At 42.1% G+C, this 144,179-nt stretch overlaps 1 protein-coding gene across 1 annotated transcript; it reads left to right on the forward strand.

Moving 5' to 3' along the window:
- Nucleotides 1–7,096: 7,096 nt before the first annotated feature.
- On the forward strand, nt 7,097–89,481 carry PXDC1 (PX domain containing 1). Its single transcript, XM_063450546.1, has 5 exons — nt 7,097–8,169; nt 35,120–35,211; nt 35,738–35,855; nt 82,270–82,381; nt 88,480–89,481. The coding sequence occupies exons 1-5, from the start codon at nt 7,914–7,916 to the stop codon at nt 88,595–88,597; spliced, it is 696 nt and encodes a 231-aa protein (XP_063306616.1). The 5' UTR covers nt 7,097–7,913; the 3' UTR covers nt 88,598–89,481.
- The last annotated feature ends 54,698 nt before the right edge of the window (nt 89,482–144,179 follow it).

The raw sequence follows: 144,179 nt of genomic DNA on the forward strand, positions 1-144,179 counted from the left end.
CTCCCTCCCAGACCCTCCCACCTCCTAGACAGCATACAATTTAGATTAATTCTGAAGCTGCATTCATTTTTTGTGTGTTTATTATACATTATCCTCCATAGCCAGTAACCTGTGTTTATTATACATTATCCCCCATAGCCAGTAACCTGTGTTTATTATACATTATCCCCCCATAGCCAGTAACCTGTGTTTATTATATATTATCCTCCCATAGCCAGTAACCTGTGCTTATTATACATTATCTCCCCATAGCCAGTAACCTGTGTTTATTATACATTATCCCCCACAACCAGTAACCTGTGTTTATTATACATTATCCCCCACAACCAGTAACCTGTGTTTATTATACATTATCCCCCCATAGCCAGTAACCTGTGTTTATTATACATTATCCCCCCCATAGCCAGTAACCTGTGCTTATTATACATTATCTACCCCATAGCCAGTAACCTGTGTTTATTATACATTATCCCCCCACAACCAGTAACCTGTGTTTATCATACATTATCCTCCCATAGCCAGTAACCTTTGTTTATTATACATTATCCCCCCCATAGCCAGTAACCTGTGTTTATTATACATTATCCCCCCATAGCGAGTAACCTGTGTTTATTATACATTATCCCCCCCATAGCCAGTAACCTGTGTTTATTATACATTATCCCCCCCATAGCCAGTAACCTGTGTTTATTATACATTATCCCCCATAGTCATTTATCGTTGGACCTAGGCAGCATGATGTCTTAGGCCGGTCCAAAGAGTGAGTGAGTGAATGAATAATATAATATATATGTTCAGAAACATATTAGTAATATATGTAAATCGGGTTCATGCAAAGAGGGTGAAAAGGTATTAAAGAAAAACACACTTATTGCATCAAATTTACAAAGCCAAACTTTTAAAAGCTTTCCTCATTTCTTTCTCGGGATGAGGAATATATTGGTTGCAGACTGAGGATTTCCATCTGCCCAATCTTTTAATAATATGCACTGGAGTGTCAGTGTTGAAGGAGACCGAAGCTGCCCCTATTCTAAATGAAAGACCCAAGACCTGGATACAACCCAATCTTAGGAGCAGTGTTCTGATGTAGAAGATGAATTTAGCCGTAGTCAGAGGGATTCAGTGAGAGTAGTGGTGAAATGTGTGTGGCATGACTGAGTGTGGGTAAGTAAGAGTCAATTATTTTAACTGGGCACTAGTTCTAGGTGGGATAAAGTGGTATAGTGGATGGATGAGTAGTTTGGTTCGTTTTAGAGGTTTGTAGAGAAAGTATATAGTGATCATGATTTTTAGCGATATCCAATATTTTTAAGGTGGTCCCAGTGCCACCACTCATATCTGGTGTCACAATAGCTTGCATTTAAAAAAACAAAAAATTTTTTTGACTGTAATATGATAGCAGTCAGTTTCCTTCACACGTGTGCATTTCAGGGCCTGCCAGGGCACAGTGTCACACCAGTGCAACTCATATCTGGTGTAACAGTAGTGTACATTTAAAATAATACAGGGGGCTTGTTGTCACCTTTCGGGGACCCTTGGTGTTGTACGTGGCTGGGTGGAGGAAGAGACCTTCAATGGCATCAGTGAGGACAAGGAACGGGACATGGCTAGCTTGGTATCCAACCTTGTACAAATGGGGAGTTTGCGGTTGTGCAAATGGACTGTTTGCGGTTGTTTGCGGTGCGTTAAACGGGGAGTTTGGTCTGTCACTGTGAAGCGGGCGTAACCCTTACACTACCTGATCGATACAACATCATACCTGATGTTTTAAAGCACGTTATTCCAAACAATTTAGGAATGTTAGGTGATTTATGCCCTTCATGGATTAAAACCAGACTCTGATCAACTATGTAATTTTCCATGGGAGTTTTGCCATGGATCCCCCTCCGGCATGCCACAGTCCAGATGTTAATCCCCTTGAAACAACTTTTCCATCACTATTGTGGCCAGAAAGAGTCCCTGTGGGTTTTAAAATTCGCCTGCCTATTGAAGTCTATGGCGGTTCACCGGGTTCGCCCGTTCGCGAACATTTGCGGAAGTTCACGTTCGCCGTTCGCGAACGGAAAATTTCATGTTCGCGACATCACTATCTAGGATTCTTCTTCACCTCATTGAGCAGTCTGCGCTGTGCTCTTGCAGTCATCTTTACAGGACGGCTACTCCTAGGGAGAGTAGCAGCAGTGCTGAACTTTCTCCATTTAAAGACAATTTGTCTTACCGTGGACTGATGAACAGCAAGGCTTTTGGAGATACTTTTATAACCCTTTCCAGCTTTATGCAAGTCAACAACTCTTAATCGTAGGTCTTCTGAGAGCTCTTTTGTGCGAGGCATCATTAACATCAGGCAATGCTTCTTGTGAAAAGCAAACCCAGAACTGGTGTGTGTTTTTTTTATAGGGCAGGGCAGCTGTAACCAACACCTCCAATCTCATCTCATTGCTTGGACTCCAGTTGGCTGACATCTCACTCCAATTAGCTCTTGGAGATGTCATTAGTCTAGGGGTTCACATACTTTTTCTACCTGCACTGTGAATGTTTACATGGTGTGTTCAATAAAAACATGGCAACATTTCATTCTTTGTGTGTTATTAGTTTAAGCAGACTGTGATTGTCTATTGTTGTGACTTAGATGATGATCGGATCACATTTTATGACCGATTTGTGCAGAAATACATATCATTCCAAAGGGTTCACATACTTTTTCTTGCAACTGTATCATTAATATTCTTTCTGTTCATTAAATTATTAATATTTTATAAGTTAAAATTTGTTTGCCATAATGTTCGGCCTGAACGCATCCACTGAGCCCCATCTCACCTGGAATTAGCCACTGTAGTATTATTCTCCAATAATTCATCTTTATTTCATTTTACTTAATTCAACCTAATCAGTATTTGGAAATGCCATTAAATCTCTAGCTATCAGTGACAAACTCTTCTCTGAACTCACATTATAAACTTTAGATGTGAAGATATATATATATATATATATATATATATATATATATATATATATATATATATATATATATATATATATATATATATATATATTAGAATGACAAGTGAATAGTGAATACTTAGCCCTGTTGAGTAGAAATAAGTAGAAAGTACATTTGGTGAATGTGACATGGACCCTCACAAATATCTTGAATCTAAAGGAACCCTCCAGAACTAGGGGCTTCAGTCCTGCCATCCCAAATATGCTCTCTGGTTTCCTGTATCTCGGGTGTCTGTCACTACAATATAAAATTGGCCTGGGGAACAACGTCTGTTCCTGCGGCATAGGCACTAAAATTCAGATATTTGATGGAGTGTCCCACCCTAACTACTTCATTTTACCTGTATCCAGGGACAGCAGGGGAATGTCCACAGTCAGTGTAGAGCAAGCTGATCAGTGTACCAGCTCTTTAGGAGTGCTCTGTACTTCGAGCTGGCCAAAGCAGTTGTCAGTAAGCTTGGAGTGCACATGCACTTTTTAGGGCACACTGGTCCCTCTTTTACCAGGCCACCCCTGATGACCCACCTCACCATGCCAGGCCCATTCCTCCCATTGCTGGGAGGTATGTATGTTGATGTTTTAGAAATAATAGTAATGATAATCTGTAACAAATTGAGGTCAACTCTATACTGGAATGTCCTTTTAAACTGTACAGTAAAGACAAAGTGCAATTTTTCACATTAGATATAAAATAATTCCTTTGGGTATTTCTGAACCTTTTTGTTATAAACTTGCCTCAAGCTGTCTGTGTTCCAGTAATAATATCATAATAGGCTGACAAATGTACTCACTTACTTCACTGGTTTTCCAGCACTGCCTTGCTCTGTCTTTACAGTGTTACAAAATAAAAACGAAATCCTTTAAAAACATTGCATTCTCCTTTACTGCTTTTATATATATTCCTCCCTACAATCCGCACATTCTCTCATTAAACCATGGCCTAAGACTCTCCCTCCCCCATGTCAACTGAATAATAAGAAATTCATTGTTCTGTGCAAAAACTATTGACTCTGTTTGCCTGAACTAACTTCTATCTGCTTCATTTTACTGTGTTTATTTTACTCTTGTCAAGTACTGTTGCTTTTTCACACGACCTCAATAAAATGTCAATAATATTACAAATGAAGTTGTAATTCCAAGTTGTATTCCTAACACTATAGTACCCTCTGTCCCCCTCCCCTGCAGCCTCCCCCCCCTCCCCCCCCATCAGCGCTGAAATGGTTAGAAAACATATTACCATTTACGGTTACCGGATTACAGTGCCGATGTCAGGGAACACTATTGCCATGAAGGGGTGTACATGGTCTGCAGCGATCTCTAGGTAGGCGTTTTGTGTCAAAGTAACATCCATATAAATTCCAGGAATCTAGGTTTCCAAGCAGAACATTGCCCAGAGCATAACCTGCTTGCCTTCTTTCTATAGTGTATCCTGCTGCCATCTCTTCCCCCCCAAAAACAACGCACACTCACCTGGCCAACCACCTGATCAAAAAGAAAATGCGGTTCATCAGACAAGGCAAACTTCTTCCATTGCTTCATGGCACTGTAAGCGGTGGACAGGGGTTATCATGGGAAATCTGACTGGTACGCGGCTATGCAACCCCATACACAGCAAACTGTAATACAATGTGTGTTCTGACATGTTTACATCATTAATTTTTTCAGCAATTTGAGCTACAATAGCTTTTGTGTGTGATTGGACCAGACAGGCTAGCTTTTGCCCCACACTTGCATCAGTGAGCCTTGGGCACCCATAACTCTGTTGCCAGTTCACCTGTTGTCGTTCCTTGCACCTCTTTTGGTAGGCACTAACCACTGCACACCATATCTGATGCGGTGATCTAGCCTCCAGTTTCTCCATACATGTTATGCGTACTCCAGGGGGTGAGAGTAATCTTTATGATCTTCCAGCACTGCTCCCTTGCGCCTGTAATAATGTTGCCAGCCGTGGTTATGATGTCACTTCATCCCCGGCAGCAACGAACAGCACACGAACAGCATACACACACTGCACCACCACACACTGCCCAAACTGCAACCCCATACACACACTGTCCCCACTGCACTCACATACACACACTGCACCTCCATACACAGACTGCCACCACTGTACCCATATACACACAATGCCCCCACTGTACCCCCATACACACACTGCCCCCACTATGCCCCCACTGTACCCCCATACACAGACTGCCACCACTGTACCCATATACACACACAATGCCCCCACTGTACCCCCATACACACACTTCTGTCCCATACACACACTGCCCCCACTATGCCCCCACTGTATCCCCATACACACACTGCACCCCCAAACACATACTGCCCCCACTGTACCCCCATACACACACTACTCCCCCACACACACACTGCACCACCATACACACAGTGTTCCACCACACAAACACTGCACAACCATACCCCCACTACCCCTACTGCACTCTCATACATACACTGCCCCACACACGCACTGCCCCCACTACACCCTCATACACACACTGGCCCCATACACACAGTGTTCCCACTGCACCCCATGTATACACTGCACTCCCGTGCACACACTACACCCCTCACACAAACACACACTGCCCTTCTTACACAGAATGTTCCCACTGCACCCCCATACACACACTGTCTCACATACACACACTGTCCCACATACGCACACACACACACACTGCCCCCCTCCCACACCCCTTGCCTCCCACACACACACACACACTACTAGAGGCTCTATCTCCTACTACAGCCCCTATCCTGACAGACCCCAGGTAAATTGACAAACTGTTCTTAAACGGTTTGACTATTTACTCTGGGAGGGCGCCACGGCACTCCTGGCACCATAACCACTATAGAGAGCTGTAGTGTTTATTGCACCTGGATTGTTTCTTTAAATAATCTATGAGTGCCCCTCCCATGATAAGGCTCTTGATCCGCCCCTGTACTACCCATGACCTAGGCTCATAAATGGCAACCAGTCAATACAGCACGTCACTAACTAATGCTCAGCCTGTTTACTCTATTATTCAGCGAGTTCCTCTCCCTGATCGCCCCTCCGTGTTTCCATGGTCACACGACATCACCAAAACTCTCATAGTTCCCCATACAAAATTACCCAGAAAGGACCACCCACTAATAACGTCTCAGGGCTATATGAGGTAATTTGCCTGCACACCAAGCGGTGATACCCCTATGTTATCCTAGGTACTAGTACTAGTATTATGGCTTATGTTATTCTATTGTTTTTTTTCCTACAAAAAAGAGGCAATATTACTCAGTAGTCACCATTCTTCACTGTACTTGCAACCGTCTTTATTATACTGCTATTATACGCTGTATATGCCAGAAACCAATGTGATGTAACCCCACCTTACCCTTTTCTGCAATGTGAATTAATTACCTCAATAAAAGAAAGAATTATAAACAAAAAATAAGTTTGCCACGGATCCCTGCAGCCTATTCTGGGCCTACATTGGGAAACTAAGTGGAGCCTTGTGCAAACTATATGCTTTGGCTTGCCCCTGGACAGAGAGAAGGAGAATTGCCTGTAGGTGGGTCTCATGCAGTGCCTTTCACTCAAGGGTTGTCATAGACTGATAGATAAAGCAGGGACCAAATTTTAACATATTCATTTAAAAACCTACGTTTGCTAGCTATTTTTTTTGTTCTATCTTTTTATGTTGATTCTGAGCATTTTTAAAGTTATATCACGTATGGCATATATCATACTTATCTAGCTATTTCGTAAATGTATGTAATTCAATTTTTTTTTTATAACATTTGTTACCATGAATAACTTTTAGATTGCTATTTTAGCCTTACTTCAAAGCCTTGTGCTAGCTATAAAAAAATGAGAGCCATTACTCTCCATAATACTATGAAAGGGAAATGGAAATTAAACCGTTAAAATTACATTAAAATGCCTGCAGGGACAGACACCAGAACAACTGCATTAAGCTGTAGTTGGTCTGGTGCCTGTAGTATCCCTTTAAGTTTCGTTCATCAGGGTAGAAGTGTGAGCATCCTCTGCTGGGGCCTGGCATGTGACAGCTTGGTGAGCTAGGCTGAGTTCAGAGTGATTAGCAGCTGCATTCCTCTCATTGTGAGGCAGCCTCCCTCAGAGGACACACAGCAGCCTGCCTCCGTCTTCCTGCCAGGGCTCTGCAGTGAGCAGCATGTGGGAGAGAGGGAGGTACAGCACAGCTTTCTCAGTAACACAAGTCATCCACAGGCAAACAGGGGGTGGGAAGCAAGAAGTTAAGCGGACACGTAGCTGAGCCTGCCACAGCCCCCATCCTGACAGCGGCTGCACCCAGTACATGTTGTCCATGGTGAATAGTGGATTTCATGAGATCTGCGCAGAAAACTTTCCCCACAAGTTTTTCTCGCTCTCGGTATTATCTGCCAATGTTCCAAGGATCGAACGTCTGGATGCTGGGTTAAAGGGGGGCGAGAAGTGCTTTGAAAGATGCTTCTATTGGCCCAGTACGGAATAACGGAGAGCTGGGGGATGTGAAAGAGATTGTGGCCTCATTGCATGGGTCCCCAATGTCTGCAGATGTAAGTTGTCAGACAATAAGTAATAGAGGGAGACTGTATTGAACCTTATCTTCTCGGATGACACAATTGGCACTGCCATTAATAAGGAGGATCCCTGGTCGCTGTGCCCAGATCTAGTTACTGGACAATCAGATTAGCTCGGAAAACTGTGTCAGGGCTTCGAGATCACTGTCATCTGCTTTTGCTTCAAATTGGTCCCATCTGCTCCCATCAGGGCGTTACATCTGGAAAGAAGTCAGTTCCACTTGGTCCGGGGAGAGGTGCCACGCATTGCAAGGAGCTGAGGAGGCTGAACCCTCTGCGGTTTCTTTGGGGATGAGGGTGGCAGGGTCTGGCGAGGGCTGAGGATGGCATCGGCAGTGTTTGAGGGCACCTCTCTGGTGAACATGTTTGTAAAAGACTGTTGGGTGAACGGCATCCGGAGACTCATCATCAACCGGAGAGGGGACGAGGAGGAGTTTTTTGAGATCCGGACGGAGTGGTCAGACAGGAATATATTGTATTTACATAGGAGTTACTCGGACCTGGGGAGACTGTTCAAGAGGCTGCTGGAGTCCTTCCCAGAGGACCATGGAGAGCTGTCACAATCCTCTCTGCTGAAAGGTTTGTCCAGGGTCTCACTATTTAGGGACCACCAATCTTATTGATAAAAAAAAGGCCATACATCCCCCCCTCAACCGTTGATTACTGAGGCTGATGTTAACTGTCAGCCAGTTAACAATTTGAGTGCCCACAGAGCATTTACACGTAATAATATATTTATGCGTTGCAAGCATTTTGTGAGGAAAAAAAAGTTACATTAAACACCAAAATATGCCATTTGTTAAATTCTAACCTGAATCCTAGTTAACTATTTCCACTGACTTTACTTGGATGTGTCTGATGGGAGTTGCAGCTTACTGCATTAGGACCGCCCATTGATGCATGCCCAGGTATCTTGCGCTTTCATGATAGATTTGACCGTAGTTTAACTGATGTTATTACTATAATGTAAAAAATTGTGTGTCCTAGATTCAGACTATGATTATGTCATTAAAACTATTATATCACGTGATTGTAAAGGAAAACCCGTCTGTTTTTTTTTTTTTTTTTTTTTTTTTGTAAATACGATTTTTATTCGTGATAACAAGGTTGAGCAATAACCATGGGACTCGCAGGTCCCCATCAGAGTAATACTTATCATATAACATGTACAACCTGTGCGGAAACAAAGTTATGCAACATTGAGTGTTTGTCCGAGCTTGCATGACCTTTGCTTAGTCTGATTCATGAAGGGTCTGGTTTTTTTTTTGTTTTGTTTTTTTAACCCAAACAGCCACTTTAGATTTGTAGCCTTTGTTAAAAACTCAGATTCAGAGTAAATTTGCTCCAAATCACATTTATTATCCCTAGTGCTATATGTGAAAAAAACCCAAATTGCAAAATTAAAGCAAACATGGCTGATTTGGAGAAATCCTCAAATTCATCAGTTAGTTATTTTTGCAACGTATGGAAGATGTTATTATAAAATATACGACAAAATAGCTACCTTGTAGAAATCGTGTCTATTTTGGTTTAAATGTTGCAGCATGTTTCATATTCCCAGTTAAATAAACCACATTTTTTATCTTCCGTTTTCTTCCTGCATTTTGCGCATCAGCTAATTTCAGCATTAGCTTGTTTTCCCACGTCTTCCCCTTCCTCTTTAAAGAAATGGAGGCTTATCTTATGAAGTTCCTCTAAAATTCTGCTTTCTAAGCATTACTGCATTGTGTAAATCTTCCATACGGACTTAGTAGCTTGTCAGCAGCCATAACATGGCCCATGAATTGAATTCTGCTAATGTCAAACAACCCTTATGACGACCATAGAAATGTAAACATTACTATAACTTGCCTACTTTTGTAAATGTTTAAAACAGCGGATGGGGATTTACAAAGGAGTGATAACTTTGAAAGTGTTCACTCTTAGTAACACGAACGTCATTTTGAATAAAAGCCAGTTGCTGTCAGACTCCATTTGCCTGAGAATGTCTAGCAAATGCAGTACACTCATTATTATTATTATTGCCATTTATATAGCGCCATCAGATTCCGTAGCGCTTTAAAATATTATGAGAGGGGGATTTAAATATAAATAGGACAATTACAAAAAACTTACAGGAACAATAGATTGAAGAGGACTCTGCTTAATCGAGCTTACATTCTATAGGAGGTGGGGTATAAGACACATTAGGACAGGAGTTTGCAGTCAAATAAGGTGGGCTGTCCTTTAGGAGAGAGCAAGAGACAGGTATGTGAGGTAGAGGTTAGTCTTGGAGGCCATAAGCTTTCCTAAAGAGATGGGTTTTAAGGCACTTCTTAAAAGATGCAAGACATATTATGTCTTGGCCTTTTGGCTCATATCAAGTGTAGTACCATGGAGTGCAGCAAGGGGAATCACTGGCCCTGTGGCTGGTGGGCTGGTTAAATGTTTGAAGCCTAAGGTGCCAGGTAGCCCTCCCAAACTAGCGCTTCCATTGCATTTTCGCCATAGAATGGGGAACCTGCACAGTTGAAGATGCATGCACTGTACAGCGCTAATACTCTTTATGGGCACCTTCACTTACACTCCTTGTCTTTGACAAGTAGAGCATTTATTCTTTTTACTTCCTGTCTAGTTCTGGAGCCATTAATGTTATTATATTTTATTTATTTATTTTTCCACCATGCACTTGCACATGTTTTGTTTACTATTGTGTGTTGTTTATATGCTTTAGAGATCTTTTTCTTAAAATTATTTCAATCTATCGCTCCCAAAGGCTGATGATTCTATACTGGGATGGAAAACTTTTGGTGGGTGAGATAGGTCTTTGGCATTTTGGCCACTAACTTTTCATGAGGTCTCTTATTGCCATTTCTTTTTCAGAAATTGAGCTGCGTTGAGGCATTGCTTATGCAGTGGCAGAAGGCATCAGTTCTTTATTAAAACCTCTTAGTTTTGCAAGGAATCAGGCTTTCAAAAACTAAACTTGGTTGTTCATAGCAGCTCATCATGCCCCAATATGGCACAGGCCATAGTGCGAATTTAGCAGGATGCCTGAATATGGCTAGCTATTGTTTTGCTTACTTCAGAGCTTAATAAAAAAGAAAACAATCTCACACTGATCTGCAGTTTAGTCTATGATATATACTTAAAAGTGAACCTTGAGAAAACAATGCCATTGAGAGGTTCTGGAGATATCACAATAAACTAATAAACTACGAGACCAAAGGAACCCAAGGTTCTTTTTCCTTAACCCCTTAAGGACACATGACGGAAATATTCCGTCATGTGTCCTTTTATTCCAGAAGTTGAGTTCTTAAGGGGTTAATACATACTTCAATGTTATGTTTCTCTTGTGTTGCATGCCTTTTTAGGGCTACAGTTAGTGTGTTCTGTTAGTGTTTTAAAGGTATTGTGTTAGGGTAATTTAGGAGTTAAAGGTTAGCGTAAGTGTTAAGGTAGTTAGTGTAGGGGTTAAGAATTAGTGTCAGGGTAGCATAGGGACTAAGAGTGAGTGTCAGGGTAGCATAGGGACTAAGTGTTAGTGTTGGGATAGGGTAGGAGTTAAGGGGAGATGTTCGCTGTTTAGGGCAGCGAAGGGGCATACATTCGCCAGTGCTGACTAAAGATTTAAGTTGCCACCACTAATTTAACTTTTGTAACTAATCCTTGGCAAACCAAAAATATGTATGTCCGTCTCTCCCTTGAAGCAGGCCTCAATCTAGTTGGAGCTGAACCATGAATTATTCCTCTTTCAGTGCAGTATATATTATGAGAACCTGATCTTAAAATATAGAATTGCCAAATTATTAATTGATCATTCTGAAATACTTAACATGCATCCTTATGTAGTGTACGTCTTAAGGGTTAGTGTAAGGGTTAAGAATTAGTGTCGGGGTAGCATAGGGACTAAGGGTGAGTGTCAGGGTAGTACAGGGACTAAAAATATAGAATTGCCAAATTATTAATTGGTCTTCCTGTCATTATGAAATATTTAACATGCATCCTTATTGTATAGCCGTGCTGCTAGTTGTAGAGTCTGATGACGAACATTCATGGAGTGACTGTAATGAAAAGTGGTATATGATATAGGTATATTGTGTTTTGTTTGACATAATGCAAACATCTACAGCAATTCCGTAGAGGGATATTTAGTCTGGATCTGGAAAAGAATGTGGTATTATATTATAATCAGGGTATTTTTCTATATTTTGTTAATCTACAATTTGATGGCTAGTGAAAAAATATAAAAGTACTGTAAATCATTTCAGATTTCAGATAGTGAGAGCAATTCCAATTATATTAGTCACTGAACTTGTTTTGAAGGCCTAGTGAATGTGGCAAGGTCAGCTGGTGAATTAGGGCAGAGGTAAAGTGAGTTCATCTTTGGTGGCTCGAATTTAATGAAAAAGAAACAATTGGATACAAATTGAAGAGGCTGTGGAGCAAAGTAGCCTTGCTTTTGATTAGAGAAATTGTAGTGAAATGACAAAAGAATTGCACGTTCGCATCCAAAATAGTCTAAATGAAACAAATTCTCCTGATTTCCTTCCAAAGAGGTGTAATCTATGCATTTCTGTAATATCTTGGTCAACTGTCCACCATCCCCAATTTAGTGAATACTTTGGAAGAGTCCACATACTTTGTATCAGTTTCGCAAACAGAATTGAGTATTTACTCTATCTTTTGGATAAGATTACAAACACTTTTGCATATGTCAACCATATACTGTGCAGCGTTAAGGGTACACTCCACGCTCCATAGTAATTTATATAAATAATTATGGCGCAAGGAGGTCCCCTGTCCCAGTCGCCATCCACACATTTGCTGATAACGTTCGTGATCTGCAAATATTCTTGCAACTATAAGTCCGCAACCTAGGTGACAGACATAGGAAGCTATACCTTTATGCATGTCCAAATATGTGTACACTGTGCTAAAATACCCGTAAAAAATAATCACCTGATAAATAACTTACATAAACTTGCAAAATTGTAAATGGAGTGTCAGCAAGATGGTAGCAGTCATGATGCATCTGTTATCAACTTAGGCAGCAATTATGTTTCTCCTATGTGATGAAACTCCTGCTGGGCAGGATACATTCATGTAATGAAAACTACAAGAATAATTGATAGAGGCTTCCAGTGTTTTGACGGTTTAACAAAAAAAACCAGAGGGACAGGATCGTATCTGTAGTCGTTATGATGCTTAAATTGCTCCTTCAGTAATGAAATACTAATAAACCTGACATTCCTAACCTCCTTCTCTAGATACATTCCAGGTGTGCCACAGGTGTTCCATGTTATCTAAGAGGAGATCACAATTAGTACTCAGGTGATGGCTATCCAGCCTTTAGAAATCATAGGAAAATGAATTCACAAACATCTGCTTTGCCAAGATGAACGAAATCTGGCTGAACAACTTCGGAAATGTGGTTCACAAACATCTGCATGGATTAATCATCACAATTGTATCCCAGTTACAGTTCAAAATATATATTAAATCTTCAACGGGATATTTCAGACACCTTATTTAACAGAGGATCGTTTATAAAGTTATTTTTAACCATCTCTTCTTTTATTTTGGGATCTATTGCTGATTGGTCATCCTAAACTCTATAACTTTTACAATTCTTGTTAATCGTTATGTTGCTTGGCGTCTATGAGTGGTTTCCCAGGTTTTCTGTTAAATATTTTTGAAGTGGTTTGATAAAAAAAACAGAAATCTTTCCGGCACCCTTAAACAACAGTGACAGTCTGAAAGATCTGGATAACTAGTCCTTAGCACTCTAAGTCTGCATAATTCCTTCATTACTGTGCAGCCTGTTTATGGTGCTTACAGTGCCCCTTTTAATTGTGCTGGACTCTGATGCAAAATTTAATGTAAAACAGTTAGTTTGGAAAAATAGTTGAGTCGGGGAATTCTATCTGCAAATGTTTCTGGCATAAATTGTAATATTTAGTCATCAGTGGAAGCAATACTATAGTCACCAAAACAACTTTAGCTTAATGAAGTTGTTTTGGTGTACAGTTAATGCTCCTGCAATCTCAATGATCAATGTTTTTGTTGTTGTTGCAATTTAGAAGTTAAATCACTTTTTTTATACAGCCCTAGCTACACCTTCTTGCATGTGACTTGCATAGCCTTCATAAACACTTCCTGTAAAGTGAAATTTAATGTTTATCACTGTCGTGATTATGGTGCTTGGGGTATTCCTTTAACTGCGGTTCACCAATTAGTTACACTTTGTTTTTAGTGCAAGCTACAAATATATTGTATATATATATTGTAAATATATTGTAAACTTACTACTTTTTGTTCTTATGTATCATGATTATACATTTCTGAGAGTGACATATATTTACATCATTAAATGATTCAAGCTGCTTTCAAACAACATGTTGGTATTAAATATTTTTAACTTGCTAGACATATTTAAATATAACCATAATACCAGACATGGTGAACCACACAGCGTATATAGTCCCCTGAGGTTGATGAAGTCATTACTGCATGACACTTTAGTCATCATGAATACAGTTATCATCTAATTCTCCTAGCTGTAATTTTTTTGTTTACTGCTCTCTGTAATTTGGACAATGTAGAACTGTTCTGCTAACAGGCAGTGGCACCATCGTTAGACAATTAGAGGATTCTTTATATTTTTAGCCTGTCATGATTGAATGACCGTTGTATACTGCCCAGTGCATTGTTGGGAAAATAGAATTTGAATTGCTTCCATATACTATGTACTGGTGAAAAACCACAATGTATTTCTTGAGAACTTTATTTAATTTCCAGTGACAATTGTTACTTTTTGACCAAAGTTTTACACAATTTTGTTTTAAATCTTTTTTTTTTTTTACAAAAGGTAGTTCACAATGGCATAGTTTGCATAATATTACCATTGTACAGCGCCACGGAGCTTGTTGGCCTTTATAAATAATAATAATAATAATATTCATTGACTGGTTCCAAGATTACTGGTAGGTTTATTCACAGTTGTTTGAATGGAGCTATGGATTGCGCAAGTGCGTAACAGAACAACCATGGCTCCTTCATAGAAAGCTGTGGGCCATGTGTTTGGGAAGGTGGACACTTGTATAGCAGATTTCAGTGGGTGCTCGGCCTAAGCACTCGATGCAGAAAAATTAAATGGAACATGAATCCTTGGCTCCTCAGTACCGGGATAACTAAATAAAAGACTCCTGAAAACTAAAGGGACCGTACAATAGCCTTAAAGGGACACTCCAGGCACCCAGACCACTTCTGCTCATTGGAGTGGTCTGGGTGCCAACTCCCACTACTCTTAACCCTGCAAGTGTAATTATTGCAGTTTTTTATAAACTGCAATAATTACCTTGCAGGGTTAACTCCACCTCTACTAGACAGCCACTAGAGGGCACTTCCTGGTTTCTAGCACAGGAAACCTGTGCTAGAGCATCGCTGGACATCCTCACGCTGTGTGAGGACCTCCAGCCCTGCTCATTTCCCCATAGGAAAGCATTGGAATGTATTTTCAATGCTTTCCTATGGGGAGCGCTAATGCGCATGCGCGGCACGTGTGGCGGGATCAGTCTCGCCCACCGGCCGACGCAATCACTGGGAGGAGCGACGGCGGAGAAAGAAACAGCAACATGGGACATCGTCGCTGCCTCAGGTAAGTTACTGAAGGAGTTTTTACCCCTTCAGCAATTGGGGGGTGGGAAGGAGTGGGGATCTGCAGTCCCAGGAAAACGGATTGTTTCCTGGCACTGGAGTTTCCCTTTAAGAATCCATACTCCTGGAATAGGTTATGGTGTATTGAGGTTTTCTATCACTGTGTCATTGCACTCAAATGTTTGCTGCAAATATATGCAAAACTGCTGCAACTATAAGCCAATCCCATGTCTCAGAGACGTCACAGAAGAAAACAAACTTCCCCATGCCTGTCCAAGTACTTACACGGGGATTGCCCTGAATACAAGTCATTACCTCTTGGCAATCCTTGTGCCCACTGCTATATAATGATAAAATTGTGAATGAAACTATCAGTAAGCTGATAGCAGATGTGGTGTATTTGCTGTCAGCTTGGGCAGTAGTTACATTCACATTTCCTGATGAATGAAACTTGTGCTGTAGTATATATCATTGCTGAGAAGTGGTTTATATGATATGCTTAGCTCACAAACCTAAGAGTACCTGACAGGTTTCAGCTACATCCAGGTTTGAGAGCTCACTACAGCAAGCTGAAAACCCTGCAGCATATGCAGCATACAGCAATACGAGGCACTTACAATGAAATAGCAGAGCAAAACTCATAGAGACCATTTGATTGGCGCAAGGTGGTATTTTGTCATGCATGTGCACTAGCCTCCCAATGCTTTCCTATGGGAATGCATTGGATTGGCTGAGATCATCGATCTGGAGTATCTCAGCCAAGGAGGCGGGACAGCAGTGTGGAGACTGTAAGCAAAATAGTTTTTCTCCCTACAGGTGCGGAGCCAGGGAAATAAATTGCCAACAGGGCACTCGAGCATTAGGCACATAAATGTGTATTTCCTATAGTGTTTACTTTAAGAAAAAACATTAAGAGAAGAGGAGACTGAAATGTGTTTTCATTAAATGTTTTTAATCATTAAACCTTGGCTAGGTTACATATTTTATGTGTGTGTGTGTGTATATGTATATATATATATACATACATACTTAAAAGTGAACCTTGTATTGTGCGAAAACAGTGCCATTGAGAGGTTCTGGAGATATCACAATAAACTAATAAACTACAAGACCAAAGGAACCCAAGGTTCTTTTTCCTTAATACATACTTCAATGTTATTTTTCTTTTGTGTTGCATGCCTTTTTAGGCTACAGTTAGTGTGTTCTGTAAGTGTTTTAAAGGTATTGAGGGTAATTTAGGAGTTAAAGGTTAGTGTAAGTGTTAAGGTAGTGTACATATCAAGGGTTAGCGTAGGGGTTAAGAATTAGTGTCAGGGTAGCATAGGGACTAAGTGTTAGTGTTGGGATAGGGTAGGAGTTAAGGGGAGATGTTCGCTGTTTAGGGCAGCAAAGGGGCATACATTAGCCAGTGCTGACTGAAGATTTTAGTTGTCACCACTAATTTAACTTTGGTAACTAATCATTGGCAAACCAAAAATATGTATGTCCAGCTCTCCCTTGAGCAGGCCTCAATCTAGTTGGAGCTGAACCATGAAGTATTCCTCTTTCAGTGCAGTATATATTATGAGAGCCTGATCTTAAAATATAGAATTGCCAAATAATTAATTGGTCTTCCTGTCATTATGAAATATTTAACATGCATCCTTATTGTATAGCCGTGCTGCTAGTTGTAGAGTCTGATGAAGAACATTCATGGAGTGACTGTAATGAAAAGTGGTATACATATTGTGTTTTGTTTGACATAATGCAAACATCTACAGCAATTCCGTAGACGGATATTTAGTTTGGATCTGGAAAAGAATATGTTTATTATCTCTGGAAATAGAGAGGTTGATGACCTCTAGCATAGAACAGGGCAAAACAGGATGGCCACTCAAACTCTCCATGTCAAAGTAACCAGACTGAAGCACCTTGGCCTCTGGTATTTGGAGATTAAGGACAAAGAGCAACGTTTTAAAGATAACTGTGTAAAAGTTCATGCAGATGTTGATTTACAGTATATAGGGAACAAAAAAAAAAAAGACTTGTCAAGGGATTTTCAGACATATTAAAATATATTGAGTTGCAAACATACTATTTATTTTCATGTACTTCAGAATGGAGTACACTAATGTTGATTTAATTTGTAGTTTGTCATATGTATTATTGGATGTACGTCAATTGGATTAATACAAATTACCACTAAAATTAATACAGCAAAAGCTGTTCGTTTACTATACCATAATTTACAGAAATAAATATTCTACGGTTACAGGTCTGCTTATTTCACCCAACTAGCCTGCCTTTTCCCAGATAAAGTGTCAGTGGTTCTTATTGCGCCTTATGTCACTGAATGTTTTATAATTGTGGATTTAAATAAATGTGGATTCATTTATTTATAAAATATTTTACTAGAAAAGATACATTGAGATTTCTCTCGTTTTCAAATATGTCCTGGGTCCACAAAACATTGCATTGATACAATAGGGTACAATAAAATACAAAAACAATATTAATACACAATATATACAAAATTTAACATAGAACAGGTAGGAAATATATAATCAACCATGACAGGTGCATTTTGTTTTGAGATCAGGCCCGTCGCTAGCGGGCAGGCAAACCAAGCAACTGCTTGGGGCCCCGAGCTGGCCCGGGGCCCCAAGCAGAGCCAGTACTTCCTATAAGGCTGCAGCCACCTGAGCCCTCTATAGAGAGCCTCAGGCGGCTGCAGCACTCCTCATCATCACCTCCCCTTCTCTGGCTGTAGCGTGGCCTAGCTGCGCTTTCTCCTGTCAGTCCGGCCGGGTACCGCGCGGTAACAGGAGATTCAGTTTCCTGTTCCCGGCCGGACTGACAGGAAGTGAGCACTCAGTGTGCACTTCCTGTCAGTCCGGCTGGGAACAGGAAACTGAATCTCCTGTTACCGCGCGGTACCCGGCCGGACTGACAGGAGGAAGAGGAGTTCCGCAACGCTACAGCCAGAGAAGGGGAGGTTAGAAGAACATAGGGAGGGAGGGAGGGAGGGAGGGGGGGAGTAAGAAGAACGTAGGGAGGGAGGGAGGGAGGGGGGGAGTAAAAAGAACATAGGGAGGGGGGAGGGGAGTATGAAGGACACAGGGAAGAGGGGGGAGGAGGGAGTAAGAAGGACACAGGGAGGGGGAGGGGGGAGTAAGAAGGACACAGGGAAGGGGGAGGGGAGTAAGAAGGGCACAGGGAGGGGGAGGGGGAAGTAAGAAGGACACAGGGAGGAGGGGAGGGAGTAAGAAGGACACAGGGAGGGGGAGTAAGAAGGATACAGGGAGGGGGAGGGGGAGTATGAAGGACACAGGGAGGAGAAGGAGGGAGTAAGAAGGACACAGGGAGGGGGAGGGGGAGTAAGAAGGATACATGGAGGGGGAGTATGAAGGACACAGGGAGGGTAGGAGGGGAGTAAGAAGAACATAAGGGGGAGGAGTAAGAAGAACACAGGGAGAGGGGGTGAGGAGATGAGGAAAACACAGGGAAGGGGGAGGTGATCAGAAGCAGAGATGAGGAGAACACAAGGAGGGGGGTGAGGTGAAGCGGAGATGAGGAGAACACAGGGAGGGCGGGGTTAGGAGAATATGGGGGGCGTGAGAAGAGACTGGTAGGGGAGGGTGGGGGGAGATGAAAGACCACTAAGGGGCAGTGCAGAGCTCTAAGCAGTATTTGCACTGTAAACATTTTTTATCGATATAAAGTGTGGGTGAACTTAAACTGTATGGCTATGCTGTGGTTCCTGTAGGCCTTGCGTGCATGTGGTGGGTGGGGGGGGGGGGGTTGGAGTTTAGGGGGGCCTCCATGTCCGTTTTGCTTGGGGCCCCCAAATTCCTACAAAAAGCCCTGTTTGAGATATGTAAAGAGGGATCTCTTAAAGAACTTTAGGCTTGGGGAAGATTTGAAAGTGTTCCAAATATCATTGTGACAGTTTTGTCAGTGTTTAGGAAGAGTTTGTTTTTTGCGATCCTCTTTTCTATCTCTGTGAACTGGTCTTGGAGCTCAGCCTCAAGCTGCGGAAGATTATATTTGCTTGCATAGATTACTGTGCCATCTGCGTTCATGTGTACATTTGAGGATTTGCAGACATTAGGCAGATCATTTATAAATAATGTGAATAGTAGGGGGCCAAGAATGGAACCTTGGGGAACACCACACGTGACTCTGAGAGGGAGGGAGTCGCTGTCAGAAATGAACACATATTGTGATTGATCCGATACACATGATTGAAACCAGGTTAGCAGACGATCACCAATACCTGAGTTTTTTAGTTTGTGCAGTAGAATGTCGTGGTCTACTGTGTCAAAGGCCTTTGCAAAATCAAGGAAAATAGCTCCAGTTAGGTATCCTTGTTCCATGCCAGTTTGGATGTCATTGCAAACTTTTAAGAGGGCGGTTCCTGTGGAGTGGTTCGGGCGAAAACCTGATTGATCAAGGGGTCAGATAGTTAGAGTGTTGGTAATACATACATAGTTGCGAATGGACACATTTTTCTAAGATTTTTGAAAATACTGGGAGCAATGTCTTCCAAAGTTTGGGTATGTATCCAGATATTTGTAGTTTCAGGATGTGTGTAATTTATTAGCTTGGCAATCAGGGTGGTGGGGCATCTGACAAAATAATTGTTAAAGGCATTTGCTACTTCTAAGGGAAGTTGCAGGATTTAGTTGTCCACTTTGACACTGGAGAGTTGGGAGTGGATTGGGGGAGTTTGTAAGATATTTATGACTTGCCAAACGTTTCTAGGGTTTGAGATGTTATTGTTCAGATTTTCACAGAAATATTGGGCCTTGGCCAATTATATATGGAGTTCGCAAATTTAGCAGAAAGCTGTTTTTTAATAGTGATTTTTAGAAATATATGAGTAAATACAACCAAGTCATAGGAGTCATAGACAAATAAGTATGGTGGTTCCTCACGTTGGCCACCTTTTCCTATCTGTTAAATAACGTATATCATAGCAAATGACTCTCACATTAAAATTTGTAATGAAAGTACCTAAATGTGTATTCTGTGGTGTCTTGTCAACATATAATACACTCTTGACAATGCCTGCTAAACTGTCCTCACTATTATCAGTCAGAGTGTTTAAAGAACAGACTGTGCCAGGCCTTGTAATTCTGGCAGACCCTGTATGTTGGTATGGGGTCCATAGCAAAACATAACTATTGTTATTATTATTTGGCACGTATATAGCACCAACATATTCCACAATGCTGTACAATAGACTTAATACAGACAAATAATGTATATGTACTCAGATAAAAGGAACATATAGCCTCATAATATTTTTAAAAAATATATTTATGTGTTTTTTTTATGTGTACACTGCTGCAGATATATCCATTTTCATGAAAAAAGTCAATATTAATATAGTAATGCTTGTTAAAGGGCCAGGTACCCCTGCGATGTGTATCAGCTTGTCAAAGTGATGTCTGCTTTGTGTAAAGAGAAATGCACAAGTAAAGCACAGCTTCATATGCTTATCTGCAATTTTAAACTTCCCATAGATTTTTATGAAATTTGCTATACTGTAAGCAGTGCTATTCCATTTACAATAAAAAATGTGGGAACTCTGCAAATATAGTAATAGAACAGAGTTCCCATGTTTTCTCACTGCACTAAAACCCTTCATATAACCATCAGTAAAGGCCTTGTTAACTTCATCAAGGTGAGTTCTTAATAAAAACATTTCCTGAGTGCTAGGTCAAGGGTTTCATTCAACACTTGCAGCCTACAGGGTTGGTCAGAGTGCTGCGTGGTGGAATGTAGTTGGGCATCCAGAGAAGGATGAAGAGTTGACACAGTTCCGGAAATATGGTTAGGACAGAAAATGTTATGTCCTATGTGGGCCTTTGTTAGACCCCTAGTGATGAATCTGATACAGGATTTGTCTGGGTAGAAGGACAGTTATTATGGAATATAGACACTACTATTGTAGGGTATGAAAGGATACATCCTGAAAGATGGCACAAGTCTGGTTATTCTAAGGAACAATATATTGGAACCTTGCTGCCTCTAATTTCTTCAAATCCTTGCAAGCAGTGCACATTTGCAATATAAAATCCTCAGGTTGTCCAGTGATGGAGCTACCACCTTCCAAATTCCATATACCAGGACTGGTTGGGAAAGTCTCAATGCAGGACTCAAGGATAGATATCCATTCAGATAGCGTGTTTTCTAGACTTACTTTTCAAATGTTTGTTGGACTATAACCTTCTCAACTTGCAACTGAAACTTGCGCAGTTGGTGTCCTGCTGTTGGGTAATATTCAACATAGCCTTGTTGGCTGTTTTTCAATGTAATGACTCTCTGTCCAGTCTCTGCCCAGAGGGTCCCACAGTCTCTGCCCAGAGGGTCCCAAGTACTTCAGAAAGAGTTCTCCTAAAGGAACATTGTAATCTTTACACTAATCTTATAGTGTCCCTGTCACTAATCTCCAGGTGCATTTAAATTTTAAAAAAAGAACTACTTGCCTTTTTCCATCGCTGAGACACCATCTGTGCGGTTCACCCCTCTGCCTCCTGCAACCTCCCACCAATATCCTATCCAATACTCCTCATAGTGGAGCATTGGGGACCAACCCAATGTGTATGTACGGCGAGTGCCACTCGACCATTTAAAAGTCATCATAGGACAGCATTGAATCAACACTTTCCTAAGGAAACAACAGCGTCACATGACTGAGAGGTGGACTTAAAGGGGTTCTATAGTGCCAGGAAAACCCCTTCAGTGACTTATCTAAATCCAGCGCCGATGGCCATCGGGCCTGGGTAAGGCTCAGCCCATGCTCCTCCCCCAAATGACAGCAGCGGGCGGGGGAGACTTAATGCGTATGCGCAGCAATGGCCACGCTTGCATTAGGATTTCCCCATAGAAATATCTGACACTGGAGGTTCTCATGCAGAGCGTAAGGATGTCCAGCATCAGATAATGGATCAAAGGTCCATTTCAAACCAGGAAGCCCTCTAGTAACTGTGTGGTAGTCAGTCACTAGAGGTGGAGTTAACTCTGGATAGTAATTATTGCAGTTTCTCAATACCTGCAATAATTACTATTGCAGGGTTAAAAGGACAGGGACGCTGCACCTAGAACACTTTGAGCTAAAGTGGTCTGGGTGACTATAGTGTTTCTTTACTTCTTGGAAGAGGGTTCCAGTATCTCCTTTTTGGAACATCTGTTCTCGGTGATCACCCAAATGTCCTTCTATCTAGATTGTACCACGCCCTCAGATCTCGGAGACACTCAATGACAGACCACACTAAGGAGTCAGTTCAGAAAATGTCCAAAGTTTATTAAACAGAACAGAGCTTATAAGGCAAACGCAATAAATGGCAGCCTAGGGGGAGTTTAATTGATTACCAATCGAATATTGACAACTATTAACCAACAGCATAAAAAGCTTGTGCATCTAGGAGCCATTACTAGGTGGGATCTTAAATAAAAGGGGTGTCAGGATAAGGCCGTGTGCAGAACTAAGTTATGTGACGTCCTTGCAATGTACAAGGTTGTTAGTTTATGATTCATATTAACAGAAATTAACCTTGCACTCCTTATATCTAAGGGGTCAAATTCTCACCCACCTGTGCTTCTCAATATACTGTCAAATGTGCCCTCTTTCTGGTTCCTCCACCAAGGATTTACTTGATGAATAGCGGTTTGGCAATGCTGCTCTCACCAACTTGGGTGAAGATACCTAAAAATGTTGGACATAGAACAGTTCAATATTTAATGTTAGTGACGTGTTTGAAATGATCAAAATGATTATATATATCCCTGTGTATATGTCTGTAGCTCAGGAATTGTGAATGTCACAACTTTATATATAGTATGTATTCTATAAAACAACTTGTACATTTGTTTTGCCAAAATTACACTTTTGTTTTAAATGGTTCGTCTAGGGATATGCATAATTTATTAAAATAATCTCATAATAGTTTTAATGCTACTGGTGATTTGCATATTTATTATAATTCTATTGCACAACCTCAGACACTCAAAGTTCATAGAAATTCATGTTTTATCTTGTAGTATGTGAGTACATGCATAAGGAAATAATTTTTTATTATATATATGCCATTCTGTTCTTCACGTGGCAGAAGGGTTTATTCACCAAATAGTAAAGAGAGAGAAAGGTTGCGCCAAAAATAAAATAAATAAAAAATAAATAAAAAATTAAAATAAAATAAAAATTAAAATAGAAATAGAAATAAGATAAAATACAGAATAATAGGTAAGTTCCAATGAGTGTCAGGAGATAAGATAGGTATAGTCACTAATTCCGCTGTGGGGGTAGGTTCTCTTGTTGTAGTAGTTCCCACCGTCTCGTGATATGGAAAACACAAGGGGAAAGGGCCAATCGTGCGGAGTGTATACACTTAATGTGACAGTATTAAAAATATATATGTTGCACTCACATTTGGGTGAGCTATAGCCAGCTCAGGGTTTGTAGGCATATAGCGGTATAATCCCCGCTTACAGGATATATTGGTGCTTGTCCTCCAAGGGGTTTGTCCAACTCTCAGGAGAAGAAGGAGATAAAAACAGCAGATAGTGCTCTCTGATGATATTTTAAGGTGGTGAATAAAATAAGATAAATTATACTCACAAGTAAAGTGCAGGTCACACTGCACTTTAGAAATAGCGTTAGTGGTATAATACAAATATCTAACCAAAAGTCATTTATTTTATATGTTTTTGGTTAGATATTTGTACCACTATCATTTTTTGCACACTATTATTACTATTTATTTTATTTTTTCCTGGCATTTTAAACTACATATCCTGAAGTGGTGATTATACCACTAACGCTAATCTTCCGATATGTGCCATTTAGTGTTACATTCCAATCAATTAATCAAATACGTACTCTTAGATGAAAACAATAGGAGACAAGGACACTGGTACCATTGTGTTATTGTATTTGAGTGGTCTTTAAATGATCTATAGACTAAAATATGCAAAGAATGTCATCAATCAGCTCTTTGGCTACAGTCATTTCCTCATGAAGACCTTTGAAAATGAAGGTCTTCCTTTCTGTGTCATCACACGCATCTTGATAATACTGAATGCTGATAATACTACTCGTAGAGAATTATCGGGACACTGCTTTTCTGTAAGAAGCATCTGATTGGGCATTTGCTGTGCATGCTCCTTAGGGCTTTAGTGCCTCTAAGAAACATTTGATTTGACCAAAGCCTGAGGGCTTTAGTGTTTTATGTAAGAAACATTGGACTAGGGATCAACAAAATGATGATATCACAATAGACATAGTGGCTGCTGCTATAAAAGGTAGTTTATTTAGGTTTTTAGGTTTACAAATAGAGAGCTCTGAATTTTAAAAGGAAGGCTAAAATTCTAATACATATATGATTTTACAGTATTCTTTTCATTATGCTTATATGCAAATCACATGCAAATGTAAATATATATAAATTACAAACACTTCCTTTAGTGAACATCAAATATAATTCCGAAGCACCCATTTTAAATTACCATAGTAATTTGGCTGGGAGGGATCATGCAGAACATGTGGCTGTCCATCTTTCCTGCCAGGTAACCTTGCAAGGTCCCAACACACAGCAGGGGCAATTTGCATGCATCTCTATATAAACACAGAGCACTGCTGACGTTTGCCAGGAACTCAAAAGGGTAGAGCTAATTGGAGACACAAGAGAATTAGGAGATGGTGAAGACAAACATATGGTTTAAGGAGATAGAGAGAGATACAAGGCATGAGAGGAAATGGGAAGCGATAGACAAAATGGTCAGACCAGGATAGTCAAAAGTGTATGAGGTTAAATAAAGCAGGCAATGTCATCCCCCACCCTCCGAAAAAATAAATATTTTGTAAAGACAGAATCATTATCAAATACTGATTTTGACTGTTTTGGAATTTCACTGAAATCCCAACCCAGCCAAGAGATACTGAGACAAAGAAGTGACTACTTTGTCTTAATATATTTAATATGCCTGACACTTCTAGATGCTGGGCAGGGTATACCACTGTCTATAAGTGTAATTTCCCCCAGCCGTCACCAGTGTCAGCTGCAGGGAATTGGCTTTATCTATGGAGGATCCCGTGGACAAAACTTACCTTCTCCTGCCTGGGCTAACAAGGCATTTGCCTTGGGTTGCACAAAACGCAGCTCCCAAACATTATGGCAGATGCCCTCATTTCATGTAGGTAAAGTCTCCTTTCCACTCAAATTTCAAAGAATGGCCTAATGATTGTAATGTAGCTGTCTTTTTTTCTTTTTCTTTTTATCTCTGATAGAAGTTAGGGATTCATGCAAAGTGCGCGGACGTCCAACATTGTTTCACAGATTCAAGCTCTGTTAGGGAGCAGGAAGGGCCTCTAGTTCTCTAAAACCGCAATGTTTTACATTGCAGGGTTAAGGGAACAGAGGCACTGCATCCAGACCACTTCAATGGGATGAAATACTCTGGTGCATATATTGTCCCTTTAAGTGCCTCTAGTGGTTGTCTGTAATAGGACAGTTGTAGAAAGGCTGCTCTAGGGTAAAAAGTGGAGGGCTTGTGAATGCTCCAGACAAAAGGTCTGCAGCGTCTGCAAGCTGTTTATAGATATTTCCCTAATGATAAAAGGCATAATTACAAATATTTTTTTGTCTATAGCAGTGGAGTGTTCCTTTAAGAGCTTCACAGGTGAGATCTAGGACTATCATAATGAAATATATGTGCCAGACAGTGATTGAGGGTACAATGGTATGAAGTGTTATCCAAGTGCCTTGTTACTGTGACCAATTTAGGGAGAATGGCCTGTTGAGAACAAATTTGTCATGGTCATGTCCTCCTATTTTACCAAGATTTCACTTGTTTTATTAATTTTATGGGTGTGAGTTTAGTAGAAGAGTTTGGGAATTGTAGTAATTGTTTGATGTTTCTATACATTCATACACTTTGGGTTATTGTTATGAGGACAGCCTAGGGATTCCCCCCCCCCCCCCCCCCCCCCATACTTTACACAGCTCCTACTTGCCACCTCCAGACACAACACATACAGATACATTTAAACATTAGGTGTATTTGTTGAATAAAAATGGCAATTTATTGGATTTCCCTAAACTCCAAATTGTATGGAATTGAAAATCTGAATGGCATTGACTATAGCTGAATTGGAATTGTTTTTCCAGATAAGTTATTTTTACCTTTTGGCATTTAGATTTTGTGCATAAAGTGTTATCATTAAATCTGCAAAACTCAGTATAGTTTGTACTGACTGTGCTTATGTCATTTTGACCTGTTTGGCAGGAAATAGAGTATACATTATAAAGTATTGTCCTTCATGCTCTGGAAATTAAATATAGCCTGCTCAAAGGCTATTTAGTGTAGCTTCCTTTATAAATGAATCAGATCTGTATGAGATTTAAAAAAAAAAAAAAACCATATATGTGAAAATCTTTCTCTTCTTTTTTCCCTTTCAGTAAATTTGAAACGGTTTGTCTTTCGTTTTTCTGGCTTTGAGGGTGGTCACTTGTGTCAACTTCTTGTAACTTGAACTTACTAATTTTTGTTGTTCTTTTTCCACGGCCTGAAAGAGATCCTGCATCCCTTGGCAGGGAAAGTGCTGTGTGATGCCAGCTGTGGACAGAAAGACTTTGTGTGTGCCCAGCAGTTTGTCTGAAGATACCCTTTCTTTTAAAACCATGTAACCACCGGCCTTCTTATACTTATATAATAATATTAAACATTTTAATAGACTACATAGTTCACCATTTTCTGAAACATTACTATTTTAAAATGACAGTTTAAATGGAATCAACTCTTGATTAGCATTATCAACTTCCTGTAACTCTTTGCCACCATGTATTTCTGTCCCTCGCTCTATACCCACAAACCAAATACCCTCTCCAAACCCTACATGTTCCTCTTGTCCTTCCACAGCCACATATTTTTTCCTAGCCTTTGAGCTATATTTTCTAACCAACCCAATTCACATATATATGATGGGTGAGACTAGTGATGAAAAATTTCCAGGAAATGTATACTACTACTGTACACCAGCAATCAAACTAAACTGAAGCTTTTTTGCCCGCAGCGCCCCTAGAGACAGAAATGCATACTGCTCTTATTTGAGAATTGCATTCTCAGTATAAGTGTAAACATTGCAATGATATGAGACTGTACATAAAGTCTCAGAAATCTTTCATGAAGGTCTTCATCAGAGGCGTAACTGGAAACCATGGGGCCCCGGTGCAAAAATTGCTCTGTGCCCCCTCCTATATGTCTCACTCCCCCCCAAAGCCCCTCCATGTGTCACACTCACACCCCTCAATGTGTCTCATTCATACAAACACACACTGACATACATGCAGATACAAAACATATAACACATACAGATACATACACGGGCACACATGCTGATACACAGACACACATACACACACGCAAATGCAGACACAAAAACTAACAGACAGATACACAGGCACATATATATATATATATATATATATATATATAGACACAAATGCAAATACACAGACAGACAGAATTACACACTTTGACATACACAGAATGACACTCCTATAGATACAAACACTGACACAAATACATATATACAGGGCACACACTGACATACAGATACGCAGACATACAGACACACACATACAGAGACAAACACACATACATACAGAGACTCACACATACATACAGAGACACACACACACACACACCCACAAACAATCAATTACACATGCACAATGGTTTAGTCACCCTCCTGTTTTCTACCTTTTAGGTGCAGGAGGGTGACTTCCCTGGGGTCCAGAGACTCAGGCTGATGGGAGTCAGAGTCCCCACTCTGACTCCCTCCTCTCCTATTCTTCCTCCCACACGGGCTCTGTGTAAGCTGGGAGGAGTGACCAGGGCAGTCACTTCCTCCCAGCATTCTGACCTCATCACATGGTGCCTGGTTGAGCTGTTAAAGAGCCGCAGCGCTGACCTTGGAATTACTTAGCATCAGGTGGCCCTAACAGCATTGGGCCACCCGATGGGCCCCTGAACAAGCGGCCTCTATAGGGTTAAAATCACCATCTAGCCCCCTTGGGCCCCTCATGCCTCCATAAATATGGCAAAATCTTACTGTATTCAAGCCTGAAGCTGTAAATCTGCATGCTGTTTGACTCAGAAAAACAAGCAGGGGGGCGGGGCCTAACCATCATGGCGGAGAGACGTGTTTCGCATGGGCTCCCGCACAAATCTGGCAATCTGAACATATTACAGCCGGTTTCAGCGAGACAAGCAAGGGATCTGAGCACCCACTGGCCCCCCATACCGGGAGGAGTGCAGTGGGGTGTTTCGCGACCCGACCGAGACCCGCTGGTATCGTGGCAGAGACCACGGCCTGGCATGCATCGGATGGGGGAGACGACCGCTCCCACGACCCCAAGCTGCCTAGACGCTGTCCACAACACAAGCAAGCCCCGTTCCCCCCCCCCTCGGACCGGTGGGGGTGATCCCGATCCACTTAAGAGACGCAACGCAAAGCAGGCAGAAGAGCGAAATGACATTGCAAGAGCAGAGAGCGCGCAGGGCACTCCACACAAGATGGCGGATAACACTTGTGGCAATGGAATCAACAACAAAGCACCCGACATAGTGACAAACCTGCAAAACCACTTTGAAGCATTCTGGATGAAGCTGGAGTACATACAAGGGCAACAAAAGCATACCTCAGAGAGTAATTCACAGATGCCCTCCCGATCCGCTCCTCGACCTCCAGCAACCAATCCACGTGCTAACCCCTCTGCACAGAGGCAGCTAAACCCCAGCAAAAGCCGCACCATGCGACCTCGACGAGCTCCTGCATCCACGCGACGCAGACACCGGAGGAGGCTTACGTCAACCCCAGTGGCAAGCAACCGGGGACCCTACAAACGACAACGTCCTGAGAGACAGGAGCATGGTTCCGGACCGAAGTGGAAAAACCCCAGACTTCATCTGCGGTACACAGCACTACACCCCAGCGAACACCTTACCTGCACCTGGCACATCGCCATGTCTGAGCTGCAGGCTCTCTGGACACTGACTACACCATGGGTCTATGACCTACCCCAAACTGGCAAGGGTTAACCAAGCTTCAGGTCCCCCCTTCTCAGCAAATAACCATCATCAGGGTTATTGTTATTTTCATTTTTTTTTTTTTTTTATTACTGGGCCTCGACACGGCTATCACGGGACTCTAGAAAACCCAACCCTTCAGTTAAGGTCATCTCTGTACTGTGTTGCTAGGGATAGTTATGTTTCATCCTCATGCAGAAGTTCCAGTTAACGTGTGTTAAGTAAGATTCCTGGTTATACTTCTGCTTCTTCTAATCCTACATCTTAAACATTACCCACCAGGCTCTATATTTAGTTTTCACAAGGGGAGCAGCACCCCAGACAGGCACAATGCACTGGGGTTGCCAACCTCTTTTGATTTAATTTGAGTCAAATTGTAGTGTCACTCCTAATCTGTGTCTTCTGCATAAGAGAAATCTATAAAAGATATCTTCCTTATGGTCGCCTATCGTCTGATTAACACTTGGGCAGCTATGTATGACAGGCACCCTACTCTACATAATTCTAAACGTGTATAGCCTGTGTATAGTGCCAACCAACTTGTATATCAACTTGTTTCTTGCACCATTGTCTCCCAACGTATAACTACGTACACACTGAACTAGCCTTTATGTCATAATACATAAAAATGTGCATTGTGTTCTCAAAAACATTGACTGTGCCCACTTGTTTTCCTCTTGTTTTAGTCTGAAACTACAATTGTTAAATTGAGCTGGTTAATATTATAAAAATGTGCAAAAGCTCACGCCACTTCCTAATGTATGTTACTCTTGCAGTACGCTGATAGTGGCGCATGTTTATACCTTGTACCTACCTGCACAACAAAAAAAAAGAATTAAAAAAAAAAAAAAAAAAGCAGTCTGCTGACATCATCAGAAGTGGTAGCCTGATCCAATCACAATGCTTCCCCATAGGATTGGCTGAGACTGACAAAGAGGCAGATCAGGGGCAGAGCCAGCATGATTCAAACACAGCCCTGGCCAATCAGCATCTCCTCATAGAGATGAATTGAATCAATGCATCTCTATGAGGAAAGTTCAGTATCTGCATGCAGAAGGAGGAGATACTGAATGTTTGGATGCATTTTAGGCAGCCATGACCCAGGAAGCCATCTGAGGAGTGGCCAGTGAAGTTATCACTAGGCTGTAATGTAAACAGTGCATTTTCTCTGAAAAGACCGTGTTTACAGCAAAAAGCCTGAAGGGAATGATTCTACTCACCGAACAAATTCAATAAGCTGTAGTTGTTCTGGTGACTATAGTGTCCCTTTAATGTATAAATGCCATAGTTAATCTAAAATACATATACATCATTTGATCTAGTATATTTCTACAACAAAAAAATACAAATGGGTTGATGTTCTATATTTAGTTACAATTAAGCTGTCGGTTTGCTGTGTACATTTCAGCAGGCCTATGCATGTTTTAATGCATTCTTGTTTTCTGCTATAGCTAAATGAATGATAATTGAACCTTTTTTATGACTTACTTCACAGGTAATGAATAATTTAAGCACAGTAATTTACTCTAGTGCCACAGGGAATGTAAAGAAGCTATGCATTTTTTTTCCAATAGATATTGCAGGGTAAATTTCTTAATTTTTTTCCATTAAATAAAAAGTGCAATTTTTGAGCAATGTTTATTTTTTTATGTAGCTGAAAAAAAATATTTCCTGGATATTGAACTAAAAAATTAATAAAATGTATGTTCTATTAATACTTAAAGTGGCTCTTAAGAAATGCTCACATTGACTGTGTTGGAATTTTATTGAAATTCCAATGTAGTCAAAGTATATCATAAGACAAAGTAGAGACTATATTGTCTTATGCATTTTCGTGCGCTTGAGAAATCTTGACAAAAAGTCGAGCTACACTGCCAAGCTTTGTTAATCCATTCATAAACTGCAATATTTACCTTGCAGGGTTAACTCCTCCTCTAGTGGCTGTCTACTAGACAGCCACTGGAGCGCACTTCCGTGTTTATAGCACATAAAAAGTTGGCGGATGACGTTGGCGGGGGAGGAGCGTGGGTGGACCCTGATACAGGTAAGTCACTGAAGGGGTTTTATCCCCTTCAGCAACTTGGGATGGGGGGTAGGAGGGAGAGGGGACCTGCAGTGCCAGGAAAATGGGTCCTGGCACGGGAGAGTCCCTTTAAATTTCAGCTTGATAACTTCCTGCGAAGTCACCCAGTTGGCGCTGATAAATTATCTGTGAATATTCTGTACACCATTTAAAGGAACACTATAGTGTCAGGAAGACAAACATGTATTTCTGACACTCTAAGGGGGAAAAAAAACAGTTTAGGTGCCTGATTCCTCCCACTCCCCTTTGCTTTGAAAAGGTGTTTAAACGCCCCTTTTTTCCAGTGCCGCTCTGGTCTTGGCACGGCTGACCCCACCCCACCTTTGTTGCTCAAATCAACAAATTTTACGATTTCCTATAGGAAAGCTTTGGGAGGCTGTTGCACATGCGCAGCCAAATGTCACATTGCGCCAATCAGCATTTTCTTATTAAGATGCATTGAATCATTGCATCTGTGTGGAGTGTTCAGTCTGAGTGACTGCCACTAGAGGTGTTAGTAGGCAATAATGTAAATATTCCCTTTTCTTTGAATGTTTTCTCTGTGTCTATAGACACCTTAACTAATACATTTAGCTGTGGTTTTTCTGGTGACCCTTTAAATGAAAATGAGCTTCATCAGACACAATGAGTTGATGAATAAATTAATTGTTTTCTATGGCTAAATTGTTGTTCCTTGATGAATACATGATGAATCCATAATGAATCTCCCAAGGCTCGGTTATAATATGTACCTGCAACATAAAAATTGAACTACTATCAAACTAGTTATTTACCTGTCAATCCTACTCTAAATGTTGGCCCACCCTGTATAAATACTGGCAGACAAATGCACCTAGTATATAATCTCCTTGGTAGTTTAAAAATAATACAAGCTGCTATGGAACACAACGGGTACATGATACAGGGACAAAGTGGTTTTATTTCTGAGCGTTTCATTATACTTACCTGTCATTATCTATTGAAAGTGGTTTTCCGTATCTGGTATCAGGCTCAGTTTAACAGATGTTAGTAAGACATTCTATCAATAGATGGTAAACACAAAAGACGTGTTTATAATTTCTTACCAAGGTTTGTCATGGAGTTTTATTCACTGTGAGTTCTGCTGAAAACAGACAGTAAAAAATAGGCTAGTTTGAAAAATAATATCATCTTCAGCTGTAGAGGTGATTTTTTCTAACTTGACTATTTTGTCCTAAAATTTGTTTGTTGCTTCTCATTGTCTCAGTGTCCAATGAATAAACCCCAAGGGTCTACCTCCCATCTTTTTTTTTAACGTGGAACACCCAGAAAGTGCTCATTATAAGCACAGTGCATCATTAGATGTATTTGCACTGTGCTAAATAAACGTGGGCATTCATCCTCTGTGAGAGAGCTTCAGGGAACTTGCATACAGCCACGGAAAATATTACCCCTGGCCTGGGCATCTATTATTTACAGCTCATGTGAGATCTGAATTAAAATGGTAGCACCTGCCACTAGCCTACATCTGTCAAACTAAAGAGACACTATAGTCACTTGAACAACTACAGTTTAATGTAGTTGTTCTGGTGAGTATAGCATGTCCCTGCAGGCTTTTTCATGTAAACTCTGCCTTTTCACTCAAATGACTAGAGGTGCTTCCTGAATCAATACATCTCTGTGAGGAGATGCTGAGTAGCCAGGGCAGCGTTTGTGTCTGAACCCTGTCCTGCCTTCTTGGCTGAGATCATCAGAAATGACTGGGAGAGCTGAAGTGGATTACTTACCTGCGGTACAGTGGGGCTGCTGCGCGGGCAGGCAGGGGGCAAACAGGCAGAGCAGGTAGCAAGGGAGCTCTAATCCTCTTGCTCAGCTCCCTCGCGTGCCGCTTAGTGATGCCGGGACCCGGAGTGATGTCATATTCCAGCTGCCGGCTTCATTAAGCGGCAGGAAGAGCTCAGGTCAGCATGCTTCCTCACTGCCTGCTGCGATAAAAGCCACCGCCCACCTCAGGGGGCCCAAAAGTGCCCAGCTCTTGAGCCCCCAGGACATAAGGCAAACATGGCATCTGCCTGGGTATTTGGGGTGGCTTTTTTTTGCCACCCCCTGCAAAGTGCTGCCCAAGGCAAATGCCTTGTTTGCCTCGTGTAAGACACATCGCTGTGTGCAGCATTTCACAATTAGACATTGCACATACAGAGTTTAACCCATTTGCTACCAGGCTGGCTAATGTCAATCCTGTGCATATTTATTTGTACATAATGTTATTCATTAACTGAGAGTGCTTAGCTTATGTCCATAAACATGTTATCTTTTATCTTTGCTATAGCTACTGCTTTAGGTGGATGGGACTTAAAAATCCCAGACCAGTCCCTGTGGTCTATATCAAACCATGTTCAAGTTGTTTGTCAGAAAAATGGCACTTGTAGTCTACTTTTGCGGTTAAAAAAAGTTTCACTTCCTCGGTGTAGGTATTAAACATTTGTATGAAGTGAACAAGGAAAAAAATAAATAAAAACAATTCACAGGTCTTTTATGTCACCAGCAATTAAACCACCTCATTGTTAATCATTAAGGTATTACAATCTCAGTTACATGTTACGTTGGAGTACATTTTAAAAGGCTGCAGAATGTGCCCCATAGCATATAAAATGAGTTACACTCAGATATCAGAAAATAAATTAGTGCTAATTACTAGAACTGCTAGCAGGCCCCAAAAAATAAAAATGTGGCGAGAGGGGTCCTCCAGGTATCTATTAATGAGACCTTCTACCAGTTATGAGACCTAGAACTACCAGATACAAATAAACATCAGGATTCAGGTATCCTACAAGGTACCAGAAAACAGAAGAGAGACAATGTCTCCTTAAACCTTTCAGAATCATTAAGATGTCGGGATTGACATGATAATAAGAAATATTAATTTTCTTTGTCCTAAAGAGGGTTAAACCAAGGTATCCCTAGGTAGGGAATACACATGAATATGCTATCAGAAAGAAAAACAACTATAATGAATATTAGCAAAGGAGATACACACATGGTACCACAGTAGAAATCAGGAACTATCAACAAAAAAAAAGAATGATCACTCAGGAACATACAAATACTGGTGGAATCTGCACACCAGGTCCGAGGTAGTCAAGCCAAAGCAGCAAGTAAATAGACTAACATGCGTATAATGTCCTGAAATGAGCTGCAGCTGGTTAACATTACAATTACGCATTCCCAAATGCCGCAGGAGGGGAAACACACCAAACTGTCAACATATCAACTCAGGATCTATCTCCAGTAGTTCAGGGTTCTCCTGCTTCCACATCCCTTAAACTATTAACCTTAACTAGCTTTGGGCTGGTTGCAGGTCTCGTTATAAATGGCCCAGCATATGTACCTCAATGATCCTTAAATTCTCTGAAATATACTCTTCTAAATCCTTTCCCTGCATAATATGGAATGCTTGCAACATCTTACTTGTATGCAGTGTCTTTACGTGTGTGTTAATTGGTTAATCTGAATGAATATTTGTGTTCAATATTTTGTTACACTAATTTGAAAAGAAATTTATCATTTTTATTATTGAATTTACAGACATTAAAAAGATAGATGTAGATATAAAAAAAGTTTATTCAGGATAACATAACTAGACTTTTTAATTTTTTTTTTTTACCAAGTACTTAGTTTGTGAAGTATTAGTAAAGTTATTGTGACTTTCTGTTGAAGTTTCATGTTCTTCGGAAGATTCCTCTGGAAGTAACTTTTTATTCATTTCTTTTCTAGGACTTATCACAATTAAAGATGCTCATGAAATAGAAGCAAGACTTAATGAAGTGGAAAAACTTTTGAAAACTGTAATAAATATGCCGTGCAAAGTAAGTATTCGAGAAAGTATTCTTGTTGTGTAAAATCCATCCAGTAAGATAGCTCAATGCCCACTTTGCTTGTGGTACAGCAGCTTGATCATGCCCCAAATGCTTCACAAAGGCAATTGGCTGTTGGACTTACATGCTAATCATTCTGATAGCTGGCCACAAGGCTTGACACACTTAATTAACTTTTTAAATTAGAAAATTATTGTAACCTCTTTACCTTTCATAAATCATTAGCCACTGTCTTAATTGGCCTCTCAGGGTTTGAAAGCAATCACACATCCTGTCAGATCTTTGGAACATAGATCTGTGAATATAATTTAATGACTCAATAAGAAATCGTGTTTCTTCTTGCACCGTAGAGGGATGCATAAATGAGCACTTATGACTGGTCTGAATAAGTTCCGGAATGCAAACATGAGAGTCACTGGCTTAAAATATGGAAATTTAGTTATCACTGGTTGCTGCATTGCTCAGGCATCTACTAAGTTTGCATTGTAACATATCCCCATCTTTTCTTTTTTTTAAGTATTCCAGATCAGAAGTTGTCCTCACGTTTTTTGAGAGATCTCCGCTTGACCAAGTGTTAAAAAATGATAACGTTCACAAGATTCAACCAAGCTTCCAAAGCCCAATTAAAATATCTGGTAAGAGTTTTTACATTGTATGTCTTTTAAAAATCTATTTTATACACTGTCTGGTGTGAATTTGTTGAAGTGTAGACATTTTATGGAGAAACACATAATGCCTTATTAAAATAATTTCTAACTGCTCCCATACTTTTAATCAAAATGGATACAGGTAGCTTAAGGAAATCGTGAAAGCCTGCTTACATTCAGAGTTGTCCCAAACTTAAAAGTCTACTCAAATATAATTATGTGTTGCCTAGAGAAAATCTTGTGTGCTTTGAATGCTGGGTGAATGTTTAGTGACTCTGAAGGTCTTTCAGCATCAATCAGCTCAGAAAAGATCTACTTTAAAGACGTTAAATCCTAAATTTCCAAGTAGTACATTTGAAATATGTTTTTTTTTTTTTAAATATTACAATAAGGGAAAGCGTGATATCTTTACCAATATTGCAAGGTGCCCAATTTTATCCTGGACATAAACTAAAATATACAGAGAAAACAATAACTATCCCTTACTGAGATAGTGAGTGATATACTAAAGTGCCTGAATAAAAGCAGCTCAACACAAAAAGTGGAATACCTTAATCCACAATAAAGTGCAAAATATAAGAATAAAAAGGTATAAACAATATACCAGCAAGTGGAGCGCTATAATGAATATTAATATAAATAATGAGGGGGTATACTCACCCCTCCAACATAGTGATACAATGTGTCCAAATGTACATACAAAGTAAAACAACAAAAAGAGAGAATATAGTGCAGATGGTTTACAAAAATAAAAAATGAATAATAGTAGCAATTGGTTGAAACCACTCACGTGGGTTGGAGCCTATAAGCTATTGGCTCCGTAAGTGACTCCTTTTTGCTCTTGAGGCAGCAACACACCCCTTTATCCCAAACGATGTTCTCCCGAAGATATGGAACAAGCAGAGAGAGAGAACCTCATAGGTGGTATTGTACAGATAGTGTATATAAAATAGTGAGATAGTAATTGTTATGCTCACCTTAGACAGAGCCTTGAATTCCTGGCTCTGAGGTTTGTTGGCAATATGCTAATTTATTGGGATAGCATTCCCCACATAGTGTTCCTGGAGGCTAGAAAGGACTATATGGACTGATATAAAAAAAATAACGATTTATTGTAGAGATAAAAAATAATAAAAACAATATTAAGACTTCTCAAAAGCATATAAGCTAAAAGGTAGAAAGTCCAAGTATAAAAGTCCAAAACTCCAGCTAGGCTATACTTGGACTTTCTACCTTTTAGCTTATATGCTTTTGAGAAGTCTTAATATTGTTTTTATTATTTTTTATCTCTACAATAAATCGTTATTTTTTTTATATCAGTCCATATAGTCCTTTCTAGCCTCCAGGAACACTATGTGGGGAATGCTATCCCAATAAATTAGCATATTGCCAACAAACCTCAGAGCCAGGAATTCAAGGCTCTGTCTAAGGTGAGCATAACAATTACTATCTCACTATTTTATATACACTATCTGTACAATACCACCTATGAGGTTCTCTCTCTCTGCTTGTTCCATATCTTCGGGAGAACATCGTTTGGGATAAAGGGGTGTGTTGCTGCCTCAAGAGCAAAAAGGAGTCACTTACGGAGCCAATAGCTTATAGGCTCCAACCCACGTGAGTGGTTTCAACCAATTGCTACTATTATTCATTTTTTATTTTTGTAAACCATCTGCACTATATTCTCTCTTTTTGTTGTTTTACTTTGTATGTACATTTGGACACATTGTATCACTATGTTGGAGGGGTGAGTATACCCCCTCATTATTTATATTAATATTCATTATAGCGCTCCACTTGCTGGTATATTGTTTATACCTTTTTATTCTTATAAACTAAAATATAGTTTGGTAATGCTCTAAATTTGCCTTCATTATTTTTTCATATGAGCGTTTATTCTAAACTTTTTGAGCTGATGACTAACTGGGGGGTAGCTGTAGCATGTCAAATACTTTAAAAAAAATAAATAAAAAAAACTTAAACAGTTGTGCTCAAAAGTTTGCATACCCTTGGAGTATTGGTAATATATGTACATTTTTTTTTAAAGAAAACATGAGTGAACAGGCAAAACACATTTCTTTAATTTCTTATAGGATTCATATTCAACTGTAGGTTATAACAGAATGGCACAATCATAAAACAAAACATGGCACCAAAGAAAATAAAAAATGAAATGACCCCTGTTCAAAGTTCTGCATACCCTTAGTTCTTAATACTGTGTATTGCCTCCTTTAGCATCAAAGACAGCATGCAGTCTTTTGTTATAGTTGTGTCACAGTTCTCACCACGACATCCAGACTAGGTCGCCCAAGAAGTGCCCAACAAGTGATTTGAACCTGGATACTTTGCAGTCGTGGGTCTGCTGTTTTGCCTCTGAGCCACCATACAGCTCGAGTAATAGCCTGAAGTCTATTCTTGCCCTGTATCTAGCACTGGACATTATCTGTGGCTGCTCCAAGATTCTCAGCACACCTGAAGCTGATGGGCCCCATTAGCCAGGTATAAGACACTGCCTCTCCCAGAGGGCAGTGTCAGTTCATTGACTCTGGTTCCTGCGTCTGTGTTCCAGTGATCTCCAGTTGGCTCCTGACCTTGGCTTGCTTTAAGTGTATCCTGACTTCTGGCTTCCTCTGACCTTGGCTTTCTTCTCGTTTATCCTAACTTCTGGCACCCTCCGACCTTTGGCTTACCCACAACGATCCTCCTGCTTAAGTCCGTATTTGTACTGCGACTTGGAGCATCATCTTGCACAGACTCACAGGCCAGGTGAGTTCTTACCTGACCACCTTGGCCTGTGTTTAATTGCAAGGGTGAGCACATATCTCTGCATACCGGACTCCCACTAAGGTAAGCCGTGACAAGTTGTCTATGAAGTCCTTAATTCTTGCAGGTGGTATACCTGCCCATTCGTCTTAGCAAAATACCTCCAGGTCATGCAAAGTCTTTGGTCGTCTTGCATGAACCGCATGTTTGAGATCTCCTTAGAGTGGCTCGATGACATTCAGGTCAGGAAACTATGATGGCCACTCCAGAACATTCACCTTTTTCTGCTGTAACCACTGAAGGATCAACTTGGCCTTGTGCTTAGGGTCATTATCATGCTGGAAAGTCCAAGAGCGTCCCATGCGCAGCCTTCGTGCAGAAAAATGCTAATTGTCTGCCAGTATATTCTGCTAAAAAAATTCTGATCAATTTTACAAGATTCCTTGTGCATTTAGAGCTCACTCACTACCCCCCAACCCCCTGAAAACATCAGTGAGTCACTAGCATGCTTCACAATAGGGATGGTATTCTTTTCACTATATTTCTTGTTGATCCCTCTCCAAACATAGCGCTTATGGTACCATAAAGCTCTATTTTGGTCTCGTCACTCCAAATTACAGTGTGCCAGAAGCTGTTAGGCATGTCAAGGTGTTGTCGGGCATATTGTAACCAGGGGTTTTTGTGGCATTATTGCAGTAAAGACTTCTTTCTGGCAACTCAACCATGCAGCTCATTTCTGTTCAAGCATCTTAGTATTGTGCTTTTTGAAACGACCACACTGTCTTTTTCCAGAGCAGCCTGTATTTCTCCTGAGGTTGCCTGTGGGTTTTTCTTTGTATCCCGAACAATTCTTCTGGCAGTTGTGGCTAAAATCTTTCTTGGTCTTCCTGACCTTGGCTGGTATCAAGAGACCCCCAATTTTCAACTTCTTAAGTGACTGAACAGTACTGACTGGCATTTTCAAGGATTTGGATATCTATATCTATATCTATATCTAATCTCCTTTTCCATCTTTATAAAGTTGCATTAACTTGTTACGCAGGTCTTTTGACAGTTCTTTTCTGCTCCCCATGGCTCAGTATGTAGCCTGCTCAGTGCATCTATGTGAGAGCTAACAAACTCATTGACTATTTATACACAAACCCTAATTGCAATTTTAAAAGCCACAGATGAGGGAAATTAACCTTTAATTGACATTTTAACATGTGTGTCTTTAACAAGGCCAAACATTAAAGGGTATGTAAACTTTTGATCAGGGCCATTTTGTTGATTTCTGTTATCATTATGATTTAAAAAGGAGAAAAACATCTATGTGATAATAAATGGCTTCATACAATCACTATCCTTTAATAAAATACATATATTTTTTTGCCTGATAAGTCATATTTTCAAAATCAATGCCATATTTTCACATTTTCTGCCAGGGTATGCACACTTTTGAGCACAACTGTATGTACATTTTATGCAAGGCAGTCAATGCACTGCTTGGTATGCAATGAGTGTTTGGACAATATGTTGGTTCTACTACTCTGAAGGGCTGTAAGTGCAAGAAGTGCGTTTTCTACTTACAACTCATGTGAGTATCCAAAGACATCGACAGAGACAGCAGCGTGAACACACACACACACAGGGGCGTACCTAGAGCATTTGGCACCCGGGGCGGATCCTCCTTATGGCACACCCCTCTCCCCCCCCCCCCCTAAAATGTAAAAAAAGAACCAATTTTTTTTACAATGAATGTAGCACTGAGCAGTGTTTGTGCATCTAAATGTAAGCATGGGTTTTTGTATGGAAAATGTGTGAGAGAATGTAGGGGTGTGTAGTGTTGGCGTTTGAATGCAGGCATGCATTTGTGTGTAGTGTTGGCAGTATAGGGCAGTGGTGTGGTTATATCAAAAACATGGTGATGTTTTAAAGGTGTGTTTGTTTGTAGTGTTGTTTGAATGCAGTGGTGTGCTTGTGTGTAGTGTTGGCAAAATGTTAAGATGTATGCACATATACACATACACAAATATATACACACAATCAGACAACACATTTGCATAGAATTCATACTAGCCACCCAGATTTCCTGTTCTGCGCTCTAAACTTCGATCTTTGTTTAGCAGATAACTCCTCTATTTGATATCCCTATGTGAGATTGCCATATTTAGATCTAAAGAGCACCCTAATTTGGCATATTTAAATATGGAAATCTCACATAAGAGCATTAATTTAGGGAATTATCTACTAAACTGCTAAAAGATCAAAATGTAAAAGCCTTTTACTTAATTTTAATCTTTAAGTTGTTTAGTAGATAACTCCCGTATTTGTTATCCTTATGTGGGATTGACATATTTAAGGACACCAAATAAGGGAGCTATCTACTAAACACATACACATTTATATACACACAGACTTGTACATCTGTGGTTGTGTGTGTATATAAATACACACAATCACAGACATACACCTAATCACAGACACACAATCACAATAAACACACACTTAACGACAGAGATACACACAATCACAGACACACACAAAAATCACATTCTTACACACATTTAGTAATTAAGATGTGCACCCAGCTTCCCTACCTTGCTCTTGGATCTTCCCCATGGTGATTAACGGTTGCTGCTGGGCGCTCTTCCTGCACAGCTCACTTGTGCTCCCAGTAGTGATGACGATGCCATCTTATCCCAGCTGCCGGTTCACTGCAGGGCGCGCACTAACCTCACTGCCTCCCAGAATATATCTGTCCTTGTCCCTTGTGTAAAAAAAATTAGTTTGTGACAGCGTATGTATGTGCATTGTGTGTGACTGCATATGTAATTTGTGAATGTGAGCCTGTGTGTAATGTGTCTATGTGACAGTAGGGGAACAGTTGTGTGGGACTTTGTGTGTGATATTGCATGGGGGAATAGGGCAGGAAGGGTGAGGGTATAATGGCACGGAGGGTGGGGGATATAGGGCAGGGGGGTGGGGTTATAATGGCAGGGGGGTATAGTAGTACCTTACCATTTAGGAGGGTGCAGGATCAGCAGGGTCTGTTTCACCATTTGGTGGCTGCTCTGGGGTTATAATGGCAGTGAGGTGGGGTTTAGGGCAGGAGGGGTGGGAGTATAATGGCAGGAGGGTTATAATGGCAGTGAGGTGGGAGTATAGGGCAGGGGGTGTGTGGTAAAGGAGTGGGAGTATAATGGCGGGGGGTATAGGGCAGGGAGGGGGGGTTATAATGGCAGTGGGGGGTGGGGTACAGGACGGGGGGGTTATAATGGCAGGGGGTACAGGGCAGGGAGGGGGGTTACAATGGCAGGGGGTACAGGGCAGGGAGGGGGGGGTTACAAGGGCAGGGCAGGGAGGGGGGTTATAATGGCAGGGGGTGCCGGGCAGGGAGGGAGGGTTATAATGGCAGGGTGGTACAGGGCAGGGGGGTTATAATGGCAGGGGGTACAGGGCAGGGGGGTACAGGGCAGGGAGGGGGGTTATAATGGCAGGGGGGTGCAGGGAGGGGGGTTATAATGACAGGGGGTACAGGGCAGGAAGGGGGGTTATAATGGCAGGGGGGTACAGGGCAGGCTGGGGGGTTATAATGGCAGGGGGGTACAGGGCAGGCTGGGGGGGGGTTATAATGGCAGGGGGTACAGGGCAGGGAGGGGGGGTTATAATGGCAGGGGGTACAGGGCAGGGAGGGGGGGTTATAATGGCAGGGGGTACAGGGCAGGGAGGGGGGGTTATAATGGCAGGGGGTACAGGACAGGGAGGGGGGTTATAATGGCAGGGTGGTACAGGGCAGGGAGGGGGTTTATAATGGCAGGGGGTACAGGGCAGGGAGGGGGGGCTATAATGGCAGGGGGTACAGGGCAGGGAGGGGGGGCTATAATGGCAGGGGGTACAGGGCAGGGAGGGGGGTTATAATGGCAGGGGGTACAGGGCAGGGAGGGGGGGGGGGTTATAATGGCAGGGGGTTATAATGGCAGGGGGTACAGGGCAGGGAGAGGGGGTTATAATGGCAGGGTGGTACAGGGCAGGGAGGGGGTTTATAATGGCAGGGGGTACAGGGCAGGGAGGGGGGGGCTATAATGGCAGGGGGTACAGGGCAGGGAGGGGGTTATAATGGCAGGGGGTACAGGGCAGGCAGGGAGGGGGGGTTATAATGGCAGGGGGGTACAGGGCAGGGAGGGGGGGTTATAATGGCAGTGGGGGGGTATAAAAGTTACTTACCATTTGGCATTTAGGAGGGTGCATGGGCAGCAGCTCCTTCCCAGGCAGGTGCAGGGGATCTGTACAGAGTGACCGCGGGGGAGCAACCTGGCTCTGCGCCCCCTGCTGGTACACTCTGAAATAGCCTCCCTGCAGCTCAGTGTGTGAGTCAGAACACAGGCTGGGAATCCCCTCCTTGTGCTCTGACTCACTCACTGAGCGCCGGTCTGCCGGAGCTGCGGGAGAGCAGGAGGTACAGAGCCTGGCACCCCCCTGCTGAGTGGCACCCGGGGCGGACCGCCCCTACCGCCCCCCCTTAGTACGCCACTGCACACACACACACACAATTACAGAGATACTGTTCAAAAGAATGTCTAATTTTATTAAAGACACGGAGGCTCATATTATGCATAACTCTTTCTTTATTTCCTCAGCAGCAAAGATAGAGGAATATAAATATTGTCAAAAATGAAAGAAAAAACTGTATAGGCATAACGGGTAGCCAATCACATGGTAGAGGAAGTGGCTATATAAGTCCTGTGTCTCCCACAATCCCCCTCTTTCTTTGCTGCTTCCTCAGACAGATAAGTGCTTTTGCTTCTCTCTGACTAAGTTTTGATAATCGTTTACTTGTATTGATTTTTCGTTGTGTACTGTTTATAACTTGTACGTTTTTTTACCTGTTACCGCTAGCGTTCCCCCTGGGACCCCTTAGTGCTCTTCTCCCTCCCGGGGAGTCCTGTAGCCTGCCCTTCCCTCCTCGTGCTTCCGCACGGTTCCCGGCTCTGTGCCTTGCCGCGACCGCTCTATTTTCGGCCGCGGCTGCGCACGCATTCTTCCCCGCTCGCGGGCGGGCTCGGCGGGTCGGGTGCACGAGCCCCTTCCCCCGCCGAGTGCCCGGTCGCGTGCGCCTTCCCTCACGTGCGGCGGCCATCTTGGGCGGACCTCGATCCTTCCCCTGTGCTGCCGTGCGGTCACCTTTGCTTTGCCGGGTCCCCTGGGAACGCTAGACGGTCTGTGTGTATCGCTTTCTGTGGGTTACTCAACCCTTTGCTATCCTTTATTCACCTTAGTGTCATTTAGCGGTTTATTTTCTTTAGCTGCCCACTACAGATTTACATCATGCAGGATAGGGAGGATGGGCCTACAGGTCCCCCTGGGGATTTTCACTCAGACAGTGCTGAGGGTGCTATGGCCTCCCAAGAGTTTCAGGCCATGCTGGAAGCCACTATGGCCTCCTCCATTCAGAAGGCTATTGCCTCGGCCATGGGGGCTGTTACTACCTCCTTTTCGCAATCCATGCACTCCCTAGTTTTGCCTGCTCTGGCCTCCCCCGCCCCTACGGGTGTGGGGTCCCCCTCCCCTGCTCAGACTGTGCCTGGAGCCCGTAAGGCAAAGGCCAAGTCCAAACATGTCGGCTCCCACTCCTCGATGCAGGTTCTACCTGCCATGACTGACACGCTTGAGGCGGTCACAGATGGCGCGCACCCCACGCGCAAAAGAGCCCCTGGCCGGGCTAAAAAGGCTAGATTATGGAAACGGGCTAGAGCCCTTGATGATGGGTCGGATACCGACCGGAGTGTGGAGGAGGAATCCGACTATATGGAGTATGACTCCTTTGATGATGATGAGGTATCTGGAGAGGATTTGCCCATTACGGGCGTTAACCCATCAGAATCCTCCGCCAAGGCCCGGGGTCCAGTATTAGGCCCCTCTGGGGATGACAAAACGATCCTTGATCCTCAGGGTAATCCCCTGTTCGACCCAGACGACCTGCGTCACCCCCGGTCCGCTGAATGGGTTCCCCCGGATCATATTGCCCAATATGTGGCCAAACGTATCCGCACACCCCTTTCCAGAGAAGGCCGCAATAAGCTACGGGCCGAATGCCCACGCCCTTCTCTCCCGGGCGCTGCGGGCAAAACCCCAGATATTGACCCACAGATTGCCCAGTTCCTGGGTAAGTCGGGCTGGAAGCCCAAAAAGGGTCTTGACAATTCCCTGAAGGGATGCCAGGACAAGATCCTGGATACACTGGGACCCCTCTCGAAGCTCTATGAGCTTCTAGATGCTGCTAAAGCTGGGGATTCAGTTTTGGACGTAGACGTGGCCATAGGTTGGGTCCAACGGGCCATATGCTTGCTGGGGAACGCCAATACGGCGATGTCTGCGGAAAGGCGCAAGGCGATACTATTAAAACTAGACCCTAAGCTGGCCACTATGACTGTGGCGGAACCTGACCCGACAGAAGAGGGTTTACTGTTTGGTACCTCCTTCGTGAAAGACATGGGCTCGTATGTCAAGACCTTCACGGCAATTGACAAGGCGCAGGCGAGCATGAAATGCGTGTTCGCGGGGGCGGGGCCCGACCGCCATGCTGAGAGGTCGCACACGAGGCGAGCTCCTGCAGAAAAACGATCTTAAAGCTTGTAATTCATTAAAAATACTTACCTGCAGTTTGGAAGAAACGGTCCTGCGGGCAAAGAGGGGCTGGTGCTGAGGCCAAACAGATCACAAGCGACTGGACCTCGGAAAAGGCACGTCGGCACCGCCACAACTGGGGCCTACCCGGGCGGTGAGTGAGGTGGACGGCCGCCACCTCGCTATCCTGCTCTGCGGTTTCCTCCCGGAACTCTGCTGCCACGTAGTAGGGGCCCCGTATCCCCCCCCTTTGGACCGGTGGGGGTCATCCCGGTCCCAGGAGACTGTTCCTGCAAGCGTCTGGAGCAAAGAAGACCCTCCGTTACCAAAATGGCGGGCAAGACCGAAATGGCGGCAAAGCCAGGAATCATCAAGGCTCAGCAGACCGAAAACATCGGGGAGGTGAGGCAGAGGGGTTCCCCGACACAAATGCTCCTAAGCTTACCGATCTTTTAACTGTGCGGGAATCCCGGATTTAGCGGCGCTGAACAGCCGGTGTATGCTTCCCGACCCCTCACCACGCAACACTGCCGCTCAGACAGACACTCCTGCGCGCCAGCTATCTCACATGGAGGAATGGGTAGCAGCTAGGGACTAAACACACTAAACCCTCTCACCAAGCAATATGATGGAATCAGATCAGCATGAACTGTCTGTGGGAATCCCCTGGGGACTGTGCTGCGGATCGTGGGGATGGCTCCTGACCCTCCGGCCTTCTACATATATTGTCCGCTGGACCTCACACAGACGCCTGCAAGCTTACAGCAGTCGGCGGACGCCGGCGCAAACAACAACCACCGCAGGGGCACCAAAGGACAGAGCATATGGGCACAGAACCCACCACCCGGCTTACCTGTAACCACTGCGGCTCGGCAGATCGGGAGTTGGCTGACTTCGGACTACGCGGAGGACACAAGTCAAAATAATCCACCCTAACACGGGGGATGACTGCTGCACGCCAGCATGGACTCTCAGTCTCTAACTTCTGGTGACCTGTTGTCTCCTTGTTATGTTATACTATTTAGATCACTTACACATTCAAGGACAGATACCACGTAACTCCACATTAATAAGCAAAAGTGTTTGGGTGTTGACAGCTAGACTGAATTGGTTTTCATATACGTATATCTCCATGTTTAGCTAGCCTGTCTGTTTCCCTGGTGGTATCTCACACATAACCTATGTATGCAAATTTGGGCTTGCCCCAGAGGCTCCACTAGCACTGTTAACAGAGAAAGCCATGCAGCATATTAGGTGTAGACACACTGCAAGTAATATTTAAGTTTCTCTATGCTTGTCTACACAAAGCCTAGCTCATGTAATCCACCAAGCGAAGTATACTTGCAATGTTGCCCTAGTTATAATCATCTTCCTTCACAAGTAAAGCATAGACACCTAATATAATGTAAAACCAAATGAGTACGACTCTACTATGCACACACTTAGCCTAGCATGTCTATCACAAACCATAATTGTCTAATAGCTTGTTAACTTCATGATGAAAAAAGAAAAACTGTGCTGTTTAATCTGCCACGTTATGTGATACTATGAAACTGTCTGCAGCAGCTGTCGTGGCTCTGCATACTCACTGTCTAACCATGCACAAATAAAATAAAGAATTAAAAAAAAAAAAAAAAAAAAAAAGAAATGCGTGTTCGCGCCTAAGGTTTTCGGAGGGGCCGGGCGTAGCAGGAACCGTCCACCCGGCCGGGGTTTCCGAGGCGCATTCCGCGCCACCAGAGGTTCCTTTTTTCCCTCCCGGGGATTCCAAGACCAAAGAACCCCTCCCTTCTTCCCAGCCAGGGGTCGAGCTTGGGGCTCCAGATACCCCCGCAGTGGTACCACCAGCAGACGTCCTTACGGTGAGTACCCTTTCTTTCCCTCCCGTTCAGGTAGCAGGGAGGCTGGCCTTATTTTACCGAGAGTGGGTGAAGCTCACCTCGGATGCTTGGGTTCTGCAGTGTGTAAAGGGGTATCGCCTAGATTTTGTTTCAGTGCCTGTCCAGTTTTATTCCCCCAGAGAACTGTCCCTTCCACGGGAACAAGACGAGATGATCTCCGCGGAGGTCGGAGAGATGCTCTCCTAGGGCGCTATAGAGGAACTGCCGTTCGCCGCCAAGGGCTTTACGAGCAATCTGTTCCTGGTGCCCAAGAAAGGAGGCGGAGTTCGCCCTGTAATAAATCTTCGTCCCCTCAACGCCTTCCTGCGTTACCAGCACTTCCAGATGGAAGGTATACACTGCCTCAGGGACCTTCTGCGCCAGTCGGACTGGCTAGCCAAACTAGACCTGAAGGACGCTTACTTTACGGTCCCCATTGCTCTAGAATTCAGAGATTATCTCCATTTCACATGGCACGGGCGGCGTTGGCGTTTCACCTGCCTGCCTTTCGGTCTCTCTTCGGCCCCCTGGTGCTTCACCAAGCTTCTGAAGCCTGTGGTGGCGTTCCTCCGTACCCGAGGGGTTCGCCTCATTGTTTACCTGGACGACATTTTGATTTTGTCCCAATCGAAGGAGGATCTCCTTCTACACCTGGAATGGACTACCGCCCTGCTACAGAAGTTGGGTTTTCTGATCAACTGGGACAAATCGGTCCTGGATCCCGCCCAGTCCATAGAGTTCCTGGGGTTCAGAGTGGACTCCGTCCAACAGTTCCTGTTTCTACCGAGTTCCAAGGTGAAGGCCATTCAGAAGGAGATTCGAAGAGCTCTGCGTGTCGCAGACCTGTCCATCAGACAGCTGGCGAGAATAATTGGCCTTCTCGCGGCCTCTATTCAGGCGATCTTCCCGGGCCCACTACACTACCGGGCCCTCCAGCGACTCAAAGGGTCACACCTTCGGTCAGGTCACTCCTACGAGTCTCGGATACGCTTGGACGCAGAGTCCAGAGACGAGCTGGTGTGGTGGTTAGCACACATGGAGGCGTGGAATGGGAGAGCCATCTTCGGCTCCATCCCGGACGTGGTGATCGAATCAGATGCCAGCTTGCACGGCTGGGGTGCTCGTTGTGGCGACGCTTCCACAGGAGGCAGATGGTCCGACGTGGAGAAATCGTTGCACATCAACTGCCTGGAACTCCTGGCTGGGGCTTTCGCGATCCGCAGCCTTACCCCAGGACGGGCGAATTGCTGCGTTCTCCTCAAGATGGACAACGTATCAGCGGTCCGCTACATAAACCACCTGGGGGGTACGAAGTCCAAGATGTTGGCAATTCTGCCTCTTCAACAACGTTTCGGTAACAGCGGAACACATTCCGGGGCTAGACAATTCGGGAGCGGATTGGAATTCCAGACACTTAAGAGACTCTGGAGATTGGCGTCTACGCACTTCGGTGTTCCAGAGCCTGGACATGTTGTGGGGAAAGTTCCAGATGGATCTGTTCGCATCTCGACTGAACACTCAACTGCCGAAGTTCTTCAGCTGGAGGCCGGATCCGGCAGCGGTGGCGACCGATGCCTTCCTTCAAGAATGGCCGCGGGGTCTGCTATACGCATTCCCTCCATTCAACATGATAGCACGCAAGATCTCGAAACTGGTTCGCCACGACTGTCGTGTAGCGCTAATCACCCCGCTTTGGAGATCTCGACCATGGTTTCCCCGCTTGATGGAGTTGTCGATCGATTATCCTCGGTTGATTCCAATCTTCCAGGACCTCCTTCTAGACCCGGATGGGAACCCACACGGGCTAGTATTACAACACCAGCTACCCCTGATAGCGTGGTTCCTTTCAGGGGACCTTGGATTGTCCCAGACGTTCCGCAGACAACTCTCCTACTCCTCGATAATGCCTGGGCCCCAGGCACACGAACTGCCTATCGAACTTCATGGAGATCGTGGTCTGGTTGGTGCATGGAACGGGCAGTGGATCCCGTATCTGCCCCTTTGCCTTTGATCCTGGAATTCCTCACGTCCCTGTTTGACTCAGGCAAGGCGTACCGCACGATTAACCTCTCCCGCTCGGCTATCTCGGCCGGACACAGGGGTTTGGATGGTTCCCCTGTCGGCAGGCATCCTTTTGTATGTCGTCTTCTCAAGGGTATCCGCCTTGCTCGTCCTCCTCGGCCTCGCTTCTCTGCCTTTTGGGACGTTAACATGATGTTGCAGTTCCTCTCCTCATGGTACCCTAATCAGGAGCTGACTTTGAAACGACTGTCATCCAAGTTGGTGATGTTACTCTGTTTGATCTCTTGCAAGAGGGTCTCTGACGTCAGGGCCATGGATTGGGACGCCATTGCATTCACCCCAGAAGGTGTTACTTTTGATATATCCAGGAGGACTAAATCTGCATCCAAGTCTTTTTCGTATCCCAGGTTCCCTGGCTGTCCGGCGCTCTGTCCAGTGGATTGCCTCAGAGTTTATCTGGATGTCACGAGTTCCCTTCGCTCTGCCGATCTACACGATTTGTTCATATCTTTCAAGTCGCCTCATCGACCGGTTTCTACACCTACCCTGGCACGTTGGATACGTGAACTATTATCCTCTGCGGGTATAGACACCTCTGTGTTTACGCCCCATTCTGTACGAGGAGCGATGGCTTCTAAAGCCTCCTCAGTCGGGTGTCGTCTGGAGGATATCATGCGGGCGGCAGATTGGTCCAGAGAATCGACTTTTAGAGACTTCTATTTCAGACCTATTGAACACATCGCATCTCGAGTAGTTGCACAGCTTTGAACTTGCATAATATGAGCCTCCGTGTCTTTAATAAAATTCCCAGATTTTACTAGTAACATGACGTAAAGTCATGATTTTATTAAAGACACGGAGGCGAGTATTATTCCCTCCCGCCCTCCCGGTGTGGAATGGGGATACGAGATGCTTGAGACTCTACGGGTTTTTACTGTTCAATTAGGTATGTATTGATTATATATGTTTATTTATATGATTGGATGGTTTGGTACGTCTTATTATGTTTACTAATTATTTATCTTTTGTATTTCAGAATCCAGTTTATTGTTTGTGACTCCTTATGATGCTGTTTGGTAAGTCTACAGTTTTGAGTCTGGAAATTACCATATTTATCTGTCTTTTTTTAGCTTGATGTTGTCGCATTGTTCCTGTTTCCTGTGCTGATCAAGTAGGACATCGTTCTTCTTACCTGGTCTTCGGTTTTCGCAAGAAAGAGGGGGATTGTGGGAGACACAGGACTTATATAGCCACTTCCTCTACCATGTGATTGGCTACCCGTTATGCCTATACAGTTTTTTCTTTCATTTTTGACAATATTTATATTCCTCTATCTTTGCTGCTGAGGAAATAAAGAAAGAGTTATGCATAATACTCGCCTCCGTGTCTTTAATAAAATCATGACTTTACGTCATGTTACTAGTAAAATCTGGGAATTTTGAGCACCTTAAATTGTGTTCTATGTGAATGTACCATGCTTTTAAAATATTGTAACAGGAAACTAATGAATCAGTATATTTGCAAATGCAATGTGATTTGTGTGAAAGTTCAAATATTTCGATTATGCACCACTGTAGTACACACAATTTGGATATTGGTTGTATAATTGCACCACCTACAGGTCAGCTATATATTCAATTTTAAACAGAATTTAGACAAGCTAGCTTAATTTTTTTTTTATTATTATTCTAAAAGTTTACAAATAAAAAGAAGGCAGCGCCACATTGATTTATTATTACACACTATTGAGATCTGGAAATGATTCAGCTACATCATGGAACTTAATGTAGCCCATTCCCTTCATTGCTTTCTTATCTGTTTTTTTTCCAGTTATTATTGAGCCTGTAGATGGAGAAATATTTCAGTTAATTAACATTTGCCTTTCTTTAATGGTTCTGAATTGTTCTTGTTGCATATATTCTTAAATGTTGTTTGTAAATTATCATTTTTTCCCCCCCATATTTGGCAGGTGCAATACCCTTATTTATCCTACTGTTATTGCACCAAAAGAGTGTTCATATTGTGAAAAAGATGGAACACATGTCATAGCTTGGGAAATGTTTCATAATGTGGCTCTACCTGGTATGTGATATTAAAAGTTTGAAAGAATCCTCTAGGCACCAAAACCACTTCATCTTAATGAAGTAATTTTGTTACCTAGGCTTTATTTTTTGTCTACAGCATTGCTGTTTCAGAGATGACAATGTTTACATTTGCTCATAAACACACTGCAAGTTGTGAGATTGACAGCCACTAGACGCATTTCCTCATGAAGATTTTCAATTATTAAAAGTCTGCACATTTAACATTGTTGAACATTGTGAATGTTTCTCAATGAGAAGTATTTGATTGGCGGCACACGGCAATTGCTGTGCATGCACCATAAGTCTGTAAATCTTCTCAGTTTCTTCTTTGTCTTTCTGTGATTTCTCCAGTGGATTGATATATACGTCTTTTGTGTATATATATATAGTCTTGGGCCAAAGGCTTGCCACATTAATATACATCTATATTAATGAAAAGTGCTAATACACAATCTGACTTACGGTTTCTTACGGTTTATTCTTAGTTACTGATATATAAGAAAACAACACAGGATGTTACATTAACATGGATGTTCAACAGCAGATGGTTATTGCTGGACTTCTGAAGGGAGAGTTACATTGAGAGAGAGAGACCGAAGGACCTCGTGTCCCTTTGCTCAGTTACTATATAGATGTGCCTATACTGATGTCAGAGTAGAACTCAATCCACATTCCAGACTTCTCAGACAAAGAAAGACTTGTGACTTATACCATCTGTTACTTATGTCAATCCACACATCCATATATAATCAATAGAAACATAGAATATGCAATATTCTACAAAGTCCCTTATGCTTCTCTATGAAAAGCATTGGATTGGACCATAGACAATCTGTTAGGATGATCTGAGGATAGGTGGAGATGCTCCAAAGAATAGATTGCCCAGCGCTTGTTTACAGGTGAGTTCAATGGCGTTCTTGTGTATTACAAGAAGGGGCCTAGTAGTTACAAGTATTAAGGAACTCTCTAACAAAAAAATACAAAATGTTTGCGATTGTTACAGGAATTTTCAATAATTAATATATGACATTAGGAGTACTAAAAGAGCTGAAATAAGGTGACATTATATAGGAGTTATACCATGATTTGTCATGTCAAAGGGTTGGAATGTAGCCAAGTCAATTTTTTTTTAAGTCTGTTAGGGCATCTAGACTACGTTTCAATTGAATTTTGCCAGTTGATAGAGGTCACCACAACCCAATCTTTAGTGAATAATCTTGGTCAATGAAAAGACATTTTATAACATTTGGGTATGATCTCTAGACTATCATGTAGTTGATATTAAATGAAACATGTTTTCTGACATTATATGGTAAATTTGCCATATTTTTTTCCATCATTACAATATAGACACACTTGTATGTTTGGTTTGGTTTTAACATAAAAAGCGGAGAGATCCCTATCAAGGTATTATCTTTCTAAAACACAGACAGTGTTCTCCTTTAAGGCTAATTCTGTTGAATTGTCTTGTATTAATACCCCTATCTTAATTATTAAATCTAATGAAAAAGAAATCAAACAAAGAGGAGAACATTTTAAATTAATAATAGCAATATTTAACTGTATTATGCTGCTCATTAACTCCCAAGGCTGCAGGAACATGTTCTTCTGATGTCAGCAGTAAGATATAAATATAATATAAAGCACATGTATTCTAGGTTAAGTAAATGTGCTTTAAAGTGGAATTGGCTCTGCATAATGCTTGTCTTAAATGTAATCAGAAGAGGTTGATTTATGCTCTTAGGTGGCAATCTAGTGGAACAAGATTCATAGCTTTAGAAGAACCTCGACTTCATAGTGGACATTGTTCGCCATTTTTCAAAAACTGGCCAAGTTAGTCGCAGTAGGTGACAGAAAGTTACAGACAGAAAATCTATTCAAAGATTGGATCAGAGTAGAACCTGCACCATAACCTCCACCATGGCCTCCACCAAGTGGTCCCCCATCATTCCCGATGTCTCTGAGGTGGTTTGCCCAACATGTGGGGAACCTCATACTTTAATAAAGATTACCCCCACTATTTCCTGCAGCATATTCTAATTTAATTGGCATCACTTATAATGACTGGGTGAAAGTGGCACAAAATAATGACAAAAGGGTTGAGTTTTTGCCAGGTGGTCCCCCATCATTCCTAATGTCCCTGTGATGCTTTGCCCAACCGGTTCGGTACATAATACTTTAATAAAAATATTGGGGGGGAGGGGTGGAAACAAAGAATTCTCATAGCAAGTATTCTTATATATTCCTATAGAAATATGTCTCCTGACCGTGTTGAAGGATCCTAGATTTCAAATATTATTGGCCTTTATAAAGGATAGACATTTTCTGCAGTGCTTTATAATTTAAATGTGGGGATATGATCATATATAAGACAAACTATTACACATGTAACAAGGATAAGAGGCAAATGAAGACTCTGCTTCTACAAGATCACTTATAAAGTACACGTTATATTACATCAAGGCCATCCGTTAATTGTTATTAAGAAAACTGTGATATCAGGGTTTTATAAGCATTGCGCAGAGCAATTCCCATTCCTTGAGTTGTACGTCGGCTGACATTGATTCACAACTGCTATCCATCCCTTCCCTCTCCTGTCCCTCACTGGCCATCTCCACATATAACACTACCCTCACATCTGCCTTGAACACTGCAGCCCCACTCCAAACATGCACCACGAGGAGAACACGACCCCAACCTTGGCATAATAAATCAACACGCTATCTGCAGAGTTGCTCCCGCTGTGCTGAACGCTCCTGGAGGAAGTCCCGCACCCAGGCAGACTATCTTCATTATAGATTCATGTTGCTTTCGTACAGCGCAGCCCTTGCCCTCGCCAAATAGTCCTACTTTTCCTCTCTCATTAGTTCATGCTCCCGCAATCCCAGACGTCTCTTTGGCACTTTTAATTCCCTTCTCCGCCCTGCTGTGGCCACCCCCCAAACTAACCTTACAGCTGATAGCTTTGCATATTACTTTACTGACAAGATTGAACAGCTAAGGAAACAATTCTCCCCTCCTTGCCGTTCTCTTTCTCAACCACACATAAATCATGCTTTCCCTACCCTTCAGACTTTCTCCCCAGCTACTGAACAAGAGGTGGCTGCACTTCTCCATTCCTCTCGCCCCACCACTTGCCCACTTGATCCTGTCCCATCTCACCTCATCAGATCTCTCTCCCCTTGTCTTGTGCCTATCCTAACACACATCTTTAACTGCTCTCTCTCTTCTGGCACTGTTCCTGCTGACCTTAAACATGCCACTGTAATACCTATCCTGAAAAAACCATCTCTTGACCCGTCCTCCCCCTCTAACTATCGTCCCATATCCCTGCTCCCTTACTCATCAAAGCTTTTGGAAAGACTTGTCTTTACCCGTGTGTCTCACTTCCTTAATTCCAACTCTCTCCTTGACCCTCTTCAGTCTGGCTTCCGCCCTCTCCACTCTACTGAGACCGCTCTTATCAAAGTGACTAATGACCTAATCTCCGCTAAATCCAAAGGTCACTACTCCATATTAATTCTCCTTGACCTCTCTGCTGCCTTTGACACAGTTGATCATGCTCTCCTCCTTCAAACTCTTCAATCACTCGGTCTCTGTGACTCTGTCCTCTCTTGGTTTTCCTCCTATCTCTCCCAACGCTCATTTAGTGTCTCCTTTTCCAAGGATACCTCCTCCCCTCGCCCTGTCTCGGTTGGAGTTCCCCAAGGCTCTGTCCTTGGTCCCCTTCTATTTTCTCTTTATACTGCCTCTCTTGGAAAACTTATTGCCTCTTTTGGATTCAACTACCACCTGTACGCTGATGACACTCAGATATCAACAAAGTACCAAAGAAATGGCAATCTACAATACAGAAATAATAGAGAAGGACATAGCGCAATACTGTTGCAAAATAATAAAATTGTGGTTTAAATGATTGCACTCACAAAAGACAGTTTGATTGAAGGCACATCAAATATACTGCTCTGACGAGTTCAGGACTTGTAGACCATCAGAATCATGCATAAGAGGGAAGAAATAAAAAATATAGTGCAGAGTATCCAAGTAAAAAAAGACACAATTTATTCACAAACGCACTTACAGAATTGCAGTGTCAAATAGGCACATCAAGGTTTCAGATGAAATGGTACATCCCAGTGGAGAAATCCAAAGGAGCAGAAAAACCAGGTGCATAAATAAAATCAACAATATAATAAAAATTAAAAAACTCTAGCACTAAAGGAAAAGCCCTACGCGTTTCGTTCATAGAATGAACTTCCTCAGGGGCATCAGATATGAAGTCCTCCAAATGCAGGCATGAAAACAAGTCCAGGGACCTTCCTTTTAAATCCGTCCGGTTTGGCGCGAAACAGCCGACTCCGCCGCTTACTTCCGGGTTCGGACTACTTCCGGTTGCGTCATGCGTTCCGGAAATGCTGTCCAAGCCTCAGTTTCGTTCCGTTAATCAGTTCGGAGTTAGGACAAAGGGAAAGTCCCATTATACTTGGGCATTTAAACCCACAAGTCCATAATGAAAGAAACATATGTATTAGATAGAATAGCAGCATATCATATTATACCAGGAACAATAGACAATGAAATTACAAAGCTGATACTAATGTAAAGAACCATTGTGGAACCCATAATTGGTGTAAAAAACCTTTGGGGGAGAAGATAAAAATAATAAAGTGTAATAGAGTATCTGAATAGAAATAATGAAATATATATAAATTAACATTAAGCCTAATCTGTTCAATTTATAAAATTTAAACAGACCAAACCCAACGATATATAAAAAATTAACAACAGATGAGTAATAAATAAAAGTGAAAAATAAAATAAAAATAGAAAAATTAAACACTCAGATATACCTCTCCTCACCGGACCTCTCCCCGGCCGTCCTGCAACGTGTCACTGCTTGCCTCTCTTCCATCTCTGACTGGATGTCGTCACGCTTTCTCAAACTTAACCTCTCTAAAACTGAACTCCTTGTCTTTCCTCCTCCTAATACTGATCCTCCTCTCTCACTCTCCCTTCAAGTCAGTGATATCCACATGAGTCCATCCCTACAAGCGCGCTGTCTTGGCGTCATACTTGACTCTGGTCTCACCTTTGAGTCTCACATCCAGTTTGTTGCCAAGTCCTGTAGGTTCCAACTCAAAAACATAGCCCGCATCCGCCCCTTTCTTACGCAAGATGCTACCAAGGAGCTTGTCCATGCTCTAGTAATTTCCCGCATGGATTACTGTAACCCTCTCCTGATTGGTCTCCCCAAAAGCCGTACTGCCCCGCTACAGTCCGTAATGAATGCTGCAGCTAGACTGATTTTCCTATCCAGTCAGTCCTCTCACACCTCGCCCCTCTGCCAGTCCTTACATTGGCTCCCTGTATCCTATAGGAGTCAATTCAAAGTGCTAACCCATACATTTAAAGCACTGAACAATTCCAGCCCCTCTTATATCTCTTCACTGATCCAGAGGTATGCCCCTCCTCGTACCCTCCGCTCTGCCCGCGACCACCTCCTGACCGCTGCTCGCACCCGTACGGCCAACTCACGCTTGCAGGACCTCTCACGGGCGGCTCCTCTCCTATGGAATAACTTGCCTACTGCCATCAGACTCTCCCCTAGTCTTCAATCATTTAAGAAGGGCCTTAAATCCCATCTCTTCAGGAAAGCGTATGGCCTCCCAGAGTAATCTCTCCCTTACATACCTGTCTCTTGCTCTCCTATGGGATAGTGCTTTGCTCTCTCCTCCAGCTCTGCTTCACTCCTACTTGATATTTCCTATCCTAATGTTTCTAATACCCCACCTCCTATAGACTGTAAGCTCATTTGAGCAGGGTCCTCTTCAACCTATTATTCCTGTAAGTTTTCTTGTAATTGTCTTATTTATTGTTACATTCCCCCCCCCTCTCAAAATATTGTAAAGCGCTACGGAATCTGTTGGCGCTATATAAATGGCAATAATAATAATAATAATAATAATGCACACCTTACATTTGCTATCTAGAGCCAGGTCTTTATTTGACCACTAGGTGGCATTCCAAGCAAAGAATATATTGTAGCTTGATTAGAAATAGATGTTGATAGAGGTTTAAACAATAAATAGCATTGAGGTTGCATGGCACAGTGGAACAACTTACCTGGCATTCCATGGTCTTAGTGTGGTTATTTTTGCATAAAATAATTTAAGCTTGGTTCCATGCTGTGGATTTGATACTGATGCCACAAACTTGAACAATGACACTGTTGACACTGGTGTCAATACCGCTTATCAGAATACATGCGAAAGGCATTTAAGAAATCTTGCGATAATGCCTGAGTTACATTTGTTGTTTTTTGGCATGTTGCTTTTTTCGGCTCGCTCCCTTTACATCCCTCTCACCATATGTAGGCGAGTGTAGGCATAAAATTCTAAGGCGCCCCCACTTCCCAACCCCAAAGTAAGGCAGGTAACAAGTATAATGAAATTATTAACTGGACATTGCAGGCCTAAAAACATTCAACATATTTGACAACTGCATTACTGCTTGTAAAGTACTATGTTTGAATCAGTGAGTATAGTGAGTGTATGTAGCTGGGTAAATGCATGCAGGGTTAAAGTTAATATTCGAGTCGGTTAGGGTAAAGGGGGTTTAAGGAAGAGAGGGGTTATTGTCAGAGCTAGATTACATAGAGTTTTATGTTAAGAAGAGAGGGGTTACATTTGAAACATAAAGGCTGTTTAGAATTACTGAGTTAAGTACTAGAGTTGGGTTAAATTTAGTATTCGGGTACACACAAGGAATTTACGTATTATTTATTAAACATAGGATTAAGGTAAAGGGTTTCATTTCAGGTTTAGGTTTTGAGTGCTGGAGTTTGAAGGAGTGTTTGCAAAGTACTAAGCCTTCTATGTCTTCTGTAGTTCAGTCAGACTTCCATGATGATATTAGAGCTGCTGTGCATCACTAAAAAGTACTCCTGCTCCACCAACAGCACTGAGCTTTACAACCTCTATAACTATTCTTGCAGATCTGCTAATCAGGCTGACTGGATTGCAGAAGACACTGGACAAGGCTCCTGGTAGTTATCGCTGCTACCAGCCTATTTAATGGGATACTATAGTCACCAAAACAACCTTAACTTAATGAAGCATTGTTGGCATACAGATCCTGTCTCTGCAGTCTCACTGCTCAATTCTCTGTCATTTAGGAGTTAAATCACTTTGATTATACTGCCAAGTCACATCTCCCTACATGTGTCTTGCACAGTCTTCTTAAAAAGTGAGCTCTAATGTTTAAACATCCTGTATTGCACATGCCTTTTAATCTAGAATATTTTATCTCCTAATCTGTTAATAGCCTTCTAGACCACAAAGAAGCCTCCTGTGTGTGATTAAAGTTCAGTATACAGAACATGAGATAAAAACTTCTAAAGCAAGTTAATATCTCATTGAAAATTCAACAATTTTTTTTCCTGCAGGCTGTGAGAGCCATGGCCAGGGAGGTGTGGCTAGGGCCGCATAAACAGAAACAAAGTGATTTAACTCCTAAATGACAGAGAATTGACCAGTGAAATTGCAGGGCATGATCTATACACCAAAACTGCTACATTAAGCAAAAGGTTTAATGCCTGTAGCATCTTTTTAACCTCATAAAAACGGATTACAAGCTCAAAACAAATCCCTACCCTGTCTAGTGAGAAATACGGCCCTGCACTTCTATTTAGTGAATATACGTGAGTGTGTGTGGTGTATTTTAGTGTGTCTTGTAAAGTAAATGCATGTGTGCAATTGTGTGTACATGCATGTGCGTAATGTTTCTATGTATGCATGTATATATTGACATGACAATTTAATCTTTTTTTGTTTTTATAAGCAGTACATGCTATATGACCACAGTCCTTTATCACAATAGCAGTACATTGCCATGTTGGCACTGTTTTGGTGTTAATCAGACACAAATCAAGATTACGGTTATTTTTTTGAATTATTATTATTGCCAAAGAACACCTTTTTGCACTGATTTGTTACATTTGCCCAGAAAGCAGCTTGTCTTGTAGGCAATAGGATCACAGAAAAACTCAAAAAGAATTGCCTGCAGCTTAAAAACTCTTTTTGCAATTCCTGATAACAGCCCTAGGGGGAAAAAGGGGGTAATTTACTAGGGAGAGAAAAAAAAGTCTAGAATCATAAGATTGGGAGACACGAATTGATGACTGCTGGATGGACATGGGTTAACATTTATATAACACTTCAGAGCAAGCTAAATTATTTAAATACATCTAAAATGTGTTTCTCTTTTTTTGTTTTACATTTTTGTTCTTATATTATTATTCATAACATGCCTATTAATTTAGATACCCTTTTCTATCACATCTATAGTAGAAAATGATAGCAATTTGAACATTTTTAGATATCAAGTCATTTACAAGCAGAAATATTTTTGCGAGATTGCAGCATTGTAAAGTGGATGAAAAAAATAACTATTCTGAAGAGCACAGACATGATTTTTTTTTTTTGTCAATCTTTCTTTTATTGAGGCATGTGGTTATGGTGGGACAGAATAAAGAGAGGGAGACTTGCAGGGGTTATACAGGTTAGGGACATCATAACAAATTGCAATATCTCCTAGGATTAACAGCCTCGTTTTATATTATATAAACAAGCTTAACTTAGAGGGTACAAAATAAAGTAAAGAAGTCAAGGTGATGGACATTATGTATGATATACATGGCTTAATAGCGCAGATTCTTAGCAGTAACAGGCGAATAATTGTTATAGTAAAACATGGGTAGAAACACGCTGGGAATTTGTGGCAGGCTTAATAACAGGAATATCTCGAGGATCATCATGAGGATAGCTGTCCGAGCCCAAGAGTGTTACAGAATAAGAGACAGCAGAGTGGCATGCATAGTGATAACGTTAATGGTAATACAATAAGCACTTATTATAGAGTAGCAAGCTTAGTTAGTCTAGTTTGTATAGTATAAAGATCGGGTAAAACATTGTGCTGTGTGAGTTCCTTGCAGACTAAAATTAAAGAGGTTACCAATAGGCTAAACTAGCTTGTCTACATCAGCATCGGCTGAGTAGAGATAATTAAGCTGATAGGGTTAGGTAGAGGTACGTTTGCTAAGCAATGGGAGACCTGCTGGAAGCAAAGAGATGAGCAAATACCACCAATGGACTGCTACTCGGGTTAGTCCTTAAGCTGTTAAGTAACAGGGAGCCAAGATTGGGCTCAAAGTCCCGCGTGCATCCGGTGCCTTTAACCCGCTGACCAGGATCCCTGTTGTGGCTGCGCTGCTTCCGAGGGCCGCTTGTCTTCGGCCTGAGGCCTTGATAGGCGCTTGCGCCCTTTTGCCATTGGACCCATCGTCAGGACCGTGGGCCCAGGGTTCCGCTGGGCCCCTAGCTTCTCCCTGGGTGTATGGCAGGCTGTGGGGGGGGTTCCTCCCGGTCAGCGCCCAGCTCAGATGAAGAGTGAGCGGGCCTTTCGGCAGTGATATACTCTTGTGCGGTGGTTGTTGAGCTCCATGTGCCAGGGGTATCCCCGGGTGTTTGGGCCTTTACTTGGTAGTGCCCTGTGTGCCAGAGCAGGTGGTGGCTGCAGGTCGTCCTGCATCCGAGAGTGCAGGTCTTGCGCACGTGGTCTCCGCCATCTTGTGTGCGGGTCTCGGGCTGCATGTCAGTGCTTGTACAGTGAGCTGGTAAGCGTGGCTTGGCTTGGTTTGGACCGGGATCACCCCCCGGTCCATTGGGGGGGAACAGGACCGGGTCCGCAGGCCTTCCACGCATGTCGGGCTCCGTCAGGCAGGATAGCGTTGCGGCGGCCAGCCGCTTCACTCACCGCCAGCATAGGTCCCGCCTGTAGCAGCGGGCCCCATCCTCCGAGGGACTAAAACTTTCGAGAGCAAGCCTCTCCTCAGCTCAGGCAGCCCGTTATCACCGGGGGTCGCAGTTTTTGCCGGTAAATCTCTCCAATAGTCACGATTAGTAGGCTATTTGTGCCTCTATTTGCAGGAGCCGAGCTGTCCTGCGACCGCTCAGCTCAGCGGCCCGGCCCCGCCCCCCACAGACATGTTTTATTAAAGAAAAATTGCAAGAATGTGTATTTTCAAATTAGATAGAATAAACTCCATTACCGTAATGATGAGGTGTGGAATTGCTCACTGAAAAGTAAGAGTAGCTTTCAGATAAAAGGAAAATCTTCTATTACATTTCATGCTAAACCTTAATAAATAATAACAATGCAGTCCATACATTTTTTTTTTTAAAATATGTTTATTGAGGAGCATGCATATTCATCAATAGTAACAAAGTAAGACACGCAGGTCTAGGTATGTAAGTAAAACAATATAAATAAAGCATAAGTATGTTATAACTAAGCTGCCGTTAACATATCCTTCGCGTTAGAGATTACACTTATCAACGGGGTAACTAGACCCATCCGTCCGTTAGTTCAGTTTCAGCAGGGTATCATAGATAAACGCGGGTAACCTTATATACCACCAAACTACACCATTTGTTATATTCGTGGTTTGTGGTTAATGCACATAGAAGAAGTATGTCTGGAGTTACACCGCCACTACATACATATTCCAATATATGAAGTCGTTGTAGAAAGCGCCCATATATATTTCCCATCTCATAGGTGAGATATTTGTTATGTAGCGGTTTAGCATTAATTATACCTGTGTATAACTCTGGTTACGGTGAATGTAACAACATGCTACGTGATGGATACCCCTAACACCAGGCTAAGGTGGGAGTCGGAGAAAAGAAAATGTTACCTGCGCTTTTTCCTTAATCCCTATGTATATTTAGACAAATGGAGGTCATTTAGTTGCTCCAATGGCCATTGGAGGGATGCCCGCCTGCCAACGTCAAGGCAGACCCCCCCTAAGCGGGTCCTAACACTGACCCTTCAGCCTGCTTCCTTGAGCTTCTGGCAAAGATATCTCTAATGAGACAGAAAGGGGCATTTTTTATATACACCCCTTTACTTATTAACCCTTAATAGGGAACACATGGGATGGATAGCAGCATTGTAACCAGGCTGTGTGATACAAAGTAAATACAAATACAAAAAAAAGAGAAGTCCTGCGCTTAAGCTGCAAGGACTACAACACACATCAGCCCCAATATATAGTAAAAACCAAAGAAAAGAAAATGTTACCTACGCTTTTTCCTTAATCCCTATGTATATTTAGACAAATGGAGGTCATTTAGTTGCTCCAATGGCCATTGGAGGGATGCCCGCCTGCCAACGTCAAGGCAGACCCCCCCTAAGCGGGTCCTAACACTGACCCTTCAGCCTGCTTCCTTGAGCTTCTGGCAAAGATATCTCTAATGAGACAGAAAGGGGCATTTTTTATATACACCCCTTTACTTATTAACCCTTAATAGGGAACACATGGGATGGATAGCAGCATTGTAACCAGGCTGTGTGATACAAAGTAAATACAAATACAAAAAAAAGAGAAGTCCTGCGCTTAAGCTGCAAGGACTACAACACACATCAGCCCCAATATATAGTAAAAACCAAAGAAAAGAAAATGTTACCTGCGCTTTTTCCTTAATCCCTATGTATATTTAGACAAATGGAGGTCATTTAGTTGCTCCAATGGCCATTGGAGGGATGCCCGCCTGCCAACGTCAAGGCAGACCCCCCCTAAGCGGGTCCTAACACTGACCCTTCAGCCTGCTTCCTTGAGCTTCTGGCAAAGATATCTCTAATGAGACAGAAAGGGGCATTTTTTATATACACCCCTTTACTTATTAACCCTTAATAGGGAACACATGGGATGGATAGCAGCATTGTAACCAGGCTGTGTGATACAAAGTAAATACAAATACAAAAAAAAAGAGAAGTCCTGCGCTTAAGCTGCAAGGACTACAACACACATCAGCCCCAATATATAGTAAAAACCAAAGAAAAGAAAATGTTACCTGCGCTTTTTCCTTAATCCCTATGTATATTTAGACAAATGGAGGTCATTTAGTTGCTCCAATGGCCATTGGAGGGATGCCCGCCTGCCAACGTCAAGGCAGACCCCCCCTAAGCGGGTCCTAACACTGACCCTTCAGCCTGCTTCCTTGAGCTTCTGGCAAAGATATCTCTAATGAGACAGAAAGGGGCATTTTTTATATACACCCCTTTACTTATTAACCCTTAATAGGGAACACATGGGATGGATAGCAGCATTGTAACCAGGCTGTGTGATACAAAGTAAATACAAATACAAAAAAAAGAGAAGTCCTGCGCTTAAGCTGCAAGGACTACAACACACATCAGCCCCAATATATAGTAAAAACCAAAGAAAAGAAAATGTTACCTGCGCTTTTTCCTTAATCCCTATGTATATTTAGACAAATGGAGGTCATTTAGTTGCTCCAATGGCCATTGGAGGGATGCCCGCCTGCCAACGTCAAGGCAGACCCCCCCTAAGCGGGTCCTAACACTGACCCTAAGGTGGGAGTCGGAACTAGCATCCAACCTGAGCCCCGCACCCAACACCTCGATTTTCCCCTCGACCGTGACTTTCGGTTGAGCTCGGTTGTTGTCCATGTATCCCTGTACCCGAAGGAAGGCGCGTAGGACTTTCCCCCCCGTTTATCATGAGAGATGTGTCCAAATGCTGTGTGATGATGGTGCTGCTCCTGTACAATGATGAACTGATGTCATGTGTCTGTCCGGTCGGGGGTGTTCGTCATGCGAGGTATAGTCCCGCTCTCGTCAGGTATCCATCCCACCTGATATCCAGGTGCCTCGTATCTACAATGAAATGTCCTGATGATGTGTATCATGTTATATCAGCGGGTGTAAGTTCCAGTCCTCCCCGTTACTCTCCCGGTGTAATGTGTTATTTATTTGTCTCACAATGAACTCCTAGTAGACCCATCTTGGCCCGGGCCCCCACCCACTGACGAGGGCAGTAGGGGAATGGCGAGAAGTAAGGGGAAAAGGGTAAGCAAGTTACACGGGGTGTGATCCCTCCGGCCTAGTTCGCGCTGGGCCGTGCCCCCGCCGCGGGTCCCGGTGTATCCCCATCACCGCAGTAGCGGGAGATGTATAAGAACCATGGTGTCCACATCTCTGTGTGCCTGGTGTCCCGGCCTGTTAAAGTAGCGTACGCTGCTTCTGCTCCTTGGATCTCTTCCACCCTATGGATCCACTTTTTTTTTGGTAGGTATGTCAGTTTGTTTCCAATGAGCTGGGATGTTGGCTTTGGCGGCATTAAGCAAGTGCCGCAGTATCGATTTCTTATACAGTGATATAGATAATGACGTGATATGTAGCAATGCTAATTCTGCATTCCAGTCCGGGAGGTCCCCCAGGATAAGTTTGATTGTTTCCCTGATCATTTCCCAGTATGGGGTAATAACTCGGCATTCCCACCAGATGTGTAGTACCGTTCCGCGTGTCTCCTGACACCTCCAGCACACCGGGGGTATTGAAGGGAATATACGATGTAGTAAGGCAGGAGTCCTATACCAGAGAGATAGTAGTTTATTTCTTGATAGTAAGAACTCATCGAACTCTTATGCTGCCAGAGCAACGCCGTATCCCATTGCTGTGTCGAAAGGGATTTTCCTAGTTGTTCTTCCCATTGTCGTTTGAACGTTGTAGCCGCCGCTGTTTGACCGGTCAGGAGATGTTGATACAGCGTGGAGATAGCGTGTTCTATAGCAGTGCCTCGGTCACAGAGGATCTCGAACCACGTGAGGTCTCTATGCAATCCGTCTTTGTGCGGTGATTCGTAGAAGTGTTTCAATTGGAGATATCTGAATCGGAGGAGATGTGTCTGTGTTCTGTCACCCAACATCGAGGGAAGAGTCCATAGCTTTCCGCCCTCAAGAGCCTTGTGTATAGGTATATACGCAGGGGCGTATTAGCCGCGAGGCAAACAAGGCATTTGCCTTGGGCGGCATTTTCCAGGGGGCGGCAAAAAACGCCGCCCCCAAATGCCCAGGGCAAATGCCTTGTTAGCCTTGCGGCTAACTGACAAGCCCTCTGGGCGGGCGATCTGCTGGGCGGGCGAGGGAGCACTTCCTCTGAGCTGTCTGCTCAGCTCCCTCGCGCGCCGCAGAGTGAGGCTGGGAGCCGGAATATGACGTCATATTCCGGCTCCGCCTCCCAGCCTCACTGTGCGGCGCGCGAGGGAGATGAGCAGACAGCTCAGAGAAAGTGCTCCCTCGTCCGCCTGCCCGCCTGCCAGCGCCGCCCAATAGCCACTGGACCACCAGGGAGAGAGGGAACCCCCTCCCCCCCAGCATTCCCAAAGGTAAGGAGGCTGGGGGGGGGGGGGTGTAAATAAAAAAAATTAAAAAGTGAGTGTGTGTGTGTATATGTCGGTTAGTGTGTGTGTGTCTGTTATTGTGTGTGTGTGTATGTCTGCTAGTGTGTGTCTGTTATTGTGTGTGTGTGTGTGTGTCTGCTAGTGTGTGTCTGTTATTGTGTGTGTGTATGTCTGTTAGAGTGTGTGTGTGTATGTCAGTGTGTCTGTGTATGTCTGTTAGTGTGTGTGTGTGTGTCTGTTAGTGTGTGTATGTCTGTTAGTGTGTGGATGCCTGTTAGTGGATGTCTGTTATTGTGTGTGTGTGTGTGGATGTCTGTTATTGTGTGTGTCTGTTATTGTGTGTGTGTATGTCTGTTAGTGTGTGTGTGTATGTCTGTTAGTGTGTGTGTGTGTGTGTCTGTTAGTGTGTCTGTCTGTTAGTGTGTCTGTCTGTTAGTGTGTCTGTCTGTTAGTGTGTCTGTCTGTTTGTTAGTGTGTGTGTGTGTGTGTGTGTGTCTGTATGTCTTAGTGTGTGTGTGTGTGTGTCTGTGTGAGTGTGTATCTGCTAGTGAGTGTGTCTGTTAGTGTGTGTGTGTATCTGCTAGTGAGTGTGTGTGTTAGTGTGTGTGTGTTTCTGTTAGCTAGTGTATGCGTATCTGTCATTGAATGTGTGTGTGTGTGTATTTAGAAGGCCGAGTCCTGATTGATCGTGTTGGCGACCGTGTCAGACAGGTAATCCTGTGTCTTGGCGTGTTCTCTCGCGGCTTCAGCGGCTTCATGAGGCTCATAAAGATTATATAAGCGTTCGGAAAATAACCAAAACTCCTCTGCTATTTTCTGCGGGAATGGGGAGACCTCCCCCGAGGTCAGACGAATCTTATGTATTTGCCTATGGGGTTGGGGACCTTTCAGTAGTCTTGCCAGATATCTGCCTCCCTTATTGGCGTGTGCATAGTAAAAGCCCTTTGTGCGTTGCACTGAGTGGAGATGTCTTTTCAAGATAAGGTCTTTAAGTTTTCTCCTCTGTTCCATTAATTCACCGTATATCGCGTTCAGCTGAGAGCGTTTATGTTGACGTTCCAGGTTCGAGATGGTTCTATATAAGTCGATCATGTCATGCATGAAAGCTTTACGCTTCTGGGAAGCAATGCGTATAAGTGTGCCCCGAATCACACTTTTGTGAGCCTCCCAGATGGTGATTGGGGAGGACTCTGGGGTGTCATTTTCTCTGAAATGTTGTTCTAAGGCTTGTTGGATCTGCATCTTGGTGTCTGGGTCAAGTAGTAGAGCTGGATTAAGTCTCCAGGTCCAGTTCCTCGGCCTGTATAGCGGTGAATTCAGTTCTATCCTGACCGAACCATGGTCCGACCAAGTGGCTGTCTCAATTTCGGCTCCGCATAGGTGAGAGAGGCCTTCCTGTGCAATGAGGATATAATCTATACGTGAGTAACGGTTATGAAGAGCGTAATCTTTCGCCGAGGGATGTAGGTTCCTCCAACAGTCCACCAGTCTCAGGGCTTCAAACTACTGGATGGATCTAATACTGCGTTGCGGTAGGCAGCTATGACCTGTGGAGGAGTCCAGTGTTGGGTCAAGTGGGGCGTTAAAATCGCCCCCTACCACTAGTATCCCATCTGTGAAGGTTTTCAGTTGGTGCAGGGTATTGCGGACGAATGGGGCCTGCCTCTTATTGGGGACATATATAGTCGCTATCGTGTAGATCTTGTCCGCTATGGTGCCTTTAAGGAAGAGATACCTTCCCTGCGAGTCCTGTACGCGTTCCAATTCTTTAAAGTCCAGTTCCGCAGCCAATAATATAGCTACTGCAGATTTATGCGCAGTCGGGTGGTTGCAGAAATAATTATTAGGGAAGTGCCTATTCCGTAGTCTAGGGGTTGACCCTTCCTTAAAGTGCGTTTCTTGGAGCATAGCTATTGTAACGTGTTTTTTCCTCAATTCCCGCAGCAGGTGCGTCCGTCGTTCAGGGATGTTGAGCCCTCTGCAGTTCTGAGTAATGAACTTCAGGGGTGTGCTTTGGTAAGCCATACTTACTATACGTGATGGTTGAAGTTCCTAACTGATTTAAGGTCCGGGGATTCCACCAGTCGTCCGGTATGTGAGGAAGATCCACGGGCCCGGTGCGTAGGCAGGCCAACGCGCTGTAGTAAAGAGGGGAGGAGGTGGGTGAGGGGGGGGGGTGAGGGTAAAGGAGGAGGGGTAACAGCAGATGTCAGCAGTAGGTGATCCGAGCTCGGTACCCGAGGGTCGGGCCAGATGTGTCGTGTGTGTGTAAAGGGAGTTGTGAACCCCGTGTGTAGGTAACTCCACAGATACCGGTAAGGTCCCGGATTTAGAACCCCTCTACAGGGTGAGGGGGGACTCGCGCGGTGACCAGTTGCAGCAGGAATTCGCTCCGGGGCCGGCCCAGGAGTCTAGGTTCCCGCTGTCTGGTCACCAGCCAACTAGCGCGAGTGTGTGTGGCAGGGAACGCGGCGCGAGCTTCAGCCAAGTAAGGTGTCAGAGAGTCGATGGGTCAGATGTGAGGTCTTCCGCTCCACCATAACCCCCCCGAGTTAAGCAGGCATGAACATCATGAAAACAGTGCGCAATCACATTAGAAGCATATAATTATTAACATCAAACAATATAAAAACATACATGGAGTCCACGTCAGTGATCCTTATTCCAGTGCATCCCGTCATTCCCCCTATGTTTCATTCTACCAAGCTACGAACTGCCTATGTCCACCCGTCCCCGTCGCCCTTGGATAATCCGCGTGTCCATTGTGTTTCTAGGCATCAGTTACCATAAGTGTCGCGACCCGCGTACATAGCCAGGAGCCATCTTGGAATTACTCAGTAAGCTCCCACGCCTATTGCCATAACAGGTTACGCATTATATGTAGCAGTACAGCCCCTGAGTGTGCCCCGTCAACTTCAACATGGGAGGGGGGGGTATCTAGGAGGGGCACGAACATGAGTGGTCACAGCCAGTGGGATCCTTACCATCTGTGTGCTGATGTGAGCAATAACCCCATAGATACGCCTAAGACTTCGGGACCTCTATAGATCTAAATCTAAGTACGAGCGTGTGTGTATGCAATTGTCGGCCGGTGGGCCCAGGGTATATCAAGCGGCTATGTGTGTGCCCATCCAAGCTTTTCTAGGGGTCGGGAACATAGTAGAAGTGAGTTGGGTTCTCAAACAAGCAGTGACCGTGTGTGTCCGCCTGTAGTTACCTATGTGCAGCAGCGTGTGATAGTGGGCGTAAAAGTGGGGCATACGGTGGTTAGTGTCAGAGTACAGTAATATACATCAAGGCACTTAGTGGTATCCTCCCATGCCCCCATACTCCCTCCCCCCCTAGTCCCACTCCACGAGTAAAAGTCAATATTTCTAAGCTCGTTCAGGCCAAAGCAAGACCCTCCTCCACAAAGAAGCGCCCACCTTCAGGTAGCTGTGACCAGGGTTACATGCTGAGTAACAGTCACCCGCAGGGCCATGAGTGTACCCCATCCGTGGCCCCCCATTCCCCCCACCCCAAAGCAAAGTCAACCCGTTCCATCTTGTAACTTATCTGGAATAAAATAACTTGGATTGATTGATGCAAATGAGTCAGCTGTAGGTCCCTTGCACATGCCTCAGGGGCGATCAGGCCCGATGCACGTGCCCACATGCCCGTGCCCCCACCAAGCCCCAAAACTTTAACTCAGAGTACCTGAGAGTGGAGCTATACGTCAAACCTGCTCCTCTTAGGTTCCGGGAGGCAGAAGCGGGCAGCAGGCAATCAGTAGGAAGGGTCAATCCAGCCCTGGCTCGTCGTGGCTGTAAGTGATAGTGGGAGCTGGCAAGGTCGTGCTACCCTGGAGTGGTGCGTGGTGGCTGTGGATTCGGGTGGGTGGCTGACTTTATTCCTCTGGGGATGTCGGGTCCCCTCGGCCTCCAACACGCTGAACAGGGGGAGCTCTCACACCTTGTTGTCTAGGTCCCCTCTGCGGCCTTGGTTGTGGGTCCCCAGTATCCAGTCAGGAACCGGTGGTGAGGGGAGGCCCATTTCTCCCATGAAGCGCGGTACCTCATCTGGCCATCTCATGGTGAGCCATCGATTCTGGTGTCTGGCCTGCAAGGCAAAGGGGAAGCCCCATTTGTATGATATGTTATGGTCTCTTAGTATTGTTGTGACCGGGCGTAGGGCCCGTCTGGCCTCTAGTGTCATGGGGGAGAAATCATTGTAAAGGGAGACTTGAGCCCCTCTGAAGGGCCAGGTCTGCCGTTCCCGGGCTTTCGTCATTATGGTGTTCTTCACCGGGAATGAGTGCAGGCAGCAGATTAGATCTTGCGGGCCTTCTTCCACCGTGCGGGGTCGCAGGGCCCTGTGCGCCCTCTCAAACTCTATCTCCGATGGCGGTGAAGGTTGTAGAAGGGAGCAAAAGAGTTCGGTGAGTATCGCCACTGCGTCCTCCGGACCCTCGGCCTCTGGCACTCCACGGACACGTATGTTGCATCTTCTACCCCTGTTGTCCACGTCCTCTAGATGTCGGTGCATAGAGAGTAGCATCTCACCCTGGCGTGCCACAGCCGTATCAGTGGCTGCCACGCGGGCTATAAGGGCCTCGCTCGTCTCCTCTACCACAGTGATGCGGCCCGCCTGTGCGGTGAGTTCATTGCGGATTCCCGCTATTTCAGTGCGCAAGGTTTCTTGAATTGCGGTGGTAATGGCCTGGAGATCAGATTTTGTCACCGCCGATGCAGTCAGGTCACGCAGGGTACTCTCAATACGACTCAGAGCCGGTATCTCCTGTTCCGGTGCGGAGGACGCCGCCATTTTGGGGCTGTTGGATTCTCCGCTCGCCCTGGGTTGCGGCTGTAAAAAAACGTCCAGCGGTCTCTGTTGTGGGTTCTTTGGGGTCTGGGTATGCCCCATTAAGCTTGCTCGTCTGCGCTTATTTTGTGCAATTGGGGTCCGGTGGAGCGGAGCTCTCTCCTCACGCGGCCATCTTGGTCAGAGCCGGAACCACGCCCCCAGTCCATCAAATTTTATCACTCACTCTCATCCTGGGTAGAGATGGGCAAAAGTAAAAGTTTAAGTATATATGCATAGTATTTCTAGGGAGATCGAGACAGTCACAATTATTTACTAAAGTGAGAATTCAAAGATAATTTAAATTGAATTTCAAATTTAACGTCATAATAACCAACCTGGAAAAGCTATACTTTTAGTTTGGCGTGAATGTAAGCACAGATGAAAGAAAGTAGTCCCATACACAAGTGGTAATTAGGCAACTATTACTGGGTAAAAAACAAAAACAAAATTCCATTATTTTTTCATAGAAAAAGAATGAGCTAACAAAAGAGAGAATTGGAGAGAATAGAGATGAAGTGGGGGAAAAGAAAAGAGAATTAAAAAGAAGAGTATAGATAAAAGAGAGGCATTGCGTCACTGAATCACGTTACTGAGAGGACTTTTCACTTTGACAGACAGGATAGCGGTCCTGATAGAAAATCTGTTTTCCAAAATATAAAGTACTTATTGATGTCTATTAGAGATGCTGTCATACTTTCCATGGTATTAATGTACCAGATTTTTAGGATACTAGTTGCCCGGGAAGGAACAACTGTTTAACAATTTTCCAGGGAAAAGGTCACACAGCTGTCTATATTCTATGAATGAAAGGTAGTGTCTCAAAAAGGAAGAAGATGATGTTTCTCCATTTTAGAGAACAAGTAGGGAGTTTGGTTATATGGTAGATTGAAGGCATTCAGATAGTAAGCTGAAAAAAAGATCTCCAAAGTCTTCTGCTGGGGTCAAGTATTAAAGCTTGCATTAAGAGCTCTATCTCTACAGTGGAAAGAGGACACTTTAAATTTCTTTGTGCGTACAGAAGCTAGGAGAGATAAAGCCTATTGCGCGTACAGATATAAAGTGTTATATAGGGCTTGAAAAGATGTTAAAAACATGCTTGGAAAACCTAGGGCTTGCAACGGGGAACCTATATAGCATGGCTTAACAAATTTGCTTTAACCCCTTAAGGACACATGACGTGTGACATGTCATGATTCCCTTTTATTTTAGAAGTTTGGTCCTTAAGGGGTCAAATCTAAGAGTTAGGTAAAAAAAAGTTAGTTTTTTTTTTTTTTTTAAATAACAAAACTTTTATTTTTAACAACAAAAATTAGTCTTGAAGGGACACTATAGTCGCCTGTAGCCTGCTCCTGCAGATATTTCAGTGTAAACACTGTGTAAACACAGTGTAAACAGACACACTCACTGACAGACAAACACATACACACTGACTGACACACACAATTACTGACAGAATCTTGTTTTTTGTCAAACTGCTCAAAAATAGTTTGACATATACTGGTGGGGTTCACAGTGTTAGAATTCCCCTGAAACCTATGCAGGATCAGTTTAAGAGCCATAGGCACTGCAGCTGACTGTAGTGAATATGATTCTAACACCTTTTTACCTCTAACAAGGGCTGTATTGGTTAGCGCTTTTAAGGTTCCTGTAAATCATCACAGTTATATGCATCTGTGTTCAAAGAGACAGAGACACAAGATGTCCTTGGGTCATAACCTATTCAACAAGTATAGATTCTTATGGTATCCCTCTATACCATGTTATGGCAACTTCAATAATAACAATTGAAAAATGCAGTGCTGAGGTTTAACAAGTTAATTTTATATAGTAAAACTGGACATAGTCTTTTTTTTTTTTTTTTTATGAATAAGATTATTATTGGTCGGAAAGTAAAGCATCAAATGTAACACACGTGGACATGCATGGCCAAGTCAACAATTATCTGTGGGTCATGCAGGACCATTATAATGAGAACTAATGTCTTGCCAGCACGCACAGGTCAGTCGCAGTCTATCAAAGTATTTCTAATAAGATTCAACTGTAGGTAATAAAACAATTCTAGAGACGTATGTTTCAAAAGAAAAGTAATCTGGGAAATTGACCAACATAAAAAACTAAGGAACGCCTCCCACCCTCCAACTCCCCACCAGCCTGTCCAATCTAGAGAAGAGCACTCCTCCCAATCCCCATTTGGTCCCACTTTAAATCAAAGTCAAGGGAGGCCAGCACTCTGCTAATACTAATACTCTGCTTAGTATGACCCAAGACCCTATCACGTGGTGACCACCTCTCCCCCCTTCATTCCCTCGCTACATTCCTCAGGTCTCATACTTCAGCAATCTTTGACTGACAACCGTAGACAAATGTCTACGAATAATTGGGAGCATCCCTGTGCTATGTAAATCAATTCTTCTAGTTGTCATAAGTCTTCCATTTTATCAAACTAAACAGTAAGGGGGTGCAATGTATCCTGTTTCCAATATAGGGGAACATCCTCTTTTGCTGTATTTAAAATCCGAATGGTTATTTTATTTAGCAGTCGATGTATGAGGACATATTCTTATTGTATATTTTATATCACTAAATCCACTTCAGTGTCATGCATAGTACATAAACATCTTTTAGTTACATTATAATCATACTCTTTGTACACAGAATTACGTTTCTATTTCCTATGGTAACATAAAATGAAGATGAACACCAAGGGAGAAATGTATCTTGGTAAAACGGGTGCTATTGTGGTTGCAGAGTGTTAAAGGCCGAGAGACCATCTACTGAGTTCCATGGTGATTAGACTTTATTTTGCACTTTGCTAAATAAATAGTATATTTTTGCCTAGATAAATCCCCTCCCCCCCCCACCATGGCCCAGATATTTATTTCAGAACACAGTCATAGCAGCTGAATCTATGCCTACATCCTTCTTAATGATTTTATAATATGGTACCACATTTATGTATAAATTACTATTACAAAGGGATGAAGATTTTTTTTTCTTTTTATTTTGTGAGCAGTTTATTGGACTGTCATCATTTTTGAAGTCTTGCTTGGTGCCAGGATTTAAACGATCAAAGCTTTGAACAGACCCAATAACTTGCTTTTATGTATTTCAAAGCTTGGGAACGGTTAACAAAGGAGATTCTGGAGGCCAGTGCATCTAAAAACCTCTTCCTAACTTGTATTGATCTTAGATAAAACTGGTGTTTATTACTTTTTAGGTGAATACTCATCCCAGTAGTTTTATAGAATGTAAATTATCTTCACAATTTGATTATTTTCATGGAAGCGAACGTCTAAAGTGCACAAAATGTATTTTAAAACCCTACAATATGCATTAGCACCTTTAAAATCTGTATATATTATGGATGTAGCAAATAAAATCTAATCCAGATTTATTTTATTATCAATTTCTACATTTATCTTTAGTCTTTAAAGGAACATTCAAAGCTAATGTAGTGGTTATCAGGAGGGCTGCCATCAGAGGGGTACAGCCAATATACATATACGGGGCCCGGTCCCACATTCCCAATGTGTATATTATATATAGTTGGAGAGGATTCTATTGATAATATATATATAGCGATTATTGCTATAGGTATACCACAGCCTGCCCCAGGCAGCAAGTATAGTGAAGAGGGGGCCCAGCAAACACACATTTCAGCTTCCGGCAGGTCCTTTCCAACTCTCACAAGTCTGGCTGTCAGAGCATTGCCATGGGTTACCACAACAACTCTCCGCACTGCATGCTGGGCTCATGAGAGAGGGAGGGGACCTGCCAAAATTTGAAGATGGCATTTGCTGGGCATCCTCTTCACTAAACAGCAGCTGGCAACCTGCACAATGCCACTGGACCACCAGGGAGTGTAATATCCCACCTCCCTGGCCACAGATAAGAGGCACGGAGGGGGAAACAAAATTCAATGTTACAAAAAAAATGAGCTTTTTTTGCCCACAAAATGCAGCTACTAATCTACCCCAAATATTTACATACACTCTGCATCAACTACACAAACACACAGTGCATCATCTACACAAACACTACAAAAGCACAAACTTCATCAGCTACACAAAAACACACACTTTGCATTCACTCTTCACTTCATCCACTACAGAAACACACATTCTGCATTCACTAAACACACTGAATCCACTACACAATAACACTCTGCATCCACTATACACACACTTCATGTGTATCCACAACATCCACACACTGCATCCACTACACAAATGCATACATTGCATCCACTACACAAACACACACTGCATCAACTACACAGAAACACACACTATGCATTCACTATAGACTGCATCCACAGCATAAACACACATCCTATAGCTATTTGAGGCTCAGGTTCATGTAAATGGTTCCATTTCAGTTTACACTCATTTGATACATATTGCCCTATGTATGTCTTTTTTTATTGTATTTTATATACAGATATACACAGAATCATTGAATCTACGCTACAAGTATTATTTATTGTTACTATTTATTTTTTGTAATTCTTTATGTTTGCGGTGCATGTAAAGAACATACGCAAGTATAGACATGACATTGAGTGATAATGCTATGGTGTGAGAACACCAGACATGCTGAGAAAGTTGCACCATTTTTTTTTTTAAACAAGCGTTAGGTCCGGAGTCCAGCCTTGCACCAGATATTGCGCAAACATAACAATAATAAACGTTTAATTGGTTTATCGGGCAGGATACCTGGTGCGATGTGATAATATGCTCTAGTATGTGAGATCTGTCTTAAGTGCTGTTTGGGCTGAGGCCCCTTTTGGGAGTTGCATGTACTTCTAGTAGATGCTGTTACTATTTATATTGCACTCCCCTGGTATTTCTTGTGATTTATTCACATCTATACCATCCTTTTTTTTCTATACATTTGTTTTGTGCTCCAATGGGTGATCGGTGGCACTGGGGATTGTTGAATATATTTTGAAGCGCCAAGTCATACCTTATTGTTATGTGTAGGTATATGTATAAATCTTACAAGGTTACTTAACCCCTTAAGGACAGAGCTTCGGAAGCTTGTCTTTCACTTTGTGACAACGGCATTTTGTGCATTTTTTGCTGTTTGCGTTCAACTGCAATTTGCATTTGACTAATTTATTGCACCGACGCATATTATATACCGTTTGTTAAAGGACAGAAAGGGCTTTCATTTGATGTAACATATATATATATATATATACATGCTTATTTATTATAAAAAAAATACAGAAAAATGCAAAAAAAATGAGAAATTTAGATTTTTTTTACAGTTTTTGCAATAATAATGTGTGCCTAATTAGTGCAGGTTAAGGAAAGTAATTAAAAATAAATTCATTTAGTTGTTCTGATTTACAGAATATATAATGTGTCTGGGATTTTCAGTTTTTTTTGGTAGTTACAGGTTACAAAGCACAAGGAGTAAAATAAACTTTTAATATGGAGCGATTTTAGAATTTGGTATGTTTGTCTTGTAAGCTTTATAGCCATAAAAGAAAACAAAATTGCCACACAAAAGTATATATTTATATAAAGTAGACACCACAGGCTATTTACCTAAGGTTGTTTTGACACTTTCTACGTAGCCATTTTACCGCCAACCTCTGCTAAATATTGGAGTAAAATTGTGTTTTTGGGGGGTTTTCGCACAGAAACTTATAGCAAAGAACTTCTCATGTGTATTTTGTAAAGTTGGTGTGTGCTATTCCTGTACAAAGTTTTATGTGTTCAGTTACTTCTGCTGAGTACAACGGTACCCCCATTGTATATCTTTGGCACTATTTCGTGAAGCTACAGTGCCATATAGGAGACCTGTCCTTTTCAGTATTCACAGTAGAATTTTGAGAGACGGATTTAATGAGCCTATGCTTCCATTTGGGGTATTATAACAGTTTGACTGTTCAAAAAAACCCCACAAAGGCCTACCATTTGTAAAAGTAGACACCCCAGGGTATCTCATAAGGTGCCTTAACATGCCCCCATTTTTTTTACCATTACATGCCAAAGTATGTGGTAAAAAATAATTTTGTGCATTTTTTACATACGGATTGCATTTTTGCTGGGCATTTTGTATATTTCATATGTGCCACTAAGTTCAAACCCCCCAAATTATGCTCAGCTAAGTCTTCTGAGTAAAAGGACACCCCCATTGTATGTCTATGGCACTATTTCGTGAAGCTACAGTGCCATATAGGAGACCAAGCCATATCAGTTTTTACCGAACTTTGAATTTTGACGCCGGGCCTAAGTGCAATTTCCAAGCATCTTCGCAGGTTTTAAATTCAAACTACCCCACAAAGGCCTACCATTTCTTAAAGTAGACACCCCAGGGTATTTCAAAAGGCATATTTTGAACCTTAGCGTGGGATCATTTTTCCGCTAGCGTGTACCAGGTGTAGTGGTAATAAGCGTTTTTTTCTGCCTTTTTGACACACAAAGTGAGTTTGCACAGTATATTTTGCAAACCATATGTGTAGTACCACTGTATAATACTTCATATGTTGCTCAGCTATGTCTGCTGAGTACAAAAATACCCCCGTATGTACCTTTGCCAGGTATATGTGGACATCGAGGGACACATTTGGGACACAGCCATTCCATTTTTTTTTCCAACTTTCAATTTTTACGCTGTGCCCATGTCCCATTTTAGAGTATTTTACCAGGCTATATAAACCAAATACCCCATAAAGCCATACCATTTCTTAAAGAAGACATCCCAGGGTATTTTAAAAGGCATATTTTGAACCTTAGCGTGGGATCATTTTTCCGCTAGCTTGTACCAGGTGTAGTGGTAATGAGCGTTATTAAATGTATTTTTTTACTTTTTAAAACTTTTTTTACTTTTTAAAACTATTTTTTAAACTTTTGTTTTGCTTATTAATTTTTTTAAAGTTTCCTAAACTTTCATAAAACTTTTTTTTACAGATTTAACATTTTTCTAAGCTTTTTTTTACGTTAACCCCTAACTAGCAGTAAGCAGCACTAACAGTAAATTCCCAATTTTCCCATAACTCCCACCCACCCCAGCTAGCAAAATATTTAATTTAACCCCTGAGGGTTAAAAAATAAATAAAAGTTAATCGTCAATTAGATCACAGTATAATACTGTGATCTGTATTTTGATCACTGTAGGCAGTGATCGACTGGCAGGGAAGGGGTTAATTTTTATTTGGACTGGGTAAACGTTATTAAAACTTTTTTTTAACTTAATTTGTTAACTTTTTAAAGCTTATTTTTAAACTTTTTTTAACGTTAACCCCTAGTTAGCCTAATACTAAATCCCCCAATTCCCCACTAACTTCCACCCTCCCCAGCTAGCTAAATTTATAACTTTAAAATATTTAAATTAATTAATAAAATAAATTTAACCCCTGAGGGTTAAACAAAATAATAATTAACCCTCAGGGGTTAAAAAAAAATCAGATCATAGTAAAATGTAATCCCTGCCAATTGATCACTGTAGTCAGTGATCAATTGGCAGGGAAGGGGTTAATTTTTTATTAAAATGGGTAAAAGGGGGGTGGGATTTTAATTCAACTTTATTGTTTTGTCACCAGGGGGCAGGATCAACACTGATCCGTCTCCCTGCACTTCACACTGAACCCGGAAGTGCAGGGAGGCGGAGGTGAGTATAGAGAGCACATGTGCCCGCTCTGGCATGCTGTCAGAGCGGGCACATGTACTGGGACAGCCGGATCCGGTGCTCCCGGTCTGCCTCTAATGCAGAGGCAGACCGGAGCACCATTAACCCCACGATCGCCGCGATTGCAGCGATCTGGGGTTAATTTTAACGGGTGACTGACGAGGTCCGTCACTTGTCGTTAAGGCAATCCCCTGAGTGACGGACCTCGTCCGTCACTCGTCGTTAAGGGGTTAAAATCACCTTTCATAAGTAAACATAATGGGGATTTAGTTGCACCAATTGGTCATACTATGTTAAGCCCACCACTACGTCACAGTACTCCAATATCAGTAGGTCCTACACTAATTTTACCATGGGAGACAAACATTTTAACTACAGTTCTTACTAATTATATAGTGCCAGTGATAAATACATATTTATGAAACTGAAGTGCATTCAATTAATCCACTATAGTGCTTTGTACATTTATGTCATATTCTAAATCTATGTGAGCAAAAATGCAGTTCAGAAAAAAAAGTGCCATAACTAAATAATTAAAGTGACAGTGGTTTTATATAAAATGGCAATGCAGATAATATATCCACTCTATATCCGATAAATATTAGTAAAGTGACACTGTTATCCAAGAACTCTCCTCAAATGTACCGTATATACTCGAGTATAAGCCGACCCGAATATAAGCCGAGGCCCCTAATTTTACCCCAAAAAACTGGGAAAACGTATTGACTCGAGTATAAGACTAGGGTGGGAAATGCAGCAGCTACTGGTAAATTTCTAAATAAAATTAGATCCTCAAAAAATTATATTAATTGAATATTTATTTACAGTGTGTGTATATAATGAATGCAGTGTGTGCGTATGAATGCAGTGTGCGTGTGTATGAGTGCAGTGCGTGTGTATGAGTGCAGTGCGTGTATGAGTGCAGTGCGTGTGAGTGCAGTGCGTGTGTGTATGAGTGCAGTGCGTGTGTGTATGAGTGCAGTGCGTGTGTGTATGAGTGCAGTGCGTGTGTGTATGAGTGCAGTGTGTGTATGAGTGCAGTGTGTGTATGAGTGCAGTGTGTGTATGAGTGCAGTGTGTGTATGAGTGCAGTGTGTGTGTGCGTATATATTAATTGAATATTTATTTTCAGTGTGTGTATATAATGAATGCAGTGTGTGTGTATGAGTGTAGTGTGTATGAGTGTAGTGTGTATGAGTGTAGTGTGTATGAGTGCAGTGTGTATGAGTGCAGTGTGTGTGTGAGTATGAGTGCAGTGTGAGTGCAGTGTGTGTGTGTGAGTGCAGTGTGTGTGCGTATATATTAATTGAATATTTATTTCCAGTGTGTGTATATAATGAATGCAGTGTGTGTGTGAGTGCAGTGTGTGTGAGTGCAGTGTGTGTATATGAATGAAGTGTGAGTGTGTGATGCAGTGTGTGATGCAGTGTGTGTTTGTGTATGTGTTGGTGGGGGTGGGCATTTGATATATTATTAAATATCATTTTTTTATTTTTATTATATTATTATTTTTATTATTATTATTATTTATTATTTAATTATTATTAATTATTATTTTTTTAATTATCTTTTTTTCCGTCCCCCCTCCCTGCTTGCTAGCTGGCCAGGGAGGGGGGCTCCTTCCCTGGTGGTCCAGTGTCATTGGTAGTTCAGTGGGGGGAGAGGGGTGCTGGCAGAGCTGTACTTACCTTTCCTGCAGCTCCTGTCAGCTCTCTCCTCCTCCGCGCGGTCTGTGCAGCTCCCTCTGTCAGCTCCCAGTGTAAGTCTCGCGAGAGCCGCGGCTCTCGCAAGACTTACACTGGGAGCTGACCGAGGTGCTGAACGGACGGCACGGAGGAGGAGAGAGCTGACAGGAGCTGCAGGAAAGGTAAGTACAGCTCTGCCAGCACCCCTCTCCCCCCAGTCTGTATTATGGCAATGCAAATTGCCATAATACAGACTCTGACTCGAGTATAAGCCGAGTTGGGGTTTTTCAGCACAAAAAATGTGCTGAAAAACTCGGCTTATACTCGAGTATATACGGTATGCTTTAATGTTGTCAGCTCCAAACAAGCATATGAAGTAGAGAGTGGCCCCTCTACTTCAATTTCTTCTTTGGAGGTGACAACATAAAAGTACAAAGTGCTCAACCCAAAAGGAATCTGGTCTGGACAAATGTACAGCGAAAAAAAAAAAAGGGATTGGAGGCAACACACAGAAACATATAATGTGACGGCAGATAAGAACCATTCGACCCATTTAGTCTGCCTGATTTTCTAAATATTTTCATTAGTCCCTGGCCTTATCTTATAGCTAGGATAGCCTTATACCTATCCCACCCATGCTTATACTCCTTCACTGTGTTAACTTCTACCACTTCTACCATGCATCCACTACCCTCTCAGTAAAGTAATACTTCCTGATATTATTTGTAAACCTTTGTCCCTCTAATTTAAGACTATGTCCTCTTGTTGTGGTACTTAACACTTGGAGGGTGGCAGGGCATTCCTGGTACCATAACCACTACAGCAGGCTGTAAAGGCTGCTGTTTTGACTCTATGATGATATTTTTTTCTTACTATTTACAGTACCATCAATTACACAAAATCTGTCAACACCATTTGCTGTCATTAAGCCCTAGCTCATACTAATAAGAAGATGCTTCATGGTAACTCCAATGCATTCAGGCAGCAAATATCTAAATTCTGTGTTTTACATAATTTATTCAATCACTACAAGTTATTGATATTCAGGTCTCATCACTCCAGATGACTCTTCCATTGCTTATCAGACCATTAACATGTTTTTTTAGCCAATTCTTATCTCTTCCTTCTTTGTTCGGGAGATTGAAATGGCTTTTTCCTTGGCACTCTAGATTTTAAATGAAAGTCTTTGAGTTTGCATCTAACAGTGCAAGCACCGATCTCCAAACCCTACTGAGACAATACATTTTTAATTGACTTAGATGGTTTTCTTATGTCACTTAACCCCTTAAGGACACATGACGTGTGTGACACGTCATGATTCCCTTTTATTCCAGAAGTTTGGTCCTTAAGGGGTTAAACACATTTTTTAACTCTTCTGTCACTATATGCTTTTTGCATCTTTTCCTGCCTTTACTAGTTTGGTTTTGAGTTTACTGACTCTGCAGATACTACTTGCACAGTTTAGAAATGCCTCCTTTAATTTGGTTTTTACCTATGTTTCTTATTTTTTTTTTTCATAAGTGTAGCCTTCTTGAAGCAAAGACTCTTTTCAATGTGTTTGTCATCTTACCTAGTTACACAGCTTACTAAGTTATCAAAGAATAGAAAAACAGATTGCCAACAAATCGGAAAACAACAACAACTACAAAAATCTGTGGCCAACTTGATGATACTTACACTACTAAACAGGAGCCGATTATTAGCTCTGTAGTTGAGACGACTCATACTAACACCTCATTGGTTCCGTGCTGTGTCATAATAATACCTGATTGGCTCTCAAAACAATGAGTCTCATTGGTCAATTTTATTATATATAGTATATACACTCATATTACACAGGTCAGTTATGTTTTCTTTGTTTCTGGTTATTTGGCTATAACATTTGATAAAATAAAGACAATTTAACACAGTTGTTGCAATGGATTGTGCAAGGAATAAACTTTCTAATGTTTTGTAATTGTATGGAATTATCCTAAAAAAGACTGTTATGAGACATCACAGCTTACAAATACAATTTTTTTTAAAAAAGGTTTCCACAATGTTGGCCTTTAGTGTATAATGATTGGATAGACAATCATAGCACCCAATACTTAGATATAAGGGTGACGGAGGTGAATAGGAACTGGTGGCAAGCTTAGCCATAAAAGAGTGTGTCATCTCAGTGTGTATCATCCCAGCCAAGTCTACCCATGTGCAAAGAGCACTGCTGAATTGCTAGTGTATGATCAGACATTCCATGGAATTGCCTTGTTCACTTCTTAGTGGGGACTGTTCTTTGATGTCAACAGAAGTAAGAAATTAAAGAGAAAAAGCAGAACAGCAGATCAGGGGTCTCAAAGTGAGACGATCCAGCTAAATCTTGTAGTGCTGGTAGAAATGCAATCATTGGTCTTTAGGGGTTAATAAAGACAACATTAAAATAATGTGTTTAATTAACATTATTGATTGATTGGAAAACAAGTTTAAGATGATATGTGACAAGTTCATGTACCCAAAATACTTTTGCGTACACTGCTTGGAAGTACAAAATATAACATACATACATATATTACATAGATGCATTGAATAGCATGCTTATTTATTATAATGTTATTTTGTTTTTTTTTAATTCAGAAATCATGCGTTCCAATGGCTTTTGTTTAGCAAACACAGAGACGATCGTTATTGACCACAGCCTTCCTCACGTGAAAGATCCGGATTTGGATGTAGATTCGACAGATCACTTGTGAGTATCTTAAATTTCAATGCATTACAAAGGTTTTGTCTTTGTCCCCCTTCTAGCCTATCATCCTATTGTGCTAACCTCTTACCTCTAACTTTGCATCTGACATATCTGCACAAATTTAACCAATTAAAGGACCACTATAGTGCCAGGAAAACATACTAGTTTTCCTAGTACTATAGTGCCCTGAGGGTGCCTCCACCCTCAGGGCCTCCCTCCTGCCGGGCTCTAGGAGGTGAAAGGGGTTAAATGTACCTCTTTTTCCAGCACTGGGCGGGGAACTCTCCTCCTCCTCCATATCGTCGTCATCGGCTGAATGCGCATGCACGGCAGGAGCCGCACGCGCATTCAGGCAGTCCATAGGAAAGCATTCTCGGCGGATAAACAAGCAAGGATAAAGAGAGAACGGAGTCAGGAACAAAGCCAAGGTCAAGCACCAAAAAACCAACTAAACGAAACAAGCACTAAAGGGAACTGAACAGAAACCACGATAGGGCAAGGTGCAAAGGAAACAGGTGAGTATAAATACCCTAATGTTCACTTTGATTGGCCCTGTTATATCCACGCCCCCAAAACGTGAGTGTATGGGGAACGTGGCATGACAGGGGCCAATGGGAGACTGATTCTAATTTTGTCTCCCACTGTCCCTTTAAGAGTGCGCCCAAGACGCGCTGCGCGCTCTTAGTGTCAGGCGGGACACGTGACCGCTTCTCGCGGTCACTGCCCGCCTTCCTGATCTCGTCGTTGGATGAGCCGCGCGCGGCTCGTGCAGGAGCAGGACCGCGCGCGGCGAGAAGAGAGGACCCCGGCCGGCCCCTGGAGAGGGTAAGTACTGCTACATAATGTGTCTATATATACAGGATCCCTTTAAATTATTTTCCATCCCAGAGCCCATAATCACTGTTTGTAGCTATAATTTACAGCCTTACATCTGTCACGTCATACGCGTTGTGCTTTCTTAGCTCGTACACTGGCTGTAAACATATTTACACTTGGAAGCCAGCATGCAAGTCATCTTAGTAAATTTCACTGATCACCTTTAAAGGCACCCACCCCACCTCATCTCAAAGAAGTGGTCTGGTTGCCATGTCCCTCTCATTTTAATCCCACAATGCAAAAAACATTTCCGTTTTTGCAAGAATGGCAATGTTTATATTGCAGGGTTTAAATGCCTCTAGTGACAGCCACTAGAGGTGCTTCCGCCATCCATCCAATTAGTATAGTGCTGCGTTTTGCAGCATATGCGCATGAGATTTTGATGATCCAAGCTAAGGAGACACTGCATGGAGACACTGATCTTTCTTCAGAGAGATGCATTGATTCAATGCATCTCTGCGAGGAGATGCTGATTGGCCAGGGCTGTGTTTGGCTTTTGCTGGCTCTGCTATTTTGCTATATTTAGGGGGGAGGCAGTAGGGGGGCTAGATGGTGATTTTAGCACTATAGTGTCAGGAATGCATATCTGTATTCCTGGCACTATAGTGTTCCTTTAATGCATAATGTGGTTACAAAACATTAAAACATTATCGATACGTGTAGTAGGCATAAAGCGTAAGTAGTAAATACAGACAAGTATGTCCAAACCCATGTTAATATGCTTTGTGAGCTGTATACTGATGTATATTCAATAGCTAGAGTAAATGTTGTGATGCAAGTTGAAAACTTTGAATTCTCCGCACCTCCCTGCCAGAACAGCAAAAACATATGTGAGGAAGGCTGAACTTGATGGACGCAAGTCTCTTTTCAGCTATGTAACTATGGTCACTGTTGATTTTAAGGTGATTGACAGTGAGTACCGTCTCCACAGATGCTTAGATAAAAGAGGATAGTGTCGTAGTAGAGGAGTTATTACTTGGCACATGGGCCAAAATAAAATCATTTGATCAAGTAATCCTGGTGCCAAATACACTCTGCACCTTATTCCATTCTCCAAGCAAGCTGTTTACCTAATCAGGGGAATGATTTTTTTACTTTTTATGTTTCAACCTTGGAGAATATTTGTAGTTTGACAAAGCAAAAGTATTGGATCAATTACTAAGATGATAACTGTTATTCAACAATTTACTGTTGTTATATTTATTATTTCAGTTCATCGTCTGACCTGTGTAAACATTTGTATTCTTTCTTGTTTTGTGGCCTATTTATTTTATTCTAACGGACCCTGAGTCCTTTAAATGACACTGGGTGTACTCACGCTCTACATAAGGACATCGAGCGCCGGTGAAACATCACAATAGCAGTTTTTTATGTTAATAATATATTATTTTGTAACTGCATTTAGGTAAACACTGGGATGTATTTACTAAATAGTTAAAGGACCACTAGAGTGCCCTGAGGGTGCCCCCACCCTCAGGGTCCCCCTCCCGCCGGGCTGGATGGAGACGAAGGGGTTAAACTTACCTTTGGCCAGCGCCGGGCGGGGAGCTCTCCTCCTCCTCTCTGCCTCCTCGGCTGAATGCAATGCTTTCCTATGGACGCTTGAGTCTTCTCACTGATTTTCACAGTGAGAAGCACGCAAGCCCTCTAGCGGCTGTCAATGACACAGCCACTAGAGGCTGGATTAACCCATTTATAAACATAGCAGTTTCTCTGAAACTGCTATGTTTATAGAAAAAATGGTTAACCCTTGCTGGACCAGGCACCCAGACCACTTCATTAAGCTGAAGTGGTCTGGGTGCCTATAGTGGTCCTTTAAAGAATTTAGCCCACTATAAACAAGGTGAAAATATTTGTAACACATTTTGCATTTTGCTTTTAATTCCCACAACACACAGTTTAATAAATAGATCACTCTTTAATTACATACAATTTGAAAAGAACCCGATCTGTCTCATGGCAGACTAGATCTATTTTTAGTGCAGTGTATTTACTTCCAAAGTATGTTTACAAAATCAGAGGAGCACAGATGATTTGAAGACAGGAAGCATGGAGGAAAATAACTCAAAGATGACAAATAGAGGGGTTAACCGAATGCAGTGTAATGAGACACATCATAGAGAGGTCTTCTAAGGGATCAGTACGGATTGCCACAGTCCACCTGTAAGAATGTAATCTTATCGGCAGCAGGCAACCTTAGCTTTGTTCACTGTTCTGCTTGTGGAGCTTTGATGCAAATCCCTTCATGTGAGAACGTGTTCAGAAATATCTTAGTAGGTTTCAGCTGTAAATGTCAAGGTGACGATTAACACAGATTGCAGAGAAAAGATTGCAGCTCGGAAATCTTAGCAGGAGAGGTCTGGGCAATTTAGATGGTGACAGACAGTGTATTATACAGGACTGGTCTTAAGTGCACTTGTCATCAAAAATTTACATGGTAGCATTTTAATACGCTACCATGTCATCTACATAAACATTGCACTATTATTATCATTGGCATTTATATGGCCCCAACTTATTCCACAGCACTTTACAATATTATAAAAGGGAAAATATAACAATAAATAGGACAATTACAACTGGTTACAGGTACAATAGATAACAAATTGATTAAGAACTTACTTGATTGAGCGTACAATTTAGAGTACTAGCCATTTATAGCAAATGTATAGATATTGCCAGGTTATATCTTCATGCATTTTGGTGGTTACCTATTTAGGCGATCTCATCCACTGGAACTATTCTATTTCTAACAGAGTTAATAGTGTAGCAGTTATACTATTTGAGGTTTACTGTTTTTAATGGACAGTGTCTTAAGTATGTATCATATTCGTTCATAATTGGGTCTCTAATCCTTCATCTGACTCCATAGCCATCCCCATTTAAATGAAGACTGTAAGGCTCTAGCAAAAACTGCACACAAATTTTGTAGCACCATTTTTATTTCCGCATTAACATGACTTTTTAATTTGATGGAGTACATTTTACTGTTGCCAATTCAATAGTGTCTCGTTTCCACTGAGCGGTATAGTTCGGGTCGGTGCGGTTCGGAAGGATTAGAATGGTCCAGCCTATTCAGGTGAGCGAGGGGCCAGGGGGCATGTGGGGTTTAGACCAAAAGCCTGGCGTATCATTTGTCGTGAGCATTGATGTTTTCCTGTCCGCCAATCAATGGATTGTATAGTGTGATGCCAGTAGCTCCTCCCTAACCGTACCGTACCATTTCCTATGGACCTACATCTAAAGGGGGCCCAGTAATGGTGCGGTTTGGTTCGGTTGTATGGGCCACTTTCATAATGGAAACACTCAAAATAGCCTACCAGACTGTACCGACCTGAACCATACCGCTCAGTGGAAACGAGGCATAGGTTTCCATTCATTATTGCCTTGTTGAACAGCAGAGTGCTTTTATAAATACTTTGATAGCTAGATTCCACAGAATGATTAATGATTGGCGAGTTACTTCACTGTATAATACTGGGGAGTAATAACTAGAACACTGAGTTGTGTTTGCTTGGAAATTGGTTTAAAATATAGTACAACATAGTGTTAGGTGATGATTATATCTAACTGGGCCGATTAGGTATCTGTTGCAAGGTAGTTGTCAGGGATCTGCCAGTCACTGTTTAGTAAATGGGTTCCTGTTGTTCACACATCGTGTGCTGTCATAATCAGCCCAACATTTACTGTCCCCCTTATGGCGAGGCCTCCTAGTCCCTCACCCTTAGCTTACATATTCACATAGGGTTATTCACTGTGAACTGTTAGACATTCAAACTGATTTCAAAGTGTAAAATATGGTATTGTCCTGCAGAAACTGGGACTGTTGGAGGGCCTGCATGATCTGAAACTCCCAATTTTAGGATGCTCAAGGAAAATATATAAATTCGGCACAATAACATTAAAGATTTACTCCAAGTATTATAACCACTACAGCCTGCTGTAGTCGTTTATGATGCCAGGAGATTCCTGGAACAGTTCCCTGGTAATGGGACAAACCATTGCTAAACATTACCTAGGTCCCCACTAAGCTCCAATGTTCCCTGATAGTCAAATGACATGGTTTTAACTTCTGCAAACCTGCGCAAGCAGGAAGCCATGGCTGTCATTATTCACTGGCTGACAGCATCAGTTGCACATAATTGATATTAGAGAGCCTAGAACTGGCTCATGACACCCTTATAATGCTGCCAGAGCTTTAGTTGCACCACTGACTTAAGAGGGGTTTAGCTCCATACAGGCAGCGCTTCAAAGTGAAAAACTGCATATACAGATTCTAGGGACCATAAGCACTTCAATTTACTGAAGTGGTCATGGTGCTTGGAGTAACCCTTTAATGCTGTCATACATTGTACATTATAGTTAGAACATAACTTTGATAAACTTACTATAAAAGTAAAAAACAAAACTGTGGGTTAAAACACTTCTGAAATCTCGGAAGACAATACGAGAAAGGGATACTGTTACCCAATGGATGGATGGACTGCAAAATATGCCCATTGCTACATTGTGTCAAAAATCTTCTTGTCCCTTAGACATAGTACTACATTGTATTATATTCTGGTGTAGTTAAAATTCAGTCTTTATAATTTATATCTAAACATTCTAGCTATCTCACACTGAAACCTTACCTTACTCTTTACAATATTTTTTACTTTCTCCAGTGTTTTAAAGGTATACTGTAAGCACCAAAGCAATTTTAGTGGAGCAATTTTGGTGTATAGATCATAACTCTGCAATCTCACTGCATTGTTCTCTACCATTTAGGAGTTAAATCACATTTGTTTCCTTTTTACAGCCCTAGCCACACCTCACACAGCCTCGATGAAAAAAAAAATATTAATTTCTAATCAGATCTTACAGCACAGTATGTTTACTTCAGAAATGTTTTATCTCCTGCTCTGGTAATGGAGCCTTAATCATTTACAGGTGGCTGCAAAATAACAGAGCAGGAGCAAGAAATTCTGTGTAATAAGAGAAGCCAAACAATTTAGTCTGTTCATAAAGTGTGCGGGGGTGGCATTTTAACTCTTAAATGGCAGAGAATTGGAGTAAACCTTTAAACTTGACATTGAAAATTGTCCAATCATGGACATTTTCTGTGCTTGGAAAGGTTTGTGTTAAATCTATACTCTTTCTTTATTTGAATTTCTGTTTATTTAAGTTGCAATCTATTAGATGTTACTGTTCTTCTATCGAACTTTATGATTTATGTTTATCCACAGATTTGGAAATGGAACTGCCTTTCCTCCGGAGCCTGAAGATGTGGATGATCCAACAGCTTATGTTACAAACTTGTCCTATTATCACCTGGTTCCTTTTGAAACAGACATCTTAGACTGAAGCTATCAGAGTGTGCGTTACACTTTACCTTCTCAGTGAAGCCTCTTGAGTGCTGCTGTTCTTGTGGCCTTTTCAACTAAAAACACGCCTGTTTGTAACTAGCACACTGATTAGAAGCCGCACAGATGCAGACAGCGTATCTGTATGTGAGCAAGAAGATTCAACGCCATCACCTTCATCTGGCGTCTTACTGCATGCCTATAGACTCATGCACAATTAGTGCATGATTGTAATGAAGAAAAATAAATACATTTACATATTCAAAAAAGCGCAAGTTCCAGCAGTAAACATCCAAATCCCTACCTTCAGATTTTTATTTTTTACCACACAAAAAAATATGCTGAACTAAAAAAAAGCAGGAACATTTTAAGAATGTGAGAAAAGAGCCAATGCAATCAAAGCAAATGCTTTTTCAATCTTATCTGGACATTTTTGTGTTATGTGATACAGTCTCCTGCCCTATGAATGTGTAATGAAGAGGTATATGAGTCGCAAAGAAAAAGAGTATTTTTGTTTGTAATAGTGTATATAATGGACTTCAGTATGTTTAAGGACATGCACAATGTACGTGGAGTCAGTAAAGAACCAAGGCCTATATAAATGGTCTTCATCTTGACAAACTCCCACCCAAAGTGCAATATTAACCTTAAAGCCATTGCTACAGTAGATTTTATAAAATATTTTTGGGTGGGTGTTTTCCCTCAAACCCGTAATGATTTAGCTGTACAATCTCGGTTCTGAGCTATGTATACTAACAGGAACTACCGTCGAATGTAAATAATAGTAAATTATTGAAAATCCTAAATTCTTTTATACCATACATTTTGAAATTTATTTTAATGAAATGAGAAAGTATTACTCACATTAAAAATATTTAATATCAATTTTTTTCTGATGTTGTTCTTGTTTAACATATCTGTTTATAAATGTCCACATATAGATCAAACAGAGCTCGAGTTCTACAGGAATAACAGCGTCACTGTACTTTTTCCCAGCAGGAAAGACGTTCCCATTAGGCTAAGAGGTGATCGCCCCCCCACCCTCGTGCGCTACTTAACGAGACCAGGGCCGGAATATGACGTCATATTCTGGCCCCGGTCTCATTAAGCTGCGTGCTGGGGTGCAGAGCAGAGACAGCTCAACTACCCCTGCGGCCACCAGCACAGACAGCTTTCTGCCCGGCCCCAGGTGCCGACAGCCCACGGGGAAGTTTCTGCACATTTTATAGTATATAATAGTTCGGATATGCATGCATGTCAATTTACTGTTAACCATAGAGATTTTTAGACACGAAGAGTGTACACAGCAGGTCTTCACAAGGAGCCCCCCCCACCACGTTGACTAAATGCTCAAAGGAAAATAAACAACAGGTAATGCTAAACAGTGAGTATATAATGGCGAACAACGCAGGGAAAGAGTGCTCAAAGCTTAGCTAAATCCCATGGCTACTATAAACCCAGCAGCCACCCACCCCATGTTATTCATAGAGAGAGGAGAGTATCCAGGATCTCAAGATAGCTCAATTCTAGGGCCCCGGTCAGTCTACACCCTGCATGGGCAAAACACAGTACTGCACTGGAGGGACAAGCTTCAGCCCACCAAGCCCGAATTGGATCTGTCGGTTCACCACATATACCGCGAATGGGTCTCCACACAATCTGTCCGGCACTATAGGTGGCTCGAGCCTGGATTGTGTCTGTTCCCGCCATCGTATCACCTTGTCCTCGTGGTGCTTGATCTGTCTCCATACTGAAGTCTGGTTCGCTGCGTGAGATGAGGACTCCCATTTGGCATCTGGATTCGGCTTTCGAGGAGAGTGGCTACTCAGAGGCTTAGGGGTCGGCTGGCACAGCCTGCATTCCAGTTTCTGCCAAAAGTTGATAAAGAGACTGTCGATCCTGGCCAGGATACCACGTTGCTCGTTGTTGGTAGTGGGGGAACATGCGTTTATCGCCATGTTGATGACTTCACCCCGTGTTCCAGCTAAGGAGGGGGTGGACTGGGATCACCACCACCGGTCCTGGGGGGGAACGGGGCACTGTTATGGATCGCCTGGCACCCCGACTGGGTACCTCCGTTGACAGACGCACCTAGTGCTTCCCGAGGGCTCCAAGCACTCCACTTGACACCATAAGGACTGCAGACCCCACAAACTGCTGCAGCTTGGTTGGGGTCTCGCCGTCTCCTACCCACCCTGGATCTATGACAAGGCTACAGGTTCCAGTGGGTGAACCTCTCTTTCCCCAGAGAGTGAAGCAGGAACAGGAACAAGCTGTTACTCCCTTGAATAAGCACTAAGATCGTGTATGAGGAGCATAGCAATCCCTTGTAGCAGATTCCCCCAATAAGAGACAGGACTCTAGATTGAGGGTGAAGTAGAACTGAAGGTTTAATGGTACAGCTGCTTCTTTTATACAGTATTTCCCCACACGGGCCACGTGGACCTTGTGGAGCACAGGACATGAAATGCACAATGCAAATTACATTTGAACACTCCCAGTTACTGTACACAAACCCTCCCCTCTGCCTGTGATACAATTAACAAAGACAATGGGATAACTCAATTAACTTTAGCAGAAAAAAACATACATTTTTACAAACCCCAAAAAGTACCCCAAAATACAACACATCCCCTGATAGCCCCGACCTGGCTGAACAACATATCCAAAAATCACCCAAATCGGTTCAGGGATTCAGGAAGTCTTATTTTTGCCCCACCGTGCACATGGTCCCATGCCCAAAACAGTTCCATACACTCGACGGCAAAACACTGGACAATCTGTTCCAGTTAAAAGTCCAATGGGGCAGAAACAGTACTTTTGAACATGGGTTATCACAGGGCCCATAGTCCCATGATAGGAGGCTGGCAAGCAGGACCCTCGAAAAACTCATGGCAAATTCCCTTAAAAAGGGGAGTTTGTCACAGGCACTGATTCATGAATTGTTGCTTCTAGGCCCCTCCGGGCTGGGAGATCGGCTGCCTTTTCCTTCCAGTGCGTGCTAGGCCACTAGTGTCATGTAAGGTAAGGAAGCTTTCAAAAAGTTAGTGACCGCTGCTTAGTGTGACAGATGGTCTAGGACAGTGTTCCCCAACCCCCGGGCCGTGGACCGGTACCGGTCCGTGGATCAAACGGTACCGGGCCGCCCAGGGGTGTGCGAGCCTGCCGGCTAATGCAGGGCTGGCATTGCCCAAGTGCCAGCCCTGCAATGTGCCTGCGGACCGGAGGGGAGATCAGCCCTTGAATAAGCCCTTGCTAAATGCTATGATGCCAGGAGGCCCCTGGGGGTTAAGGGGTTAAACCGCTCTCACATGGTTCAAACCAAAAAGCTTTCTCCTGCTCCAGATCTCCAGGTTGCTTCTGGTATTCGGCTTCTGAAATGGAATGTCAGGAAGTGCAGATTGACGTCAGGCATGGGTACTGCTGTTTGGCTAGAGTTGTCAGCTGATGCTCTAAGCCAATCACTAGTTTCTGGTTCATAAAAAATGTTTAACTTTTTTATGACTGGGGATTTAGTGATTGGCTTAGAGTGCCAGCTGACCAATCTGCGGCACCCCTACCAGTGGCACTCTGTGCTTCCTGACACTCTGTAAATAAAAGTGAACACATTAACACTGATATATTTTTTACCTGGGGAGATGAGAAGGTCCAAAGTTTTCCTGCCAGGCCAAGAGACCAAAGTCTTATGATGTGGTGTCCAGAATGAAGGATCACTTCACTTGTCCTTCCTGTTCCAATAGTCTTTTCTTCTCCTTCATTTGACACAGTCTTTTTTCTGACACTGTCTTCCCTTCTCCTTGGCTCCTTCACCTTTCAGCTTCTTTTGCGTTGTCCTGCTACTTCCTCTTTATGATCCCTTTCTGCTACTTTTGCTCCCTTCTGACCCTTCCTGCTCCTTGCTGACCCTTCCTGCTAATTGCAGACACTTCCTGCTCATTCTGTTCCTTTATGCTCCTTCTACTTTACCTTTGTGCTCCTTCTGCCCCTTCCAGCTCCTTGCTGACCCTTTCTGCGCATTCTCCTTCTTTACCTTTGTGCTACTTCTGTCCATTTCTGCTCCTTCTACTACTTTACCTTTGTACTTTAACTTCTGATTCTTTTTGCTCTTTTACCTCTGTGCTCCTTCGGTCCCTTCCTGCTCCTTGCTGACCCTTGCTGCTCCTTCTCCTACTTTACCTTTGTGCAACTTATGATTATTTCTGCTCTTTTACCTTTGTGCTCCTTGCTGACCCTTCCTGCTCCTTGTTGACCCTTGCCGCCCCTTTCTGCTCCTTTCTGCCCCTTCTCCTACTTTACCTTTGTGCAACTTCTGATTCTTTCTGATCCTTTACCTTTGTGCTCCTTCTGTCCCTTCCTGCTCCTTGTAGACCCTTCCGGCTCCTTGCTGACCCTTCCTGCTCCTTGCTGACCCTTCCTGCTCATTTTTGTTCCTTCTCCTTTCTGCTCCTTCTCCTACTTTACCTTTGTGCTCCTTCTGGTTCTTTCTGCTCCTTTACCTTTGTGCTCCTTGCTGCGCCTTTCTGCTCCTTGCTGCCCTTTCTCCTACTTTACCATTGTGCTCTTTCTGCTCCTTTACCTTTGTGCTTCTTGCTGCCCCTTTCTGCTCCTTGCAGACCATTCCTACTAATTTATGTTCCTTTCTGCTCCTTTTCCTACTTTACATTTGTGCTTCTTCTGTCCCTTCCAGCTCCTTGCTGCACCTTTCTGTTCCTTGCTGACCCCCCATCAGGCCGATCCGTACCCCGCGGTCATGTTCTCACCTGATCCGTCTTTGAGCGTCAAATCACCAGGAGCATGCCCCAAGTGGATACCAAGACGTTGGAAACCCGCAACGCTGCCTCGGAGCTCGCCCTAGGGGCTACCAGCTCCTCAATCCAAAGAGCCCCGAAAAAACATAACGAAAATGCTACCTGAAATAAAAGAACCTCATAAGTAGAGCTACATACCTCCAGAAGGACTTCCAACAACCGCAGCAGCAGAGCCCCCGAAATAGGTCGCCGCTTGTCGGGGCCCGTCTCTTTTTCCAACCTTTTAAAATGCGTGAAATGCAAAACGCCTTACTGACATCCGCCCATCCTACGAAACAAAACAAAAAAGAGAGAGCAGACAAGCACTGTTCGGCTGAACTACCGGCCGAACACGACTCTAATAGGGACAGGGTAATGGACAATCTACTGGCCTCGGATGAAACATCACGGCCCCTACCCATGGCCCACCAGCGGCCCCATAGCGCAGTATAAGCTTTCCACGAAGACTCCGACAAGGACCCCCGTATCAAGCGGCTCAGATGTCTGAAACCAGGTTCCACAAATAAGGCGGGAATGGGGTTCCCGTCTGCGGTCCTTTTCGAGCTGTCCTGGGATGCTTCTGCACTGTTCTGGGTCTCCTTGCACTGACCTGGGCCATCCGCGTGCTTGTGTGCTGCGGCATTCTGGACTTGCCGTGCGTCCTGATGTCAGCCGGCGTTGCACGCACCATAGGATGCATGCGTGATGACATCACTCCCTCCTGCGCCGGAAGAGAAGCGCACGGATTGCGCAATCTTGGACTCCGGATTCCTCCATTACCTCCCTGGCTCTCCTGACTCTCTGCTGCCTCTCTGCTGCCTAACTCAATTAACTTTAGCAGAAAAAAACATACATTTTTACAAACCCCAAAAAGTACCCCAAAATACAACACATCCCCTGATAGCCCCGACCTGGCTGAACAACATATCCAAAAATCACCCAAATCGGTTCAGGGATTCAGGAAGTCTTATTTTTGCCCCACCGTGCACATGGTCCCATGCCCAAAACAGTTCCATACACTCGACGGCAAAACACTGGACAATCTGTTCCAGTTAAAAGTCCAATGGGGCAGAAACAGTACTTTTGAACATGGGTTATCACAGGGCCCATAGTCCCATGATAGGAAGCTGGCAAGCAGGACCCTCGAAAAACTCATGGCAAATTCCCTTAAAAAGGGGAGTTTGTCACAGGCACTGATTCATGAATTGTTGCTTCTAGGCCCCTCCGGGCTGGGAGATCGGCTGCCTTTTCCTTCCAGTGCGTGCTAGGCCACTAGTGTCATGTAAGGTAAGGAAGCTTTCAAAAAGTTAGTGACCGCTGCTTAGTGTGACAGATGGTCTAGGACAGTGTTCCCCAACTCCCGGGCCGTGGACCGGTACCGGTCCGTGGATCAAACGGTACCGGGCCGCCCAGGGGTGTGCGAGCCTGCCGGCTAATGCAGGGCTGGCATTGCCCAAGTGCCAGCCCTGCAATGTGCCTGCGGACCGGAGGGGAGATCAGAGATCTCCCTCCCCGGTCTGCAGGCACTGTGCTGACAGCCGGCAGCGGAGGGAATGAGAGAGGACCCGGGAGCTCTTACCTGCAGCTCCTCCGGGTCCTCCTCTCGCGAGATTTGGAGCGTTGCCGCGGTAACCACGGCAACGCTCCAAATCTCGCGAGAGTGAACTCTAGCCCTGTAACTGGGCTAGAGTTCATCTCACCACCACCGGACCACCAGGGAATCCCCACCGGACCACCAGGGACTAAGAAATGTCCCCCCTCCTCACAGTAAAGGTAAGAGGGGGGAGAGGAGGGAGGGGGACATGAGAAGAATATGGTTATCAGCAAAAATCAGCACGGTTTTATGAAGCACAGGTCATGTCAAACTAACTTGATTGCGTTCTACGAAGAAGTAAGTAGAAGTATAGATCAGGGTGTTGCAGTGGATGTGATCTATTTGGATTTTGCCAAGGCATTTGATACAGTTCCACACAAAAGATTAGTGTTCAAACTCAAGGAAATCGGTCTCGATGAAAATGCTTGTTCTTGGGTAGAACATTGGCTTAAAAACAGAATACAAAGAGTTGTCGTTAATGGTAAATTTTCAAGCTGGACAGAGGTGGCAAGTGGTGTCCCTCAGGGGTCTGTTCTGGGACCCCTTCTATTTAACATTTTTATAAATGATCTTGAAGACAGCATTGAAAGTCATGTTTCAGTGTTTGCAGATGACACAAAACTTTGTAAAATAATACAATGTGAGCAAGATATTACTTTGCTGCAGAAGGATTTAGATAGACTGGAGGACTGGGCACTCAAATGGCAGATGAAATTTAATGTTGAAAAATGCAAAGTTATGCACTTCGGCGTAAAGAATACACAAGCAACGTATACCCTTAATGGAAGCGAATTAGGGATAACAACACACGAAAAGGACTTGGGAATTGTTATAGACAACAAACTATGCAACAATGTGCAATGTCAATCAGCAGTGGCCAAGGCCAGTAAGGTATTGTCATGCATGAAAAAGGGCATTCATTCTCGGGACGAGAATATCATTTTGCCTCTCTATAAATCACTGGTAAGACCACATATTGAATATGCTGTGCAATTTTGGGCACCTGTTCTAAAGAAGGATATCATGGCACTAGAAAAAGTGCAGAGGCGGGCTACAAAATTAATAAAAGGAATGGAACATATCAGCTATGAAGAAAGGTTAACAAATTTAAACCTATTTAGTTTAGAAAAACGTCGCCTGAGAGGGGATATGATAACATTATACAAATATATTCGGGGCCAATACAAACCATTGTGTGGAAATCTATTCACAAACCGGACTTTACATAGGACACGAGGCCATGCGTTTAGACTGGAAGAAAGAAGATTTCGTCTAAGGCAAAGGAAAGGTTTTTTTACTGTAAGAACAATCAGGATGTGGAATTCTCTGCCTGAAGAAGTGGTTTTATCAGAGTCCATACAGATGTTCAAACAGCTACTAGATGCATACTTGCAAAGACAGAATATTCAAGGATATAATCTTTCAATGTAGGGTAATAACTGCTTGATTCAAGGATAAATCTGACTGCCATTCTGGGGTCAATAAGGAATTTTTTGTCCTAGCTTGTTGCAAAATTGTGCTTCAAACTGGGGTTTTTTTTTGTTTTTGTTTTTTCTCTTTTGGATCAACAGCAAAGAACAGGTGTGAGGAAGGCTGAACTTGATGGACGCAAGTCTCTTTTCAGCTATCTAACTATGTAACTATGTAATATAAGTTTAATTAATTAAATAAATAAAAAAAAAGCCTCCCTACCCTCCTTACCCCCCATACACACACTGCCCCACAAACACTGCCCCATACACACACTACACACACTGCCCCACAAACACTGCCCCATACACACACTACACACATTGCCCCATAAACACACTACACACACTGCCCCACAAACACTGCCCCCATACACACACTACACACACTGCCCCGCAAACACTGCCCCCATAGACACACTGCACACACTGCTCCACAAACACTGCCCCATACACACACTGCCCCATACACACACTACACACATTGCCCCATACACACACTACCCCACAAACACTGCCCCCATACACACACTACACACACTGCCCCCATACACACACTACACACACTGCCCCACAAACACTGCCCCCATACACACACCGCCCCAAACACACACACACTGCAACTCTCACACACACTGCCACCCTCACATACACACTGCACCGCTGACACACACATACACACAATTTTGAGTCTATGTCTTTATGTGACAGTGTTTGTGATTTTCTGACTATGTATGTGTCTGCGTGTTTTTTTAATATATGTGACTGTTTTTTTTTTTTTGTCTTATTAAATCAAAACAAGCGGGCCACGGAAAAATTATCAAGCGTTTACCGGTCCGCGGCGATAAAAAGGTTGGGGAGCACTGGTCTAGGAGACAGAACTCTTTGGAAATAGTTCAAAAATGAGCATGGTGAGGTTGCAAAACACTTTGTTTAGTATAATAGTAAAGGAGCTTGCTTAAGATGTGTCCTTCCACCATTCAGGCCCTGACACCTATAAAGTCACATTTTAATACATAATATACACTGTTGGCATCTCCTACTAAAGCCATTCCCAGAATGAAGTGTACATGTGCAGGGTGAGCTTTTCTTACACCAACATGTGGTAACTATTGTGATAGCTTACATAGCATGCTTTTCTATGATTTACCACCAAGTGGCTAATCTACAAATGATCGTTATCTTTGTGAGTAGATATTATTGTCAGCCAAGCAGTAAAAATAGTGGTTTGCCTAAATTTTTAATTTGCTTTGAATTCATGCTTTAGTGAATAACCATTCTAACAGAGCTGAATTAAGGTTGTCTGGGGCCATAGTCATAATGCCAGACTAGGGCTCCCTTCTAGAGTCCTAGACTCTGTTCTGTGAGTGTTGTGTGTGGGGGAGGCTGAGATCTTGTGTTTTGGGGGGTTTCGAAGTGTGCCACTGGGTGCTTGTTGAGTATTGTGAGTAGTGACTGAATGTTTTGTGTGGAGTTGTTTGAGTGGTATGTGTGTGTTTATGTGAGAGAGTTCGACTTCCACTTGAGGTCCCATGGGGGCTGGTTGTGGTCTGCATTAATATTGGGTGCGTAGCACTTTAAGAGCTCCTTTGCGGTTCTTGCAACGCCTGATTTCCTAGGCAAAGTAGGCACCGGTCTATTTGCACCTGTCCACTGGCCTTTTTGAGCTCAAATAGGCTAGTGGGGAGAGATAAGTACCTTGGTCAGTGTCCTCTATATTCCAGTCCCCCTTAATAACAACTTCATTTAAATGTAAATGCTATGATGCCAGGAGGCCCCTGGGGGTTAAGGGGTTAAACCGCTCTCACATGGTTCAAACCAAAAAGCTTTCTCCTGCTCCAGATCTCCAGGTTGCTTCTGGTATTCGGCTTCTGAAACGGAATGTCAGGAAGTGCAGATTGACGTCAGGCATGGGTACTGCTGTTTGGCTAGAGTTGTCAGCTGATGCTCTAAGCCAATCACTAGTTTCTGGTTCATAAAAAATGTTTAACTTTTTTATGACTGGGGATTTAGTGATTGGCTTAGAGTGCCAGCTGACTAATCTGCGGCACCCCTACCAGTGGCACTCTGTGCTTCCTGACACTCTGTAAATAAAAGTGAACACATTAACACTGATATATTTTTTACCTGGGGAGATGAGAAGGTCCAAAGTTTTCCTGCCAGGCCAAGAGACCAAAGTCTTATGATGTGGTGTCCAGAATGAAGGATCACTTCACTTGTCCTTCCTGTTCCAATAGTCTTTTCTTCTCCTTCATTTGACACAGTCTTTTTTCTGACACTGTCTTCCCTTCTCCTTGGCTCCTTCACCTTTCAGCTTCTTTTGCGTTGTCCTGCTACTTCCTCTTTATGATCCCTTTCTGCTACTTTTGCTCCCTTCTGACCCTTCCTGCTCCTTGCTGACCCTTCCTGCTAATTGCAGACACTTCCTGCTCATTCTGTTCCTTTATGCTCCTTCTACTTTACCTTTGTGCTCCTTCTGCCCCTTCCAGCTCCTTGCTGACCCTTTCTGCGCATTCTCCTTCTTTACCTTTGTGCTACTTCTGTCCATTTCTGCTCCTTCTACTACTTTACCTTTGTACTTTAACTTCTGATTCTTTTTGCTCTTTTACCTCTGTGCTCCTTCGGTCCCTTCCTGCTCCTTGCTGACCCTTGCTGCTCCTTCTCCTACTTTACCTTTGTGCAACTTATGATTATTTCTGCTCTTTTACCTTTGTGCTCCTTGCTGACCCTTCCTGCTCCTTGTTGACCCTTGCCGCCCCTTTCTGCTCCTTTCTGCCCCTTCTCCTACTTTACCTTTGTGCAACTTCTGATTCTTTCTGATCCTTTACCTTTGTGCTCCTTCTGTCCCTTCCTGCTCCTTGTAGACCCTTCCGGCTCCTTGCTGACCCTTCCTGCTCCTTGCTGACCCTTCCTGCTCATTTTTGTTCCTTCTCCTTTCTGCTCCTTCTCCTACTTTACCTTTGTGCTCCTTCTGGTTCTTTCTGCTCCTTTACCTTTGTGCTCCTTGCTGCGCCTTTCTGCTCCTTGCTGCCCTTTCTCCTACTTTACCATTGTGCTCTTTCTGATTATTTCTGCTCCTTTACCTTTGTGCTTCTTGCTGCCCCTTTCTGCTCCTTGCAGACCATTCCTACTAATTTATGTTCCTTTCTGCTCCTTTTCCTACTTTACATTTGTGCTTCTTCTGTCCCTTCCAGCTCCTTGCTGCACCTTTCTGTTCCTTGCTGACCCCCCATCAGGCCGATCCGTACCCCGCGGTCATGTTCTCACCTGATCCGTCTTTGAGCGTCAAATCACCAGGAGCATGCCCCAAGTGGATACCAAGACGTTGGAAACCCGCAACGCTGCCTCGGAGCTCGCCCTAGGGGCTACCAGCTCCTCAATCCAAAGAGCCCCGAAAAAACATAACGAAAATGCTACCTGAAATAAAAGAACCTCATAAGTAGAGCTACATACCTCCAGAAGGACTTCCAACAACCGCAGCAGCAGAGCCCCCGAAATAGGTCGCCGCTTGTCGGGGCCCGTCTCTTTTTCCAACCTTTTAAAATGCGTGAAATGCAAAACGCCTTACTGACATCCGCCCATCCTACGAAACAAAACAAAAAAGAGAGAGCAGACAAGCACTGTTCGGCTGAACTACCGGCCGAACACGACTCTAATAGGGACAGGGTAATGGACAATCTACTGGCCTCGGATGAAACATCACGGCCCCTACCCATGGCCTACCAGCGGCCCCATAGCGCAGTATAAGCTTTCCACGAAGACTCCGACAAGGACCCCCGTATCAAGCGGCTCAGATGTCTGAAACCAGGTTCCACAAATAAGGCGGGAATGGGGTTCCCGTCTGCGGTCCTTTTCGAGCTGTCCTGGGATGCTTCTGCACTGTTCTGGGTCTCCTTGCACTGACCTGGGCCATCCGCGTGCTTGTGTGCTGCGGCATTCTGGACTTGCCGTGCGTCCTGATGTCAGCCGGCGTTGCACGCACCATAGGATGCATGCGTGATGACATCACTCCCTCCTGCGCCGGAAGAGAAGCGCACGGATTGCGCAATCTTGGACTCCGGATTCCTCCATTACCTCCCTGGCTCTCCTGACTCTCTGCTGCCTCTGGCTCACCGATCTTCGATCAGGGAGCTGCCTGGATCCACCGCTCCCGTCCTCCAACCGCTGGGCGCTCCTCCTTCCACTCATGCGCACGGGACTTGGGGACAAATGCGACGAAGGCCTGGATCGTCTGGCCCTCTGTCCACTCAGTGATGTTTCCTCCTCCTCCCGCCGGTCTTGATGAGCTCCTGCAGCCTGCTGCACCCCAGCCAGTACTTGATCCAGCGAGCCACGAGACTCCTGGTAAGCCGCCAGCAGCTGTATCACTTCTTCCAGGGATGGAGTGGCCATATTGGGACGCAGTGGCGTACACATGACCTATGGGGCCCCGGTGCGAAAATTGATCCGTGGGCCCCCCCGCACGCTTACTCTGCGCGGGCCGGGGCCGCAACACATGGCGGCGGGCACCTGGTCGCAGGGGTTGCAGGGCTGCGACCCCAGTATGTACACCAGTGCATGCAGATGCACACACACTTAAAGGACCACTACAGACACCCAGATCACATCAGCTCAATGAAGTGGTCTGGGTGTCAGGTCCCTCTAGTTTTAACCCTGCAGCTGAAAGCATAGCAGTTTCAGAGAAACTGCTATGTTTCACTGAGGGTTAATCCAGCCTCTAGTGGCTGTCTCACTGACAGCCGCTAGAGGAGCTTCCGCGATTTTCAGACACTGAACGTCCATAGAAAAGCATTGAGTAATGCTTTCCTATGGGCGGTTTGAATGCGTGCATGGCTCTTGCTGTGCATGCGCATTCGGAGCTCAGAGGCGGAGGGATCCCCAGCGCCAAGAGAGTCCGGCGCTGGAGAAAGGTAAGTGCTGAAGACACACACATACACACTCTCACGAACAAACGCATACACACTAGCTAACACACGCATACACACTAGCTAACAGACACACACATTTACTGACAGACACACTCAGCGACAGACATACATACACACTCACTTACAAAACACACACTCACTAACAGACATCAAACAGACTCACTAATACAAACACTCAGTAACAGACGCACACAGTAACACACTCACTGACACTCACTAGCAGACACACTCACTGACACTCACACTGACACACACTAACACTCACAGTAACACTAACACACACACTAACACTCACAGTAACACTCACAGTAACACACACACTCACTAACACTCACAGTAACACACACACACACTCATTAACACTCACAGTAACACACACACTAACACTAACACACACTAACACTCACAGTAACACTAACACACACACTAACACTCACAGTAAAACACACACTAACACACAGTAACACTAACACACGCTAACACTCACAGTAACACACACACTAACACTCACAGTAACACTAACACACAAACTAACACTCACAGTAAAACACACACTAACACACACAGTAACACATTTTTTTTTTAATTTAATCCCCCCAGCCTCCTTACCTTTTGGAGTGCTGAGGGGATTCCCTGGGGTCCAGTGGTGCTGCTGGGCTCCTGGGGGGCCGGTCACCCGGTGGGCAGGCAGGCAGGCGGGCGCTTGAGGGAGCACTCTCCCCTGAGTGCTTCCTCTTCAGCTCCCTCGCGCGCCGCGTACTGATACCGGCACCGGAAGATGACGTCATCTTCCGGCTCCGGTATCATTGCGGTGCGCGAGGGAGCTGAAGAGGAAGCACTCAGGGGAGAGTGCTCCCTCGCGCGCCCGCAGGACCGGCCAGCCGGGTGACAGCAGGCCAAGTGACATACATACCGGGTCGCAGGGGCGGCCGGGCCCCTGGTGGGCCGGGCCCAGTCGCAGCCGCGACCCTGGTATGTACGCCACTGTTGGGACGTCTTGTATGCACCCAATCGCTAACTGCAGATGAAATTCTCTTGCAGGCCCAGGTACCAACAACAGCAGCACGGCAAAATTCAGGGCTTTGAACAACTCCTGCTGACTGTTAAGTCCCCTCCCCTACTCTCCCATTTTAACTCCTCCACTATTTGCAACATTGTTGCTCCCTAACTCCAGTCCACCATCCTGGGCAGTAGTGATGTTCCCCCTTCCCTATTTGTCTAGGGGGATACTTTAGACTTGAGAACTGGAAGATTGCCATCCCTTAATTATATGAGTCCAATAAAAATTTTTTACAACAAGGTACTATTTTCATCTGCTATTTTACATCACAGGAGTAATATGACCAAAATGTCTACTCATATATAGCTATAAACATATAGAGATAGAGAGAGAGACTGAAACAGCAACATATTTATAATTATAGAAAAGGAAGGTGTACAAACCGTTTTCTGGACAAACAGTGCAAAAGTATAAAAGATACAATATCCAGTTTGGCTGTTAAAAAAAAGTATTTTTTTATGGTTGTTGTCAATTTAAACTACAAAGAGAGTGCTTTGAGGATCAAAGTAAAGGGAATGCTTGTCAAATACCCATTCAAGTTCTGGTAGCATACTCGTGTATGCATATTAACAGTAGCATCATACTGACCCTGAACTGCCCGATCTGCAAAAGCAAAGTAAGAGTGAGAGTGGGTGTTTGCTCGGGACCGAGTACCAAAAATAGAAAACTCCTTATAAAAATGTTTTAGTGGTTTCGTATTGCATTTTCAGAGCGTAGCCTTGACAACAAGAAGAAATATGCCAGGGCTTTTTCAGCTGAAAATTAGTTTACTCTCCTTGGATTTGGTTTAGAAGCTTGGAACTCAAACAACAACAAAACGTGCCCTTCAGAGGTTGGGTGCTGAACATGTATAAAAGACAAGAGCAATATAAAATGAAAGGAGGAAGGTTGTTTTTTTTTTTTTTTTTGTCTTTTTACATCAAATGATGTGAGAACATTACAAGGTTCCGTGTTTCTCTTGCACTATTATTCTAACTGCCCTTGAAATGTTTTGTATTTTCTCACAACTTTATTCCTACTGAAAATGTTGTGATGCCACCTTTTCTAGAGCTTCAAAAACATAATTTCCACTCCACTGGATGAGAATGAATTCTTCAACACATGGTGACACTTAGTTCATGTTTGAAATCTTGTAATGAACTGTTTTCACACCAAACTACTGTGCTTTCTTCATTTCTTTACTTTTGTCTTTACTTAGATTTAAACTATAGTACACATATCTCTCTTAAATGCATTAAACCATCCACTCTCTATTTCCCACCTTATAGCCAGGCTTACGTTTCTTGCGTTGTAGATATATTCCACCATATGCACTCCTCTACCTCAGATTCTACACATTGCTTTCTAGTTCATGCTTCCTTCTTCACTCCAGAGGCGTAGCAAGGTCAATGGGTGGCCGGGGAGTCCATTTTGTGTACTCCTTCATCAAATGCTACCTCCAAAGCATTTTATTTTTATCTGGCACACACAGTTTACCCACACACCAGCTTATGCACACACAGTCACTGGCACATACAAATTCCCATACACACACACTAACACATACAGAGTGACCTTTACAAAAACACTGTCACACACAGTTACACATTGGCACTCACACAGTGACCTCTGCAAACTGAGACACTGTAATCCATGCAAACACACACACACTGTCACACACAAAAAGTGACCCAAACAAATACACTGACACACACACTGACTCCCACACACTAATTGACACATAGTAAACTATGCAAACACACTAACACACACACACAGTCATTAATACAAACTTACTGACACACAAACAGAGTTATTAAACAAACTTACTGACACACACACACACACACACACACAGAGTTACCAATACAAACATTCTGACAGAGACACACTACACTTTTACTTAAGTTGTCCCTTACCAGAAGCTGCCTGGATGTCTCACTACAAAGGGCCAATGTGGCCCATGGAATGAAGAGGGCAGGATGGATGGCATTAAATCAGAAAAATTTCTGGCGCCCCCTTAGACCTGGTGCCTCGTGAAGCGCCCCCTGTGCCTCACCATCGCTACGCCTCTGCTTCACCTTCTAAATATACACCATCCTCTTTCACTTCTTCTTCACCAATAGATATGTAATCAAGATTATAGTTGTAATAAAAATTATTCAACCCCCATTGAATATCAGGTTTATTGTCAAAATTTACAGACTCACCTGTTTCCAATAAACAAATCAAACAAAGACAATTGAAATAGCTCAGCACAACAAATGGTTTCCCCACATTAAACTGAAAATTCAACTTATAATGATTTAAAAATTATAAAACCCCCTGAATAGAATCTCTCAGAACAGCACAAATATGCAAAACAGGGCTTCGTTAGTAGCATCAAGCGTACATGAGCTGGAACATTTGAAATACCTGAACTAGGTAGGGGTTTATTAAGTGTCGTGTTTGACTGCATGTTAGAAATCTTAAAGTTTTATCTCTAAAGATTGTTGTAGAGTTGTGAGACGCGAAGAACATTTCATGTTGCAGTCCCTCTACAGAGGTTTAGGTGGACAAAACAGAGCCTCGTAGAGAAATTTGTTTCTCTGCAGAGAGGGAAGGGGGCAACAGGTGTGATAGACTAGGACTCAGGGATAGGCAACCTTCGGCACTCCACATGTTGTGGACTACATCCCCAAAAATTCTCGTACACCAATAATGCTAGCAAAGCATCATGGGAGGTGTAGTCCAAAACATCTGGAGTGCCGAAGGTTGCCTATCCCTGGACTAGGTCATATGAAAATAATTTCATCTTGAGATGTTTATTTAATGGGCAATAAGGATAAAACAGGCCTCAAACATTAGTTGAGAGATAGGATCACTGCACCTCTTCTTGCAGTTTAAAAAGGTTTTGGTGGAGCTGTCCTCTGATAGAAGAATTTTGGAAATTGTTTCTAAGTAAAATTCAATAAATAACTGGAACTAAATTCCCCTTCTCTCCTGAAATGCTTATACTGCACCTAAATTTTAGCCAATACAATTTGGATCTGCACTATTTCTTTACTCATGCTTTAATAGCAGCAAATATTTAAATATCTAGAAGATGGAGAACTAAGATATTACCAAACTGGGAAACTGTAAAAAAAACAGCTAATCCTACAGTTAAAAATGGAAGGAGGTGTAAATAGAAATCTAAAGAAAAAAAAGATTGTTGATATAGATAAATGGCTAAATAAGCTGGCTGTAGTAACTTAAATTAGCAAATAAATTAGGAAATAAAGGGAGAATAAAGTAAAAGTAATAACAAAGCTAACCCAAGTATTAATATAGGAATATTATAGAGGACTATTGGAAAGAAAATTTGTCACCATTTTTGTGTTTGTAGTGTATTTGCTTTTTTGTATTTTTTATTTTTTTAATTTTGATAAATCAATGTTTTATATAGAAAAAAAAAAGGTTTTGGCAGCATACAATGCTTCACTAACAGTATTTACCTTATTATTATTGAAAGACATTGTTTCAAGATAAAATTGTATCCTAAAATGTTGATAACCCTGTACATGTTTTACATCTTGTCCAAATGATTTTATGTGCTTTATGTTATCCATTTTTTTAAAATATAAGAAATGAAACTGCATGTTAATTTATTATATCATTTATTTATGAGTTTGCAGTTTTTAGAAAATTGCCACTATGTGCATGTTGTTAGAGAAACAGATGTATTGCTCCTTGATGACTAGATATGACAAACGTCTCTAGAACATATTCATGTGGTAAATGCTTTTTCCTGCATTCATTACACCACTTCTCGGTTAATGTCACTAGAGATGGTCAAGGCAATGTGAATAATGTGGAGAATAGGGAGTGGGGCTTAGCATGTAAAAGAATTTGGATCAAATAAAAAAGAAACTGTCACTTGACATGTCAGTTTGTTTTTCACAAGAACATTCCAGATTTCCGAAGACAAGTATGAGTCCCTTGATAACTCACATTCAGTTCAACATATTTTCCTCACCTAAGGATAGTTTGTTGTGAAGACTGAATTCTAAACGATGCACAGCCTCCCACTTATATCTGACTCAATGCTTCATTCCTTTGTTTAAATCTGGATTTTAAGAGCATATTTGGAATTTATAAAGAAAACCCCCTGTGTTTTCACATTTAAACAGAGAGCACAATAAGCCACCATTAAATTCTATGGACAATTTTGTACATAAATTATTTGAAAGTTTTTCTAACAGTATGTAATCATTGGAAAATGTATTACATTGAGATCTACGTATGTGCATAGCTCATCTCCTAAATTGTGTTGGGCACAATTTCCTTACTGCCCACCAGTGCTGCAGTAACTAATTTTATAGCGCAAGTGCGATTTTTTAATTTATTTGTTATTATAAGGAGGCTCTGGTCCATGGCCATCGAGGCCCACTGGGCGTTTTCTGCAGAACCCACCACCGCCCACCTGAAATCCCAAACTGCCCACTAGTGGGCGGTAGGGACCAGGTTGACTACCCATGGTCTAAGGCAAAGGAAAGTTTTTCTTGCAGTAAGCACAGAAAAGATGTGGTATTTTACAACATGACAGGAGGATTTGTATTTTGCATAATCTCACATAGCAGCAAAGAAACATATAGAAAAAAAGAACCAATCACAAGAGAGTAGGATGTACATAAGGTATAGTGACCTCATAATTTCCTCTTTCTTTGCTGCTTCATCAAGCAGACAGGTCCTTTCCTCCCCTTGCTGGGGTTCTTGGCAAGTCGGCGAACTATCGCAGGCTGCTAGGGACCGCTTAGGAGTCTCTTGGGCCCCAGGGACTACCTCTGGACACTCCCGGTCTGATTGATGTTTGGAACTGTACCTTGATCCATTATGGGGTGGTTTGGACAGCTCTATTTCCCGTGTCCCGGTCTGAGGACTCCAGATGGACAAGGATTCTAAAACGTATGTACCAGTTACCCAGTGACATCCACCTCCGGCTCATGGGACGTGGAGGTCATTCTCTGTTTTTTCTACGGGACTCGGTCACCTACTGATGGACTTTTATGCTTGGACCGGTGACTTTCCGCCAGGTACCGGATGATCGGGCGTTCGACGGGGAGGTTTCTCCCGTAGACCCGACGTGCTAGGTATCCTGTTGCACTTTTGGCTTCTTCATTAATTTTCTATTTCTTTCTCAGCGTTAAAAATGCAAAATAGGAAGCCTCCTGTCATGTTGTAAAATTTAAGATTATGCTAGCTTTAGTGTACTAATAATCCTAATTTTAGTAACGACTGGAGGCGAGTTTTTTCCCTCCCTGCTTCGCTACCCACCCTGTTTGTTTTCTTTGTATGTATCATGGGTCTAAGGTAGGTTTGGCTCTCAATGTTTTGTGCTTACATTGATGATTGTATTTCCATTATTCTCATTGGAGTTTTACATTATAGTTATTCAGTTTTTAGATTGTAGTTTACAATATTCTTCTATGGGATGATGCATACGGTACGTTACTTGGATTTACATGTTCATGACTTTGTGTCTTAACCTGTCACACATTCTCTTTTCAGTCTGATTCGTCTCTGAAGACATTTGGTTGTTTGTGTGAAACTCACTGGAACTTTGATCCTTCGGATTTGATTCGTCCCTGAACACATTATCGTTGTTTGTGTAGAATTCAAGGGGAAGTTTGCTCCTTCGGATGTTGGACTTAAGAGTTATTGTTTTGCTTGTTATATGTTTACTTCTGCTTGATCTCACTTTCTGAAAGAAGAAATGATGAGGTCACTAAGTCTTATGTACATCCTACTTTCTTGTGATTGGTTCTTTTTTCTATATGTTTCTTTGCTGCTATGTGGACTTAGTAAAGAGAGATTACGCAAAATACTCGCCTCCTGTCATTACTAAAATTAAGATTATTAGTACACTAAAGCTAGCATAATCTTCAATTCTCTGCCTGAAAAAAGTGGTTTCATCAGTCTTTACAGTTGTTTAAACAGCAACTGGATGCATACTTGCGAAAACATTAAATTTGGGGTAATAGCTTCTTGATCCAATGATAAATCTGACTGCCATTCTGGTGTCAAGAAGAATTGTTTCCCTCGTTTGTTGTAAAATAGGTTCTTCAAACAAGTTTGTTTCCTTTCTTTCGGATCAACAGCAAAAAAACTTATGTGAGAAAAAGGCTATGCTTGATGGACACATGTTTCTTTTCAGCCTATGTAACTATGTAACCCAACAATATAAAATCAAGGCAAATTACCTTAATTTAATATTGGCCTTGATTTAGTAAGATTTCTAAATTTTTCTAACAATATTGAATCATTTGGAAAGCCTATTAAATTGAGGCACATTTCTAAAGGATTTATCAACATAAAATGATGGTGACTTCTCTAAACGTCTGTTAACTTCTGCATGGCCTCCATTTGATTACTTTCATAATGACTTAAAACTGTTAGAAACATTTCCAATTTATTTATCTACAAACATTTAGTGAGTTCTGTAGATATCTAATTTCAATTTTTTCCCAACAGTATTCAATTATTTGGAGAGCTTACTAAATCAAAACAATGGCCTTGATTAAATATTGTTGAATAAGCTTTAATTTAGCTTAGGTATAATATTTTTGGATAAACGTTTCTAATTATTTTTCAACGTATTTAAATACAAAAAGATCTAACATCTATAATAAAATATATATCAGTGCATCATTAAATATCAAAATGTTACAAAACGAAATATTCTTCATATTATTCAATTATTTTAAAAGTTTATCCAAAAATATTAAATCAATTGGAAAGCTTATCCAACAATATTAAATCGAGGCCTAATTCAGACGCTATTCTGCTAGTTACTGATACAGTGGATGGCTGCATATGATGTTACAAGTAAAAATACATATACACTGCTAAATTCATATGGACAATTTCTAAACCCCAATTCACTAGTTTTTTTTGTGATGTGCATGGGAATGAGCTCAGTATACAATTCGGCAAACAGACCTTTCCCAGGAAGTTTGGGAAGTGTTAGCGGCTTCTAATTCTCCATTGATTCCTCATTGCTTACCAATATAAAGATTAGCGTGTTCAAAGCTCACTTTTCTTCCTCTCACATTGATATGTAAATAGAAGAATGCACTGCCTTTTGAAAAACATGCCACTCACATAAAAAATATGCTAATATCTTGCCACCAAATTCTGCATCTTGGCCCTGGGAGTGTGAAACTTTCTTTACATTTTAGTTATTTGTTATAGCATTTGGAATGATTCAGGACCAATATAAAGAGGAAACAGGAGAATGTCAATCTCATGGATCTAACAAACTAGTTTATGAATTAAGCAATGAGCTAACATGTGAAGATGGCCATTGAGCCAATAACGATGTAGACACATTATCAATCCCACTGTTCTGATACTTATAAAAAAAATGCTTTTAATATTATCAGATCAGTGTGTATTACTAAACCCTCAAAGTACGATGACCACGATCCTGCTGAAGAGATTTTAGATAATTAACAATATAAAAGAATAACAACATATATCAAAATAACAGTAATAACAGTATTTTTTTTTTTTTTTACTTTTGAATATAGCAAGTATAATAATAAATTGAATACAATATGACCTAAATCTTCAGGACTTTATACGTAGCATATTATCTTATTTTGAAAATACTTACAAGGACTAATTTTGTTTAGGCAGACAACTTGCAAAAATGTTATATTGATGAACAAGCTTTCCAAATTATTTGGTATTCTAAATGAGCTTTTAAAATATTTTTTTCAATATTTTAAAATATAAAAAATATATTGTATGAAATATACCAAAATATTAAAAAAATTTAAATAGTTTTCATAATATTAAATCATTTTAAAAGTTTATCCAAGGAGGCTGGACGTGTTTGAGTGAGTCTCTGCTCTGAAAACACTGCCATAAGCTACAGAAGCACTACAAACTAGGCAAAAATGGGTAAACTACCCTCATGGATAAAATAGCTCCCAAGAAACACCCCAACAAGAGCCCAGACCAGGAGGGGACCATCGCAGACGTATTTGCGCCGTCAAGGGCTTTGACATCTGGATCACAAGACGGCGGCGGTCCCAGTTCACCCGACACTACCACAACATTTAGTGCAGATGCCACTGCCACAGGAGGGACTCCACAGCCAGATATGGCCTGGATCTTGTCTATATTTGCCGAAGTGAAGACTTACCTAGTGGGTAAACTTGTAAGGTCCACTGGAGTCCTGAGGGGTGAGATACAGACTTTGGTAGCAAGGACTGTTCAAGTGGAGCAACGTCTGGTGGCCACGACGGAGGGCACAATGAGGCAGTATCCAGAATTAATTCTCTTAAGGCCGTCTCCACTCTGCAGAATTAGCAATAGAGGATGTGGGCAATCACTCCAGACCCAATAAGGTGCGTATCCGAGGCCCACCTGGACATGTCAGAGAAGGCCCATTGGCGGGCATGGTGGTGAGAATATTTAAGCCACTACTCACAGACATTCCTGAAAACCTGTGGCATGAAAAAAGGCTTGAAAAAGACATGTGAGGATGTCAAAATATTGCCTATACACTTTGATGCATGAGAGATACAGAAACCCCAGATGATCTGTTTGGTGGACCTCATTAGTACAGAAAGACTGTTACTCTTTAGATACAGGGAATTACCTTTTTACTGGAGTAAGGTTGACCCAGGGCTGGGGCAAGGATTTCTGCCGCCCTAGGCAAAGATTCATTTTGCCGCCCTTCTCATGTCACTCACTCACTGACAGACACACACATTCACTCACTGACAGACGCACACACACTCACTCACTGACACACATACACAGAAACTCACTGACAGACATACACTCACTCACATGTCAGACACACACACACACAGACACTTACTGACAGACACACAGACACTGACAGACACTCACTTACTGATAGACTTACACTCACTCACTGACATACACAGACATACACACTCACTGACAGACATCCACTCACTCACTGACAGACATACATTTATTCACTGACAGACAGACAGACAGACAGACAGACACACACTGACATACATACACTCACTCACTCACTGAGAGACACACACACAGTCACTGACAGATATACACACACACACACTCACTGACAGACACACACACACTAACTGGCAGACAATGAGCAGGTAAGGAGTGGAGGGGGAGATAATCATTAAGGGACAGAGAAGGGGAGGAAGAGATAATCATGAAGGGACAGAGGAGGGGACGGGGAGATAATCATGGAGGTACAGAGGAGGGGAGTGGGAGATATTCATAGAGGGACTGGGGATGGGGAGATAATCATGTAGGGACTGGGGAGGGGGAGATAATCATGGAAGGGCTGAGGAGGGGAGGGTGACTTGCTATTCTTCAATGACAAGACTCAAAGAAGGAGGAAACTTGCTGAAGTTCCAGATATTTATTGCCTTTGTTTATGGTATCAATCTGATATGCATTTGGCAAAGATTCTCTCTGCAGAGGTAAAAGTCTGCTAAACACTTATGAGACCTGATCTGGAACTAAATAAAGGGCAAGCTATTGAGTAGGAGCCCGTTCTCAGTGTTAAATGTACATATAAACTTTGTGTTTTTTGTTATTTTTTTAACTTACCTCCATTGCACACTTTAACCCAGTAACTCCTTCAATATTATTTACTGGGAGTGAGTTAAGATGGCACTGTCCCCCGATAAGTGGCCACCGCTCCTTGCATGTTATTCATTTATTTACCTCTTTTATTTAACACTCATGTTTCCATTCAAGTCATGTTCAATAAAAAATGCATTATTACTATAGCAAAGAATGTTGCTTTATTATATTTTCATACATTCAACTCCAGAAGGGAAATTTGGAAACCCTTGCGATCATATATTGTATGCCAACAGTTTATTGCATATTCCATGTTAAAGCATATTGTGGGGCTATATCATTTATTATACATTGACATGGAATTTATTACATGGCTATACTTTAGATACTGTGCAGATGGAGAGATTTTATTTTATCATATTGGTTCATTTATGGCAATTCTCCCAGTATTTTGTTATTAGCATTTAATTATGCACTCACTAGAAAATAAAATATTTTCTGCAGCTTCATTTCCCCAAGGATTTGGTTCACTGCTATCCTAGCAATCAGCCTTTAAGCAAAGTTAATTTACAGTCAAAATTCTAAGTAACGCTTAACAATATAGATCTCTTGAGACTTTTCTAAGTAAGCTAAAAGCAAATTACATGAATTGGCCTCAAAGTTTCAGAACTAGATTTCTATTACTCAAAATATTATATAAATACCTCCGGGAGAATCTCAATCTCAATGGTTTTTGGACCTTTTGAAATTAGTTAAACAAGCAATTCAATACCCTATGAAGATACAAACATTAAGGGGTTATGGAGTGTTCTCAGTCCTCTGGCCTATTTATGTGCCACCCACTTCCTCGGTCTGCTCGAGGAATTTTAGCATTAAAGCAGAACAGTTAAATTTTAAGATTTGTGTGTAGGGATGCTGAATACCACTTTTAGACTGAGTGACTGCTGCTAGAAGTGTTACTAGGCACCAATGTAAACACCGCCTTTTCTATGAAACAGGATACAGACACCAGAACCATAACATTAAGCTGTAGTGGTTCTGGTGACTACAGTGTCCCTTTATCCCTAGGGAGATAGCACAGCTAAGCGGACAAGGCACAGGTATGAGTGTGGGGATAGATGCGTGTGATTGGTTGTGTATGAATGTGTGGGTGGGATTATGTGTGAGTTAGTGGGGGGTGGTCTTACCTCAGTGCCACTTGGGATTCGGGCCAGCAAACAGCTTCCCTCCCGCCCGCCCCATTGGTATATTTAGTTGCAGCTAGCCGGGGTATGTCCTTGCCAATTAAGTTTGAGGTGGTTACGTTTAAGTATGTGGAATGAAGTGAGCAGGTTGTCAGGTCTCAACCTCCCCTGCTCTAAAGGGTTAACCTTAGGTTACCTGTTATTTCGTGCCCACCGAGTGAGGAAAAGGTCGGCAGGTAGTAAGCATTGGAAGGAAAATGAGTTTATGCCGAGGGGGGAGGTGAGAGGACGTAGTACGTAGGCGCATGATCAGCTTATTGGCAAGGACAGTTGGGTTCACTATAAAGGATGCTCAAACTGCTGGACACCAAATCCAGAAGTACGAGTATCAGCTTTGGTGATTTGGATTTGGTGTCCAGCAGTGGCGTAGCGTGGGTTGTCAGCACCCGGGGCAAGGCAAGTAATTTGCGCCCCCTAACCCGTGGATTTTAGCACTCGAGTCTCTTCCACTAGATTAGTTAAAGAAACTCTTACCCCCCAAGCACATGTATTGTTTCATTCGCTGACAGATACGCATACACTAGCTAACAGAAACACACACACTAACAGACACACACACGCACTGACACACACACTAACAGACACACACACACACTAACAGACACATACACTAACAGACACACACACACACACACTAACAGACACACACACACTAACAGACACACACACACACACACACACACACTAACAGACACACACACACACTAACAGACACACACACACTAACACACTAACAGACACACACACACACACACACACACTAACAGACACACACACACTAACAGACACACACACTAACAGACACCTACACACACTAACAGACACATACACACACTAACAGACACACACACTAACAGACATACATACACACACTAACAGACACGCCCACTAACAGACATACATACACACACACACTAACAGACATACATACACACTAGCAGACACACACACACTAACAGACATACATACATACACACACACTAACAGACATACATACACACTCGCAGACACACACACACTAACAGACACATACACACACTAACAGATACACACACTAACAGACATACATACACACACACAATAACAGACACATACACACACACACACACTAACAGACATACATACACACACTAACAGACATACATACACAGACTAACAGACACACACACACTAACAGACATACATACACACACACACACACTAACAAACATACATACACACTAGCAGACAAACACACACACACACTAACAGACACATACACACACTAACAGATACACACACACTAACAGACATACAGACACACAATAACAGACACACACACTAACAGACATACATACACACACTAACAGACACACACACACTAACAGACATACATACACACACACACTAACAGACATACACACACACTCACATTTTTAACACATATATTTTTTAAATGTAACCCCCCCAGCATCCTTACCTTTGGAAATGCTGGGGGGGAGGGGGTTCTCTTCCTCCCTGGTGGTCCAGTGGCTGCTGGGCGGGCGGCATTGCCGGGCGGCAGGCTGGCGAGGGAGCACTTCCCCTGAGCTGTTTCGCGCGTCGCAGAGTGAGGCTGGGAGCCGGAATATGACGTCATATTCTGGCTCCCAGCCTCACTCTGCGGCGCGCGAGGGAGCTGAGCAGACAGCTCAGAGGAAGTGCTCCCTCGCCGGCCGCCCACCAATGCCGCCATTTGCCCTCGGCATTTGGGGGCGGCTTTTTTTGCCGCCCCCTGGAAAATGCCGCCCAAGGCAAATGCCTTGTTTGCGCCCCCTGGCGCCCCCCAGATGTTGCGCCCGGTGCGGCGGCCCCCCCTGCACCCTCCACGCTACGCCTCTGGTGTCCAGCAGTTTGAGTATCCTTTATATTTAACAACAGGGGTTAGGCCCCATGACATTTCTGGAGTGTTAACTAAGGTGTACACTTTCTACGAGTTACGTGGACTAGTCTTGTAAATAAAAAGAGGGGGAAGGGCTGCGCTAGAGAGTAATAATACAGTATAAACCAGACCAAATGGTCACAATGCGATGGTAACGGTAAGCGTAAGTCTCTAGAAACAAGTGTAGAAAAAATATATATAAAAAGAGTCCTTGTGAATGATAAAAATACAGTATAAAAATAAAAATAAAAATAAAAAGTCTCACTGATATAACTTGGTGGGATATCTATACAGTCCTCAGGAGTTGATCCGTCCGGGTAGTAGGATAATCCGTATATGTGGAGACAAAATAGGAAACATGACAAACTGCCAATAGTGAAGTATTGCGGCTCCAAGGATAAAATGAAGAGTACAAAATAGGATAATACACTCACATTTGCAGGAGCTTTGAACCAGCTCTAGACTTATGGGCGTTGTAGCGGTATGATCCCCGCTACCAGGATAGACTGGAGGAATCGTCCGTCAATCCGACCTTGGTACTCCGAAATGTATGGGAAACAACGATAGTGCTCTCAGTAGGAAAAATATTTAGAAATACAAAAAATAAATAAAATATACTTACAAGTATAGAGCAGGAAATACTGCTCTATTAATACAGCGCTGGTGGAATAATCCCCACCTAGGATTTCTTTAACTCAGGATTCGAGTAATAAAAGATAAAAAATAATAAAATAAAAGTAAGAAATATATATAAAAATATAAAAATGCCAGGAATAATAAAATTGTGTATAAGGTAAAATAAAGTAGGAGTTGGTCCTATAAAAAAGGTAACCAAAATCACTTTTATTATTAAAATACACAATGTAAAACCATTGACGCGTTTCACCTAAACAGGCTTTATCAAAATGGTAATATAGCATTATACCTGGCAAGATACAATATATATAGGACAATGTAAATGTTTAAAATTGGCGCCAAAAAATGATTAGCCAATCAAAAAAACACTTGAATTAAAACACTGTTACACACTTCATTAGTTAAAAACAAAAGTGCAAATGGATAAGTATTACTGTTACAAACACATTGGAACAAAATAATGTCTAAAACGAAACTTATAACAAATGATATAAATGATAAACTTATGTCACATGACCGGACTTTTGGGTGTCTGGGAAATGTAGTATGTGGGCGTGGCGCGCGGGCCGAGAGTGGTATAAGCCCCTCCCCGTGAGGCTGCACCCCGCCGGCACTGCTGGGAAGCTAAGCCCCATGGGGCTTGTAGTAGTGCCGGTCAGATGTGCGCACGCACGGGGGGGCGGAGACCAGGAAGCAGCTTGCTTAGGATATTAACAGCGAGCTGCTCCCACATAGAGTACGGATGCCTATGATGATCAAAATACTTGACGGCGAAAATAGCCATCAGAATGGGTATTTAGTGAGGCAAAGAGAGATAGAGTTATTGCCTCACTAAAGAATAAAATAGACATATAAGCATTGACAATAGATGTATAGAGAACAGATAGTAACATAAATAACATGATACTAAAACATTCCATCACTAGCTGTAGATAAAAATAATAGAAATAATAAAAATAATATTATGACCAACTGTTGTTAAAAATAGTGGGAATAATAATAATAATATTAAAACAGTATAATTTTGTAAAATCATTATTATAAAAAATTATGCAGATCAAAGTCTGCATTTAGACCATGAGGTGAGAGGGTCTGTAGCTTATAGACCCATTCCATTTCTGTTCTTCCTAGGACATTTTTAATATCTCCCCCTCTCCAGGGTAGAGTGCATTTTTTTATACCCATGCATTTTAACATTTTAGGATCTTTGTTATGGTTGATAAAATGTTTGGATACTGTATGATTTAAGTATCCATTTTTAATGTTTCTACAATGTTCGCTCAACCTGATTTTTAGGCACCTTGTGGTCATTCCAACGTACTGGAAGCCACATGGGCATTCGAGCAAATAAATTACATTTTTGGTATTACAAGTAATAAACTCTTTGATATTATACACAGTATTAGTATTATTTGAAGCAAATTGAGTCACCTTAGATGCAAATGTGGAATCTGTAGTTTTGCATACAATGCATGTTTTACATTTGTAGAACCCTTTAGTTTGGGGAAAGAAAGATACAGGATTTTTATGTGCAATAGTTTTGGTAAAATTTGTAGTTAATATCGATCTAAAATTAGGTGCTCCTCTAAAAACTATATTTGGTTTATCAGGAATAATTTTATTAAGTTTGTCGTCTTGTTTCAAAATATGCCAGTGTTTTTTAATAATTTTTTTAATTTCACTGCTTTTATTATTGTAGTTAAAAGTTATAGGGAGGAGGAAAGATGGCATGACGTAGGACGTGGGACGTCAGCCGGAAGTGAGGTGTTGCGTGAGCGTGGATGTGGCGTGTGGGGAGAGTAAACTAGAGGAGCGGCGGCTTTCTCTAACTGAGGTCTAACTGAGGTGTCTGAAAAACTTTACAACCCCGAGAGGTAACGATCGAGGAACGTTCCTGGCAATACTAAGCATAAGGTACGCCTGTGGCACGATCAGAGGAACAACGGCGCATAATCCGAGGTACCTGCCAACAATCATCTTAATACCGCCAGGTACCGGCTAATGAGATTGCCCTATTACACCAACTCTAAGGTATGAGCTGATATTTGACTCTTTGATGAAGTAAAAGGTCTTATAATCGATTAAGGTAAGACCCTATTTGGACTCAAAGGAAAGCTCGACTTTTTTGGGGGAAAAACAGATAAAATAAGGAGGACTAATTAAAGAGACTAAAGAGACTAAAGAGAGGAAGGGAAAGACGGTGGGGGAGTCTGGGATAGAGGAGAAGGGGGGAAAGGGACAGGAAAGCAAGGGAGAAAGATATAAACGAGGATCCCAAATCCCAAATCAAAGGACAATGGCCCCCAGGAAAGAGAAACAGGTGGAATCAGATAAATCTGATAAATCAAAAACCATAAACACCTTTTACTCCCCAAAATCACACAATCCCCCACCAAAACAAACAAGATTATCAATTACACCAGAGGACTCCCTGCTCCAAACCAATATAGAAGCAGGGAGTGCAATACCACAAAAAACATGCTCACAAGAAAGTATGATAGAAGCATTGGATAATGTATTGTAAGATTAAACAAGACCTCCAAGTAACATCAACTGAACTCAAAAATGAAGTAATAGAAATAAAAGAGAAATTAGAAAACCAAAATCAAAGTTTCATAAAATTGCAAGATGAAATCCAAATGCTTCAGGTACAAAATAACTTAATGAAATCTAAAATACTAACTCTCGAACAGAAACTTACAGAAATAGAGGATAGATCAAGAAGGAATAATATCCGTATAAAAGGTATACCAGAAAATATTAATCACGATGATCTGGAAAAATACCTAAAAGAATTTGTGGACCAATTTGTTGATAATCACCACGAAGGAGTACATCCTTTTGAAAGATGGCACAGGTTACCAAAACCAACGGGAATTAACCCCTCTGAGCCTAGGGACGTTATAGTCCGATTTATGAACTGCCTCATAAAAGATAAGTTTCTACAGAAAATCAGATACCAGAGACCACATGATGAAAAGTTTTCAGGACTCACCATATACCCTGACCTATCAGCAGCCACACGTATGACTAGGAAAAAATTCCAAGATATAACAATGCAACTACGAAAAAATAATATTCATTACAGATGGGGTTTTCCTGTAAAACTAATTATCCCTCATAAAGGGAAAACTATAATTATTTCTGACCCACTAGAGGATCTGGGTAAATTGGGACTATTTTAAACGGAACGCCACTGCCAAAAATACATAGAAAAAGAGATGTGTATGGGGGTTAAGTAGAGGAGAGGGAATTTTTTTTTTTTTTTTTTAACGAATAATGAATTATGGTTTATTTGAAAAAGAAATGATAAAATAATAGAAATATAGACATAATGAAGAAAATAACATTAGTAGGATTATAAATGAAATTGTAGACTATGATGAACGACCAAACATATACATAGAATCTTAAATTCTCTATACCGTCCTATAACAACTGTGTGATAGTGTGACCTATAGCGAGTGTGAAGGCGTTTAATAGAGATTAATTTAGGGTTTTCTCACGCTAAAAAATTTTTTTCTGGCACTTATAATAGAAAGACACGTATAACATTTAAACTATTTTTAGGCAAAATTAACAATTAAGGGGGAGCAACTTTAAAGAAAATTGGACTCAGTAGATACCTCAATGAAATGGGGTAATTTAGAATCCAAATACACAACAACTGAATCAAATAACAGATAACTTAAAAAGCACTTTATAGTTTTTTTTTTTTTTTTTTTTTCTTTTGAGATAACGAAACAGAGGTCACGTATAAAATGGATTAAGGGAACAAAATTTAATACACAATATACACAATACACAATACACATTATAGATAATTATAGAAAATGAACACTACTAATATTACAATAGGATATTGATGGTGGTGAATGGTGATAATCAGAGATATATTACTAAAATCACAATGAAGCTGAAGACCTGGGCAGTCAATATAGAAACAATTATAAAAATCAAGGTATTTGGATGGGAAGGGTTCATTAGTGTGTATATATATCCGTGTATGTCTATATACATATATGTAGATATGGGTGAGTGTGTGAATCCGTATACATGTATGTGTATGTGTGTGTTTGTATGAATTATCCTTTTTTTTTTTTTCTCTCCTTTCCTCTCTCGTGCTTCCCCCTCCCTTTTTGTTTTTTTTCTCTCCCCTTCCACACACCACGTCAGCAACTGTGCTCTAGCTAGGAGCTCAATTTGGAGTAGCTAGACAATGTATAATCCAGTGGAATATTATCCAGGGATTATTCCAAACTGGAGACCCTGTTTCCCTTTAAGGGATATAGGATTACTTGTATGTATGAATGTGTGCACCAGGGGCATATGGAGAATGAAGTGGAGTGAAGTTCCCAAAATTATTACTCTAGATTACAAAGGATCAGTAAAGATCTGCGAATATGGTTAGGGTGTTATCTATTAATGCCCAGGGTTTGAACACCCCCCAAAAGAGAGGATATTTATATGATACAATTAGGAAAAATAAAATAGACCTATGTTTCGTTCAGGAGACACATTGGCAGAAGCAGAAAAATAATTACTGGAAATTTTCTAAATTCCCAATAATTTTTACATCAGACTATATTAAAAAGAAGAGAGGAGTCGCAATAATAATTTCAGCACATATTAAATTCGAACTTATCATGGAAAAAAAAGATAACCAAGGTTAAAGTCTGATTCTAATCTGTAAGTTAAACGAAGAAATATATACACTAGTAAATCTATACGCACCAAATATCTACTCTAGTAAATTTTTTAAATCACTTTTTAAGGAAATCGAAAAAATCAAAAAAGGAACTCTATTAATAGCTGGGGATATGAATGTTACACCAGACGTAAAAATGGATAGAACACTAACTAATAAGAGTAATCATTATACAAGAAAAATAATTAATAATGCCAGATCATTTACTAATGCCATGATAGAACACGATCTATATGATATCTGGAGGGTTCATCACCCTAACACCAGGGATTATTCGTATTTTTCTCATGTACATAAAACCTATTCTAGAATAGACATTTTTCTAACAAATTCGTACAGATTACATAAGTTTGAGAATTCTAACATTGATAATATATCCTGGTCAGATCATGCACCGATAATAACTAATATTAAACAAAAAAATGACACCAAGGTAACTACACCTTGGAGGATGAAAGATGAAATTCTAGACTCACTATCTGGCCTAAAATATTTGAAAGACCAAGCAGAAGAATTTATAAGATTTAATGATAATAAAGAAGTATCCAATACTACTCTCTGGTGTACATATAAATGTTTCATGAGGGGAAATTTTATAAAAATTGGAGCAAAATTGAAAAAAGAACAGGGGAAAAATTTAACGGATCTCTATATAGAACTAGCCATATTAGAAAATACTAATAAAAAAGATTTCAATATATTAAAATTAAATAAAATTAAACAAATACAAACTCAAATTAAAATTAGTTTATCAAATAAAGTGAACAATGCAATTATAAGGTTAAAACAGCTGTGGTATCATGGAGAAAATAGAACGAGTAAAGTTTTTTCTGATAAACTAAAATTTAAAAAAAGACAACAAAGGATTACAAAGATCAAATATAACAACAAAGATCATTTATCCCCAATTGACATAGGGGAAGTATTTGGTCAATATTATAAGTCACTATATAACCTCCCAAAGATTACCTCAACGCCTGAAGAGATAGATACCTTCTTATCTACCTGTAAATTACCAAAAATTAATATAGAACAGATTAAAGATTTGGAATCTCCGATATCTATGACAGAGATTACCCATGCTATAAAAACACTCCGCAAAGGGAAAGCTCCGGGACCAGATGGTCTAACGGATTCCTTTTATAAAACATTTTCTACCCCTATTGCTTCTCTTCTCTTTAAAGTTTATAATGAAGTAAGAGACCAGAAAAAATTCCCCAACGAAATGTTACAAACAATGATTACTCCCATTCTAAAACCAGAGAAAGACCCACATTTTGTATCGAATTATAGACCTATTTCGTTATTAAACATTGATATAAAGATCTTTTCAAGGATAATAGCTGATGGAATAAAAAAAATTGTCCCGACTTTAATCCATCCAGATCAAGCCGGATTTATCATGGGTAGGAAAGGAGCTCATAATGTACGCAGACTTTTAAATTTGATACAGGTAATAGATGATAATAAGATCCCATCGTTGTTTGTGGCCGTGGATGCAGAGAAGGCCTTCGACAGGGTAAACTGGTTGTTCCTGTCGAGGGTCCTCAAAGCATTTGGGTTTCAAGATTTTATATATGATTTGATCTGGTCTCTTTATACTAACCCAACGGCGAGGGTTATGGGAAGGGGTATTGCATCTGAATGGTTTGATGTAAATAATGGTACACGCCAGGGATGTCCACTTGCCCCATTGCTATATGCTTTGACTATAGAACCACTCGCCTCAGCTATTAGATTAGACCAAAAAATTCAAGGGATTCATCTTGCCGGCAAACAAGTCAAGGTTCTATTATATGCAGATGATATAATTCTAACATTAACTGAATGCGAGGATTCATTATATCATTTTATGGAATTAATTGAGAAATATAGATCTATCTCTAATTATAAAATCAATGTAAATAAAACACAGGTGATATACACCAACTTACCAGAACAACAACTTCTAACTCTAAAATCTAAATTTTCATTTATTTGGTCGAGTGAGAGCATAAAATATTTGGGAGTTAAAATAAGCTTTGACTGGAACCAAATAATTAAAATTAATTACTATCCATTGCTCAAAGATATGAAAGATACGCTACTTAAATGGAATAATCTATACGTATCATGGATAGGGAAATCTAATGCGGTTAGACATTATTTACTACCCAAACTTGAATATATAATGAGAACCATTCCTATGAAAGTCCCAAAAGACATATTAAAAGAATATCAAAAAATATTTTCACAATACCTATGGGGGAAAAAAAAATCAAGAATAGCCCTCAAATATATAACTACAAAATTTAAGGACGGTGGAATATCATTCCCAGATGTGTATCAAATACATGACGCAATTATGTTCTCCCATATCCTAGAATGGAATAACGATAATATGGACAACTTGTGGATAGACCAAGAGCAAATCTCGAGTAATATATTTGATATTAAAATGTTATATTGGATTGATTCTTCAACATTCGCTAAATTAAAAATACAAAATAAGATAATACTGGATATTTTTTCTAATTTACAAATTTTGAAGAAGAAATTACAGATTACAGAACATCTAACTATAAATTCACCAATTGAAATAATACAAATATATATAGAGGACATTAACATTAAAAAATGGAAAGACAACGATCTCGTAAAATTAGCTGATATTCTAAAACCAGATCTTAAAATAAAATCGTTTCAACAAATTCTTACTGACACAAAAAGACTTGATAACGAACATTTTACATATATTAGAATCAAACACTTTATACAATCTAAACCAGTACATAATATTTCACTTATAGATAATGTTCTTGGTATAGAACATAAGAATAATATGGTCTCAAAAATAAACAAGGTTCTATATAGTAGATACAATAAGGGAAAAATGAAATCTATGTTGAAATGGGAAAATGATATTGGAACTGAGTTTTCATTGGATCAATGGAGGGAATCATTCGATTTGCTTGGAAAAGCGATTCATAGTATAAGTTTGTATGAATTACAGATTAAATTGGTCCATAGGTGGTATATGGTTCCAGCGAGAGTTGCAAGATTTCACTCTCCCACAGAACCTCTCTGTTGGAGATGCTTAAGATGTGACGGAACGTTTAGACACATATGGTGGGATTGCAATGCTTTGGATTCTTTAAAGCAAGTGACATCCACAAAAATCAATACCATTCTCAAAATAACAATCGACCTTTCTCCACAACTATTCTTGCTACATATGAATATTCCTACTAAAATTAAAATTATAAAATATCTAATAATTCATATTCTAATGGCGGTTAAAATTTGTATCGCCAGATATTGGAAAACTGTAAATATTCCCTCATGGAGAGAGGTGGAATCCCAAATAGGATATCAACGTTTAATGGAGAAACAGGTATATAGAAACCTTAATATGACAAACAAACACATTAAGATATGGGAACCCTGGACAACTGAGATATCCACTAACCAATAACGTAGAATATACTAAAAGAAACTGGTCCTTAAACCTATAAATTTCCACGATATGCTCCCTAATGCCCCTGGTGCACTGTGTGAATTAACAATTTTCCACGTATGTTTTGTTTGTTTAGTCTGATAAGATATGACCAGGGGAGCTAGGCATCATTTACTAGCTAATATAGATTATGAGAGGGCAATTGACATGATGCTGATGCTCCATGGCCGGTCTTACGTTAAATTAAAATAATATAATAAAACGAATTTTGATGAAATCTTAAATAGAACTTTTTGTATATACAATAACATATGATGAATTGGCACCTACTCTATTCCTAAGCGATACCAACTCATGGGACAGAAGCCGTTCTGATGTATAAAAAAAAAAAAAAAAAGTTATAGGGAGGGATATAGATTCGTTGATATTTTTTGTTTTGTATGTTAAAAGTTCATTCCTGTTTTTTTGTTTGATCATGTTAATATTTTCTAATAAATCGGTCTCTGAGTAATTTTTTTCGATAAATTTGTCTTTTAAAATGTTTGCTTGCTCATTAAAATCATCTAATTCAGTACAGTTTCTACGTAGCCGTAAAAATTGGCTTCTAGGAGCACTGTCGAGCCAGGGTTTGTAATGGCAGCTGTTTCTATCAATTGCTGTATTTACACAGACTTTTTTGAAAAAAGTTTTCGTATGGATCTGCCCGTTTTTAACAAATATATTTAAATCTAAAAAGTTAATTTGTACTTTGCTAAATTCATGAGATAAGATTATGCCTCTATCGTTTTTGTTAAGACCATTAATAAAAGAAATAAGACTATCTTCGGATCCATTCCAAATAAAAAAAAGGTCATCAATATATCTAAAATATGAGACCAGGTTTGCCCTTAGTTTGTCTCCATCGTAGATAGCTGTGGACTCCCAGTCTGCCATGAATAAATTGGCATAACTAGGGGCAAACCTGGTACCCATAGCTGTCCCTCTTTTTTGGAGATAAAAGGAATCGAGGAACCAAAAATAGTTATTTTTTAAAATAATATTTATACCTTCTAATATAAAATCTATTTGTATTTCAGAGATCCTTTTTTCTTTTGTTAAAATGTTTTTTATCGCTTGACATCCTATGTTGTGTGGTATAATTGTATATAGCGATTGCACATCACAAGTAGCTAAAATAAAATTTGGGTCCCATTTAAAATGACTTAAAAAGTTTAAAAGAGACATAGAATCTTGCAAATAGGATTTAATTTGTTTAACAGCAGGTTGAAGAAGAGTATCTATGTATTGAGAAAGATTGCAAAGGACAGAACCTATACCCGACACTATTGGTCTCCCTGGGGGTTTGTTTATGTTTTTATGTATTTTGGGGAGAAAATAAATAACTGGGATAATTGGAAATTTTTTGTTTAGGAAATTAAACTCATGCTTAGTTATCATGTCTTTAGCCTGTCCTCTATTTAAAAAATCACATAAAATGTTTTTGATAGTAGTAGTAGGGTCTGATGTGAGTTTTTCATAAACAGCAGTGTCATTAAGCTGTCTATGTGCTTCTTCTATATACATAGTGCTTGATAAAATAACCAGGCCACCTCCTTTGTCTGCTGGCTTTATTACAATATCATTGTCGTCTTGTAATTCTTTAAGTGCTTTTTTCTCTACATTTGTCAAATTGTGTGTGTTAAATTTATTTGTTTGTATTTTGTCAAGATCTTTAGTGACCATTTTTTCAAATACTGTGAGTGGTGCTGATTTCATAAAAGCAGGATAAAATTTAGATTTTTCTTTAATATGTGTGTTTATAATATGATTGTCTCGAGAAGGGGAAGGGGGTGAGGTAGAAATATTTGCAGTCTTTTCACTAAAAAATCGTTTTAGGGTAGCCTTCCTAACGAATTTATTGACATCAATAAAAGCTTCAAAGGGTTTAAAAGGATTAGTTGAGGCAAATTTAAGTCCTTTTCTTAAAACCGATAATTGGGCAATAGTGAGAGTTTTTTGTGAGAGGTTAAAAATCCCATTGGATTCTTCACTTGGGGGAATTACTGTCTTTCTAATCTTTCTCTCTTGTTCACGTCTGCCACTTCTTCGTCCTCTAGGCTTAGTGTTCGTTTTTGAGATTTTGACTGGTGAGGTGTTGGAGCAAATGTGCTGGGGTGGGTACGAATTTCTACTCGTAGATTTGGTTTTCTTTTTCAGTTGGGTTCACTGTATGACACTATGTGTTAAGTTATATGTTAAATTATGGTTATTTATGTTTAACGTTTTGGTTACATAAAAGAAAAGAGATTATTAAAATAAATTATGGATGTGTTATACAGTAATTATCATATGTTATAATAAATGCTGTGGCCTGTTTCATCCATACAACGTTGTCTGTCATTATATGGGGGGTGAATTGGGTTGGTTTATGTATGAAGCTGCATCGCTATTCTCCACTACGTACATACATGTAAACATTGCAGTTTTTCTAAAACTGAAGTATACTTCGCTACACGGTTAAGAGACCAGGGAAACTGCACCCAGACCACTTCAATTAGATTTTTTTGCTCTATAATAATGCATGCTAACAAAGACAGTAGTGGGGATTCACTTGTAGCTGAGCTGAAACAGAGTGCAAGCTCAGGGAGGTCCACAACGTGAGCTTCAAGGTCAGTATTTGTTGGTATGCTGGGCCTTTAAAAAGGGACAATTACTTACCTCATAGGGCTAGAATATAATATTGAACCTTGACAGACATTCTAAGGTCCTCTTGTGTATGGTCACAATTGTAGCAGCGGTGTGCATACATGTTAAGATCCTTTAACCTTTCCTGGTAAGTTTTATCCTGCAATCCATGAACCAGTTTAATAGCCCTTCTCTGAACTCTCTCTAAAGTATCAATATCCTTCAGAAGATACGGTCTCCAGTACTACATACAATACTCCAAGTGAGGTCTCTACAGTGTTCTGTCCAATGACATGAGCACTTCCCTCTTTCTACTGCTAATACCTCTCCATATACAACTAATCATTCTGCTAGCATTTCCTGCTGCTCTATTACATTGTCTGCCTACCTTTAAGTCATCAGAAATAACCACCCCTAAATCCCTTTCCTCAGATGTTGAGGTTAGGACTCTATCAAATATTCTGTACACTGCCCTTGGGATTTTACGTCCAAGATGCATTATCTTGCACTTATCCACATTAAATGTCAGTTGTCACAACTCTGACCATTTTTCTAGTTTACCTAAATAAATCATTTGCCATTTGGCTTTTCCCCCTTGGAACATCAACCCTGTTACATATCTTAGTATCATCAGCAAAAATACATACCTTACCATCAAAACCTTCTGCAATATCACTAATAAAAATATTAAAGAGAATGGGTCCAAGTAAAGATCACTGAGGTACCCCACTGGTGACAAGCCCATGCTTCTAATATATACTCCATTGACTACAACCCTCTGTTGCCTGTCACTCAGCAACTGCCTTACACATTCAACAATATTGGAATCCAAACTTAAAGATTGCAATTTCTTGATAAGCCTTCTATGTGCAACAGTGTCAAAAGCCTTACTGAAATCTAGGTAAGCAATGTCTACTGCACCACCCTGATCTATTATTTTAGTTACCCAATCAAAAAAAATCAATAAGATTAGTTAGGCATAATCTCCCTGAAGTAAACCCATGTTGTCTCTGATCTTGAAATCCGTGTGTTTTTAAATGTTCAACATTCCTATCCTTTAACATGGTTTCCATTACTTTCCCCACTACTGAAGTAAGTCTTACTGGCCTATAGTTGCCTGACTCCTCCCTACTACCTTTATTGTGAATGGGCACAACATTTGCTAACTTCCAATCTTCTGGGACTACTCCTGTTAACAATGATTGGTTAAATAAATCTGTTAATGTTTTTGCTAGTACACCACTAAGCTCTTTTAATAACTTTGGGTGTATTCTATCAGGTCCCATTGACTTATTTGTCTTTATTTTTGACAGTTGAAATAGAACCTCTTCCTCTGTAAACTCACATGTAATAAATGACTAATTTGTCCTTTTTCCTAACTGAGGTCCCTTTCCTTCATTTTCATCTGTAAATACTGAACAAAAATATTAATTGAGACAGTCAGCTAGACCTTTATCCTCTTCTACATACCTTCCTTCTTTTGTTTTTAATCTAACTAATCTTTGTTTTACTTTACTTTTCTCATTTATGTATCTAAAAATGTTTTGTCCCCGTTTTTACTGACTGTGCTATTTTCTCTTCTGTGTGTGATTTGGAAGCTCTTATAACTTGCTTAGCCTCTTTCTGCCTAATCTTATTGATCATTCTGTCTTCCTCACTCTGTTTTTTTTATAATTACTAAATGCTAACTTTTTGTTTTTTACTATTTTGGCCACATCTGTGGAGTACCACAGTAGTTTCTTGAATTTTTGCTTTTACTGACACGTCTAATACAATTTTCTGTTGCCATCAGCAGTGCAACTTTTAAATAATCCCATTTCTCTTGGACTCCGTTTAAATTGCTCCAGTCTGATAATGACTCCTTTACACATTCTTATTTTAGAAAAGTCTGTTTTTTTTTAAAGTCTAAAACTTTTGTTTTTGTGTGGTGTGACTCAGTCACTGTTCTTATATTAAACCACACTGACTGATGATCACTGGATCCTAAACTTTCACCTACAGAAATATCTGATACCAAATCTCCATTTGTTAACACTAAATCTAGTATGGCCTCTTTACGAGTTTGCTCCTCAACGACTTGTTTTAGAGACAATCCCAGTAAGAAGTTTAGAATATGTGTGCTCCTAGCAAAAGCAGCTATTTTTGTTTTCCAATTCACATCATGAAGATTAAAGTCACCCATGATAACTTCCCCCTTCATTGTCATTTTAGCTATTTCCTCAACTAGTAGATTATCTAACTCTTCAATTTGTCCTCGGGGCCTATAAATCACACCTACACGAGTTACTGTGTGATTACCAAATTCCAACGTAACCCAAACGGACTCTATGTTCGCCTCACTAACTTTTATTAGGCTAGATTTTATGCTATCTTTCACATACACGGCCACCCTCCCCCTTTCCTGCCTTCCCTGTCTTTTCTATATAAAGACTACCCTGGTATTGCTATGTCCCAGTCATTTTTCTCATTATACCATGTCTCAGACTAAATCTACATTATCAGTTGCCATTATTGCCACAAGTTCATGGATCTTATTTCCTAAACTGCGAGCACTTGTAGACATGACTCTAAGCTTATAATTTTTGAACACACTTGCTACAGGCACTTTCTGTCCTTGTTTTGGGGGGCAATTGGATTGATGTTTTATAACCATTTTGCCCCCCCACCTCCTAGTTTACCCCTTAAGGACCAAACCTCTGGAATAAAAGGGAATCATGACATGTCACACGTCATGTGTCCTTAAGGGGTTAAATACATCCTAGCAAAACCTCTGAATTGCTCACTGAGAACATTTGTTCCCTTTTGAGAAAGATGCAAACCATCTTTTTTGTACAGTTTATTTCCATTCCAAACAGAGCTACCATGAGAAATAAAGCCAAATCCTTGCTCCCAACACCATTCACCAAGCCACAAGTTAAAGTCCCTAATACGCATCTGCCTGTCGTTCTGAGTGTTATGCACAGGCAGAACTTCAGAGAATGACAGTGTGGAAGCAACCTGCCGTATATCATTGTCAAAAACATTAAAAACTTCCTTAACCTCTGAAACCTCATTGCAAGCCAAGTCATTTGTCCCTAAAGGGACAAGTACATCCAATTCCCCTTCCTGATTTGCTCACTTAACAATATTACAAATACGTCTCCTGTCTCTGTGAGCAGTAGCTCCGGGAAGACATCTCACAAGACCACAATAGTCCATCTTTACACCTCTTATGATGGAATCCCCCAACAACAACTGCTTTCTATTAGGCCTCACCATAGCCTCCAAGCCTGTCTCCACAACACCACTACCCTCAGTGCCTGAGCCTGTCTCCACAACACCACTACCCTCAGTGCCTGTCTCCATAACACCACTATACCTGGTGCCTGAGAATGCCTCAATAACACAATTACACTCTGAAAGTGCAGAAAATGAATTATGTAGAGCAACAGACTGTGCAATATGCCTTTTATCCACAACTCTAAGTCTACCAGATCGTACAGTAATCCATCAGCCATTCCTAGTACGCGTCTGCGGCAGTGGCTTTGTAGCAGTTCCAGACTTTATTTTTATTTTTTACCTTTGGTCATCTTCAAGATGTTGAACTAACTCCATGTGACTTTTTTCAATTACCTTTCCTTAAAATGTTAGTTAAGAAAATCAGATCAGAAAGAAATCAGACATGTTTAGATAGACCTGAACAATCAGGGAATTAACGATTGCTCTTTGTCAGGATACACTAAATGCCCAACACGCAGAAGTAAAATGAAAGAAACCCTAAGGCTTAATACCTAAGAATGGTCAGATTTAACGTATAAAAAGAAAAGTACAGGGCAGGCTGAGGACAGGAATACAGAGTGTACGGTAGGCAAGCCAATGATCAAGGAATAAAGAAGTCAGAATAGTCAAATTGCAAGCCAAAGGTCAAGGGATACAGAAGTCAGAATAGTCAAATAACAAGCCAAAGGTCAAGGGATACAGAAGTCAGAATAGTCAACTAACTAGACAAACGTCAAGGAATACAGAAGTCAGAATAGTCAAATAACAAGCCAAAGTCAAATTACACAAGAAACAACACCATAAATGTGCTCTCAGATAACCACAATGCAACCATGACAGGGCAATGAGAAATGTTCAAAAAAGGAATAAATAGCCTTAGATTCTCTATGCCCCCCGTTGGAACCAAGACCGTGCTCGGAGCAGACCCAGGTGCCACATGATTCAGGTAAGTATGATCCAGTGACGTTTCCATTTACACATGGGAGCCCACCGCAACAAAGCGTGCCTGCCGAGTCCAAGCCCGCTCTCTGACAGGAGCGGATCCGGCAGGCGCCATGACACTCTTATGGGTTTGGTTTTTAAGTTCAGAGTATTAGTTTTAATATGTTCTAGACTTTCATGTCAATGCATGTAAGCAAACAATAAGTTGGCACTATATAAATGCCAATAATAATGATTATTTTCTTGACTTCCCAGGAAGAAATTAATGTAGATGGTGAAGATATAAACCATTACTTCACAAACTTTGAGAAATAACTGCAAACATGTCTCACCTCTAACCACAGTAAAGTTGAACAAATAGAATAAACTTGCCATATACCATTTCCTGGTACAGGGATGAATCCAATATATAATCTAGAGTTTGTCCACTGGTGGGTGTGGGTGAAAGATAAATTGCCCTATTTATTAGGACATATAGTATGGACTCACCTTTATAATTTACAGGCACAATAAAAACAAAATGTGGTAAAAATCACATTTATTTTTGCTCTAATTGTAATGTGGTGTGTATATATATATATATATATATACTATATGGCGTGAATCTTCTTAGGGCTTGAGCCCTTTTTTATTTTGTTTGGCAGCAGGTTTGACAGACATCCAGCATTCGGCAAGCCTGTCATGTATCCCACAGCAGGGTATTTTCTTAACAAGATTATTCACTACAGTGAGAATTATAGATTATGCTAATGTAGTGTACCTATAATCTTAATTTTAGTAATGACAGGAAGCGAGTATTTTGCATAACTCTCTTTACTGTAAAATCCAGCAGCACAGATCATAACAGAAACAACCAATCAGAAAAAGTATCCAACTCCTGCCAGTCTGATCACTTCCTCTTTCTTTGTAGCAAATTAATATACACAGTCTAGAACAAAACCAAGTCCTGAAGAACAACAGAACAGCAAACAACATCCAGAATTTGAATGTAGATGACCGGAAACATAATGTAAACAGATCCAATCACATGGAGAAGTCGATCACACTGAAAGAAAACAAAAAGAAGTGAAAGACATCTGAAGTGACACGATGTCCACAATAATAACCAGATAATATAAGTAAATGCCATAACACATTAAATAATTAGCTTAAAACGATTTGACCATAAGCAATAGACTAAATGTAACAACTATATATAATCAATACTAACAACTATGTCAATAAGAAAATGCGAGAAATAAAGACCCAGGGTGGGAAGCAGAGAAGGGTGGGAAAATATTTGCCTCCTGTCATTACTAAAATTAAGATTATGGGTACACTAGGTTAGCATAATTTAAGATTTTACCACATGACAAGAGGCTTCATATTTTTCATTTTTAACGCTGAGCATTAACAAAAGTGAAGGAAGCATGAGAAGATTGTCTAAAGTAGAAAACACGGAAAGTATTCTCGTGTGTCCAACCCGCACATTTCATAATGTCCGCCAAAAAGGCCTGCGATGCAGCCGCGCCTCGAACCGAGTGTGCACCAAAACAGGATTCTACCCCAGCCATGGACAACAACCAACGAATCCACCTAGCCAAAATCGTGGGTGTGACAGGCTTGTGTGTCTTAACATAGGAAAAAAGAAGTTGCCCTGATGGTGAAGTCCGAAACGAAGAAGTAACCACGACATACTTTAACAGCGCCTTTACGACGCATAACCGCGGAACCACCTGAAAAAATTGATAAAAAACTGAGTTAGAATCTGATTTAGTACATAGTGAAACAGAAAACGTGACCCCATTCCGGCGAGAAGGAAAAAACGTCCACGTCGAACGCCCGAACGTCTGAGACGCGACGGAACGAGATAAGATATAATAAAAGAGTCAGTTTAGCGGCTAGTTGTTGCAGGGACAAACTCGCATTGTCCGGCCAGTCTCGCAAGAAATGTAGAACCAAATCCATGTCCCAGAGATGAAAATATTTGGGTGCTGGAGGTCTTGACAATTTAATGCCACTCAGAAGCTGACATACCAGAGGGTCTTGTCCCACTAGAATGCCCTGGAGAGGAATGTGAGCTGCAGAGATAGACTGACCTATGGAAAAAAAGATGAGACAGGTAGTTCAGAATGAGTGGGATAGGTGTTGTAAAGGGATCAGAATCCCTCTTCAAACTCCAACTGCTCCAAGCATCCCAGGTGGAGATATAGCTTCTCCTTGTGCCAGGAGCTCAGGAGTCCCAAAGAAGGTCCTTAGTCGCTCGCGATAATCTGTGTACCTACCAGGATTTTCAGAAATCGTCCAAGCCACTAAGTCCATCCTTTCGTCTACTATTAGAGGATGGGGATCTCCGCGGGGCCCAGTGAGGAGAGTGGGAAATGAGGGGATCAAGTGGATGGTCGCACGAGAGTTCCAGAAGATCCGGGAACCATGGCTGACTCTGCCATAGAGGAGCGATGAATAGTAGGGACACTCTGTATAGTCTCGAGTATTGGAGTACTCTTGCCAGCATGGATAAAAGAAGGAAGGTGTAGGATTCTGAGTCGGCTAAGGCTGGAAGAATGCGTCCACTGCCTTGCATTCTGTATCCAGGAGCCAACTGAAGTACCTCCGGAGTTGATGGTTGGTCCTGGAGGCAAAATGATCCACCTTTAGCGGTCCACTGAGGGACATCAGATCTCTGAAAATCTAGCCACCTAGCCGCCAATCGCTGGTGTCGCGCCAGTGGCAAGAGAACCAATCCGCGGTGAGGTTTGAAGTCCCTGGTAGATATTCCGCCCGAAGGGTGATGTTGTGGGAGAGGCAAAATTTGTACATAGATAGATGGTGGCACTTATGCAGAGGTCAGGATAAAGACCGGTGGATCAGTGTCACAATGCCCTGTAATAACTCTCCCAGAAGGGAATAACCCTTATTTGTAAGTAAATAGAAAGAAAAGAAGGGACCAGAGAGAGTCCCTGAGGTGGAGAGTTATAATGAAAAAATGGGGAGTCCCTACCTTTAATAATCCTAATGGGAGAAAACAAACAATAGGGAAAGAATAGGACAGGTGAAACAAGGGTAAGGGTTAATGCCGGTAGAAAATAGTATCACAGGTCCCCCTTGAAATAAGGAGGTAGCCTAACTATATATATATCCTTAGCTTACTAGGCTTCCCCTTAGCCCATGTGACGGGATCTAAGATGGTAGGTGAAACTTGCTGCGAACGGAGGAGCAGTAAAGGGAAAATCCTCTATCAGGGGACACACACAAGGTCCCAATGTAAACCTTAACAGGACTAGTAGGTGAAGAGGACTGACCCTAAATACCTCGGCACTATATGAGGAGCACTAGTGCCTACTGTGACCAGAGTCCCTATAGCTCCCCCAGACAAGACCCTTGTAGTGCAGAGCAGCGAGAGACCCCTAAAAAGGGACACACAAGATCCCAAATTAATCTAAGCAGGAACGCTGAGAAAAGAGGTCTGACCCTAAATACCTCGGCACTATGTAGGAGCAGCTAGTGCCTACTATAACCAGAATCCCTGCCTGTCCAGATAGGTAAAAATAAATTAAATTAAGTTAATAAATCAAATCCATTAGTGCTACCAAGAGTGTGAAAAAAAGAGAAAATTAAGTCTAGCTCGACGCGCGTTTCGGCGTGTCCTTCGTCACCTCTGTCAGGTCCTGGGAACGGGCTCCCCCGAGGTGGTTTATATATTGTACTGCCGAAATATTGTCCATGCATAGCAGAATGCAGCAATTGGAAAGGCCCTTGGCGAGGTTGCGGATAGCGAATGACCCTGCTTTCAATTCCAGACAATTTCTGTTTCCTTGTCTAGCCAGGGCCCCCCGTGGAGCGTTCTGCACAGTGGGCTCCCCAGCCCCAAAGACTGGTGCCCGAACTACCACGAAGTCTGGAGAGGGGCTAAATATCGCCTTGCCATTCCAGGCTTCCATGTGCCATAACCACCAGCGAAGTTCTGACCATGCGACCTATGACAGGTGTATCCGATGGTCGTAGGAGTGACCCGATCTCGAGGAGGAGAGGAAGCCCATTATGCGGGCAAGGAGACGTAGAGGAACAAAGCCTTTGCATAACACCTTGAGCAATTCCTTCCGTATCAAGGAAATCTTCGAGGTTGGCAGTCGTAGAACACAGTTCACCGAGTCTATCCTGAACCCGAGGAACTGCGCGGTTTGTGATGCAACGAGTGTTGACTTTTGTCTGTTCACCATGAAGCCCAAGGACTTCAGAAAGTGAACAACAAATTGCGTCTGAGAGCGCAGTTTGGATACTGCGTCGCAGAAGATCAGCAAATCGTCCAGGTAGATAAGGCTGTGGTGTATCACCAAATTAATATATATATATATTACACAAGGTTCGTCTACATTAAAAGGTATTTATTTATAAGGCAACAACACAATACTATAAATGTATCACAAACACACAGCCCAGACCCACGGAGCAACAACCCTTTTAAATCTATCTATATAGTAATCCCCTTCCCCACACGTTTGATCTCACCCACGGTTAGGCCTTCACATCTAGTAATGGCTCACTGCTGCAAGTCCAACATCACATCCACCAAGGAAGAAAAGGAAGCAACAGAGTATAACATGGTTCACCAAGATAGCACATGGCGTCTGCACATCTGCTCTGCAGCACAGCCAAGAAGGAACAGAGAGAAATGAGGATAGTGGGGGGAGTGGTTATCTCTTTCCTGACTTGTAAATTACCATATAAATTACCATATCAAAGTAAAGCTTATCCCCCTGTAAGAAAGATCTACATGAACTTGATCACATGACCCCTGGTCACCATGTGTCAGGATCGGGACAGGGATCCAACACACAGAGTACAAACAGGTACAGGGTACGTATACCGGACCTTAGAATGGCCGGACTAACGTAAGCAGTAAGTAAAGAATGGTCTAGAGACAAGCCGAGGTCGAGGGAACGAGAGAGCAGGTAAGCGAGAGACAAGCCGAGTCAAAGGGTAATCGAGGTAAACGAGGTAGAACAGACAAGCCGGGTCAAAACCAAAGAAACTAACAGAATACAAGAGCACTGAGTGACTAGACAAGCTAGAACCACGACAGGGCAATGAACAAATGTAGAAAGCCCTATTTTATACCCTGGTTCCAAACAGGTAATCACGCCCCCGACGAATCCTCATTCGTGCTTGGGGCTTGATTGACAGATCGGGTTGGGTTGTCGTCATGACGTCGGCTACTGAACGCCGCGTCATAAAAGGAAGTGGATCCCTCGCGGCCGGCGTGTAAACGACCGAGGGAACCGTGAGGAACGAGTGATTCAACCCTTTTGCGAGGAAGAACGTCCAAGTGTCTCACCTCCACAGAGGTAGAGACAACAGGTACCCTGACAGTACCCCCCCCCCCTCAGAAAAGCCCACCGGGCGGAAGGAACCGGGACGAGATGGAAAACGGGAGTGAAAAGCCCTGCGGAGGCGAGGCGCATGCACATCCTCCTGAGGTATCCAAGACCTCTCCTCAGGACCATATCCCTGCCAATCAACCAGATATTGTAACTTCCCCCGGGAGATACGAGAATCGATGATGGAATTGATTTCATACTCCTCTTGTCCCTCAACCTGAACAGAGCGAGGAGAGGATGCAGTGGAGGAAAACTTGTTACATATTAGGGGTTTTAACAAGGAAACATGAAAGGAGTTAGGAATGCGTAAGGCAGATGGAAGAGCCAGACGATACGCAACTGGGTTAATTCGAGTCAGGACCTTGTAAGGTCCAATGTAACGAGGAGCGAATTTCATAGAAGAAACCTTCAAGCGAATGTTTTTGGTACTCAACCATACCCTGTCCCCTGGAACAAAGACTGGAGCCGCCCTTCTATGTTTATCAGCGTGTTTCTTGAACAACATGGAATTATGCAGAAGAATTTGTCGAGTCTGATCCCACAACTTCCTCAAATTGGCAACATGAACATCAACCGACGGTACTCCTTGGGAAGGAGAAACCGAGGGAAGAATGGAGGGATGAAAGCCATAATTCATGAAAAAGGGGCTAGAACGAGTAGAATCACAAACGAGATTGTTGTGTGCGAACTCTGCCCAAGGAATCAGACCAACCCAATCGTCCTGGTGTTCGGAAACGAAACAACGCAAATATTGTTCGATCTTTTGATTAGTGCGTTCAGCAGCTCCGTTAGACTGGGGATGATAGGCAGAAGAGAAATTCAATTTGATACCCATTTGAGAGCAGAATGACTTCCAAAAACGGGAAACAAATTGGGAACCTCTATCAGAAACAATTTCAGAAGGTATCCCATGTAAACGAAATATCTCTTTAGCGAATATCTCAGCCAATTCAGGAGAAGATGGAAGTTTAGGTAAGGGCACGAAATGAGCCATCTTAGTAAACCTGTCAACCACCGTGAGAATCACAGTCTGTTTTTTAGAAACAGGTAAATCGACAATGAAGTCCATGGCCAAACAGGTCCATGGTTTCTCGGGAATTTCCAAGGGATGCAAAAGCCCACATGGAAGCGTCTGAGGTCGTTTAGTCTTCATACAGACCTCACATGCTTCGACGAAATCCCTAATATCTTTACGTAAGGAGGGCCACCAGAAATCTTTGGCTATTAAGGAGAATGTCTTACGAATGCCATGATGCCCAGCCACCTTACTATTGTGAAAGCATTGTAGCAGTTCTAGTTGGAGTTCAGCAGGAACAAAATACCGTGACTCAGGACTCTGTCTAGGAGCCAGATGTTGTAGCTTCATAATCTCGGCAAGCAACGGAGAATGAATCCTGAGGCTAGTGTTGGCGATAATATTGCACTTGGGAACTATAGAAGACAAAACCTTCTCAGATATAGTAGAAGGTTCATGTTGGCGAGACAAAGCATCGGCCTTAGAGTTCTTAGAACCAGGTCTATAAGTGAGCACGTAATTGAAATGGGTGAGGAACAAGGTCCAACGAGCTTGTCTGGCGGATAAGCGCTTGGCCTCCCCAATATAAGACAAGTTCTTGTGATCCGTCAGAATAGTAACAGGATGCAAGGTCCCCTCCAATAAATGTCTCCACTCCTTTAAAGCCATGATAACAGCTAGTAGTTCCCTGTCACCAATATCATATCTGCTTTCAGTCCCAGATAGTTTCTTGGAAAAAAAACCACATGGATGTAATGGTTTATCCACGCCTAACCTTTGAGACAAGATGGCACCTATACCTGTCTCTGAGGCGTCTACCTCGAGTAGGAAAGGTAAAGTTGTATCGGGGTGAACTAAAATTGGTGCAGAAGCAAAAAGTTCCTTAAGTGTCTTGAAGGCAACGAGAGCTTCAGTAGACCAAGTCTTAGTGTCAGCCCCCTGTCTGGTCATATTGGTAATAGGAGCAATAATGGAAGAGTATCCTTTAATGAAGCGCCTATAATAATTGGAGAATCCAATAAACCTCTGAATGGCCTTGAGACCCCTGGGTAATGGCCAATCTAAAATAGACTGGAGTTTATCCGGATCCATTTTAAAGCCTTCCCCAGAAATCACGTAACCAAGAAAGTTTATCTGAGATTGGTCAAAACTACATTTCTCCAATTTGCAGTACAACCCATGTTGTAGGAGTTTGCGCAATACCCTTCTGACTTGTCTGTGGTGGGTCTCAATTTCTCTAGAGTGTATTAGTATATCATCCAAATATACAATAACACAATCCTGTTGAAATTCCATAAGAACTTCATTGATCAGATCCTGAAATACTGCCGGTGCATTACAGAGCCCAAAAGGCATTACCGTGTACTCATAGTGCCCATATCGAGTATTGAACGCTGTTTTCCACTCGTCTCCCTGCTGAATTCTCACCAAGTTATACGCCCCTCTGAGATCTAACTTGGTGAAAATCTTGGAACCCTTTAAACGATCAAAGAGCTCAGTAATCAAAGGGATTGGGTATGCATTTCTGATAGTTATTTTATTCAAACCTCAGTAATCAATACAAGGCCTTAACGTGCCATCCTTCTTATTCACAAAAAAAAAACCGGCCCCGGCAGGCGAGGATGATCTCCTAATGAATCCCTTGTCTAGATTCTCACGGATATACTCCTCTAAGACTAAGTTCTCCTTAGTGGATAAAGGATATACATTGCCCCTCGGAGGCATAGTACCAGGTAGGAGATTAATCTTGCAATAAAAGGACCTGTGTGGAGGTAAAGTATCAGCATTCTTCTTGTCAAAGACTGCCTTTAAATCTATGTATCGAGACGGTATTTGTAAGTCTGTAGACTGGGTGGAGTTAACCGGTGTATTACCTACGCAAAGTGGTGAGACTTTCTGTAAACACCTGTCCTGGCAACCCTGACCCCATGAAGTTATCTCCCCTAGCTCCCAATCAATAATAGGGTTATGTTTCTTTAACCATGGATACCCCAGAACTATAGGAACAGAAGGGGAAGAGATAAGCATAAGGGATATACCCTCCTCGTGTAAGATACCAACAGTCAAAATAACAGGTATAGTCTCATGAGAAATCACAGGTTCAGATAATGGTCTACCATCTATGGCCTCAACGGCCAAGGGGGTGTCTCTTAGCTGAGATGGGATAGAGTGTTTAGAAACAAAAACTTGGTCAATAAAGCTCTCAGCAGCTCCGGAGTCTATCAATGCCATAGTCTTTATTACTCCCTTCTCCCATGCTAAAGAAACAGGTAGCAGAAGCCTGTGATCTTTATAATTGTGTATAGAGGACAAAATAGAAACACCCAAGGCCTGTCCTCTAGAGAAACTTAGGTGCGAGCGTTTCCCGGACGATTAGGACAATTTAGGCGAAGGTGCCCTCTTACTCCACAATACATACACAACCCCTCCTTTCTCCTCTACTGTCTCTCTTCTTCTGAGAGGCGAGTATTGCCTATCTGCATAGGTTCAGAAAAAAACTGGGATAGTGGTTTGAGGACTTTGAAATAAAGGAGCTAGTTTAAAGGAAGGTCTACGAATATTATCTCGAGTGTTCTGTCTCTCTCTTAAACGTTCGTCAATACGAGAAATAAAAGAAATTAAATCCTCCAAATTTTCAGGAAGCTCTCTAGTAGCCACCTCGTCTAGAATTACATCAAATAATCCGTTTACAAATACGTCTATATAGGCCTGTTCATTCCACTTAACTTCTGCCGCCAAAGACCTGAACTCTAGTGCATAATCCACAAGGGTTTGGTTATCTTGTCTAAGGCGCAATAGTAATCTAGCTGCATTGACCTTTCTACCTGGAGGGTCAAAAGTTCTTCTAAAAGCAGCGACAAAGGCATTATAATTATAGACTAACGGGTTATCATTCTCCCACAGAGGATTGGCCCATCTCAGAGCCTTATCAATGAGGAGTGTGATAATGAATCCAACCTTTGCCCTATCTGTAGGGTAAGAACGAGGTTGTAATTCAAAATGAATACCAATTTGGTTTAAGAAACCACGGCACTTCTCCGGAGAACCACCATAACGTACAGGAGGTGTAATACGGGAAGAAGCACCTACAGTGGCTACTTTTAGACCTGAACTTACAGAGGAGATGGACGTGGCTCGCATCTCTTCCGGTGGATTACTAGATCGAGATAATAAAGCTTGCAGCGCTAGAGCCATCTGGTCCATTCTGTGATCCATGGCATCAAATCTAGAATCGGAAGGACCAACCTGAGTGTTTGTACCTGCAGGATCCATTGGCCCTGTCGTAATGTCAGGATCGGGACAGGGATCCAACACGCAGAGTACAAACAGGTACAGGGTACGTATACCGGACCTTAGAATGGCCGGACTAACGTAAGCAGTAAGTAAAGAATGGTCTAGAGACAAGCCGAGGTCGAGGGAACGAGAGAGCAGGTAAGCGAGAGACAAGCCGAGTCAAAGGGTAATAGAGGTAAACGAGGTAGAACAGACAAGCCGGGTCAAAACCAAAGAAACTAACAGAATACAAGAGCACTGAGTGACTAGACAAGCTAGAACCACGACAGGGCAATGAACAAATGTAGAAAGCCCTATTTTATACCCTGGTTCCAAACAGGTAATCACGCCCCCGACGAATCCTCATTCGTGCTTGGGGCTTGAAAGGAAGTGGAGCCCTCGCGGCCGGCGTGTAAACGACCGAGGGAACCGCGAGGAACGAGTGATTCAACCCTTTTGCGAGGAAGAACGTCCAAGTGTCTCACCTCCACAGAGGTAGAGACAACAGGTACCCTGACACCATGCTAGTTTGATGACAGAATGTCACCACAAAGGCAACGGATGCCTTTTCTCTGAAATGGGCCATTACCTTCGTGAAACAAACCGTAGGAAACATCGACTCTACCATGCGATGGGGACCGAGAGATACATGATCGAGGTCTTTGAGATCGAGTCATGTGAACCAGTCGTTGGCCAGTAGGAGGTCTCAAAGCATGTGAATTCCTATCATTTTGACGTGTCGGTATACCACGTAGCCGTTGAGTTGACAAAGGTAGATGACGGGTGGATAGTCTCTCGTCTTTTTCTGGACCAGGAAGATGTTGCTGAAGAACCCAGTTCCATCCGGGGTGAATTGGACAGCACCCTTGTCAAAGAGAGAATTAATTTCCTCCTCAGGTGACTGTGCTCCTTCGACACGTGTAGCGGTGGAGGTCAGGAAGCCTGAGTGGTCCATGTATGGAAGTCGATGGCGTCTCCCTGAAAGCACTCCAAAACCCGTGCATCCGTGGTGATGGCCTCCCAGTTCTGAAAAAAAGAGGGACAACCTGCTTGCAGTAACATTGGTAATAGGAGCAGACAATGCAAGGCTCACCTGTCGAGAAGCGCCCACGGCCTCGTCCTCTAGCACCTCTTGCTCTGTCCGAGCCTCTGTAGTATGAGTGTCTTGATGAGGAGGTTGGGAAGAATGAGGAAGATTGCGGATAGGACCTGCGGTGCATAGACCAGAAGCGGCTGGTGGCTCGGCCCCGCTGCCAACCAGTCCTCCCAAAAACACCCTTCGTGGGTGGGGGCAGAATACCTGCTTGAGCGAAGTTTGTGCCTTGTTCAAGGTGGTAAATAAACCCACATGTTTCTTCAACACCGCTATAAAGGGTTCTCCGAATAGAAATCAGTTTGCCAGAGGTCCAAGTTCTTTTGAGCCAAGGTCTAGTAATTAGTAGAGCTGACTTGTGTCTTTCCCAACATGCATATGGCGCATTGAGCCCACTCGCGCATGTCGTTAGGATCCAACTGAGTGCCTTGCGTGAGTGCCAGGTCTGCGAAGTATACATTTTTCGCCAATGGACCAAGTATGTCCAGTAATTTATCCTGGGCCAACTTCAGGACCTTCTCTATGCCCTTCCGTGGGTCACGGCCCGATCTAGACATGAACACCACCACCGTGGTATCGAACTCGGGTGTGAGTGCGACTTTGTCGGGCAAGAGTGGGCGAGGTCATTCTGCTCTGAGTTTGGCCCGTACTTCTCTCTTCAGCGGCTTGCGAAGCCAAAAGTGCACTCGAGATCACTCCGAGTGCCTGATGGTACGTTGATTGAACAAGGGTTCCCCCAGGTCGTCCAGGAAGACTCCCTCCTCCATGCGCTTAGGAGTTCTGATTCAGTTTCTTTGGTTCTCTTAGAGTGTTTCACCGGAGCCTTGCCCTTAGTTCTAGTCGCTGGGGAAGCCGCCCCTTTCCAGTGGCGTTTGGGACCTGAAGGTTCCCTGGTGTCTGGTGACCCATCATCAGTGAACAGCACCTTCATGAGGGCTTTTTCCACCGAGGCATCGATCAATGCCTGGAAGTCTTGTGTCCGTGGGGGTGTGTCTTGGTCACCTTGGTCTGTGTTTATTTGCATGGGTGAACGTATATCTCTGCATACCGGACTCCACATCAGGTAAGAACCCTAACACCACCGTCCAAATCGCGTAAAAAACTCGGTCTGGAACTAAGAAGATTGCCGCTGTGAATCTCGCTGTACTTGCGAGATCCAAGGTGGCCGCCGCACGCACACAACCGTCGGCACGGCCTGCAACTGCAGGCCCGCTGGGGATCGTGAAACTTTAGCACCGGGCGACCCCCACCACCCTCCAGAACCCCGTCGATATCGGTTGACCAAAACAAAGTAAGGGTGCGGTCGCGGCAGTCATGGGTTGCGTTGCGCTACAGAGTGAGCTGGAAAACAGGCAAAACACACAACCCTGGGGTAGGAGACAGTCCACAGAAAGGGGAGTGTAAAGAAAAGTATAAAATCGGTCTCAAGAGGGGAGATAGGTAGTAGACACGGGGAATACAGCACAATAATAGTACCACAATCCTAATGAATCTCAAACATTAATATATATATACAAAATATATAAATATACAAAAAGACATGTAACAAGTATAGAGGATCACTAGGTAAAAATACTCTGACCTGTGTAGGCGGGATCAGCAAAGAAAGAGGAAGTGATCAAACTGGCAGAGGTTTTTATAGAGTTGGATATTTTTTCTGATTGGTTGTTTCTGTTATGATCTGTGCTGCTAGATTTTATAGTAAAGAAAGTTATGCAAAATATGAAGCCTCCTGTCATGTGGTAAAATGTGGTCAAATGTAAGATCAAAATAGCCAAATTTGAAAAATTCGCAAAGGGCTCCTGTAGAGGGGGTGAGCAGGGGTCTGTAGAGGGGGATTGGGCAGGAATGTTTGTGAATGGGGGGTGAATGGGGAGAGGTTTGTAGGGGGGCAGGGCTCTTGTAGAGAGGGGTGGAGCAGGGTTTTTTTGTAGAGTGGGGGCAGAGATTTTTGTCAATGAAGGGTGCAGGAGGTTTGTAGAGGGGTGCAGGGCTTTTGTGAATGGGAGGTGCAGGGAGTTTGTAGGGGGGAGGGGTCTTGGTGAGGAGATCAGGGAATTTGTAGAAGGGAGAATGGGCGGGGGCCTTGTAGAAGAGGGACTGGGCAGGGGATTTGTAAAAGGGGGAGTGGCTAGGGTTTTTTGTAGAGGAGCGGGTTCAGTGTTATTGTAGAGGTGGGCATGGGTTTTATAGAAAGGGGGGTTTTGTAGAAGGTGAACTGGGCATTGGTTTTTGTTGATGGGGGGTGCAGGGGATTTTGTAGAGGGGGCAGGGTTTTGAAGAAGGGGGACTGGGAAGGTGTTTTGTAGAAGGGGGACTGGAAGACAATTTAATAAAAAAAAGAAAATACCGTATATACTCGAGTATAAGCCGACCCGAATATAAGCCGAGGCCCCTAATTTTTCCCTAAAAAACTGGGAAAACTTATTGACTCGAGTATAAGACTAGGGTGGGAAATGCAGCAGCTACTGGTAAATTTCTAAATAAAATTAGATCCTAAAAAAAATATATTAATTGAATATTTATTTACAGTGTGTGTATAATGAATGCAGTGTGTGCGTATGAGTGCAGCGTGTGTGCGTATGAGTGAAGCGTGTGTGCGTATGAGTGAAGCGTGTGTGTGTATGAGTGCAGTGTCTGTATGAGTGCAGCGTGTGTGTGTATGAGTGC

This window comes from Pelobates fuscus, chromosome 4 (assembly GCF_036172605.1).
Source record: "Pelobates fuscus isolate aPelFus1 chromosome 4, aPelFus1.pri, whole genome shotgun sequence".
Classification (NCBI taxonomy): Eukaryota; Metazoa; Chordata; class Amphibia; order Anura; family Pelobatidae; genus Pelobates; species Pelobates fuscus.

Bases quoted from the DNA above. Each gene is read 5' to 3' on its own strand.
- PXDC1 (XM_063450546.1), top strand. From the start codon at position 7,914: ATGGCATCGGCAGTGTTTGAGGGCACCTCTCTGGTGAACATGTTTGTA. The intron at 35,212-35,737 runs GTAAGTATTCGA...CTTTTTTTTAAG, and splicing joins TAATAAATATGCCGTGCAAA to TATTCCAGATCAGAAGTTGT. The intron at 35,856-82,269 runs GTAAGAGTTTTT...TTTTTAATTCAG, and splicing joins AAGCCCAATTAAAATATCTG to AAATCATGCGTTCCAATGGC.